General features: G+C 38.9%; 3 protein-coding genes, 1 non-coding gene and 3 pseudogenes across 4 annotated transcripts; 5 read left to right on the plus strand and 2 right to left on the minus strand.

The window, feature by feature from the left end:
- The first annotated feature begins 492 nt into the window (after window positions 1-492).
- Window positions 493-21,154, plus strand: LOC137954894 (probable LRR receptor-like serine/threonine-protein kinase At1g56140; annotated as a pseudogene).
- A 13,081-nt stretch (window positions 21,155-34,235) lies between these two features.
- Window positions 34,236-34,979, minus strand: LOC137954896 (secreted RxLR effector protein 161-like). Its single transcript, XM_068801789.1, has one exon. The coding sequence runs from the start codon at window positions 34,977-34,979 to the stop codon at window positions 34,236-34,238; it is 744 nt and encodes a 247-aa protein (XP_068657890.1).
- A 17,430-nt stretch (window positions 34,980-52,409) lies between these two features.
- LOC137955612 (probable LRR receptor-like serine/threonine-protein kinase At1g56140) lies at window positions 52,410-61,489 on the plus strand (annotated as a pseudogene).
- A 1,186-nt stretch (window positions 61,490-62,675) lies between these two features.
- Window positions 62,676-63,331, plus strand: LOC137955613 (uncharacterized). Its single transcript, XM_068802632.1, has one exon. The coding sequence runs from the start codon at window positions 62,946-62,948 to the stop codon at window positions 63,156-63,158; it is 213 nt and encodes a 70-aa protein (XP_068658733.1). The 5' UTR covers window positions 62,676-62,945; the 3' UTR covers window positions 63,159-63,331.
- A 147-nt stretch (window positions 63,332-63,478) lies between these two features.
- LOC137954897 (probable potassium transporter 13) lies at window positions 63,479-77,564 on the minus strand. Its single transcript, XM_068801790.1, has 12 exons — window positions 77,410-77,564; window positions 75,384-75,462; window positions 75,126-75,326; window positions 68,025-68,057; window positions 67,590-67,824; window positions 67,258-67,506; window positions 66,773-66,823; window positions 66,250-66,510; window positions 66,117-66,169; window positions 65,516-65,630; window positions 65,129-65,383; window positions 63,479-64,660 (listed from the first exon to the last, which is right to left on the minus strand). Exons 1-12 carry the CDS (start codon window positions 77,562-77,564, stop codon window positions 63,690-63,692), a joined length of 2,658 nt encoding a protein of 885 aa, XP_068657891.1. The 3' UTR covers window positions 63,479-63,689.
- A 2,491-nt stretch (window positions 77,565-80,055) lies between these two features.
- Window positions 80,056-91,351, plus strand: LOC137956361 (acetylornithine aminotransferase, mitochondrial-like; annotated as a pseudogene).
- A 48,611-nt stretch (window positions 91,352-139,962) lies between these two features.
- On the plus strand, window positions 139,963-140,069 carry LOC137957431 (small nucleolar RNA R71). The gene has a single exon (XR_011113398.1). It is a non-coding gene; the product is annotated as a small nucleolar RNA R71 (small nucleolar RNA).
- The last annotated feature ends 4,110 nt before the right edge of the window (window positions 140,070-144,179 follow it).

Raw genomic sequence — 144,179 nt, forward strand, 5'->3', positions numbered from 1 at the left:
GTGGTCGGAAGTCAAATCCCACCGAACTTGTTTTCGACGGGGCCGACAGAGCCTCCTCAGTGTCCGGTGGCGAAGAGCAGCCCTTTTGGGCTTCATCGCTTGGGAATTTTTTGAGACAGAGGGCTCTCAAAAACACATACTTGTCGGAAGAATCGCCAAAAATATTACCTTCTCCTATTATGGTAGACATTTCGCTGGCCGTGAGGAGGGGTTTTTGAGGTCAAACCCACAGCAACCATTACCGACGAGGTTTTGGCAGAATACCCTTTCAATTTCCCCAAATATTCGTCGCCGTTGTTCGGCTTTGGATTTCCTTGCGCGGAAATCTTGAAATTTTTTGAAGCATGGCCTTTCTGCCTGTCTAGATTTGAGGTCATACCCAAATCTTCTGCATGGACTTTAGCTGGTAAACATGACAAAATTTTAAATTTTTCTGGCCCATGGCCTATTTTCCCGTCCGAGACAACTTCTGCTACTTTTCCTTCTGTGCATATGTCTTGCTCGGATATTTCAGGTCGTATGACCTTTTCTGCTGCAACGCGTAACTTCCTTGCTAAACGTTCAATGGAAGATTCATACCCTACTCGTATTTCTCCCAGTTTTTTGCATACTTTTTCCATTGAATCGTGTACCTCGTGCAGAATAATAGTTTCTTTTTGGGATAGAGAATAACCCATTGTGTTCCCGCTTTGATACCAATTGTTACGGTCCTAGATCTGCCACGGGTTATTGTAAGGAACCCACGTGGAATCGTAGGAAGGCATAGAGAGGAAGACAAAGATCAAGCCAAAGGAAAGCTTGAAAACCCTAGAACTCGTAAGGAGAGCTCCAAGCCTGTTTAACCTAAAATCAATTCTTGACTTTCTCATTACTCTTACCCCTTAAATAGGGTTGACCCTTACAAGGTTTAAGATCAAATATTATAAAAATACCCTTGTGGCTTAAAACTTAAATAAAATAAAGTAAATTAAAGAAAAACAATTAAAATAATAATGTTATTGCATGCATAACAGAACGCACCAAGCACATTGAGGTTGATTATCATTCTATCCAAGATACCTTGGATAGTTGGGTGATATCTCTTCCTTACATTTCTTCGAATCTCCAAGTGGCCGATGTCTTCACCAAAGCAATAACTCAATAACGGCATCAATTTTTGGTTGGCAAATTGTTGTTGGTTGACTTACCAGCATCAATTTGAGGGGGGATGTTATCATATTCAAGTTGATTTGTATTTATGAATTATGATAAGGGGAGGGCATTTTGTATTTTCCTGTAGATTATAACTTACAAGTCTATATATGTGTAACGGGAAGAAATCGGGGGCATCGAAATCAAAAATCAATCTCTTGACATTACCTTTCGTTTGGAGAAATTATTTGACATCCCCTCCCTGTCTTATAGGCTCGTACTTCATATCATGAAGCTTATGATTAAATATTGATTGCAGGGGACAACTACTTCTTTGCTAAAAAGCTAAAGCTAAGGCCATCCATGTTATCAGGTAGAGTGGGTACCTATTTCTAAATGGCCATTCATCTTGATTATAATGAGCATCATAAGTCTCCAAAGCATTCACTAAAAGAACTAGTAATTCTTGCATTAGTGATGAATTTTGAAGAGTAGGAGTTTTATTAAAACAGAAGAGGACAAAAAGGCTAAGAAATACAAAGAAATAAAGAAAAAGTACCAAGATGGCCAAAGTTTACAACATGTTATTGAAGCATACTCCCCTCTTTGGCGAGGGAGTCGGCCACTGCGTTTGCTTAGCGGGCAACATGCTTTCAAGTGACTTGAATGGAAGAGGTGAGATCAGCCATCTTAAGTCAGTGCCTGTCAAAGCGCAAGGGGGTTTGGGCCAAACTAGCCCCCAATGAAATAACCACAGCAGAATCCACTTCAATGATAAAAGGCTCTGAGAAGAGTTCAAGATATAAACTTAGACGATGCGAAACAAACTGTGCTTCAGCTTCAGGTAGACTCACCTCACGAAATTGGCTTGAGAAGATTGATAGTGTACTTCCTTCATGATTTCTAACCTCACCACCAACCTTCTCCAACCACAGATTTTCCTGAGAACTGTCATCAAAGTTGACCTTAAGGGAACCAAGAGGAGGGATCCAAGCTTCCATTCGGTTCTTTGGCTACAGCTGCATCTACACTCTTCTTCCCATTCAAATCTTAAAGCAGTACGTTTAATCAGAGATTATGTGAGTGAGAAGAGTCCATGCATGCACTAGAATGGGTTTCTCGATAGCAGCCCCCAGGTAGGCACTATGTTGAAGAAAATACTGCAATTTCTCTCCAGCCACATACTCCATGAGACAGCAGCTTCCACTATCTTCCAAAGAGTATTCCCTAGGTGAGGGAAGGTGAAAGCCAAGAGCTGAGATAACCATTCACCTTGTATAGTAAACTGATTGGAAGACCAAATCAGTGTGGTAGGAGTACCAAACTTCCCCGAAGAAGGAATAATCCAGCAATAAATGGTCGATAGGTCCCTCAGTGTTATGACAGAGACCACAAGTCAGATTGGGAGGCTGGAAACTGTGCCTACATAGTTGATCACAAGTGGGGTTCCAATGAAGGGCCTTGGAGCACAACAGATCATTCCATCAATCAGAGGATTATATTAGGAGAGATAGTAAAGACACCTGAGGGTTCAACACTCAAACTATCATGTCCTCACCTCTTCCATTGTTGTAGAATTGTTGCAGAAGACCATGAAGACTTCTGATGTTGTCCTTCTTCCGGTTAAAAGGCTTTCATCAAGATTGAGATCCCACTGATTCTTCATATCAGCCTATGTAGCATCCTTAACAGTGATTTCTGGATTACAAGTAGCACAAAAAGCAGTGTTGGAAAAGAAAATGCAAGAGATCTCTTACCATGTCCTCGCAGAAGTTGACTGTCTCCAGCATGAAACCAAAGTTTGTTATTTTTATCAAACACCTGCATTAAGTCCATTTAAGAAATTTCCGACCTTACTTGTAAGACTCCACGAATACCCAACATGCACAGGATCCATCAATTTTGATTCAGGCAACTTGGCATCCTCGGGGGTGGTGGAGGTTTAAAATTGAACACTGCGTTTTCATTCAATTGAATTTGACTTGACTGAAGTGTGCCATGTTAGAAACCAGTGAAACACTAACAAACTTAAGTGATACAGAAGTCTTTTTTGAGAGAATCTTAGGCAAATGCCACGTAGATGTCGTCCTGTTGAGCTCATTGGGATATGGAGAGGAAAGGGAAGATTGAGGCTCAGTGTCATACAGACGCATCAAATCTATGAGAAATAAAAATTTTCCTTGCTGAAATCACAACAGCACAATTAGAGAACAGAAAAGCGAAAGATAGTTGCTGAAAATTTTCTTTTATCACTGAGATGTCTTAATTACACCTTAAAGAGTTAGTTAAGCTAAAACTTGTTCAAAGAGACCAAAATATCCCTAATAGTTTTTCTTACAAAAACTAAACTGAAAATCACAAAAAAAAAAAAAAAAGATATCCTAGATGTTAAATCAGAGAATTGAAAGAATAAAGAAAGAGAAAAGAAGAAAAAAAAAAAGCAGGAGAATGAAGAAAGATGCGGAGAATGCAGCAGACTCACTATGGGAAAATCTCAATCCCTAACTTCTTTTATTAGTCACTTAAGTAAATCAGTACAGAAAAGACAACTATACCCCTTTTAACTGACACATCTACAACAGTTAATAAACAGCCACAGAATAAAGTAAGACTTACACCCGAGAAAATTTAAGCCACCATGAATGAGTGAGTGCAGGAACGAGAGAGCTTCAAGACATTCAGGACCAAAACCCAAGAGAGAGATAGCCAAGGCAAGGGACAAATTTTTTATGTGTATTGAATGAATTGTAGAAGGATTACAAGGGTTTATATAGTTTTTTCTAAAATATTAAAGGAGAAATAAATCACAAGGACTTCCTCTTACAATGGATAGGTATTGTGATTTTCTGATCTTGTAATTGTTTGTTGATGATTTTCTGCAATATGTAAGAATTTCCATTGTGTATCTGTGTGCATTAGTGTCTTTGTTTAGTGTTTTGCCCTCAGGCTTGAATTGTCTTCTTCTCTTTTAGTTTCTTTATCTTGTCTTCCTTTCTAAGAGACGTTTTTTCCTTTGCATAATATGAGTACATGTTAGATTTCTGTGTTGCAAAAGTGCAACAATTTTCTGCATTTATTAAATTATAAAATGGTCACTTTTACATCTCCATTACCTAGAAAGAATTTCCTTGCTGAGTTGGCTATTTATGAGTTAAACTCTTATACCTAGTAGTTTAAGAAGTCTTCTCTTCTTCTACAGAAGGACATTGATATTATCTTTCAGCATTAGGGATGCTCTTCAAAGGTTACACCAGTAATTCATCCCTTCATACGGAAAGATATTGGTGGAATTTGGCCTTATTCCAATTTTTAAAGTTGATACCCTTGCTTGCAGATTCTTCATTCGCAATCAAATGTGGGGGCCCCACTATAACATCTACTAGAGGAGTAAGAAATGAAGCAGATAATGAACCACCCCATCGGTCCTGCCTCATATTTTGTAACCGACTCACTAAGGTGGGCAGTCAGTAGCAGTGGAAGGTACAAGGAAAATTAGAACGCAACGCTTATCCTTTATCTCAAATACCTTGGACGTAGACATCATGAGAACTGCAAGGGCGTCACCATCACTAAGGTACTACGGCCTTGGGCTAGAGAATGGAAATTATAGTGTAAATATGCAATTTGCAGAGATTCAAATTGAGAATACGAATAGTTGGAAGAGTACTGGAAGATGGCTTTTTGATGTTTATATCCAGGTTGGTTTGTTGGAGAATTAAAACATTGTACTTTTGCAGGATTTATATCTGATTGCTGATGTCTAGCTCTCTCTCTTTTTTTTATTCTCATTTATCAGAATAATCTGGTATTAAAAGATTTTAATATAAAGGAAGAGGCAGGTGGGGTCTCATACAAGAGGGTTATTCCAAAATGAATCAGAGATGAATTACGTGCACATCACTCTGTTCATTCGATTAGGCCGTTAGTGGTGCATGATCTCCTCTTCATTCGAATCACGTCAGGTAATCTTCTCAGGCAAAAACGGGGGAATCGTGTTTCATACTTATTTTTCAAATCATCCAATTGACTCGCGCATTGGACGCGTTTCTCCCTCCCCCGAACGAAAATTTTTCCCTCATTTCCCTCTGTTCTCCCTCTCCCTCGGCCTTCCTCTCTTGACGAATTTTTTCGCCCCCTCTTCTTCCTCTCGTCTTCCCTCTCTTCTTCCTCTCATCTTCGTACTCCCTTCTCATCATCTTCGCATCTCCTCTCCCCTCTCTCTTCTTCTTGTCTACGCATCTCCTCTCCCTGTCTCTCTCGGCCTCCCTCTCCCTTCTCCCTCTCACTCTTCTCTTTCCTCTCCTCCCCCCTCCCCGATTTCCTTCAATTTTTTATATTTAGGCTTCGATTTCTTCGATTCGGCTTCGATTTCCCCATTCGGCTTTGGTTTTCCCAAAATTTCAAAAGGTAAGTCTAAACCCCAATTTTTTTCAATTGATTTAGTGTTATATTTTATTTATTTTTAATTTTTGTGCGTAATTTATATTGATTGTGGCCTAATTGTGGGATTTAGGGTTAGGGTTTATAGTATTTATGGTTCAATTTCGTCTTTATAGGGTTTAATTTCTGGATTAGAGTTAGAATTTAGTGTATTTAGGGTATTGTTCAAGGTATTTAAGGGTTTAGGGATTAGGGTTTAGGGTTCTCGGTTTTTAGGGTGATAGGGTTTAGGGTTTTGCGTTTGGGGCTTTTAGGTCTGGAATTAGGGTTTAGGTTTTTTCAAAAAAAATTAGGGTTCTCGATTTTTGGGGTGATAGGGTTTAGGGTTTGGGGCTTTTAGGGGTTTTAAGGTCTAGGGTTTAGGGTTTAGGTTCTAGAATTAGGGTTTAGCGGTTAGGGTTTTTTGTTCTTTTTAATTTTTTAGGGTTCTCTGTTAGAGTTTAGGGTTTGGGGTGTTTAGTCCAATTCAAACAAGGTTGAGTCGCCTACTGATGTCCATTCACCAACGAATCCCGACCCCTATCACTAATGACGTACGGTTTGTAGTAACTGCGAAGTCATATGGGGCTCTACCAAGGGTGTTAGGTGAATTTGGACTTGATTAGTGTGTTTTGCATATGCAATAGAATTAGTTTGATTAATTTTGAAATGATTTAGAATGTTGTTGAATATTTTTGAAGTGTTATGGAATGATCATGTCATGTGGTGAGGAGTTTTGGGTGTTATAAATATCCACCACATGGTATTTTTTTTTTTTTTTGTCTTTTCGTGTGTCTTATGACAGGTAAAGGTTGTCTGATAAAAAAAATTCCATGAGGACCATCTCGAATTTAGATTAAAAATGGCTGGAAGAAGATAACAAACTTCTCGATCATATGACATTTGGACCTTCGAGGATGACAACAAAATGCTCGATCTCTTGGTTGAGCAGATCAATATGGGGAACAGGATGTCCAATGGGGTTTGGAAGCATGAGGTGTATTTGGACTGTGTCATGAAGACAGCCTATCAACAAACATGTGAAGGCCGCATGCATTAGAATCCACAAGTGTTGCACAATTTCGAGATGCTATCGCGACTAGCATGTGGAGTGATCATTGATGGTGGTATCTTATTACTTTTGAACACGTATTTTGTCGTTCATATGTACTAAACTAGTAAGTTGATGATTTTAATATTAAATGCACGAAGTCGTTGTTATACTCCAAGGCATAAACGTTTGCTTTTATGCTATAAATTGTGGACTATTACGAGTAACTCGGTTCATTTTTAAGCATGTTTTTTTAAGTTTTAATTTTATATATGTTATTAATAATTTATTTTAAAAATAATTTTTTTTATTTATTCAGTTCAATTAAATAATTTATTCATTATTTATATTCATTTCTGTTATTTTTTAATTTTTTTTTTTTATAATTTATTCTAGTCACACGTAATTATTATATTAATTTATAATAAATTTGAATCATTAATTGGTTTAATTATCCCATTGCTATAATTAATTAAACCGATGGTTTTAAATTTTGTGGACATATATTATTAGTTAATAATACGTAAAAATATATATTATGTTATTTATAAATTAATATATTTATTTATTTATTATTGTATTAAATTAGTGAGTTTTAATGTTAAAATATATCTTATGTTATTAAAATAATAATTTATTTATTTATTATATTATCTTATGTTATTTTTTACTTTTTTTATTTTTATAATTTATTCTAGTCACACATAATTATTGTATTAAGTTATAATAAATTGTAATCATTAAGCAATATAATATAGTCTTTCATTAATTAGTTTATTAATATATTTTAATACTACACGTTAAATCACTTATAAGTGTAGTAACCATGTTTATTTTGGTTAATTATCTATTTAGGTGTATGTTCTATTTAAGTATATTAAAAAAATTACTCATTCTCTAGTTTATATCATATTTTTCATTTTGGGGCAGTAACACTGGAATATATTTTCTAGTGCACTTGAACTCGTCTACACTAACACCCAAGGATGAGTTGAAGTTGAATCAATTCATTTAAGTTGAATTGAAATCTTCACTTTATTTTAAGTTCGTTGTTTGAAATCTTCACTTCCTTTCAAGTTCATTGTGGACTAAACTACAAATGTAACATCAAACCATCTTGACATACATCTTTTTTGGGCTGGTTAGGGATCCTATGCTACACCGGAAGCTGGGACTTATGGCCCAATGATTTCGTCCATTAGTGTCACCCCAAGTAAGGGGGGGTTAGTCAACTGGACACAGCAGATGAACTTTAACCGTATTACTCAGTTGATCTCCTGACGTCGTTAGTGGAACACCAGAATTCAAGTCATCTAGATGACTAAGATGATTTCGAAATTCATCTCCATGGTTTAAGTGACGGAATTTGGTTACCGCCCATTTTTTCCATTCATCCGGATGAAGCGATCGCCGAGGTTCGAACCCTCAACGATTTTTCCCCCTCTCTTTCTCTCTCCTGCACCCCCTCTCTCCCTCTCTTCATTTCGTTTTTTTTTTCGCCCTATCTCCTGTACCCCCTCTCTCGTCTCCCTATGGCCCCTGAGCTCTCTACTCCCTCTCTCCGGTCTCTGTCTCTCTATGACCTCCATCTCCTTGTCCCTCTCGCTGTGAACGTCCTTCTCTCTATCTCGGACTCGTTTTCCCTCTAAACCTCCCACTCGCTTCTCCCTCTCTCTTATCCCTCTTGGCCTCCCTCTCTTCTCTCTCTCTCTCTTCTCCATCTCTTCTCCCTTTTGGCCTCTCACTCCCTTCTCCCTCTCGCTATTCTCTTTTCCCCCAAGATACCTTTCGATTTCGTTCAATTTCCCCTATTTCGGTTTCGATTTTCTTTGATTTTGACATTTGGGCTTTGATTTCTTAATTTCTACTTCGATTCGACATCGATTTCCCCATTCGGCTTTGATTTCACCCTTCAGCTTCGGTTTTCCCCTAATTTCAGAAGGTATGAGTAAACCCTAATTTTTTTCTGATTAAATTGGTGTTGTATTTGATTTAATTTTAGATTCAGTGCCTAATTTGGGGTTATTTGTGCATAATTGTGGGATTTTGGGTTATGGTTTAGGGTCTAAATTATTGATTAGGGTTAGGGTTTAGTGGTTTTAGGGTTTGGTGCTTGGTATTTAAGGGTTAAGTGTTTAGGGTTAAGGATTTATGGTATTGTTAGGGTTTAGGTTCTGGAATTAGGGTTTAGTATTTTTTCAATTTTTTTTCAGTTTAGGTTTATTGGATGATAGGGTTTAGGGTTTAGGGTTTGGGGCTTTTTGGGTTTTTAAGTTTTAGGGTTTTTTGTTAACTTCTGGAATTAGGGCTTAGGGTTTAGGGTTTAGCGTTTAGGGTTTTAAGGGTTTAGGATTTAGGGGTTTATTAGGGTTTTTTTAAGGTTCTCGATTAGGTATAGAGATTAGGGTGTTTAGTTCAGTTCAAACAAGGCTGAGTCGCCTACACGGGCGTCCATTAGCCAACGAAACCCAACCCCTATCACTGACGAGGTACAGTTCGTAGTGACTGTGAAGTCATGTGGGGATCTACCAAGGGTGTTCAATGAATTTGGACTTGATGTGTGTGTGTGTGTTTTTGCATTGTTTAGTGCATCGACAATGGAAATAGTTGATTAATTTTGGAATGTTTTAGAAAGTTGTTTAAAATTTTTGAAGTGCTATGGAATGGTTTTTTCCATGTGGTGAGGAGATTCGGGTGTTATAAATATCCACCACATGGTATTTTCTTATTTGTGGTTTTTGTTTTTGTGACAGGTGATGGTTGTCTGATAAAGTTTTTTCCATGAGGACAATCTCAGATTTAGATTATAAATTGTTGTAAGAAGACAACCAAGTGCTCGATCATATGACATTTGGAGCTTCGAAGAAGACAGCAAAATGATCAAAATCTTTGTCAAGCAGGTAAATATAGGGAACAAGATGCCCAATGGGGTTTGGAAGCATGAGGTATATGTGGAATGTGGCAATAAGTTCAATGAAGACTCAGTCAATAAAAAAACTGTTGAGCAACTCAATAATCGAACAAGATCATAGAAGAAAACATACCAAATAGTAACGAGTTGTCTCAACACTAATGAGTTTGGTTGGGATGCAACCACACAACGAGTTATTCCATGTCATTTTGTATGGCAAGACTACATTAAGATCAGTAAATCATGATGTACTGTAAAATATTTTGTATTATTTCGCATTACTAGAACTCTTTTCCAAGTCGTCTAAATAATGTTTTATTCTTGTAGGAGCATAAAGATGTTGAAAAGTATAGACAACAAGACTGCCCCTTTTACGAAAAATTGGCTTTGGTAGTGGGAAACTCAATAGTCGTAGGGTCTGGTAGTACAACTCCTATAGATCTGGGCGATGAACTCCTCCATGAGTCGGATCCTGTCCCAATGGACGAGCCCAAGAATGTTGAAGTAGTTAGGGACACTCCATCCCAATTCATTAGCGGAAATGATTCGACAGCAGAGCAATCTCGAAGAAGTAAAGCGTCATCTTCAAGTCGTCGTAGAAAGAAGAGTGAATTGCCCATTGATGATAGCAGTAAATTCATTGATGCAGTTAACCGAATCGCTCAAGCATTGAATAGTGTTATGAAGCCTAACGAGGGTGATGTCTAAAATGATTGTGTTAATGCCCTCAGGGAAATCCCGGACCTGTCGGACGACATGAAGTATGGCGCTCCTGAATGGTTGGATACACCAAGTAAGAAGGCCATGTTGACGGCAATGACAATGGAAGAGCTGGTCGGGTGGCTTAAATATTGTGCAAGAAAATATTTGTAATGCGCTTTAAGTATATTGGGAAGATTCTTATGTATTAAAGACGATGTTTGAATTATAACGTTGCAAGACTTATCAAGTATGGTTAAGGTTTTTATTTTAATATTATGTGGATAATATAGTGGATGAGTATGGTTGTGGTCAATTAAGGATTTTCATTGCTATGAATATGATTGTTGAGTTTGGATGAATAGGTTATGATTGAAAATTGATGTTTATTTTTGTTTATGACTTTTAGGAAGATTAAATTTGCAGAATTCCATGGCTATTATGACAGACGAAGAAAGGGTTGCAACTTTTGTTGGATTGACATGTATTTTTTTTGTCATAGGAAGATACTATCAATGCCATTGCGATAGACGTGTACCACGTTCTTTTAGGATTAATGGTCTGTTGTATTTGCAAAAGGCATTAGACAAATCACCTGTTAAATTTTGAAAAGTTTACAGGATGAATCAAATTGTATTTCGTAAATTGGCAAAAATACTTAATAGCATAGGGTTTTTATCAGCCACAAAGACCATCTCAGTGGAAGAAACCTATAGTGTCACAACAGAGATGTTTGATAGATCGAACTGGACCATAAGTAAATATTTGAACAAGGTGTTGGATGCTATTCTCAAACTTCACTCTGATTACATCAAACGGCCTTCAGAACGTACACTCGAGGATTTTAAACAATTCAATGTTTTATCCATACTTCAAGGTAACATCACTTGCCCTCTAACTAAACAAATTTAGATTACTATAAAAATTTAGTCAATATTAATTAAAATTATATAATTAGGATTGTATTGGGGCTATTAATGGAATGCATATCAAGCGAACATCCCACTTGAAGAACAACAAAGGTTTCTCTCACAAAATGTGATGGCGGTATGTACATTTGACATGCAATTCACTTATGTACTTGCTGGATGGGAGGGATCAGCACCTGATTCCCGTGTACTGAAGGACGCATTGACTCGCCGAGATAGACAATTTGTACCTGAAGGTAAATAATATATTTTAATGCAGTAATATTTTATCTATTTTATCTTTACTTATTTTATGTAGAATATAATTTCTATTATAAGTAAATATTATCTAGTCGATGCTGGTTATGCAAATCTTCTATGATTTTTGGCTCCATATCGAGGAACTCGGTAACATCTGTAAGAATTTGGAGATAATATTCCTAGGAATGAAAAAGAATTATTCAATCGAAGACACTCGTCTTTGCGGAATACTATTAAGACAACTTTTGGTGCTTTAAAAGCTCGATTTCAAATGTTGAAAGGTGTTCCATTTTCTTTTAAGATGTAGACAAAAAATGTAATTGTTTGTTGCATATTGCACAATTATATATGTGGAGGAGATTACAATGATATATTTGATTTGGAAGATGATGATTCGGATGACAAGTTCGGTGAAGGAGGTGATGGGGTCCAATTAGGTGCAACGGATGATACAAACAGCGATGATAGCGATGGTCTTGTGGAAAAGGATACCCAATCAACAAGCTTTCGGAGGCAACGTGCATTAGAATCCACAAGAGCCGCACAATTTCGAGATGAAATAGCGACTTGCATGTGGGATGATAACTGATGATTGTATATTATTGTTTAGTAACATGTAATTTGATGATTTTAATACTAAAGTCACGAACTGGTTATTATAATAATCTTTCTTACGTTACTAATGAAGTTGTATATTTATTTATATATTATTTTTATTAAATTTTATTACTATATTAAACTAGATATGTATGTTTGGTAAATAAAATATAGTTACAATATGCATTTCATCAATTAATTATTTTTCAATTTTGTGGAAATGTATTATTAATTAATACCACGTAAAAAAAACATCTTCTGTTATTAATAAAAGTATTCTTTATTTACTCATTATATTTATTTGTTAATTATTGTATTATATTAGCAATTTAATAGTGGTAATTAAGATATTGTTAGATCAAGCATTTGATCAATTATTTTGGTTTAATTAACCCATTTTTTATTTAATAAAATCAATGGTTTCAAATTTAACAGAAACATATTATTAATTAATATTACGTACAAATATATAGTGTGTTAAAGTTATGATTAGATCAATTTTTCCTCTTAAATAATTCATTTTTTAGGTTAAAGTATATCATATGTTATTAATAAATTAATAACTAAACTTATTACATTCTTTTTTGTTATTTATAACGTTATTTATTTATTACTTATAATTAATCATGTGCGTATTTCATTGGCTCACGTAATTACTGTATTAATGCACAATAAAATGCAATCATTAAATAATTAATCATGTGTGTAGTTCATTGGCTCACCTAATTATTGTATTAGGGGGGGTTAGTCAACTTGAAGTCCGAGATGATCTTCAACCGCATAATGCCCTTCAACACTTGAAGTCGTTAGTGGAGCGCAGATGACATTTCATATGGATGCAGGGGATGAAGCGGTCCTTCATCTCCACAATTTAAAATCCTTCATCTCAAAGAAGGCCATATTTGATCTTCTTTGAGATGAAGGACACGCGACGCTTCTTTTTCCCCTTTCTCTCCTCGCACCCCCCTCTCTCACGCGTCCTCATTTTCCTTTTTTTCTTCTTCTCTCCCGCATTCCCTCTCTCGTCTCCCTATGCCTCTGACGTCGCTGCTGCCTCTCTTCCCTCGGATTCTCGTCTCCAGCCTCCCTCTCATCACCGGCCTCCGTCTCTCGGTCTTCTCTCGGACTCACCCTCTCTCTCGCACGCCCTCGTCTCCGTGCCTCCCTCTCTTCTCTCAAACTCGCTCTCCAATTTTCTCTCTCGCTTCTCTCTCTCTTGTCCCTCCCGACCCCCCTTTCTTCTCTCTCTTCTCCCTCTCTTCTTCCTTTTGACATCTCACTCCCTTCTCCCTCTCGCTATTCTCTTTTTCCCCAAAATATCGTCCAATTTCTTGCGATTTCCCCTATTTCGGTTTCAATTTTCTTCGATTTTGACATTTGGGCTTCGATTTCTTAATTTCTACTTCGATTAGGCATTGATTTCCCCATTTGGCATCGATTTCACCCTTCGCCTTCGGTTTTCCCCAAATTTCAGAAAGTATGACTAAGCCCTAATTTTGTTTTTCATTAAATTAGTGTTTTATTTTATTTAATTTTATTGTCAGTGCCTAATTTGGGGTTATTTGTGCATAATTGTGGGATTTAGGGTTACGGTTTAGGGTCTAAATTCTTGATTCATCTTAGGGATTATTTTTAGGGTTTGGTACTTTAAGGGTCATGTAATTAGGGTTTAGGGTTTATGGTTAAGGATTTAGGGTATTTTAGGGATTAGGGTTTTTAAGGTTTAGGGGGTTTAGGGTTTTTAAGGTTTTGGGGGTTTTGTGTTTTTAAGCTCTAGGGTTTTTAGGCTTTAGGGTCTTTAATTAGGGTGTAGGGTTTAGTTTAGGGCTTTTAAGGTATTAAGTTCTGGAATTAGTGTTTAGGGTTTAGAGTTTAGTAGGTGATAGGGTATAGGGTTTGATGGTTTAGAGATTTTAAGGTTTTGGGCTTTTGTGTTTTTAAGCTCTAGGGTTTTTTGGGTTTAGGGTTTAGGGATTCTTAGGTTTAGGGGGTCTAGGGTTTAGGGTATTATGTTATGGAATTAGTGTTTAGGGTTTAGAGTTTAGCAGGTGATAGGGTTTGACTTTAGGGTTTGATGGTTTATGGTTTAGGTTTCATTAGGGGTTTTTTAGTCCAATTTAAACAAAGCTGAGTCGCCTACACGGGTGTCCATTAGCCAACGAAACCCGACCCCATCACTGACGAGGTACAGTTCGTAGTGACTGCGAAGTTGTATGGGGCTCTACCAGGGGTGTTCAGTAAATTTAGACTTGATGTGTGTGTTTTCTCATTGTTTAGTGCATATGCAGTAATGAAAATAGTTTAATTAATTTTGAAATGTTTGAGAATGTTGTTGAGAATTTTTGAAGTGCTATGGAATGTTTTTGCCATGTGGTGAGGAGATTCGGGTGTTATACATATCCACCACGTGGTATTCTATTTTTTATGGTTTGTGTTTTGAAGCTCTAGGGTTTTTTGGGTTTAGGGTTTAGGGATTTTAAGGTATTAAGTTTTGGAATTAGTGTTTAGGGTTTAGAGTTTAGTAGGTGATAGGGTTTAGGGTTAGATGGTTTAGGGTTTTTAAGGTTTTGGGGGTTTTGTGTTTTTAAGCTCTAGGGGTTTTTGGGTTTAGGGTTTAGGCTTCTAAGGTTTAGGGGGTCTATCTAAGGTTTAGGGTATTATGTTATGGAATTAGTGTTTAGAGTTTAAAGTTTAGTAGGTGATAGGGTTTGATGGTTTATGGTTTAGGCTTTATTAGGGGATTTTTAGTCCAATTCAAACAAGGTTGAGTTGCCTACATGGGCTTCCATTAGCCAACGAAACCTGACCCCCATCACTGACGAGGTACAGTTCGTAGTGACTGCGAAGTTATATGGGGCTCTACCAGGGGTGTTCGATGAATTTGGACTTGATGTGTGTGTTTTCTCATTGTTTAGTGTATATGCAGTAGTGAAAGTAGTTTAATTAATTTTGAAATTGTTGAAACCAATGGGCTAAAAGGCTCGAACCTATTAGGAAAGAAACCCCACGGATCTTATACAAGGACTGGCCCGGTCGATACAAACACAAATTCCAACACTCCCCCGCACGGGAAAACCTGTGGACAAATTCAACGAAAAAACCCGAGACAAACTCCTGGAAAAACCCAGGACAAATTCACCAGAAATACCTGGGACAAAATTCGGTGGGAGCGGGACTCGAACTCGGGACCAACCTGCTCTGATACCATGTTGAAACCAATGGACTAAAAGGCTCGAACCTATTAGGAAAGCAACCCCACGGATCTTATACAAGGACTGGCTCGGTCGATACAAACACAAATTCCAACAAAAATGTTTGAGAATGTTGTTGAGAATTTTTGAAGTGTATGGAATATTTTTGCCATGTAGTGAGGAGATTCGGGTGTTATACATATCCACCACATGGTATTCTATTTTTTATGGTTTGTGTTTCTGTGACGGGTAAAGGTTGTCTGATAAAGTTTTTTCTATGAGGACTGTCTCGGATTTAGATTATACATGGTTACAAGAAGACAACCAACTGGTTGACCATATGACATTTGGACCTTTGAAGACGATAGCAAAATGCTCGATCTCTTGGTCGAGCAGGTTAATCTAGGGAACAAGTTGCCTAACTGGGTATGGAAGCATGAGGTGTATATGGAATGTGTTAATAAGTTCAATGAAGACGCAGTCAATAAAAAAATTGTTGAGCAAGTGAAGAATCGAACAAGATCATGGAAGAAAACATACCAAACGGTAACGAGTTGTATCAACACTAGTGGATTCGGTTGGGATACAACCACACAATGAGTTACTGCATGTAATTCTGTATGGCTTGACTACATAAAAGGTCAGTAAATCATGATGTACTATAAAATATTTTTTATGTTTTACTCGTTAGTATAACTCTATTCCAAGACGTATAAACGATGTTTTATTCTTGTAGGAGCATAAAGATGTTGAGAAGTACAAACGTGAAGGTTGCCCCCTATACGACAAATTAGCTGTGGAGGTGGGAAACACAATAGTCGTAGGGTCAGGAGGTGCAACCTTTGTAGATTAGGGCGATGAACTCATCCGTCAATTGAAACATGTCCCGATGGATGAACCCGAGGATGTTGATATAGTTAGGGATACTCCATCGCCATTATTAAGCATGGATGAGTCTCTAGGTAATCAATCTACAAGAAGTAAGTGGTCATCTTCAAGTCGTCATAGAAAGAGAACCGAAATGCCCGATGATGACACTAGTAGATTAATTGATGCAATGGATCGAATAGCTCAGATACTATGACAGACGAAGAACAGGTTGCAACTATGGTTGCATTCACAACTTTGTTTATCACCATAGGAAGATACTATATGTACCATTGCATCAAACGTGTACCACATTTTTGTGGATGAATGGTCCATTGTATTTGCAAAAGGCACTAGACAAATCACCAGTTAAATTTTGGAAAGTGATCAGGATGAATCAACTGGTATTTCACAAATTGGCAGATATACTTACTAGTAAAGGGTTTTTATCAGCCCCAAAGACCATCTCAGTTGAAGAACAACTTGTATATTTCCTCCTAACTATTGGTCAATAACAATCTTATAGTGTCACAGTAGAGATGTTTGATAGATCAAAATGGACCATAAGTAAGTATTTCAACAAGGTGTTGGATGCAATCCTCAAACTTCACTCTGATTATGTCAAACGACCTTCGAAACGCTCACACTAAAAGATTTTAATCAGTTCAATGTTTTATTCGTACTTCAAGGTAACATCACTTCCTATAACTAAATAATTTTAGATTAATATACAAAGTTAGCCAATATTAATTGAAAATATATAATTAGGATTGTATTGGAGCTATTGATGAAACTCATATCAAAGCGAACATTCCACTTAAACATCAACCAAGGTTCTGGAATAGAAAAGGATATCTCTCACAAAATGTGATGGCAGCATGTTCATTTGACATGCAATTCACTTATGTACTTGCTGGATGGGAAGGATCAGCAGCTGATTCCTGTGTACTGAAGGACGTATTGACTCATCGAGATAAAATCTTTGTACCTGAAGGTAAGTAATATATTTTTATGCAATCATTTTTTATCTATTTTATCTTCAATTATTTACTGTGGTATATAATTTCTAATATAGGAAAATATTATCTAGTCGATGCTGGTTATGTAAATCTTTCTAGAATTTTGGCTCCATATCGAGGAACCCGATATCACCTACAAAAATTTGGAGATAATATTCCTAGAAATGAAAAATAATTATTCAACCGAAGACACTCATCTTTACGAAATATTATTGAGCGAACTTTTGGTGCTTTAAAAGCTAGATTTCAAATGTTAAAAGGCACTCCTCCATTTTCTTTTAGGATCCAGGTGAAATTGTACATGCTTGTTGCATATTTCACAATTATATACTTGGAGAGGATTATGATGATATATTTGAAGATGAAGATGATGATTCGGGTGGCGAGCTCGATGGAGGAGGTGATGCCGTCCAATTAGGTGCAATGGATGATACAGACATTGACAATTGCGATGGTCTTGAGGATGTGGGTAGCCAAGTAACATGCTTTCGGAGGTAGAGTGCAGTAGAATCCATAAGAGCCGCACAATTTCTAGATGCCATATCGACTTCCATGTAGAACAATAAATGATGGTTGTATCTTATTATTTTTGAACATGCGTCGTTTATATGTACTAAACTTGTAACTTGATGATTTTAATATTAAAGGCACGAACTCGTTATTAGAATAATCTTTCTTTTAGGTTATTAATAAAGTTGTATATGTATTTGTTTATTATTTTTTTTCAATTTTATTACTATATTAAACTTCATATTTAAGTCTCTGGTAAATAAAATATAATTAAAGTATGCATTTGATTAATTAATTACTTTTAATTTTGTCAAAATATATTATTAATTAATACCATGTAAAAAATCTATCTTATGTTATTAATATAATACTTTTTTATTCATTAATCATATTTATTTTTTTATTTACTCTATTGTATTGGTGATTTAATAGTGATACTTAAAATATTGCTAACTCAAACACTTGGTTTAATTAACTTATTTTTATAATTAATAAAATCAATTATTTTAAATTTCGAAGATGAAGATGAAGATGAAGATGAACTTGTCCACACTAACACCCATTTCGAAAATGAGGATCATGTAGATGCATGAGATGAAGATGAAGATCAAATTTTCATTTTTTTGACTAACCCTCCCTTAATGCACAATAAAATATAATCATTAAATAATATAATATCTAATTCAATTAATGAGTATATTAATATATTTTAATTATACATTAAATTACTTATTTGTGTAGTAATAATGCATGTTTTACCTAATTTGGGGTTTAAGGATAATGTTTTAATTTAGTGTACTGTAAGGGTTTAGGGATTCTCTTGTTTTTTATATTTTTCTCATGTTGGGTCAGTAACAGTGGAAACTGTTTTCCAATGTACATGAAGTCGTCTACACTAACACCAACTGGGAAGATGAAGTTCATGTAGATGAATGAAATGAATTTGAATCAGGAGATAAAAATGAAATTTAAATTTCCATTTTGTTGACTAACTAAAATGGTTATTTAATTAAGTGTTGATAAAATGGTTTTCCTGTGAATTTCTATAGAAGTCTTCCCCAAATCTGTCTAAAACTCTTTTTCAAATTTTGTGCCAACAGTAAGCAATGAACCACCTAGAAAGAAGAACACAACTGGTTTGATTGTTGGGCTCTCCGTCGGTTTAGAGATTATCTGGTTTTCTACTCATACTCACGCTTTTTATTTGGAGAAGAGGAAGGAGGAATATTGATGAGGATGAAGGTACTAATGGTTTTATTAGTAAAATGAGTTATAAATATGTTTAGGCAAGGTTATAAATCCCGTCCTAGTAACCACCCCAAAAAAGGTGATTGAATCCAAATTGAATCCCAGACAACGTGTTTGAGAACTGGTTGACCTGTTGCTGACATCTGACTGTCATATTTTCAAAAAAACCATCCGGGAGTGATGAGCCTCCCTTCTTCCCAACTCTCTCTGTGAAGAGGCCAAGGAGAAGGAAGACTCGCCCCTTCCTTTTTTCTTTCTGAAGGTAGGGGAGGGCCCTCCTCACTACCATGTGGAGCAGACCCTCCCCTCCCCCTCTCTGGCAGAGAAAACATGAGGGAGTCCTTCATGTGACATGACATAAATTACGTGAAATATTTTCTAAAGATTCACAAACTAAATTACTTGAATTTGAAATAGATAATATGCTGAAATATTTCATTTTATTTTCATTTTGCAGACAACTCTTCCAGATGGTAGGCTTGTTGCTGTGAAGGTACTTTCCCTCACATCTCACCAGGGAAAGGGCCAGTTTGTGGCAGAAATTGCAATCATATCTGCAGTACAGCACCGAAACCTTGTGAAGTTGTATGGTTGATGCATTGAGGCAGATAAGAGGTTTCTTGTTTATGAATACTTTGGAAAACAAGAGCCTTGACCAGGCACTTTTTGGTATCTCACTGATCTGTCTTTCTTAAGTAGATTACAATTTAAGTCTGATTAAGCCTCTCAAAGTACATGATTATTCTTTGGTATCTATTTGATATTGCTTTCTTGAGTAGATTACAATTCAAGTCTCATTAAGCCTCTCTCTAAGTACACGATTATGTAGCTAGTTTTGATAAATTTTAAATAGTTTGATTAGTAACGCTTCAATAGCCAAAAAAAAAAGTAATTTGAGATGATGAGTTAAGCATCTGTTTGAGAACAAGAGGTTGCACAACAGCAAAATGTAGACAAAGAGATGACCAACTAGTAGTCACATTGTAAAGCAGATAGACGGTTCCATCTTTTAATAATAGTGAACTAATTCTTTTACTTATCCAGCTGGAGTATTTCTTTTGTCCTGTCTTGTACTCTCTCCTTACATGCTTTATTCTTGCTTGATCAGCAGTTTCCTCAGCTGCTTACATGCTTTATTCTTGCTTGATCAGCAGTTTCCTCAGCTGCATATTATGTCAAGATACACAGAAAGAGAAATTACTATCTTGTGAGATTTTCGTCTCAATACACCTCTCAAAGCACTCTCTCCTAAAAATAAATCAAGAACAATGCCTTTTATACCTGCATTAGAAAATCCATGGGGACGATTAAATAATATCTTTGTATTTACTTGGTAATTCCCATGCAGGAAAACCATTGCCACTTGACTGGCCAACCCGCTTTGACATATGCTTGGGAACAGCCAGAGGTCTTGCTTATCTTCACGAGAAGTCAAGGCTTCGAATAGTGCACAGGGATGTTAAGGCCAGTAACATTCTCCTTGATGCAGAACTGAAACCCAAAATTTCAGATTTTGGTCTGGCAAAATTGTATGATGATAAGAAAATTCATATCAGTACACGAGTTGCAGGGACAATGTAAGAGATATTAACCCTTGGCAGTATTTTCATGTCTCTTTGTGTAGCCAGTTATTATTTCCAAATCCTATTCTATCTGTTTAATCCTGATCTATCTTCTGGAAATTAGAGGATATCTTGCACCAGAGTATGTATTACGTGGACATCTGACGGAAAAGGCTGATGTTTTTGGATTTGGAGTTCTTGCTCTCGAAATTCTTAGTGGAAGGCCAAATGCAGACACAAGCTTGGAGGAGGAAAAGATATATCTCCTAGAATGGGTGAGGCTTAACTAACTACAATTATCTTCTGCAATTACTCTTCATCAAGTCACTTCTCTAGCCTATTCTTTTTTTATCTTTGCAAATGTCATAGGCTTGGTATCTTCACGAAAACAACCGTGGATTAGAACTAGTTGATCCAATGTTGTCCGAATTTGATGAGCAAGAGGCTGCTCGAGTTCTGGGTGTAGCTCTTTTGTGCACCCAAGCATCACCTTCTCTACTCCGGCCTATGTCACGTGCGGTGGTCATGTTGACGGGTGATGTTGAAGTGGAAAGTGTTACTACAAGACCTGTATACTTGACTGATTGGCATTATGACGATACAACTGGTAGTTTACAGTTCGGCTGTGATTGTTCAGTAGTGTCACTTGGAGAAACCCCTACTGATAGCAAAGTTGATTTCTCGTCTAATGTGAGCTCTACTATTCAAGCTGAAGCTTTGCCTTTGACCTCTGAACCTATGTTTCAGGAGATCCGTGGAGGCAGATTATCTATACGTTGAGAGATCCATCAGGGTCTACGAGGGTACATGTGTATAGATGTGAAAGATGTATTCTTGCTTTCATTTTTTTTGTTTGTGTGTATTCTGCTCTTCACCGTGAGAAACAGGTTTGACAACTAAACTGCCTCATTGGGTTGGCTTTTCATTTTTATAAAACAAAAATGTTGGAAGATTGCAAAAGAGGTGGACCAACTATCGTTAATGAGTTGCAAATTTGAACAAAGAAAAAAGAAAAGACTTCTATAGTTTGACCAAAAAATGTATGATTGGAATGTTTTTATACTCTGTGAAGGATAAAAGTTCTACATAAGGGTAGGCAAGGGTTAGGTAAAATGGGAATTTTACTTTACTTAACCCCAATTTAGTAGGGATGGGTTCCAATTGCTCACTTAGTGTAGGGGAATACTTTTGACTCAAGGTGTGGATGGGTTTTCATGTACGTAGCCTTGACTTAAAATACCCTTTACTATTTTAAAGAACATGCTTACACTTTTTAAAAAATATATTTTTCACTTGAAAGAGTACTTAGGAAAACAACATTTTGCTTGTTGCATTGAATTGTAGTTTTTGTGTAGTTTTATTCACACACACACACACACACACACACACACATACATATATATATACACACACATACACATACAGACACATATATGTTTATTTTTAAAAAAATGGGGATGGGTTGGAGATTTATGCTCGCAATTCATTTACACCCCACAGGTTCTCATGAGGATGGAATTTTAGGGCAGATTTGTAGAGCAAGAATTAGGGTTAGGCATGAGCTGAGTTAGGTCGGGTTTACAAAAACCCCGTCCCTATAATCCCAACCCATTCTTGCCCCATCTCTACCCCGTTTCATATCCCCGTATCATCCTTATGGGTCAAGTTTGAAGAAACCTATCCCCGACCTGAAACCTATTGGGTTTTTTTCCACATCTTATGTCCAACCACAAGGTGAAACCTGAAACTCGAACCTGAGGTTTTTGGTTCGTGCTAGGTCAAGTTTCTCATGATATCAGACCCCCCAATAAGAATGGGTTTTTAAAAACTCAACTTGAGTCTGACCCATATCCACCCCTAATTAAGATTGTAAAAAACAAAGTGGAAAAATATTGCACTTGGCACAATCACACATACTCCACCTTTCTATAGAGGGAAGACAACAAGGGTTTGATCCATTTCAAGGTCCTTAATGTTCATACCCGAATGAGAGACCAAGTTAGTTGAACCCGATTCAACCATCTCATTATCCAGTTAGAAAACCGTAATCTTAAATCCTAATCTAGGATTTACATCATGCCAGAATATTAAGACTCGGGATAAATACGTAGATCCATTCCAAACGATCACCTACTGTTGTGGAATTCTGCGGCAATCGATACAAACAAATGATTGGATTTTGTGATCTTTCTCAACTAAATCTTCTTAATTCCTCAATGGGACCTTCGTCTCTCTTCCAGATGGGGAGAATGGAAACTGTGTGTGATTTAGTCTCTTGGGGATCATAACCATAATGTGTCTCCTTATATAGGGCTCCCATAATTCCCTATGGTATCTATACAATTGGCCCATATTCCTTAATGGGCTTAACAAAATTAGATCACTTAATTTTGGCCCATTCTATTAAATAATAAATATGTTGCCCAAATTAAAATAGGAAATATGAGTTTCGTAACAATCTCCCACTTGGGTTACATATCATTCCCGAAACAATTATATCACAAATTCTTTAGGCGCGCATCTATATACTATTAATAATTGAACCATCTTATATATTAATAATGGAACCGGCACGACTTTCATCACAATATAGTCGTGACTATTGGAAGATAGGGCCCAAGCCCACACGACCAAGGAAGGCCCACATATCCAAGTGTATTAGAAGATGGGCCCAAGCCCATAAGACTAAAGATGACCCATGCATCCAATAGATATAGAAGACGGGCTCAAGGCCCACAGATTAAGGAGAAGGACCACATACAATGATGGCAGGATGGTAAATAAAGAGTCATCACATAGAGATGGCATTGATGTAATTAAGTTAAAGTTCCAAGGTTAAAACCCTAAACCCTATGGGTCTCTCTCCCTTTTCTCCATGAGCTAAATTCATGGAGTCCTGAAAATCAACATGGTATTAGAGTATTGATTTTCAAGATTCCAACTATGGTTTTTCAGGTTTCCATCTCGGTTTAGGGCTTAAAAAAAATCCTCTTTTTTATTCCTTAGGGAGGGTTAGTCCACAATGAACTTGAATTGAAGTGAAGAATTGAATTGAAGTGAAATGAATTGATTCAACTTCAACTCATGTTTGGGTGTTAGTGTAGACGAGTTCAAGTAGCTAGAAAACAGATTCCAATGTTAGTGCCCCCAAATGAAAAGTTTGATATAAAGAAGAGAATGAGTAACCTTTTATAATATACTTAAATAGAACATATACCTAAACATATAATTACCCAAAATAAACGTGGTTACTACACTTATAAATGATTTAACGTGTAGTATTATAATATTTTAATATCCTAATTAATGAAAAATTTATATTATGTTACTTAATGATTATAGTTTGTTATAAATTAAAAAAATAATCACGTGTGACAAGAATAAATTATACAAAATTAATTAAAAAATTAAAAAATAACATAAGAGAATATAATAAATAAACCTAATGGTTTAATTAATTATAAAAATTGGATAATTTAACCAATTAATGATAATAGTTTATTTAAAAAAGTTAATGATTACGTGTGACTAGAATAAATTATTTAAAATAAATAAAAAATTTAAAAATAACATAAGTGAATATAATAAAAAATTAAATTATTTTTTAATAACATAAGATATAGTTTAAAATTAAAACTCATTATTTTAATACAAAATAAAAAATACATAATAAATAAGTAAATATATTAATTTATCAATAACATAATATATATTTTAAATATTATTAATTAATAATATATTCACACAAAATAAAAAACTAATGGTTCAATTAATTGGATAATTAAACCAATTAATTATTTTTACGTATTAATAATTAATAAAATATTAACACAAAATGTAAAACCATTTGTTTAATTAATTATAGAAATTGGATAATTAAACCAATTAATGATTAAATTTTATTATAAATTAATATATTAATTACTTGTGACTAGAATAAATTGTAAACACGTGAAAAAAGTATAAAATAACAAAAATGAATATAATTAACATAAATTATTTTCAACCACGAATTCATGCGTTTAACATCATCAACTTACTAGTTTAGTACCTACGAACGACAACATACATGTTCAAATGCAATAAAGTACAACCACTAATAATCACTCCAAATGCTAGTTGCTATGGAACCTCGAAATTGTGCAGCTCTAGTGGATTCTAATGCATGACACCTCCGCATTGTTGTTGATAGGTTGCCTTCGTTCCCAAGATCATCGCTATCATCATTATCGTCATCCGAATTTTCACCTGCTAATCGGACCTCATCACCTCCTCCACCAACATCATCATCCGAATCATCATCTTCCAATTCAAACATATCATTGTAATCCTCTTTACATATATAATTGTGTAATATTCAACAAGCTATTACAATTTTCATCTAGATCTTATAAGAAAATGGAGGAGCGCCTTTCAACATTTGGAATCGAGCTTTTAAAGCACCAAAAGTTCGTTCAATAGTATTCCTCAAAGATGAGTGTCTTCGATTGAATATCTCATTATCTTTTCTAAGAAGGTTGTCTCCAAATTCTTGTAGATGATAACGAGTTCCTCGATATGGAGCCAAAAATCTTGGCATATTTGTATAATCAGCATCGACTAGATAATATTTACCTACAATACAAAATATTTTCCACATAAGATAATTGAAGATAAAATAAAAAAAAAATTACTACATAAAAATATATTATTTACTTTCAAGTATACAAATTCCATTTCAGCTAGTCAATGCGTCCTTCAATACACGGGAATCAGTTGTTGATCCCTCCGTTCCAAAACCTTTGTTGTTCTTCAAGTGGGATGTTTGTTTTTATATGAGTTCCATCAATAGCCCCAATACAATCCTAATTATATCATTTCAATTAATACAAAGTAACTCTAAATATTAATCTAAAATTGTTCATTAGATGCCAAGTGATGTTACCTTAAAATACGGATAAAACACTAGATTGTTTAAAATCTTCACGCGAGTCCGTTCTGAAAGGTCGTTTGATGTAATCAGGCCGAAGTTTGATAATAGCATTCAACACCTTATTGAAATACATACTTACAGTCCAGTTTGATCTATCAAACATCTCTACAGTGACACTATACGCTTGTCCTTGACCAACAATTAGGAAAAAATATGCAAGTTGTTCTTCCACTGAGATGGTCTTTGTGGGTGATAAAATTCTTTTACTATAAAGTATCTCTGCCATTTTTTTAAACACAATTTGATTTATCCTGTAAACTTTTCAAATTTTAATAGGTGATTTCGCTAATGCCTTATACAAATAAATCAGACCACCAATCCCACGAGGACGTAGTACACGTCTATACCTATGGCTAAGATAGTATCTTCCCATCATGTACGTAAGACATGCGAGTACTATCATTCTTACAATCCTATTTTTATCTTCCATGAAAACTTGCAAATACAATCACCACAACCACAATGACGACTACAAAAATAATTCTTGTTTCTTCCTAAATATCATAAACACAAAAACATACCCTTATCTTCAATCATAACGTATTTTCAATCACACCTATATAAAACCATCTCCAATCACACACCCACAATATTCATCCACATAATAAGAACACAATAATCATGAAAACCCAAATCTTAACCATAATAACATTCATAATCTATCAATGATATGTCTTATAAAGTCATAATTAAAAAAACATAATTAAACTTCAAAACAATCGTCCCAAACTAAATAGTGTACTTAAAACTATTAACTACATTTCACCAGCACAGTATTTAAGCCAACTTAGTCGCTCTTCCACTGGTAGCTTCATAAACATGTCCCTCTTCATTGGTGCATCTAACAATAGAGGAGCGTGAAACTTCATCTCTATCGACAGGTCCGGGATTTCTGTGAGAGCTTCATACCAATTCTCTCCGACATGTCCACCGATGACAGTTTCACGCAATACCGCGGTAATTTCTTTCATTGTATCATGGAACATTAAAATGTCATCAGTGGACATGTTCGATCTCTTTCTGCGACAACTTGAAGTTGATGGGTTAGCACTTTGAGAATGATTAGGTGCCAACTTATTTTTTGTAAAGAATGGCGAAGGAGTATCTCTACCTAAATCGACATCCTCGAGCATGTCCAAGCATGAATTTTCTTCCTCATGTTGGACATCATTGCACATGTCTTCGTCATTTTGACTTACTATCCCCATGGCTATTGAGTTTCCCACTACCAAAACCAATTTGTCATAAAGGGGGCAGCCTTGTTGTCTATACTTTTCAACTTCTTTATGCTCCTACAAGAATAAAACATCATTTAGACGGCTTGGAATAGAGTTCTAGTAATGCGGAAAACATACAAATTGTTTTACAGTACATCATAATTTACTGACCTTGATATAGTCTTGCCATACAGAATGACATGCAGTAACTCGATGTGTAGTTGTATCCCAACCAAACCCATTAGTGTTGAGACAGCTCGTTATTGCATGGTAAGTTTTCTTCCATGATCTTGTTCGATTCTTGAGCTGCTCAATAGTTTTTTTATGAGCTGAGTCTTCATTGAACCTATTAACACAATCCAAATACACATCATGCTTCCAAACCCCATTGGGCATCCTGTTCCCCATATTGAATTGCTCAACCAAGAGATCAAGCATTTTGTTGTCATCATCAAAGGTCCAAATGTCATACGATTAAGGAGTTTGTTGTCTTCTTCCAGCCATTTATAATCTAAATCTGAGATGGTCCTCATAGAAAAAAATTATCAGACAACCATTACCTGTCGTAGTCACTAGGGACACACAGAAACACACCCAACAAATAATAAAATACCATGTGGTGGATATTTATAACTCCAAACTCTCCTCACCACATGGCAAGAGCATTCCATAGCACTTCAAACATATTCAACAACATTCTAAAACATTTAAAAATTAATCGAACTAATTTCATTGCAAATGACTAGAACAATGCAAAAACAAACTCAAGTCCAAATTCACCGAACACCCCTGGTAGAGCCCTATATGACTTCGCAGCCACTACGAACCGTCCATCGTCATTGATGGGGGTCGGGTTTCGTTGGCTTCTGGATGCCTATGTAGGTGACTCAGCATTGTTTGAACTGGACCATGTGGTGGATATTTATAAATCCAAAATCTCCACACCACATGGCAAGAGCATTCCATAGCACTTCAAACATATCCTAACCGAGAACCCTACCAAATTAAAATAAGCCCCAAAACCTAAACCCTAATCCTTAAAACCCCTAACCCCAAACCCTAAACGCTAGCCCTTAAAACCCCTAAAAGTCCCAAACCCTAAACCCTAAACCCTAGACCTTAAAACCCCTAAAAGCCCCAAACACTAAACTCTAAGCACTTAAAACACTATCACCCCAAAAACAGAGAACCCATTTAAAAAAAAAAAAAACATAAACCCTAATTCCAGACCTAAAGACTAAACCCTACACCTTAAAACCCTAAAAGTCCCAAACCCCAACTCTAATCCCGAAATTAAACCCTATCAAGACGAAATTGAACCCTAAATCCCATAAACCCTAACCCTAAATCCCACAATTAGGGCACAATCAAGATAAATTACGCACAAAAATTAAAATTAAATCAAATACAACACTAAATTAATTGAAAAAAATTAGAGTTTCGGCTTATCTTCTGAAATTTGGGGGAAACCACCGCCAAATGGGGAAATTGAAGCCCAATCGAAGAAATCGATGCCTAACTGTCAAAAATCGAAGGATATCGAAACCGGAATAGGTTAAATCGAAGGAAATCAGGGGAGGAGGAAAGAGAAGAGCGAGAACGAGAAGGGAGAGGGAGGCCGAGAGAGAAACAGAGAAGAGATGCATAGAAGAGAAGAAGAAGATGGGGCGAAAAAAATTGAAGCAATGACGAGAGAAAACAGAGAAAACGAGAGATGACGAGAAAAAGCAGAGGGAGCAGAGAGAGAAAGCAGATGGGGGAAAAACAATAGTCGTGAGATGAAGGCCGAGGGAGAGACAGCAAATGGGGGTGAAGGGAGCCGAGGGAGAGGGAGAGGAGAACAGCAAATTGGGGGAGGGGGGGATCCGGGGGAGAGGGAGAGGAGGACAGCAAATTGGGGGGGGAGGGAGGGAGGGACCCGAGGGAGAGGGAGAGGAGAACAACAAATTGGGGGGGGGGACCCGAGGGAGAGGGAGAGGAGAACAGCAAATTGGGGGGGTGGGCGAATAAAATGGTGTAATCTCACTTCAATTCAAGTTTTTCTATACTAACGCCATTTTTTTATGAACTAGGTAACGCCGGGGGAATTCATTCCACTTAATTGTTGTTTTTGCATTCGTCTTTTGATTAAATCATGTTTTGGTTTGTCTTTTATAGTTAATACTTCTGTCCTTTTTATTTTACTGCCGCTACTCTGTCTTTGCTCAAATTCTGCCGTTTAGTTTATTTTCGTCGGCCGCGCCCTCAGTCGAAGCCTCCCCGTCACCACCGAAGCATAAGCAGAATGTTAAAGAGAGATTTCCTCTCTATCTCTGGCTTTCTTCTGAAATCTTCTCGATGGCAGTTTATCTTCGTCGAATCTTCCAAGCGCCAAACTGGTTATCTTCAGAAATATTGGGCTGTTAACAGAACATCACTAGAGCGTCTCTACCAAATTAGTTTATTTTTGGAAGTGCTACTGCTGCGTTAAACAAGAGCTCGATTGTTATTTTCGGAAAACTCCTCTGCTATTCCAGAGATGACGGACGCAGTGGCCTTCTCTTCCGTTCGTTGATTTTTTTTCCATTGCTGATGCCGGAGAAGCTAATTCTTCATCCCAAGCGCCAGCTTGGTTGCCGTTTCTGGACGACAAAACAGGAAACCAGTCGGCGTTGGGGAAGAAGACGTTTTGCTGCCACTGCTGTTGGCTATCTTCGGAAAGATATTTCGAAAGATCCTCTCCACTACTGTTGCCAATTAATCTGCTGGATTGCTGTTATTCGAAAAGTTTCTCTGTTTTCCGCCGAGAGTCGGGGAGGAAGACGATACTGTAGCAATATCAAGCTTCCTAAGTTAGGAAACTTGATATAATTGAGTGCCGGGTCAAGCGCCTGCCAAGCAACCCGCACCAGGCCGAGAGCAACACAGCAAGCCAGCCAACCGGCCGACCCGAGGGTACTGTTTCTGCGCCAGCCAGACCAAGTCAACTCAGACCAACTCGGTCCAGGTCAACTCGGGTATGGGACAACCTGACTCGGTCCACTAATTTTTGCCTCGATATATGTGCCCAAATTTTATACATATTTCGGCGCGACTCAGTAAATTTTTCTCTGGCTGGATTATTATTTTTTAAAGAATTGACATATTATTCTTTGGTCAGTATATTACTTGGTACAGATATGGGTATTGGATTATTTCATGGGTCATTTTATAAGGATTATTTTGGTTTGTGTTAAATAGGCTCAAGCCCAATTCAACTGCAGCTATTGTGTCTCTTTTGATGAAACATTATTATTAAAGAAGATGTAGCATCATACCATTATTTATTTGTCCCCGTAAAAAATATCAAAAATATTTGTGGTTGGGAGTCCATGACGGAGGAACTTAATACCCCGTCTAAAATATAAAAATTATTTGTAGTTGGGAGTCCATGACAGAGGAACTTAATACCTCGTCAAAAATATCAAAATTATTTGTGGTTGGGAGTCCATGACGAAAGAACTTATTCTTACATATATGTTATTTTTCCCCATTAATGTCAAATATTACTCTACCACTTGAGAGTCGTTGTCTTGTGGAGGGACACGGTGGTGGAGGTGGACACTTCAGAGCAATACCGATTGACACACTACCTATAGAAGACGGAGTGTGCCTACATCCAACATGAGTTATGACTGAAGTATGGAGCAATGTCTTAGCGGCTAGGAGTGATTTACTCTCACTGATATTATGCTAGTTGGGCGTCATGAACGAGAGCACCAACGTGAGGGGGAGTATTAGAAGATGAAGGCATATTGGAAGATGTGTCATTTTATACAAAAAAAAGATTGTATACATCATTTGCAACAAATTGGGAGTTCATATTGTTCTCTCACCCAGCTTAAGGGGAGTGTTGGAAGATAAGGCCCAAGCCCACACAACCAAGGAAAACCCACATATCCAAGTGTATTAGAAGATGGGCACAAGCCCATAATACCAAGGAAAACTCATGCATCCAAGAGATATAGAAGACGGGTTCAAGGCCCACAAATCAAGGAGAAGGCCCATAGGCCCACATACAATGATGGCAGGATGGTAAATAAAGAGTCATCTCATAGAGATGGTATTGTTGTAATTAAGTTAAAGTTCTAAGGTTAAAACCCTAAACCCTAAACCTTAAGTTCAGGGGTATTATTGTAATACAGTAGTTTCATAAATTTATAAATAGAGCTTCAGGGGGAGGGTTAGAAAAATCATGTCCATAACCTTTCTTCCTCCAGTTTTCTCGCAATGGGGTCTCTCTCCCTTTTTCTCCATGAGCTAAATTCATGGAGTCCTAAAAATCAATAGTGACTAAACCACGATGATCACCATACTAATACACTCAATAACATAGATTAAATATGGATGAGTAGTATGAAAATTACATGCAATGTGATCTCAAACATGTTCATTTCCAACTGGTCCTTTTTTAGTCTTTAATAAGATCTTTCCAAAGTCCTTAATGTAATGCGAGCATTGCACATATAAAAACACAAGCAAGTTCAGAAATAGAATCATAAGCAATCAATTTTATTACATAAAAAATCTCATAACTCAATGTCTAAAACAAACATATAGTACATAAATGACTCTTACTAAAACAAGGTATCCTTAGAAATAACCCATATGAGCAATGCGCACATGAAAGACCATAGGCGTTAAGCCCTTGGTAAATGGGTCTACTAGCATAGAGTCCGTCCCTATGTGTTCTATAAAAATTTGTTTGTCCTGAACTCTCTCCTTAACAAATAGAAACTTAATGTCAATAAAATTTGACTTCATCGAGCTCCTGTTGTTGTTAGAATAAAGTACCGCCGAGTTATTGTCACAGTAAATCTTTCATGGCATGTTAATGCCATCTACCACTCGCAACCCAAAGATAAAGTTTCGCAACCATATCCCGTGGTTGGACGCCTCAAAATAAGCAATGAACTTCACAACCATGATTGAAAAAGTTATGAGAGCCTACTTAGCAAACTTCTATGAGATAGCTCCTTCCCCCAACATAAAGATGTAGCCTGATGTAGAGCAGTTGCTATCTTGGCATCCAGCAAAATCAGAGTCAGAGAACCCAATGATCTCTAAACTGTCTGATCTCCGATAAGTGAACATGTAATCTTTTGTTCTCCTAAAATAATGCATCACACATTTGGCTGCCTTCCAATGTTGCATACCAGGATCACTCAAATATCTGCCCAGAATTCCTACTATAAATGTTATGTGTACAAACTTGAGCGTACATTGTACTCCCTACTACTTGTGCACATGGAATTTTTTGCATCTCTTTTCTTTCAAGATCATTAATAGGACACTATTTGAGACTAAAGTTGTCTCCTTTAGCGATGAGTGTGTCTCCTGGTTTACTATCATTTATGCTGAATTTGTTCAAAACCTTATTGATATAGCTCTTTTGTGACAACCTAAGGATACCTTGAGATCGATCTCTAAGTATCTCGAATTTCTTTGTTAGAAATTTCTTGGTTTCATACAGTAAGCCTATATCACTACTAACGAGCAGAATATCATCGACATATAATATCAAGAAGATGTATGTACTCTCACTGAACTTATGATATACACAGTCATCAACAACATTCGCCTCAAAACCGTACGAGGTGATGACTTGATGAAACTTGTACCATTGACGGGAAGCTTGTTTGAGACCATAGATGGATTTCTTCAATTTACAACCAGAAAACTTTGTACCTACCATTGACGGGAAGCTTGTTTGAGACCATAGATGGATTTCTTCAATTTACAGACCATAGACTTTGGATCATCAGATACAAAGTTTTCTGGTTGTACTATATAAATCATTTCGTCAATGTCTCCATTGAGAAACGCAGTTTTGACATTCATCTTATGTAGCTCTAGATCTAAATGAGTCACTAGTGTCATTATTATTCTAAAAGAGTATTTTGAAGATACCGAAGAGAAAGTCTCTTTATACTCTATGCCTTCCTTTTGAGTAATGCCTTTAGCGACTAGACGGGCCTTATATCTCTCGACATTGCCCTTTGAATTCCTCTTGATTTTAAATATCCATTTACAATCAATGGGTTTCGCACCGTTAGGCAACTCGATGAGATCCCAAACGTCATTGTCAGTCATAGACTTTATCTCATCATTCATGCAATCAATCCACTTTTAAGAGTTAGAACTGTGCAAGGCTTGACAAAAGTTAATCGGGTCATCTTCTATCAATATGACATCATCCTCATGTTCTTAGAGAAATATGATATAATCATTTGGAATCGTATTTCTCATCTCCCTAGTGGATCTCCTTAACGGCACTTCTTGAGGTTGTTGAGTTTGTTCTAAAGGTGGTGCTAGAGGAACAATCTCATTGTTGGCTTGATCTACAACAATGTCAGGAATAGGAGCCTGAACATTGTCCTCTAGTGGTTGAATTGTGTCTTGAGCAGCAATAGGTATGGAGACTTAATCATTGTCAATAACAGATTATTCTTCAAAGACAACATTCCTTATGTTTTCTTCCCTTCCAAACTCAATATCCACAAGGAAATTCACATTTCCCGTTTCAAATAAGGATCTTGATGTGGGATTGTAAAACTTATAGCCACGAGAGCGTTCAATGTAACCAATGAAATAACAGTTAATTGTCCTTGAGTCCAATTTTCTTTCATGTGGCCTGTAAGGCCGTGCCTCAGCTGGACAATCCCAAATGTACAAGTGCCTAATGCTACGCTTCTTGCCTGTCCAAAGCTCATAGGCGATTTTGGCAACTATTTTACTCGGTACCTTGTTAAGGATGTACACTGCGGTCTTTAAAGTTTCTCCCCAAAGTGAGTCTAGCAAGGAAGAATGATTGATCATACTCCTTACCATATCCTTAAGAGTTCGGTTTTGTCGATCTATAACACCATTCATGTTGGGTTTGCCCAGCATGGTGTATTGCGAAACAATTCCACACTCTTTCAGGAAAATCGCGAAGGGTCCTGGACGTTGTTCTCCTGATCCATCATACCTTTCGTAGTATTCACCACCATGGTTGGATTTGACAGCATTTATTATCTTTCCAAGTTGAAGTTCAACTTCAGCTTTGAAAGACTTGAAGACGTCCAGGGATTGTGATTTCTCATGTATTAAATATAGTTAACCGAATCTAGAGTAATCGTCTATGAACGTAATGAAGTATTGTTGTCCATTCCATGAAGTTGTAGGGAATGGACCACAGATATTTGTATGTGTAAGTTCTAAGACATCTTTAACTCTTTCGGCACCTAATTTTCTAACGTTTGTTTATTTCCCCTTGATGCACTCAGCACAAAGTTGGAAGTTTGTAGTATCTAGGGATTCAAGAATATCATCTGATCCAAACCTATGAATTCTCTGTTTAGACATGTGTTGTAGGAAGAACGAAAAATAGGAACGAATAAGACAAAATTTACGGTGGTTCGGCTGAGCCTACGTCCACCAGAGCGACAGGGATAAATCTGTCACTAATGATAATAAGGATTACATAATCCTTATATAATATTAAACCCTAGAGTTATTTGTGTCGAAAAGACACAAATAGCCCTGTACATTAATACCCCCCCCCCCCCCCCCCCCCTCCCAACCTTATGGACCTTGGCGAATAATCACCCTTAAAAAAAGAAAGTATTACTTAGGACTCCACCTTGAACAATAGGTTAGGGTCATCTCTCATCTAGCAACTGGAGACATTTATCAAGTCCAAGCAATGATTGAACTTATCTGTAGTAACAGGCTTTGTTAACATGTCTGTTGCATTCTCAGAAGTGTGAAATTTTTCAAGCAGTAGTTCACTTGATGAAACCAAATCCTTGATCTTGTGAAACCTTACATCTATGTGTTTGGTCCTCGCATGATACACCCTAGTGTCACAATGTAACTGAACTCCACCTTGCTGAACACCCAGTTCCTTGACTAACCCTGTAAGCCACAAAGCCTCCGTGGCCGCTTCAGCTACAACTATATACTCTGACTCAGTAGTAGATAGTGTAACTATAGACTGTACCATGGACTTCCAACAAATAGGTCCTCCCACAAGAGTAAATACATAACCTGTGGTAGACCTCCTATCATCCAAATCCCCTGCATAGTCTGCGTCCACATATCCCACAACTAAAGGAACACTCTGTTTTATGTTGAACATGATGCCATAGTTTGTAGTACCCCTCAAGTATCTAAAAATCCACTTGACTGCATCCCAATGTTGTCGACCCGAATTTGAAAGAAACTTGCTAACCATGCTGACAGCTTGTGCCAAATCTGGTCTCGTACAAACCATAACATACATCAGACACCCCACTGCACTGGCATATGGGACCTTCGACATGTCATGAACTTCATCATCTGCCTTTGGGTATTGAGCAGTAAACAATCTAAAATAATATGCCAAAGGTATACTTACTGGTTTTGCATTACCCATGTTGAACCTGTCCAACACCTTCTCAACATAGCCATAATCTCCGGGAAGCTTTGTCCATGTGAATCTCCATCCCAAGAATCTTCTTGGCCACACCCAGATCTTTCATGTCAAATTCTTTGTTCAGCAAAGTCTTCAACTTGTGGAACTCACTCATACTCTTTGCAGCAATCAACATATCATCCACATAAAGTAGCAGAAAAATAAAAGAATCATCATCAAGGCTTTTTACATAAACACAACAATCATACTCACATCTTTTGTAGCCAATTCGGATCATGTAAGAATCAAATCGTTGTACCACTGCCTCAGAGACTGCTTCAGCCCATAAAGTGATTTCTTCAAATTACAGACCAAATGTTCTTGTCCAGGATAACTAAACCCTTCTGGTTGTACCATGTAAATTTGTTCCTCCAAGTCACCATGAAGGAAAATTGTCTTTACATCCATCTGCTCCAACTACATGTCCGAATGTTCTACTAATGCCAACACTGCCTTGATGGAGGTGTATCTGACCACAGGGGAGAAGACCTCATCATAGTCATCCCGTTTCCTCTATGAGTAACCCTTTGCTACCAAACGAGCCTTGAATTTTTTCCCCTCTTTTTCTGATACTGCTTCTTTCTTCTTATAGACCCACTTGCACCCTATCTCTCTCTTCCCCTTGGGAAGCTCTACCAACTCCCATGTCTGTTTTTTTATGTAGAGACTCCATCTCCTCCACCATAGCACCCATCCATCTACTTTTTTCCTGGCTTTGTATTGTCTCTTGAAAAGTAGTAGGATCCCCGCTACTAGTAATAAGCGCATAAGAAACCAAATCTTCAAAACCATACCCGGTAGGTGGCTTGATAGTGCATTTGGGTCTGTCCGTGACTATACGGTGATGTTGCTGATCACCTGAGCTAGAACTTTTTGCATGCTGAGTATCATTTTCTCTACCATGGTTCCCTAGCTCCACCTGCACCACATGCTCATTGGTGCTGCAATTTTTTGGCACTTGTTTCTCTTCTTCCTGAGTACGTTGTAACATCGATTTTTCATCAAAAACCACATCTCTACTGATCACCGTCTTGTTTGCCTTTAGATCCCAAAGCTTGAAGCCTTTCACCCCTTTCTGATAGCCCAGAAAGATACATTGTCTAGAATTCGCATCAAGCTTTGACCTCTCCTCACTAGAAACATGTACATAGGCTGGACAGCCAAACACTCTCAAGCCAGAGTAGTCTACCTCACTGCCTGTCCACACCTCCTCTGATACTTTACCATCTAGTGTTGCTCTAGGTGATCTGTTAATTAAGAAACATGCCATAGTCACTGCTTCTACCTAGAAGTTCTTTGCAAACCCTGCATTCAACCTGAGACATCGAGCTTTTTCCACTATAGTTTTGTTCATCCTTTCCACCACACCGTTCTATTGTGGTGTCTTGCGTACTGTAAAGTGTCTCTTAATTCCATGTTGCTCACATAACTCTTTGAACTTTGAGTCTGTGGACTCAGTACCATTGTCTGATAGGAGGCATTTAATCTTCTTCCCTGTCTAGTTCTCTACTTCAGCTTTCCACAACTTAAACTTGGAAAATGTTTCTGACTTGTGCTACAAGAAGTACACCCAAACTTTTCATGAGTAGTCATCAATAAAAAGTCAAGAAATATATGTGTCCTCCTTGGGATGCTACTCTTACTGACCCCCAAACATCTGAGTAAACATAGTCAAGAATCCCCTTAATCTTGTGTGTGGCTGCCTTGAACTGCACCTTATTCTATTTCCCAAGGACACAAAACTTACAGAAATCAAGCTTGCATGTTTTGATACCCTTCAATAGATTTATCTTATAAAGCTCCATCATCCCACGCACTCCCATATGACCTAACCGCATATGCCACAAGACTGTACAATCTGACTCAGACTCTAAAACTGCAACTCCACCTACAACTGTGGTACCTTGTAGTGTATAGATATTGCCAGATATTTTTTGTCCCTTCATCACTGTTAAGACACCTTTATTAACTTTCATTATTCCACTTGCAGACTTATAACTATATCCATTACAATCTAAAGTGCCCAATGAAATCAGATTCTTTCTTAAATCAGGTATGTGTCTAACATCACACAACGTTCTAATCACACCATCAAACATTTTCATTTGTATAGTCCCTATTCCAACAACTTTTCATGAAGCATCATTACCCATCAGAACAGAAACAGAGTTTACTAACCTATAGGTGTGAAACCAATCTTTATTTGGTGGCATGTGATAAGAACATGCCGAATTCAGAATCCAAGAATCTCTGAGATGATCTGAACTGGATGAGACAGAAAGCATATCCCCGTCACCACTCTCTGGGTCTTCTTCTTCCACTACATTCGTAGACTTTGATGGACTCTCTCTGTTCTCTACGTTCCCTTTCTTTTTCTCTTGACAATCCCGTTTTAAGTGCCCCTTTTTCCCATACTTAAAACACTTGATGTCTTTCTTCTTCTTGGATTTAGACCGAGATTTGTTGTTACTCGATCCACTCTGAGACTTGTTTCTTCCACGTTCCTGGTTACCCTTCACCACAAGTCCTTCACCTTGTGAAATTTCATTACTAGCTTTCTTCCTCTAATGGAAGCCTAATAGTGCACTTGTGATTTCCTCCAATTCGAGAGTTTTTTTTTCCACTTCAGAATCGTAACCAAATTTTCGTACGTAGGAGAATTCGGTAGGGAATTCAGCAACATTAACGCCTGGTCTTCGTCTTCAAACTTCACATCAACCCACCTTAAATCACTAATGAGCTGATTGAAAACGTTGATATGCTGGCTTAGATCCGAGCCCTCTGTCATCTTAAGACCATACAGTTTTTGTTTAAGATAGAACTTGTTCGTCAACGACTTGGACATCTACCGACTTTCCAGTTTCAACTAAACTGCCGCCAGTGATTCCTCATCCGTGACGTGATACATCACATCATCAGCCAAACAAAGCCTAATAGTCTCCATAACCTTCGTTTCCATTTCTTTCCAATCCATGTCACCTATCTTGCCGGTTGTTTTCCGTACAGCGCCTTCAACATGCCCTGCTGCACTAACAGGTCCTTCAACCTCCTCTGCCATACTCCGAAATTCTCAGTGTCGTCGATTTCATCATATCAAATTTAGCATAAGAAACCCCAGTCATCATAGCCTAACTTGATTTCTCGACAAGGCGAATCTAACGCCTCCAAAATCACTTTAATCGGAGGTCAAACGAGCTGTCACGGCCCACAAAAGCAGATCAATCGACCCAGACCGGGTTGAACGAAAACCGGGCGCGGTTGAACGGACCGCGTTAAGTGACGACCCGGCCCGTCGTCTTCTTCCCCGCGTCGTTGTTTTAAAAAGCGCGGGATGAAGACCAACCTTATGCGACGACGACGACGACGACGGCGGCTAGGGGTGGTGCGGAATCTGCGACGGCAGCTTGGGGTGGCGCGGAACCGGCGACGTCAACGGCATCTAGGGCGGCGCGCGGTGGTGCGGAACCGGCGACGGCAACGGGAAACTTTCTCTTCTCAGAAAAATGGCAAGAAACAGAGCGTCGCCTTTCGTGGTCTCCGGCAACAGCGATATTCCCTCTCACAGTTCCGTCGTCCCACGACCTCATTTCACTGCGGCCCCGCCTCGTCCCACTGCGACCCCGCCGCTTCCGTGAACCTCATCCAAGAGCGAGGTCGAAGCCTTCCTCTTCGTGGTCGCCGATCGAAAAAAAAAAATTTCTCATTTCCTCTATGTGTGATTTCTCAGAAATCGCAAACCTTCGTCTTCGGCAACATGTCACCGACCGTCCCTCCAACCTTATATTATATCAGTCATATGTTCAACGAGATGTGTCCTAAACGGTTTGTGCCATAATATAGCACAATTCTCACTTAATTTTTGCATCATACCATGTGAACTTGTTTGCAGTATTTATCTATAGGAACCAACAATATCAAGCATATATAAATTATCAATTAAGGGACCGAAACCAAAAAAATTTGAATTTTTGTAGAGACTAACTTTATTATTTCCAAAAGAACAATCCAAAATCTGACTTATCCAAAATGAAAATAGAAATTAAATTCCGCCTAAAAGACGGTGTAACAAAATGTCTCAAATAAATCCAAATAAAATCCAGTGTTTAATTGTAATCTGAAAGTTCCTATAGCCTCTACCACAACTTTATTGTTGTCGCCCACAAAGATGAACTTTTCAGCATCACTTGGTGGTTGGCTCTACAGGCAACCCAAGACATACTTATGTGAGTAGTAGCACCAGAATCCACCCACAAAGTATTTTTAGGTACAAAAGCTAAATTAATTTCAGAACAAACTAAAGTTAGACGCATACCCTTCTTTACACACCAGGTGGCGTACTTGGGACAATCCTTTTTTGTATGTCTCGGCTTCTTGCAGAAGTAGCAAGTAAACTCCTCAGCTTGCTTCTTCTGTTTCTTATTCTGAGAAGATCCTTCTGCATCATCCTTACCTCTCTTCTTCTTCTTGCTCTGAGAGTCGAGGCCAAGTGAGCACTTTCAACCTTATCCCGATGTTGCATCTTTTCCTCTTGCACATAGTGAGATATAAGCTCATTGAGGGACCATTTGTCCTTCCAAGTGTTATAACTCACTTTGAATTACCCAAAGTGTGCAGGAAGAGATATCAAAACCAAGTGCACGAGCAAGTCCTCAGACAACTCCAACTTAAGTGACTTGTGTTTTGACGCGAGATGAGACATCTCCATGATGTACTCCCTTATGTTCCCTTTACCTTTATTCTTCATCGAAACGAGTTTAGCCAAAAGGCTACTCACCTTCGAATTTTCGTTCTTGGAAAAATATTGCTCAATTTCTTCCAAGAACTTCTTGGCGCTCTTGCTCTCAGTCATAGAGCCCCGAAATGCCTCCGAAATGGAGTGTTTCATGATCATCAAGCATATTTAGTTAGATCGATCCCACTTCTCAATTTTAACCTCATTGAGGTTTTTCAAAGTAGAAGTGGGTTGTTCTGCCCGAAGTGCAAGATCCAAATCCTTACAAACGAGGACAATTTCCACGGTATCTTTCCATGCCTTAAAGTAACAAAATAAACAAGTATAGTCACATTAACTAACATGTCAAATAAAGAAAAAACAAGACATATATAAACAATCCAAATTGGGGACCCATCTCAAGATACCTAGTACAATATTAATTCCTATTCTTTGGACAGAGAAATTAACTGTAAGTGGTACTTTGTGGAATGATTAAATACTGACAATCAGTTTTGTCAAACAATAGCCTTTCTTTGGACCGACTATTATTCACATGAAAAGTCTTTATAATTGTCACACATTTATCATCACAGGCAAATTGTTTATTTGGCCAAACTGCGTCTTCCTTTGGGCCGAGTACAGTTTGTATAAATAACTCTGCACAAATAGATATCTATGTATTTTTAGTCAAATTAATTTACACTATAGAGGTTACTTGTAGCTTCAATCAATTCTATTGAAAATACACAAATTGAACAAAACGACAATAGGAATAAAATTTCAATGAGAAAAAAAAATCACAATTGTTTTCTTTTCCGTTGCCTAGGGATGCGGTGTCGCCCCACTGGTGCCGCGGCACTGGCCTCTCAGTTCTTGGCGTTGCAGTGACGTACTCTCTGTCATCTGTTCACTACGGCACAGTGAACGGGCGGTAGTGTGTCCAACGGGCACTGCAGCTCACCCAACGGGTTCTGTAGCGGTTCCCAACAGACACTGTAGCGTGCCCAACTAACGCTGGCCCACCGATCGCCGCCAGTCCTTTGGTCGATCGGTTCCCTTCCGACGAAGGAAAAGTGAGTCATCACTACTAATTCTGGTGAACGTTTATAGCAATGGCGACATGAAATTTTTTTTCTTTCTTGCGCGCATTGGAGGTCGTCTTCAACCTCCAAACACGCGCAGAGGGGTTGTTGGCTTCCACTGGTGGCCCTTTGCCGGACATCGCTGCAGTGTTTCCCAATGGACGCTGCAGCGCGGCCCTCCACCGTCAGACATCGGCGACTGCAGTGCCCATTCACTGCAACAGGGCGCGTTGCAGCACCAATGACAGAGAGTTCGGTGTTGCAACGCCCGTTGGGACACACTGCAGCACCAAGAACTAAGAGGCCAGCACCGCGGCACCAGTGGGGTGGCACCGCAGCGCTGGGTAATTTAATAATACAAAAAAAAGTGCCCGTTCACTGCAACAGGGCGCACTGCACCACCCGTTGGGTGTGCTACAGTGCCCGTTAACTGTAGCGCCCATTGTATACCACTTGTTAGAAAACAGTAATTTTAAATCTTAATCCAGAATTTACATCATGCCAGAATATTAGGATTCAGGATAAATACCTAGATCCATTCCAAATTATCACCTACTGTTGAGGAATTCTGCGGCAATTGATACGAATGAATGATTGGTTTTGTGATCTTCTTCAACTAAATCTCCTTAGGGGGGGTTAGTCCACAATGAAGTGGAATGAATTCCCCCCGCATTACCTAGTTCATCCCATTTATGGTGTTAGTCCAGAATGAATTGACTTGAAGTGAGATAACACCGTTTCATTTCCTCAGGCAAAAACGACGGAATTCTGTTTCCGCCCTTTTTTTCAATTCATCGAATTACCACGAGCGACGGCGTCACTTCTTGCCCCCCCCCCCCCCCCCCCCGAAACTAAAAAATCACCCTCATTTCCTTTCTCCTCTCCTCTCGCTCAGCCTTCGTCTCTGGACGAAAATTTTCGCCTGACTTCGTCTCTGCTCACTCTGCTCCTCTCGCTCGGCTCTCATCTGCTCGCTCGGCGCTCGTCTTCGTTCTCTGCTCCCTCTCTCTTGTTATCTCTCGTTTTCGCCCCATCTCCCTCTCTCGTCTTTTTCTCTCTCGGCCTTTCTCTTCCCTCTCCCTCTCTCGTCTCCTTCTCTCTTTTCCCTCTCGGCCTCCATCTCTTTTCACTCTCGGCCTCCCTCTTCCTTCTCGTTCTCGCTCTTCTCTTCCCTCCTCCCCCGATTTCCTTTGATTTAACCTATTCCGGTTTCGAATTCCTTCGATTTCCTTCAATCTTCTTCGATTTTCGACGGTTAGGCGTCGATTTCTTCCATTGGGCTTACATTTCCCCATTCGGCGGTGATTTCCCCCAAATTTCTGAAGGTAATCCGAAACCCTAATTTTTTTTTTCAACTAATTTAGTTTTGTGTTTGAGTTAATTTAAATTTTTGTGCGTAATTTATCTTGATTGTGGCCAAATTAATTCCAATAATATCACATTCATTGAAGTTGAGATACAAAACATTCATTAATAAATAATACAGATTTGCTCACTTGTTTCCTGTGCATGAGAGTTGATAGCTCAACTGACTGTTTAAGAACTTGACCACCCATCAAGCATGTTGTCAGTTCATGGCATATTTCTGGGACCATGCCCTTGCAGTTTCCTCATAACGGGTTCTTTAGATGTAGTGAGTTCCCCTCCCTACTTTTTCCCCTTGACTAACTCATTTCCATACAGTTTTCAAGAGAGTAAATTCTCTTGCAACTTTTCCTTTGCACTAACAATGCTCCTATTAGAGGGTGACACCCAGTTGGCCATACGCTGGGTAAGACCATGAACCCAAAACGAGCCATCCAATATTAAGTGGTTCTACCCATTCGCTTGGTAAAATCATGAAACCAAAGCAAAGCATCTACATTTAGCTGTTCCACATTTCCCAATGCAAGTCTTGCCAATTTTCTTGCTAGTTATGAGATCTCCCACCAGCAGCTTGCTGCTAGATGCCATTCCTCTACAGTTTGATTCACTGTTGCAGTTTCTGATGTGCTTTCTTTTATTCTCTTTGTTGTTCTCTTTTGTTAGGAAAAGCCTAGTAACTAGAATAACAGAAGGTAATCCGAAGCCCTAATTTTTTTTTCAACTAATTTAGTTTTGTGTTTGAGTTAATTTAAATTTTTGTGCGTAATTTATGTTGATTGTGGCCAAATTAATTCCAACCCTGAAGATTAATTTTGAAATGTGTTAGAATGTTGTTGAATATGTTTGAAGTGCTATGGAATGTTTATGTCATGTGGTGAGGAGATTTTGGAGTTATAAATATCCACCACATGGTCCAATTCAAACAAGGCAGAGTCGCCTACACGGGCGTCCATTAGCCAACGAAACCCGACCCCCATCAATGACGATGTACGGTTCGTAGTGACTGCGAAGTCATATGGGGCTCTACCAGGGGTGTTCGGTGAATTTTGACTTCATGAGTTTGTTTTTGCATTGTTCTAGTCATTTGCAATGAAATTAGTTAGATTACTTTTGAAATGTGTTAGAATGTTGTTGAATATGTTTGAAGTGCTATGGAATGTTTATGTCATGTGGTGAGGAGATTTTGGAGTTATAAATATCCACCACATGGTCCAATTCAAACAAGGCTGAGTCGCCTACACGAGCGTCCATTAGCCAACGAAACCCGACCCCCATCAATGACGATGTACGGTTCGTAGTGACTGTGAAGTCATATGGGGCTCTACCAGGGGTGTTCGGTGAATTTGGACTTCATGAGTTTGTTTTTGCATTGTTCTAGTCATTTGCAATGAAATTAGTTAGATTACTTTTGAAATGTGTTAGAATGTTGTTGAATATGTTTGAAGTGCTATGGAATGTTTATGTCATGTGGTGAGGAGATTTTGGAGTTATAAATATCCACCACATGGTCCAATTCAAACAAGGCTGAGTCGCCTACACGGGCGTCCATTAGCCAACGAAACCCGACCCCCATCAATGACGATGTACGGTTCGTAGTGACTGCGAAGTCATATGGGGCTCTACCAAGGGTGTTCGGTGAATTTGGACTTCATGAGTTTGTTTTTGCATTGTTCTAGTCATTTGCAATGAAATTAGTTAGATTACTTTTGAAATGTTTTAGAATGTGGTTGAATATGTTTGAAGTGCTATGGAATGTTTATGTCATGTGGTGAGGAGATTTGGAGTTATAAATATCCACCACATGGTATTTTGTTATTTGTTGGTTGTGTTTCTGTGTGTCCCTAGTTACTACGACGAGTAATGGTTGTCTGATAAAAAAAATTTCTATGACGACCATCTCGGATTTAGATTATAAATGGCTGGAAGAAGACAACAAACTCCTCGATCATGTGACATTTGGACCTTCGATGATGACAACAAAATGCTCGATCTGTTGGTTGAGCAAGTCAATATGGGGAATAGGATGCCTAATGGGGTTTGGAAGCATGAAGTATATTTGGACTGTGTCAATAGGTTCAATGAAGACACTGCTAATAAAAAAATTGTTGAGCAGCTCAAGAATCGAACAAGATCATGGAAAAAAACTTACCAAACAGTAACAAGTTGTCTCAACACTAGTGGGTTCGGTTGGGATGCAACCACACATCGAGTTACTGCATGTCATTCTGTATGGCAAGACTATATCAAGGTCAGTAAATTATGATTGACTGTAAAATATTTTGTATGTTTTCCGCATTACTAGAACTCTATGCCAATTCGTCTAAATGATGTTTTATCCTTGTAGGAGCATAAAGAAGCTGAAAAGTACAGACAACAAGGCTGCCTTCTTTATGACAAATTGGCTTTGGTAGTGGGAAACTCAATAGCCATGGGGAGAACAAATCAAACTGACGAAGACATGTGTAATGATGTCCAACATCAGGAAGAAAATGAGCACGTGGATATGCTCGAGGATGTCGATTTAGGTAGAGAATCTCCTTCGCCATTCTTTACAGAAAATGAGTCGGCACCTGATCAGTCTCCAAGTACTAACCCGTCAAGTTCAAGTCGTCGTAGAAAGAGACCACAAATGGCCACTGATGATAGTATTATGTTCGCTGATACAATGACAAGAATTGCCACCCTACTGCAATCTCTACAAGCTAAAAATGATAAAGCCACTGGAGAAAATTGGTATGAAGCACTCACAGAAATCCCGGACCTATCAGTAGAGATGAAGTTTCGCGCTCCTATATTGTTAGATACACCAATGAAGAAGGACATGTTTACGAAGCTGCCAGTGGAAGAGCGAATTAATTGGCTTAAATATTGTGCTGGTGAAATGGAGTCAATACTTTGAAGTACATTATGTATTTTGGGACGATTGTTTTGAAGTTTAATTATGTTTTTTTAATTATGACTTTATAAGACGTATCATTGATAGATTATGAATTTTATTATGGTTAAGATTTGGGTTTTCATGATTGTCGTGTTCTTATTGTGTAGATGAATGTTGTGGGTGTGTGATTGGAGATGATTTTATATAGGTGTGATTAAAAATAGGTTATGATTGAAGAACATGGTATGTTTTTGTGTTGATGATATTATGAAGAAACAAGAATTATTGTTGAAGTCGTTATTATGGTTGTGGTGATTGTATTTGCAGGTTTCCATGGAAGACGAAAATAGGAATACAATGATGATTTTATTGACATGTCTTATGTACATGATGGGAATATACTATATGAACCATAGGTCTAGACGTACATTACGTCCTCGTGGGATAGGTGGTCCGATTTATTTACAAAAGGCATTAGCGAAATCACCTGTTAAATTTCGAAAAGTTTACAGGATGAATCAAATTGTGTTTAAAAAAATGGCAGAGATACTTTATAGCAAAGGATTTTTATCACCTACAAAGACCATCTCAGTGGAAGAACAACTTGCATATTTTCTCTTAACTGTTGGTCAAGGACAAGCGTATAGTGTCACAGCAGAGATGTTTGATAGATCAAACTGGACTATAAGTAGGTATTTCAATAAGGTGTTGAATGCTATTATCAAACTTCGGCCTGATTACATCAAACGGCCTTCAGAACGGACTCACTCGAAGATTTTAAACAATCCAATGTTTAATCCGTATTTTAAGGTAACATCACTTGACATATAATGAACAATTTTAGATTAATATTTAGAGTTACTGGTATTAATTGAAATGATATAATTAGGATTGTATTGGGGCTATTGATGGAACTCATATCAAAGCAAACATCCAACTTGAAGAACAACAAAGGTTCTGGAACAGAAAAGGCTATCTCTCACAAAATGTGATGGCAGCATGTACATTTGATATGCAATTCACTTATGTACTTGTTGGATGGGAGGGATCAGCAGCTGATTCCCGTGTATTGAAGGACGCATTGACTCGCCGAAATAGAATTTGTGTACCTGAAGGTAAATAATATATTGTTATGTAGTATTTTTTTTATTTTTTTTCAATTATCTTATGTGAAAAATATTTTATATTGTAGGTAAATATTATCTAGTTGATGTTGGTTATGCAAATATGTCAGGATTTTTGGCTCCATATCGAGAAACTCGTTATCATCTACAAGAATTTGGAGACAACCTTCCTAGAAATGATAAAGAGCTATTCAACCGAAGGCACTCATCTTTGAGAAATACTATTGAACGAACTTTTGGTGCTTTAAAAGCTCGATTCCAAATGTTGAAAGTTGCTCCTCCCTTTTCTTATAAGATCCAGATGAAAATTGTAATAGCTTGTTGCATATTACACAATTATATACGTAAAGAGGATTACAATGATATATTTAAATTGGAAGATGATGATTCCGATGATGAGGTAGGTGGAGGAGGTGATGAGGTCCGATTAGCTGGTGAAAATTTGGATGGAGATAGCGATGATAGCGATGATAGCGATGATCTTGGGGATGAAGGCAACCTATCAACAACAATGCGGAGGCGTCATGCATTAGAATCCACTAGAGCTGCACAATTTCGAGATGCCATAGCAACTAGCATGTGGAGTGATTATTAGTGGTTGTACTTTATTGCATTTGAACATGTATGTTGTCCTTCGTATCTACTAAACTAGTCAGTTGATGATGTTAAACGCACAAACTCTAATTATATTGGTTGTTGTCATTTTATACCTTTTTGTTTTAATTTTATTTATTAAGTATTTTTATACTATATAGTATGTTATTACAAAATAATTTATTTATTAATTATATTCATTTATGTTATTTTTAACTGTTTTATGTAATTTAAATAATTTATTCTACTCACACGTAATTAGTTTAATAATTAATAATAAAATGTAATCATTAATTGGTTTAATTATGCAATTGCTATAATTAATTAAACAATTTGGTTTATTTATTATATTCCCTTATGTTATTTTTAAATTTTTATTAATTTTAAATAATTTATTCTAATCCCACGTAATTAGTATAATAATTTATAATAAAATGTAATCATTAATTGGTTTAATTATGCAATTGCTATAATTAATTAAACAATTAGGTTTATTTATTATATTCCCTTATGTTATTTTTAAATTTTTATTAATTTTAAATAATTTATTCTAATCCCACATAATTAGTATAATAATTTATAATAAATTTTAATCATTAATTGGTTTAATTATGCAATTTCTATAATTAATTAAACACTTAAGTTTATTTATTATATTCCCTTATGTTATTTTTAAATTTTTATTAATTTTAAATAATTTATTCTAATCCCACGTAATTAGTATGTTAATTTATATTGAATTGTAATCATTAATTGGTTAATTATCCAATTTCTAAAATTAATTAAACCATTATTTTTATTTATTATATTCCCTTATGCTATTTTGTAATTTTTAATAATTTTATATAATATATTCTAGTCACGTAATTAGTATATTAATTTATAATGAATTATAATCGTTGATTGGTTAATTATCCAATTGCTATAATTAATTAAACCATTATGTTTATTTATTATATTTTCTTATGTTATTTTTAATTTTTTTATTAATTTTATATAATTTATTGTAGTCACACGTAATTATTGTTTTAATTTATAATAAAATATAATTATTTATCTAGAAAAGGACACTGAAATCTGTTTTCCAAGCACTAACACTGGAATCTGTTTTCCAGCCACTTCAACTGGCCTGGACTAACACCCAAACATGACTTGAAGTGGAAACAATTCATCTCACTTCAATTCAATTTTCCACCTCATTTCCACTTCATTGTGGACTAACCCCCCCCTTAGTTCCTCAATAGGACCTTCGTCTCTCTTCCGGATGGGGAAAAGGAAAACTGTGTGTGATTTAGTTTCTTGGGGACCATAACCATAATGCGTCTCCTTATATAGGGTTCCCATAATTTCCTATGGTATCTACTCAATTGGCCCATATTCCTTAAAGGGCTTAACAAAATTAGATTACTTAATTTTGGCTCATTCCATTAAATAGTAAATATAAATAAATAATAAATATATTACCCAAATTAGAATAGGAAACGTGAGTTTCCTAACACATCCTACTAGCAGCCGTTACAGAAGATAACTTAAGAGAGAAAAAAATAAGTATCACACGTAAAGAAATATCTACATGTTTGCTTAAATTCTCCATTCAAAAGTTGGATTTAGGCGATGACTTTGGACTGGAGATGAATTACGTAAGATTTGATTTCTACGAAGAAACTCCTCACGATTAATGCTTTCCTTAAGGGGGGTTAGTCCACAATGAAGTGGAATGAATTCCCCCCGCATTACCTAGTTCATCCCACTTATGGCGTTAGTCCAGAATGACTTGAATTGAAGTGAGATAGCACCATTTCATCTCCTCTGGCAAAAACGACGGAAATCTGATTTTGCCCTTTTTTTCAAGTCATCCACTTACCGCGACCCCCCCCCCCCTCCGAAACTAAAAATCCTGCTTATTTCCTCTTCTCCTCTCCTCTCGCTCAGCCTTCGTCTCCCGACGAAATTTTTCGCCCGACTTCTTCTCTCTTTTTCGCTGTCTCTGCTCGCTTTGCTCCTCTCGCTCGGCTCTAGTTTGCTCGCTCTGCTCCTCTCGCTTGGCGCTCATCTTCGTTCTCTGCTCCCTCTCTCTTGTTATCTCTCGTTTCCGCCCCATCTCCCTCTCTCGTCTCTTTCTCTCTCGGCCTTTCTCTTCCCTCTCCCTCTCTCGTCTCCCTCTCTCTTTTCCCTCTAGGCCTCCATCTCTTTTCACTCTCGGCCTCCCTCTTCCTTCTCGTTCTCGTTCTTCTCTTTCCTCCTGCCCTCCTTTGATTTAACCTATTCCGGTTTCGATATCCTTCGATTTCCTTCAATCTTCTTCGATTTTCGACAGTTAGGCGTCGATTTCTTCCATTGGGCTTACATTTCCTCAGTCGGCGGTGATTTCCCCAAAATTTCAGAAGGTAATCCGAAACCCTAAGTTTTTTTCAACTAATTTAGTTTTGTGTTTGAGTTAATTTTAATTTTTGTGCGTAATTTATCTTGATTGTGGCCTAATTTGGGGATTTAGGGTTCAAATTCGTGTTTATAGGGTTTAATTTCAGGATTAGAGTTGGGGTTTGAATAATTTTGTAGATATCCAAATTTGAAATATTCAGATATTTAGGAAAAGATAGAATTCATAATTTCAATATCTGAATCGAATCCTATCCTCATATTGCCCTATGAATATCTGCAATGGAGAGGGGGGGAGCCCTCAGCAAAGGGGAGGGCCCTCTGCTTTTTGACTCCTAGACCAATGTGGAAAAGCGCAAACCAACAATCATTTCTTAAAGGAAGTTTCATTTTTAAAATTGACCATCATTTCAGGGTACTTGAACGAGTGATCCAACCAAGACAACCAAGTGGTTAGAGATGAGGAATCTCATTAAATTTAGAGGAGGACAATGGCTACTTCTGTGTAGAACCTTATATCCATGCAAATTCGAGCAATGATCTTTCCTACTCCTTTGTTTGTGAGCTTGTGATGGTTGGATGATGTTTTATATTCATATGTTTGAGAAAAACTTTACTTGGATAACTGATTTGCTATCTTTCTTATCAGGTTAAGAGGACACTTATGAAGTACTGTGGACATTTCAAGTTCTCGGTATAGATAAAAGTGCTAATATAAGCTTAAAAATGTTTCTATTGTTGTTGAGAAAGTAGTAATGTTTCTTTCTTTCTTTATTTTCTTGTTTTGCATGTATTTGTGAATATCTTTCCATATTGCATTTAGCACTAGTGCTCAAGTGGACTTTTCCTATATATGTTGAAGAATAAATTCCTATCAACTTGCTACTGGGTGGCACTTGAAACACTTGTAGTCTTTCTTAAATTAGCAAGCCAGTTGAAGTGGCTCCAATGGGAGGAATGAAATCTATTTACAAAGGGAAGCAGGTCTCATCCATTAACAAGTCATTTGTGGTGATTTACCTCTTGAAGTTTGCTTTTCCCATGAGTTGTGTAGCCTATAGTTTCTGTTCAGTGTTTCTGCCTATGTCTCGAGGTTTCGTGTTCATTCGATGTTGTCACTCATGGCATCAGACTCATTTGCAGTGATTGCAGAAATGTAGACAACAAACTCGACGAAGGCAAAGGGTGTGCCAAGGATCATCCACCTGAGAGCGACGCATCTGAAATCAAAAGGTCATCACTACCAAATTCATTTTCGTTGTCTACCTTTTCCTCTGCCGAAGAGCAAGGGAGGGAAAGGCAATGGAGGCTTCCTTCCAGCATATGTATGATACTACCAACTGAAGGGCGAAGAGCCGGATCATCTTGTGTGCACCAAATGGCCATTGTAAGCATTTTTCTTTGTTTCTCATCCAATGCCATGCCTTGTATTCCTCCCATTGGAGTCACTCTTCTGCTAATCATTTTGGAATAATTTTAGGAAAATTATGCATCCATGTTTCAGGTTAAATATTTAATAATAGATGGTTTGCTCATCTTAAATTTGTTTGTACTATTCATGGCAGATTGGCATTGTGAAAAATGACATTCTCATGTTGGTTGACAATATTGAAAGTTATGGTATGCATCTAAAATATTTGTACACAAAGTACTGCTCAAAATGTGTAGCGAGCGTCCTCTAGACTTGAAGGAAGCCATTGCAAGTGTTTGTTTTGCTGCACATCCCAGATGGTTGAACTGCAACAGATTCAAATGCAGATTGCCATTCATATGAAATATAATCTGGGATCTGCATATAAATTAAAATAACAGCTTCTAATACATTGCCTGCCATACATCAAACCAAAATTGTACTGGAACATAAAACAGAGAAAAGAAGCTTGCTACAAGTCAGAAGAAGGTACACAGCCTTCAATTTCAACTCAGCTTGAAATAATCTCAATCAATCAATGGATCAATCATCTCTTTACACAAAAAAAAAAAAAAAAAAAAAAAATTAGCCTCTTGTACCTGGTACAGTGAACTAATCAGGTTGCGTCAGGAAAACAATGTTGTGACAAATGTACAAAAATCTCAAGCTTGTATGGAGCATAAATCTTCAAACACTGTTTTGATGTTAGGTCTCTCATTTACAAGAAGAATACATCTCAAAGAAACTGCAAGCAGTTCATCCATAGCTCTCGGAGCTTCCTCCAAACACGTAATGTCTCTGTTATTATAAAATAATTTATTAATTATATTTATTTATGTTATTTTTAACTGTTTTATGTTCTTTAAATAATTTATTCTAGTCACACGTAATTAGTATATTAATTTATAATAAATTTTAATCATTAATTGGTTAATTATCCAATTTCTATAATTAATTAAACCATTATGTTTATTTATTATATTCCCTTATGTTATTTTTTATTTTTATTAATTTTATATAATTTATTCTAGTCACATGTAATTAGTATATTAATTTATAATGAATTGTAATCATTAATTGGTTAATTATCCAATTGCTATAATTAATTAAACCATTAGGTTTATTTATTATATTCCCTTTTATTTTTTAATTTTTTTATTAATTTTATATAATTTATTCATGTCGCACGTAATTATTGTTTTAATTTATAATAAACTATAATCATTAATCGGTTTAATTATTCAATTTTTATAATTATTTAAACTATTATGTTTATTTATTATATTCCCTTATATTATTTTTTAATTTTTTATTAATTTTATATAATTTATTGTAGTCACACGTAATTATTATTTCAATTTAAAATAAACTATAATCATAAAAGGTTACTTATTCTCTTCTTTATTTAGAAAAGGATACTGGAATCTATTTTCCAAGTACTAACATTGAAATCTGTTTTTCAGCCACTTCAACTGGCCTGGACTAACACCCAAACATGAGTTGAAGTGGAAACAATTCATTTGACTTCGATTCAATTTTCTACTTCATTTCCACTTCATTGTGGACTAACCCCCATCCTTCGTGTGTAAGGTTTCTATTTATATGATGCCATATAACGCCTGTTCCTTTGTTCAACGAACTCAAATTAAGCTATTTGGATCCGTTACAGAGAGTGAGAAGTGTGAAAAATCACTCCCCACGTAATTTTTTTAGGAGCTCCAAAGTAAACAATTAGTTTCTGAGTCTCTGGCTTTTTCAAGGAGATCTCACAGGACCCAACTTTCTGTCGTTCTTCTCTTTTCTTCCTCTGTTCGACACAACGGCCAAATGCAGACACTTCTCTCTTTCTTCTTCTCCCCAACTCAAGTTGGAGATAAAAGAACAAGACAATTGTCTAAATTGGAGATAAGTTTCTGCTGTGTCTTGTATAGTCCTGACGAAGAAGAAAGAGTACGAGATCAACCACCTTGCACCTTCTTTCCTGCTAATGATCCTTGCAGATATCCGGTTTTGCACACGGAAATGAAAAATTAGGAAAGAACAGCCTCGGAACTGTTAATTTCAGACTCTTGGATTCTTTTACCATGAACTGTTTCAGTTTCATGATTTTTCAACCGATAGACCCCAAGAAAGAGCAATTGTAAATTTTCTAGCATTAGGGTTAGTGCTCTGGAAAATGAAAATGCAATGATGTCACCCACCTAAGTCAGTCATTTGAAAATTCTCTGATAGCAGATGGGACTGTCACATCAGGAGGAGCAGGCTCCGAAGCAAGTTCGCGGCCGACTTATCTTCAATGACGAGACATCAATTTTCAACCATGGAATTCGAGGAATGCTAGTCCAACGGCACAGCTCAATTAGTTTGATCTCTTTTGGGTCGTCGATTTGTGCATTTTTATCCACACTGGTATCGTTAAGGAGATTTGTATTCGGCAGCCGCCATCAAAAGTTTTCTGACTGCTTGGTGCAGCTGTTTTCAATCTGGTTCAAAGAGGAGTCTACAGTTTACCGAAAGATGGAGCTCCCCGTCTCATCTCGAGTTCCTCCCCGTGAGGTTGTTCTTGTCCTTTGTTGTGTTCTACTCCTCTGCCATGTTGGAAGAGCTCAATCGCCCAGAACAGACCCAGATGAAGGTAAGCTTCGGAAATCTCTCTTTTGCATAATCAAGTCGCCCAGAAGAACCCAGATGAAGGTAAGCTTCAGAAAACTCTCTTTTGCGTCATCAAAGTTTCAGGAAGATGGCAGAGTTGTTCCACACTGATTCACTGTTAACATTGTTAATGCTCAAATCTATATAAAACTTGCAAGCAATTCTCATGGAAATCGTTTGTTGAATTTCTCTGCGGGCCATCTCTGCCATCTTGGTGATCCCAACCAAAGATCAAGGTTGAAACCCAGCTGAAGATAAAGATACGGATCGAAGCTCTCTCTGTGTTCATGTCTCAGTAATTTAATGGAAAAAGAATAGTGGGTCTTGTGGCTCTTCTGATCAGTTCACAAAACCAGTCCTCTTATTTTAATCTCTGATACTTTTTTGTTAACCAAGTGTGATACAATGTGCAGCCAGCGCTCTGAACTCCATTTTCGATCAGTGGGGGATCTCTGCTCCATCGGCAAAATGGAACCTGAGTGGAGAGGTGTGCAGTGGATCAGCGACGGACAACACACCGGTGGTGGATGAGAGCATCAACCCCTCCATAAAATGTGACTGCAGTTCTAACGATGGAACCGTTTGCCACATCACTGCCATGTAAGTTTCTAACTTAACTGAATTCAAATATTTGCTATACCAGAGTTCTTGCAATCACATAGGAGGAAAAAGAAGGGGGCAGAGTATGTAAGTTCATATTTGCTCAACAGGGCTAATCTCTTTCAATCACATTATTCAAGAGGCCGAATTATATGAGAACATGGGTCTTATTCATGTGATTAGAAAAAGTAAATAAACGTCGAGAAATTAGAGATCATATAGAAGTACATCCTATAAAAATTAAGAAGAGAATTTTAGTATCAATAGAAAAATCTCGTGGTGAATCGAAGTAATTTTCATAGGTGAATGCATAACTCTTTTTTATATATGTACAAAAAGGAAAGGAAGTTGGACTCAAAAGTTCAACCAACTTAGATCATATCTTAAGTTTTTCTTCCTTATAAAAGTTATATTATTTGCAAGAATGTCGCTTATTTGAGTATTTTGAAAACAATCCCATTAATTTTAATTTATCTCTAAAAAGTTATAAAAGTAAGAAAAATATATAAAATGAACATCATTTATCAATGCAAATTATGATAATTGGGTGTAGAGTAGGTAATAAGAAGTTATTAAACTTAAGTATTAAATTTAAAATCTCAAATTCAGTTATTTGATTAATAATTAAATATTTTTGTGCCCAAAAAATATAACAATAAAATAAGTAATCAGATAAAATTGTTAGTGATTTATATGAAGTAGGCTTTCCAAATTATGTTTTATGAATTTATTCTTGCTTGTTCATTGCACAGAAAGGTGTATGAAATGGATGCCAAAGGGATAATTCCTGAGGAGCTTGGAAAATTGACTTTTCTTAACGATCTGTATGGACTTTTCTTCTTTATCTAACTATTCCATTTTCTAACCACAAATCAATTTTCTTTTGAGTTCTCTCAATATCTTATGTTATGTTTCAGGAATTTGGCGAGAAATTTCTTGACGGGTCCCTTGCCTCCATTTATTGGCAACTTAACTCGCATGCAATACCTGTGAGTTAGCTTAATTTTCAATTACTAATTAAATAATGTGTATCTATACTTTAATTTTTTTTTTTTTTTTTTTTTTTTTTAACGGGTTTCTTCCAATGTTATTAAAGCCAAACCGGCCATCAAACCAATAGGATGACTGGTTTTAATCTAACCAGGTTAGACCAATTCAACCTTTAGGTTATAAGAAAATGGAATGTTACTATTAGATTTTTCATATATTTTTATTTCTTTAAATTACAATCCAATAATTTAGTATAAAAATTTCATATAAGTGTTTGGTCTCCATCTCAAATTTTTCCTCCAATTTTTTTTTTTAAGACTTTTATAAAAATTATCGAATCAGACCCGATTCAATCGATCCCATTTATGGTCGGACCAGACAAAGGGTTACGATCTAATTACATAAAAAATTAAAATAGAAAAAACTTAAAATCAGGGTAATTACGACATACCTCTATTTTAACATAATTTTCGCACTTTGCTAAAATAATAATTGACAATATGATTTTATTAGACATGAATTAGGAATTTAACATTATGACTATACAAAGCTTGAGAGAGTATATGATGGATGTTGATCTTGTTTTTATTTCTAGGAGTTTTGGCACCAATGCATTATCCGGGACTGTCCCAAAGGAGCTTGGAAATTTAAGAAGCTTGATTTCACTGTAAGATTCATTTCAGTTCTGTATATATTTGCTTCATCTGATATTTTTGACTCATTTAAACATTAACTGGACAGTTTTTTATTTTTATTTTTCTTAATCATGATCAGGTCTATTGGCATAAACAATTTCACTGGGACTCTGCCTGAAGAACTGGGCACCTTGGTCAATCTAGAGCAACTGTGAGTTCTTTCATTCTCTCTGTTTGTTCTTACATCCATTTGAATAAATACTACTTGAGCATTTTTAGAATCTTCAGGATTTAATAGTGACTAGCATCATTCTATATTTATCTCTAGCAAATTCTACAGTAATTTTAAAACAAATTCAAACTGTCATGTACAAATTTCTAGTTTCTCTAACAATGTTGGTTTGATTCTTCTAGCTTTCATACCATATCAAGAGTTCACAGCTCTTTCCAAAGGCTTTTAATCATTGATTAATTTCGCTTTTGATAGTTTCATGGTCAGTGCTGGATTCAGTGGCGAGATCCCTCCTATATTTACCAACCTGAAAAACCTAGTGACCGTGTAAGAACTCTAGATTATGCCCCTGAAACCCAACTCTATAAGTTTGACTGAGTATCAATAATCTTTTCTAATTTTGGTCTCAGGTGGGCTTCAGACAATCAGTTCACAGGCAGGATACCGGATTTCATTGGAAACTGGAGAGATCTTAAAGTTTTGTAAGCTAAATTCCTCTATTCAATTTAGTACTTTGTTCAGAAAACACTAAATTGCCTAACCCAGACTCATCTTGGTCACTCTAAAGCTTATCTGGCTTCCTCAAGTCAATCATAAACTAGGATAGGCTGTGTTGATCCATCTCAAACCAGTGGAGAAATCCGTCTTCAAGTTCAGAGTTTTTCATATTCCCCTAAACTCCTACATTATATGTGTATTTATTTCAATCTGGAACCATCAAATCACTGTAGACAATTCATGTACATCATATGGTTTCTGAGTGTAAAACTGCCAAAAATGTTCTTCTAGGAGGCTTGAAGGAAACTCTTTTGAAGGTCCAATACCGCCAAGTTTTGCTAATTTAAGCTTGCTGACTGATCTGTGAGTGCTTTGGCTTCTTACTTTTCTTTCAACTTGTTATTCACAGGTGGCATCTCCTCTTTAAACTAATGGACTTTTTAATACAGGAGAATAAGTGACATATCTAAAGGGAACAGTTCTTCATTGGATTTTATCAGGGACATGAAGTCCCTGGGAATCCTGTAAGATCTTATCACCCTCACCCTTTTCATGATACAGATCCCAAATTTCTTTTCATTTTGCTCATTAATTTCTTTGGCAGAATTTTGAGAAACAACAGGATTTCTGGCAGTATCCCACCAGACATTGGAGAGTACCAATTGTTACAGCACCTGTATGTGACTCCTTCATAGTAATACATAAACCATGCTGCCTATTTTAACTCTTTTTTTTTTAAAATAGTGCTTGATGATATTAAAGGCTCAAAGGAGCAAAATTACAAAGGGAGGGAACTGTCCCATACAATGAGAGATTGCTGGGATGTTCTAGCAGCCTATTTTAACTCTTACCTCAAGAGTTGTGCAAACCATACAGTATACCTAACCTTCCTTTGTTTTTCTGTTGCAGGGATTTAAGTTTCAATGACTTAACTGGACAGCTTCCAAATTCTTTATTCAATCTCAGATCACTCTCTTATTTGTGAGTGATAAACTTGGCCCTAACACTTAGTGACTGTCCCACAAATATTTTCCTAAGTTGAAGTTCTAATTTAGTAATATGATGAGCAGGTTTCTAGGAAATAATAGATTATCTGGTACGCTCCCATCAGCAAAACAAAGACAACTCTCTGCCATGTACGTTAACCAACTTATTAGAGTTATGTTTGACAATATTACATATATTATTTAGTTCATTCCTGACACTTCCACGTTCTGGTTATTTGGATGCAGTGATTTGTCATATAATGAACTATCAGGAAGCTTACCATCTTGGATCACCGAAGAAAACTTAGAACTGTATGAAAAAAATGTCTTAAATATTTCATGATCCCTCATACGATTGTTTTCCATAATTAGTTTCTATTTGCTTCTAATTGTCTTACTTTATATGAAAACCTTTTACTAGAAAAGAAAATATCATTTTTCAGTTCGTCTTCTCTAAAACTAATTCTCCACTCCATGTTTGTATTATGTGCAGGAATTTGGTAGCTAACAACTTTGTCACTGATACAATTGAGAGCAGGTGCTTTTCACTGCTTTCACTTACTACGGATGTTAATATTGGCAATTAGTAGCATGAATAGGAGCTTTGCCCTTGTTATAGAAGGTCGAAATTCCATACCAGCATCAATGTTTCATTCGTTGAAAACCATCTTTGGTATTTGCTCTACATCAGTAACCAGTTAACAGCTACATGTTAAATGTTAATGCAAATATAGTTTTAATATGCATTTAATGTGCATATTAAAAATTTTCAATATGCATGATATTCAAGCACAATAAAATCAGGACCATCAAATACTTTTAAGGAATATAAAAATCACCTTCAGTTAACTGAGCTATAGCATTGATTGAGCTTCTTTTCTCTAGTATCTATGCAATCTCTCTGATAATTATCTAAACAATCTCTACCAGCATAAGCATCTCGATTTACCGTATTCTTTCTTCATGTATATCTTCAGTGTTTTGCCTCCTGGATTAAATTGCCTCCAGCGAAACTTCCCATGTAACAGAGGCAGGCCACGTTGTAAGTTTCATCCTTCACAACTCTTCTTGCACATTTTGTGAGTGCTTCCTATTTTTTATGTCTCCATAGAATCCTGCAAATTCAGACTACACAAAAAGATGAAAACATGAACTTAACGTTTTCCATCAGGAAGTCTTCCTATAACATTCCTGTTTACTAAAACTTACAAATCCTAATGGCTTTTCAGGGGAAAAAAAAAGTTTGAATTAGTTTTGCTCGCCCTAACTCTATAAAATTGCCTACCTTTCTCTTTTAGACTATAACCTATCTGAATTACTGGTTACATGAGAATCCTCTAGAAAAAAGTTGGCAATTCCAAACCCCCCCCCCCCCCCCCCCCCCCCCCCCTACAGCTTCATAAAGCTACAAAAACAGCAAATGTCCTCAATTAGACTTGACCTTAATATCTCATAGTTGGTTTTCAGATTCTTCTTTTGCAATCAAATGCGGTGGCCAAAGGATGACTGATTCTAAGGGTACAAGATATGAAGGAGATGAGGACACCCTGGGTCCAGCTTCATATTTTGTTACTGATACACTAAGATGGGGAGTTAGTACCACTGGAAGGTTTATGGAAAGTCTCAGTTCATCATATGTTAAAAACACCTTCACTCCAGCCTCAAATACTTTGGATTCAGAGTTGTTCGAAACAGCAAGAGTATCACCATCTATTAGATACTATGGCCTAGGCCTTGAGAATGGAAATTATACAGTGAAACTGCATTTTGCAGAGATTCAGTTAGAAAATTCACGGATGTGGAAGAGTGTGGGCAGACGAGTTTTTGATATTTATATCCAGGTAGGTTTGCTTACTTAAGAACCATTATTTGTTATGAAGCATATTAACAGCTACTTACCAGTGTAACAATTTTATTTTTACAGTTCTACAAATATATGTGTCAAATCTGCTGCAAAAGCTCTTTTAATTTGAGGTTTATATTTAATGGTTCAGGGAAATAATGTATTGAAGGATTTCGATATAAAAAAAGACGCAGGTGACTACTCGTATACAGCAGTTATCAAGGACTTCAACGCCAATGTAGTCAGTAACTATCTTGAGATACATCTCTTTTGGGCTGGAAAGGGGACTTGTTGTGTACCTGAACGCGGTGCTTATGGTCCATCCATTTCAGCCATTAGCGTCACTCCCAGTAAGAAAACAGAAAGGAATTTTATTAATTCATTCATTTATTCTTTTTCTCATATACTGATTGTTATGCCTTTGTTCAGATTTTCCGCCAACAGTAGAAGACCAACGAGAAGGAAAACCAAAATCGACTGGTATGATCATTGGGATTGCAGTTGGCATAGCAGTTGTTGTCTTTATATCTATAGTAATAATTTTTATTTGGAGAAGAAGAAGAACGGGTATTGACGATGATGAAGGTAACTCAGATATCCTGAATAAGGGTTGATCCCCAACTGAAGTTTTTTCTCAAAAAAAAAAAAAAAAAAACACTTAAAGTTTTTGTTTTTTTAACTTAGAAACCAAATATTTTTTTGCTCATTTCTTTAATTGAATCTACAGAGCCTATGGGTGTAAATTCAAAAGCATACTCTTTTACTTATGCTGAGCTAAAGACTGCAACTGAAAACTTCAATCCTGCCAACAAGCTAGGTGAGGGAGGCTTTGGATCAGTTTACAAGGTAAGCAGCCCTCATAAGTTGCTTGTAGATGCATATTATACCTAAATGCATCTTATATAGATGAACTATCAACAAGAGATAAGTTGAATCATTTTCTTATTTATTATGCAGGGCACTCTTCCAGATGGGAGATCAGTCGCTGTGAAGCAGCTTTCTCTAACATCTCAGCAAGGAAAAAGACAGTTTGAGACAGAGGTTGCTACAATATCTGCAGTCCAACACCGGAACCTTGTGAAGCTGTATGGATGCTGCATAGAAGGGGATAAGAGGCTTCTTGTTTATGAATATTTGGAAAATAAGAGCCTTGACCAGGCACTTTTCAGTACGAACCTCTTGTTTCTTCTCTTAATAAATTGATTTAAAACTCACAGTCTCGTTCTCTCTGAAATTTTCTAGATTTAACTAAAAGTTCGTAAGTGAAAGTCTTACCCTACCAACCCATTTAATTCCTCAGTATTAAGTCAGTGAGACAAGCATTTCTCCTTTAACATTCAGACACTTGGAAAGAGTGGTTAAGAGTAAGATTTGTGTTACCTTCATGCAGGCAGACATACTTTGCATCTTGATTGGTCCACACGCTTTGATGTATGCTTGGGAACTGCCAGAGGCCTTGCTTACCTTCACGAGGAGTCAAGGGTCCGGATTGTGCATAGGGATGTTAAAGCAAGTAATATCCTTCTTGATGCAAAGCTTACCCCAAAAATCTCTGATTTTGGTCTGGCGAAGTTATATGATGATACAAAGACTCATATCAGTACTCGAGTTGCAGGGACGATGTAAAACAAATAGAACTATCATCAGACTCTTCATTTCTAGTTGTTTTCCAACAGTGATCCTTGCACTGTCTATGAATTTAACCTTTAACTGTTTCTGGTTCTTTAGTGGATACCTTGCTCCAGAATATGCCATGCGTGGACATCTGACAGAAAAGGCCGATGTCTTTAGCTTCGGAGTAGTTGCTCTTGAAATTGTAAGTAGCATACCAAACTCAGGAACAAGCGTGGAAAAAGACAAGCCATACCTCCTTGAATGGGTAAGACAACTCAGTCCCTATAAAGTTAACTATATAGAGCAATCTTCTTAAAAAATACTCTCTTTTAACTGATCATTTCTTGTTTTACCAACATCCAAGGCATGGAATCTCCACGAGAACAACAGTGCATTAGAATTGGTTGATCAATCTCTACTTGAATTCAATGAAGTTGAAGCAACTCGAATTATAGGAGTGGCTCTTCTTTGCACACAAGCAGCACCAGGACTTCGACCTACAATGTCACGTGTGGTGGCTATGCTAGCAGGTGATATGAAAATGGACAATGTTACTTCAAGGCCAGGCTACTTGACTGAATGGGAATTTAATGATATTACAAATAGCATTGCTAGTTATGATTCAGGAATATCAACAGGAGGAACTGCCGGCGACAGTGATGCCCATGTGTCATCAATAATGAACTAGCAGGCCACACAGAACAATCACCCAAGCCCTATCAACCTTTGTTAGAAGAGATCATAGGACAAGACGGTGATTCTCAAATCAAACTGTTTATGTAGGGAAAGTGACAGATATGTTTTAAGTTGGAAACCTTAAAATTTGGCTGATCTAGTCAGATTTTCCTCAATGCTTGGAGAGAACATTTATCAACTGAAAACACATTTTCACGAGTTTCAGCACATGAATTCAATCAACGGTTAAAACATGCCATAATGACAAAAAACACTAAAATTAGCCAATTTTGATTTGTTACGAAGTTGCGGTCAAAGAACCTATTAATTGTTGACCTTGTTTTTGTTCTATTTCATACTGCTAAACAGCACTCACTGTTTTCAATACCTACGGTCAATTTAATCCAATTTATCCAAAATTTCATTCTCGAAAAAAAAAAAAGTCGTTCCTTTCCTGGAAACAGCACTAACCTGTCTCCATACCAGAAAACTTCCCTCCTTTACAGATATTGTCTGGTGATCCCGTTTCATTTAATTTAAGGTCTTATAAGGATTCCCAATTAAATGACAGTACACTCTAATCAACCCAATACCTACAACAATGGCGACTTTGAGCACGACAAGGAAAAGGTTTAGCTGAATTCCAGTCCACGGAGTCACATTACTGGCAAGAGGTACATACTATTTATAGTCCAATTAATCAAAAGAAACTACAGGGAAAAGAGAAAGAAGAGCTACGTACCAATGGGGTATGTCATAATATCTCCCTACTTTTCATTGTCATGGGAGGGGAGAAAGGCCGAGCAGAGGGACGATTGATGGCTCAGATGATCGGTCCGCCAGTTGAAGGGCGGCCAGGAGATCTCCCGCCTTTCAATCTTCAGTCTCCTCCTCCTCCGTATGCTTCGCTCCCGTCGCCTTCCCCAATGCAACCTAATCCTGGGTATACAAAGCAAGGGAATGCATTTGCCAATGTTTGAAACCGAGGATGAAGATCGATCAGTGTGTGTCTGATGTCATTAGTATGCAATTTTTCCAATTTGCTGACTGGTAATTTCCTTGTTTGATTTCACGGCTTTCACCTTTATCTTTTTTCTCTGGGAGAATCAAAGAACATGTAATTGCGTAGATCAGTGTGGTACCAAGAAATTGGACAAATGGACATGAATCGTCGCGAAGGGATCAAAATCCGAATCCTACATCTGCCCTAATTCGACCACATTTCGAATCTTTCTAATTTCGTTGAGTTAAAATATCTCAAAGTGGACCCTATCAACAGTACATCCCAACCGTTAATGGAGAAAGGAGATCACTTTGGTCTCTGACGTCCCCAGTCCAACGCAGTCGTCCCAAAAGTATCCGTTACACCATGTACTCGTCGATGACCTCGTCGATGAGCGGACGGTTGAAGCAGAACCTGCGAGACGGAGCGATTCTTCCCGAAAAGTAGAACCCTGCAACTATTTAAAGTCCCAATTCGCAGTCATTTCTCTATCAATCCCGATTCTTCTGAGTTTTCTCTTCTCCAAGCGAGCGGAAATCTGTCTTCGTCTTTTCTTCCCCTACTTCCTGACATCCCCATCCATCCTTCAGCCTGAAACGAAGACAGTCTTATATAACCAGGTGAACGCTGAGAAATTTCCGTTTCGTGTGAAATGGGTTTCGTTTTGGTCATCTCCCTCCCTTTGATTCTTCTCGTTCTACTAATCGGTTTCGGGTGTTATTTTCTGGGTAGAGCACGTGGAAGACATGACATCCGCACCGCTCCACAGGCTTTCGGGATGCCGCTTCCGCCGCCTGGAGCGCAACCCGTCTTTCACTCATCGCCACCCCAAGAAAAAATGAAGGAAGAGCAGTCGATGGCTTGAGGGAATGAATGGATTAAACACCGTGCTTGCGTAAAGAGAACTGTTGTGTGAAGATTAGATGTGTTGATCCTTCATTTTCCCTCAACTTCTGTTCATTCTCTTGAGTGGGTGGGGATGGACTTGCATTTATAGTGTGTGTAAATCCTTTCAATAATGAATTCATTCTTTGAACATCTGCGTCGCTTTGATTCACGATTGCGGTGGATGGAATGATTTCACTGAATTACTAGCTGGTTTGGCTTCCTGAGAGAGAAAACAATGAAGTAAAGAAAACAGAATAACGAAAGAGCTAAATACCCCATTTCTTTACAGATTATATAATATATACAAAAAATGTGAAAACTATCGGCGAAGAATACATAAGACAGACACATCACACATGGACATCTTCTAGTTAGTACCAAAATCAAAATCAGGATGTATATGAATTATTTACTCCTTTAATCGTGCTCAGTATAAAAAGATCCGGGGTTTGCTCCTCATCCAGGAATCCTAGGCATCTCTATAAGTTAAACTCGTCACGACTCTTGTTTATAAAGGGTAGACCATACCGACCTCAATCAATGAGGAATATGGTATACCTAGAGCAACTGCAGGACCCCGGCAATTCCGACGGAGGAAACTGTACACCATATCAATGGCAAACTTCTTCAACAATGATGAAGTTTCCCTTGCACTAACACAAGTATTCCCCATCATGTATGCTACCCCAGCTTCCTTCGCCTCTGCCAAATCCTTCACTTCTTCTTTCACTCCCAAATCTTTAAAGCTCACTTTCTTACGACGACCAGCTACACTGGCATTCTTACGCAAGAGTGGCCCCACAACCTCTTCAACAGGCCCTGACGGTGTCCCAATCACTGAAAATTTTTCACAAGCACCACCTCCCTCACTTTCCTGTTGCAAGAACTCCCCCACTTTCATAATTATCTGGTTCTCAAAATCATAAGAATCTCTTCGGGCATCTTTGTATCCATACCTTACAATGCAACGGAAGAGCCTCGACTCTGGAGGACCAACACGACCTATCAAAACACGTTCAGATACAGGGACTCTAGGGACTGTTAGGGATTGAAGGGAGACAAAGATGAGGATTTGATGGAAAGCAGGAAAGTTGGTGATAAAATGAGCGAACATTGGTGGGACCCCTGAGACAACATTTGTGTAGATAAGCCCTATTCCGGGAACCCTCACTATCCCCAGGCTAGGTCCCATGCTTAAAAGCCTGTCTATGCACACCTTATTCTGTGATTCATATAACTCCTTTCTTGAAGTACCATAGTGCCATATGAACATTACTGACAAGACAACTAAGGAGAAGATAAGGGGCAGCCAACCTCCTTTGGGAACTTTGGCAAGGGAGGCAGAGACATAAAGGAGCTCCAACGATCCAAAGATGGAGACAAAGAGAAGAGCAGCTAGCAGAGATCGCTTCCATATGGTAATGATTATAAGAAACATTAAGCACGATGTGACAAACATTACCGTAATCACTGCAAGACCTGTAGAAAAAATGGAGCCATAAGATCACGTAACTGAAAATTGTTGTTCAAGTTCAGGAGAAAATATTGGAAAGCTACTCATAACTGGAAACTGATAACATATAATTCAGTCAAGCAAGTCACCCTGACCACCCTGATAAAGAGAAGAGATATGCTACCTAGTTATCTGACTAAATTTTGATCAACAGACCTAAACAAGTTCAAAGCCGCAATTTTTTTTTTTTTTTTACAAAAGCAAAACAACAATTAAAAATTTTGCATTCTGGGTTCCTAAAATTAAAGGCTAACAATAATCTAGACATTAATCCAACATCCAGTCCAACACCCAGAATGGTAAAACCTAGTGCAGTCAAACTAACAAAAATTGTCAAAGGCTTGTTTAGGATCTTACACTAAACATGACCCACAACTTGCATGAACAACTAGAAGGAAAGCATTTTCATGAAATGAGAGTTGGAAAGTACATACCATAAGCATTTCCAATCAAGTGTGTGTCTCTAAATCCAACTACAACAGCAAGACACAGGACCATCAGTATCCAGTTCACCTCTGGAATGTATATCTGCCCATGAACTTGGCTTGAGGTATGAACAATTTTCACACGGGGAAAACACCTCAAAGCCCTGCATTGGCTGATAAGGGAGAAGGTGGCTGAAATTATGGCTTGGCTTCCAACAATTGTAGCCAATGTTGCAACTACAAAAACTGGCCAAAAGAAGTGCTCTTCAAGGAGAAAAAAAACAAATCCAACACAATCAGTCCTAATGAAGAAGTTTGTTAATATAAATGTAGATGGTCAAATTTTGATTATACAAATAATTCAAACTTATTTATATATGACATGCAACGTATTACCTGGGATGGCTCTATAGAAACTCCTCTGGAGATCTTTTTTGTTCTTAGAGAGATAGGCAGCTTCACCAATGTAGGCCAGAACCAGTGCAGGATAAACAAATGCAGTAAATGCTATCTGCCATAACAAGATAATGCATATCCATACATCAACATGATGAAAATAGCAATATTAGCAGTGACTCCAAGGTTTTTAGATGGAATGGAGGTAATTACAACATCTGATCTAGCAAGCCACAGAAAAGTATTATCAGGTTGTTCTTTGACAGGAAAAGCACTTCTAATTCCTCGGTTAAATGAACAAAGGGTGCAGTTCGTCCCCTATATATGTTGTTTTTCGTATTGATTGCCCTAGACTTAATTTATCAAATACATATCCAGCAACAAGAAAAAATTGCAAGTTCCGAGGTAATCAAATTACTAGATGTATTGCAGAGATCCCTGTTCAGCATAATAAAAATTCAAGGATCGTGCTCCAGTAAAACAGAAATAGCAAGCCTGACCTTAGAATGAAAGGTGTCTAAAACACTGAAAGCTCTTAGTGCCCACTATTCCTTATTTTGAAATCAAAGGAAGCTCCCATGGAAATGGAAAGAAGCCTTACCCGGATAGAAAGTCGAGAGAAGTGCCCTAGGTCAGCAAACATTGCCTCACCACCTGGTCAAATTGGCCTGTGTAAGCTGCAGCATTTTGTATGAAATAAAGAATGCACTCCAAAAGAAACAAAAGAAGCAAACCCGTCACACAAAGCACAATGCTTCCAAGAGATATCCATCCATCTTTTCCAGCTTTCTTGAAAAAAATATATGCATAATAGGGCGACAAAGCATAGACTATTCTTGGATTCCACCGGATTGTGTTATAAATACCAAGCATACTAATGCAGAGAAGCCATAATATCAAAACAGGAGCAAAAAGGAAGCCAATCCTGTGTGTTCCAAAATGTTGAAGAGCAAAGAGCCCCAACAAGATTATACAGGCAGTAAATACCACATAACCTGCAGATATTCAAGAGATAGATTAAACACCAAGGTAACAAAAACAACAAAATGAAAGGTTAAACACCCTGACGAACAAAAGGTTTAGTGATTTTAAACACAAGGAGATGTCATCAATAATTTCAAAAGAAGCACTTTTTCCCAGAATTTGTGGACTTCTGTCAATCTACAAGCAGACTGGCCAAAACCACCCACAAAGCAATATTTGGAGGATTTGCATGTTTAGCTACATAGAATAGCAGAAGACTTTGATTTTACTTACTCTCATGAAGATGGGGAATCTTGACCTGGACACCTGAAACTGCAGACAAAACTGGGACCAAAAAGAGAAGAAATCAGCATGTTTCCTACAGAAGTAGAGTCAATCATAGAAGCTTATATTTGGGCAAAGCGACACTACCCAATCTTTAGTAAATATTCCAGGAGATGAATCGGAGAGGAATCTCAGAAATTGACCTCAAAATAAACAGCAAATCATGATTGTCAATCATTCATAACTACTATACCACTTTGAACATAATCTTCGTTTCATGAAAAAAAGAAAAAAAAAAGAGGGAGGACAAACTTCACAAAAGATTGAAGGCTTAGCAGAAGCTCACAAAAGATTGTTGGCTTAGAAAAAACTTCACAACCAACTGGATTTGAGACTGTATTATTACTTAAACAAGAAACATGAGAATCTCTCAAGGCATTTGTATTGAACCCCACGTAACAACCAAATAATCCAGTTTTAGATAGAAGCCATACCTGACATTGCTGGGGTTAGGACCCCATCACCAATTATCATGCTAGTCCCAAGAAGCACAACTAGCAGAAGCACAATACGAGAGCTACGATGTTTCTCAAAGAATTCCTTCAACATCAAACTGGTCCTTGTCTCCTTAAATGAAGAACATGAGGTATAAGTTGACAGCTGCTCATGTATTGCATGGGTCGTAGTCAAAAGACCCATTTTTGAGTTTCGGCAAAGTAGTGAATATAAAGCAAATGTGCCACCTGGAGAAGTTGAAGCCTTCATTGGAACTTGGATAGAAAACCACATAGTGGAACACAAGTATTAAGAGATGTTAGTTACACACCTTCACCATTGTCATCTGCTCCCAATACAAATACAATGTATTTACACAGAGGTATGAGCGTCAGAGTCCAGAAAATCAAAGAAAGCACCCCCAGTATTATGTCATCATCATCCTCGAGGAGTTGCAATCTCCCAGAGAAAGTGGTTGTAAAGACGTAGATGGGGGATATGGTCAAGTCACCATAGACAATTCCCAAGCTCTGTAAAGCCAGCGATAGAGTTGTTCTGTATGCTTCCTACCAGTCAATAAGACCAAACAAATGAATCACATACTTAGCAAAGTAAGACAAGATGAGAAGACGTATCAAAACCACAGAGGCATTAGAAAAGCCCGCCAAGTTCCAACTCAAAAACGTTAAACTTAAAGAGTAAATTACATGGAGAAAAGCCATCTCAGACGTTGCCTTCTAAAGATTCTGTACCATGCTGTACAAACCTTGACATAGGAATATTCAGTCTCAAGGACATACTGAAAACGACTACAAAAATAATTTAAAAAGTCAACTCAAAATTCATGGAAAGAATAGAGCAGGACATGAGAGAAGAACACAAACGGCAAAAAAATAGCTGCAACTGGGCCATTTATAGAAAAATTCCTATTAGAAAACCATTTCTAAAGAAGGAAGCAGAGACCGAAATTATTGAACAAAAACTTTTTCCGTGAAAAAATATCATCAACTTAAACAGAAAGGCAAAACAAAATGTAAAGCTAAAAAATAATTGTAACACACGCTTTGAGGTGTAACTGCAATGCGCAGCCTGTACGAACGTACACTCCAAGCTCCATAGAGGAGATGGAATAATTCAGATTCGATCAAGAACTGAACGAGAGAGAAGAAACAAGGCTTTTACAAAGTAATTCCAAAATGAAATAAAAGAGCATACAAGATGAATCAGCCAATGATTACTAACACGTGCAAAAAAATCGACAACATCCAGTTACATTCAGGCGCAGTCTTTGGTATAGAAAGATGACTCAACTGAGTACTAAAGACAAAGAAATGTTTGAATTTCGTCAAGAATAACTCACATAAGCGACAAGAAATTGAGACGATCCAGATATTAACCAAAAAATCATTTTAAATTCAATACAACAATTCCAGTTAACGAGTAAAATCTGACAAGTTTAGCCAATTTATTAAACGAGGTTAGTGCCCCAAAATAAAAAATATGATATAAAAATGAGTAATTTTTTATTAACGTATTAATATTCTAAATACTATATTATATTAATTAATGATTACAGTTTATAATAAATTAATATAATAATAACATGTGACTAGAATAAATTATGCAAATAAATAAATAAAAGAAAACAGTAACATAAGCAAATATAATAAATAAATAAATTATTTTTTAATAACATAAAATATATTTTAACATTAAAAATTACTAATTTAATTATAATAATAATAAATAAATATATTATTTTATCAATAACATAATCTATATTTTTACGTATTATTAATTAATAATATATGGACCAAAATTTAAAATCATTGGTTTAATTAATTATAGCAATGGGATTATTAAACCAAAATAATTAATCAAAGGTTTACTTTAACAACATTTTAATTATTAAATTACTAATTTAATACAGTAATTACAAAAGGAAAATATTAAGTAAATAAAAATAATTATTTTATTAATAACAAAAGATAAATTATTTTACAAAATAAATATAATAAAGTTATAACGCTGGTTTAAATCACAACGTCGTCTTCCTCACGGCGTCGATAATGGTAGGAGACAACGACGGGCCAATAGGTAATGGCAACAGAGGCGGTACTCTGATGGTATGCCAAGAGGGGAGAAGAGAGGGATGCCAAGAGGCTCTGTAACGGAACGGCGGCACAGCTCTTCGACAGAGGCTCGGCGATGGCAGCTCTGTGATGGAGGCCGAGAGGGAGAAGATCGAAGGAAAAAAATTCGGGGGATGAAGGCCGAGAAGGGAGAAGAGAGCGGGAGAGGGAGACGAGAGAGAGAAGGGAGTGGGAGAGGAAGACGAGAGAGAGAGAAGGGAGTGGGAGAGGGAGACAAGAGAGGGAGAAGGGAGACGAAGCTGAGAGGGAGAAAAAATTTTAGGAGAGGAACGCCGAGAGGGAGAACAAAGCACAAATGAGGGAAAATATTTTGGTCAGGGAGGCAAAGACGCGTCCCCCACAAAACTTCAAGCGAAAAATTTGGAAAATCGGGCTGAAACCCTATCCCACCGTTTTAGTCTGAGTAGATGACCCGTTGTTTTCAAATGAGTGTAAGCATCATTCACGACTAATTGCTTAATCAAATGAACTAAGTCAAGTTTATTGTTAACTAATCCCCCTTAACAAAACACGAGATGTAATTATTTGGAACCATGAGAAAAACAAAATTCATCTAAAACCAAATTAGCAAACATTGAAAGCACTGAGATTGAAGAATGCAAAAAACTGCATGCTGTACGAAATGGTCGGAATAAGAGAAAGAAAATAAAAAGTGAAACACGATCAGTGGGCAAGAGTCAACAGTAAAACACACAAACGAATGCGAAATAAAGTATAAAAATAGCAAAAAAAATAAGAATACATTCAAAGAACAAAAAAGCTCGCAAGGCAAGCAATCTGTAAACATAACACTTCTCGACCAAAATCTCTTTCAGCGTCAAATACCGTCAAAATGGAGTGGTCAAACCAGTCAAACGAAGAGACATTTCCTCTTCAAACGATCCTCAAACAAAAATCTCTAACCACACCAGAGGATAACACAAAGCTCGAAACACAAACACACTCTAAAATCACATAATTCGAAAAAATAATAATAATAATAATAATCTAGAGGCGAGAGCAGCAATCCGAACAAACGAAACAAACACATAAAACAAAAGTTAGCACAGTAACCAAACTCACCAGATTCCGAAACCTCCCCGGATGCGAACCAGATTCCAGATCCATCACTCGTCACCTCCTCACCACTGGTTCGTATCTCCAATTCTCTCTTTCCTAAAAGCGAACTTTCTGACCCAGCAGTGAACAGAGTCACCAGTGCCACTTCGACGGCGATCCTAATCCAGCAGAGGGCGGTTTCCGTGCAAAAAACCTTTCGAAAATGTTCCACAGATTTTCTCCACTCCGCAGCAGCGCGGTGTCCTTCCGGATCGGGACATGAGCGAGAGAAAGCAAGGAGGAGAGAGCAGTTATCGACAACGTGTCGAGGAAGTACAAAATAGGAATATTTACTGAGGGCGCCAAAACTTCTTTAGGGTTTTTATAACATTTAAATTCTCTTTTTCTATTGAATTCAGGAGTAAAAAGAAAAAATAAATAAAGAGCTTAATTGCGTCCACACACCTGAAATATGATATCTTTATTCCCATACCCCCCATTCTTAGATTTTATCTATGTACCTCCTGTTCTCTAAGAAAAAACCAAAAACTAATTATTTAAATTGAATTTTGGTCTCTAATTGTAATACACAAAAAGATAAAAATAAAAAATAAAAAATCTAATGAGTCAGTGTTGTAATGAGTCAACATTTGAAAATGAATTCGGACCTGAATTTCAAGGTACCCACATTAGTTCATGGACCAAAGGCATCTCATGTAACTTTTTTCCTATCTTAAATAGAGGGATTATTTAAAATGTTGCCACTAAGTCTAACTTATTTACAATGATATCATTCTTTAATCATATTATATAATATTAAAATTATAAAATAAAAACTTAATTAAAGTAATTTTGTAGAGGGGTTTAACCTGGGTAAAAGTGGGTATCAAGTCGGGTTTGGCAGAGAACCCAGCCCGACCCAAAATATGGACAAGGTTTCGGGCCGGGGATGGGTCTCCCCAAACCTGACCGATGTTTATTAGGGAAACGGGATAAGGATAAGGAATTATTTTTTTCGGGGACAGGTATCGGGTTCGGGTATCACATTCAGATTCAGGTTTTGAGAAACCCGTCCTTGATATTATCTCAAGGGTGTGCTACAATTAAGTGATATGTGAGGCTGTAAAAGCAATTAAGAGAAAAAAGAGCCTGAGAGATGGGGACGACTCATGGGAAAGCAGAGAAACTGAGAAAGGCTATTGAGGACTTTCAGGTTACCGAAACGATCGTGCGCTTATCTAGTTAGTCGTGTACCACGCCGAAAATTTAGAAAGAGGAGTCGTCAGACGTGGAGAACATTTAATGGAAATGCGTGGGCCCGGAGGATCTGTTTAGTCGGCTTAGCCACACGGAACTGGAACGGAACGGCGGGGGGTGGAGTTTGGACTTGGAACATAATTGGAGTCTTTTGATGTTTTGAATATTAACGGCTGACGTAGGGGCCCTCACTAGTGTGAAAAACGGAACGGAAAGGGACGTTTCGTTCCCACTGCTCGACTCGCCTCTTCTCACATCTGGGTTGACCAGGGCAGATCACGGGTTAACTCAACGAGTCAGGACTCACTCAACCATGTTGGAGAATAATTAAGGAAAATTCGTCTTCATGAGGTCTAAATTTAGAAGGTGCAATGGATGGTATAAATAGGAGGGCATGTTACAAAAACACCAGATGAGATTGAAGAAACCCTGATTGATCGTTCATGATTTTGGATACGAGATTTTTTTTTTAATTTAAGAAATATTAGATGAGAAGAGTTAATTAGTGTTTAAAATATTTGTAAAAGGGTAAGCATGAAATAAAAATTAAGTTATTAACAAAAAAAAAATGTAAATTAGTGAGATATATCATGAGTCTTAACTTGATTCATTCAATTGATTTTTTTCTATTGATATATAGATTTCCCACTTTCATATTATAGTCTCGTTCAATTTAAAACTCAATGTTATAAACGTAAGAAATTTTTGTTTGTTAAATTGAACCACAATTTTCCATTGAATTATATTTATATATATACATATTTACAACAAGAATCACCTAAACAAAAGAGTGATTTAGAAGAGTCCTATTCTTGTAAAAGATTCAACAAATTAGCTATTATAAAAGTGAACATGAATTTACACAAAGTCAAAGAAGTTCATCTACTCTTTAATAAATGAGTTAAAATAGAGATTTTTATGTCTTCTTATAAGTGGTTTCTTAACATTTCAACTTTTTGCCTCATTTTGATTTAAAACAATTTAAAAAGAAAGTTAGAAAATGATAGATAAGAAGGCCATTTTCATAGATGAGTGCGTAAGCAATTCCCATGGAAATACACCCTCCATTACAAAAGATTGGACCACCCTATAAGGAAGATAGCACACACATGAGTGGAATCTATCTGAGAATGATTTTTAAGTTTGTTTGATCATGTTCCAAGAGGTTGTTAAACACCTAAGCAATACTACCCAAAAGATCGCCCTGTCAGGAGTGGAAGAAATAAGTACTTAACCCAAGACCATAGCATCACACCCTACCTTCGCGAGCCGACGACCACGGCGGCGCAACGACACTGGCGCGATCACGTTAATACCTAGACACGACCTACTAGTATTTTAATCTGGCCTTTGCGCCCGCGCAACGACACTGGCCTTGACCAGGGCTTATCACAAGGACCTACCAGTATTTTAATTTGGCCTTTCCGTGTCCCGGGACTCAAACTTGCGATGTGGGAGCCCGCTCTGATACCAAATGTTAAGCACCTAGCCAATACTACCCAAAAGACCGGCCTATCAAGAGCGGAAGAAATAAGTACTTAACCCAGGACCATAATAGAGGTATTGATAAAAAAAAAGTGATAAAAGGGTTTCTTTGAGAAAAAAGAATAAGTGTTTAGAATTGTGGGTTTTGACAATTTGATGAATTGCAACTTACAACTTAATTATACTAATATCTTATAAACTATAAAAAACTTAGGGAAAATGAGGAGATTAAGAAATCTTCAAATTTTACAATGTGAAATATTCTTATGCTAATAGGTATTTATATTATGTTTTACATGAAAGAATGAAAATAGAACATGAATGTATTCATCGTTTTGTTTTTTGCATTTCGCTCTAAATTACCTACAAATGCTCTTAAAACTTATGCAGTACCTTCAGGTTTAATTAGGATCAGAACCAAGTATTCAGAACACATATAAGCCTCCCAAAATTAAAAAGGAAAAAAGAAAAGGAGTATCCAACAATGACCCATCAAACCCTGCCTCACATCAACATTAATCTTCCATAAGCATTATGAAAAAATGAATATAAAAATCCATTTAAAAGAGTATCAAATATGCATGTCAGTACCATCATAAAATATTCCACAACCAGGCATTAGAAACTAATTGTTCTAGTGTAGTTGATTAACCTTCTATTATTCCTAGAGGCAATGACCTTTTAGGGAGACAATGAGACATTGAGAATTTAAGTTTAGAATTCACAAAGCCAAAAATTATGACAATATTCCTCACATATGCCTTCCAAGTTCTATGCTTAAACAAAAAATTATTCATGTCACTATCTGAAGCATGGAGACTCTTTAAATATATATAGGTGACTTGATACACAAAACAGTACAACCCCACAATCCTTAGATGAGAAAAAATATAGTATCTAGCTCCAAAAAAAATGTACCAAAGAGACATCTAAGAGACGGAGAGGGGAATGGAGAGAAGAGAGAGAGAGAGAGAGTAGCCATTCCAAGCTCCAAAGCCAAACACTTTTTCCACCTATAAATTCTCAGGCACTAAAATATATGTCATAGAACTTAAAAATAGAAGGAATAGTTTATAACAACATAAAAAAAAATCAAGATGTGTATAAAGTTAACTGCTTTAGAAGGCACCACATCAAATATATATTATATATGTTTCAGAGGGTTTGTAGGGTGATTTGTATCTATGTGACTCTAATGGCTTCCTATATAATCACTGCAGATACCCCTTTAATGTAGTGTTTCCTTATAGCATGAAAGCACCCATGCTTTGTACCATAGATTTGTTTTGTTTAGAGGTGTATATGTGTAACTCTTTACAAACTTATCTCTTTCAAGCATTTTTGCAGTTAAGTCATAGAAGTAAGACTTATCATATTGACCAGACCCATTTTTTCCTTTACTTTTTAATGTCCACATTCAAAAATTTAAATATCAGAGTAATAACTACATAAAGTTGGAGAATACAACTGACCTTCTGGTATATACATTGATCCATAATGTTTTCTACAAATCTGAATGAAGAAATTACATTATGGAATTTCAAATACCATTGGTGGGATGCTTGTTTTAATCCATATATTGACTTTTTTAGGTTACAAACCAATTGGTCACCATCACTAGAGGGGAATCCTTCAGGTTGTTTCATGTAAACCTCCTCCTCTAGATCTCCATTGAGAAATGCCATTTTGACATCCATTTGTTGCAACTCTAAGTCAAAATGGGCTACTAATGCCAAAATAATGTGCAAGGAATCTTTCTTAGATACAGGAGAAAAAGTTTCCTTGTAATCGATTCCTTCTTTCTGAGTGAATCCCTTAGCAACGAGTTTTGCCTTGTATCGCTCAATGTTGCCTAATGAGTCTTTCTTTGTTTTAAAGACCCATTTACATCCAATGGCTTTAAATCCACTAGGCAACTCAACAAGATCCCATACTTCATTACTCTTCATAGAATTCATCTCTTCCTTCATGGCATTGTACCATAATTCTGATTTTGTGTAACTCATGGCTTCTGAAAAATACATGGGATCATTTGCGGTTCCAATGTCAGATTCTTGCAGATACACAATATAATCATCAGGAATTGCTGATCTCCTGAGTCTAGTAGATCTTCTTAATGTAGAACCATCATTTTCCTGAGAAGTATGTGGTTCAACTAGTTGTTCAAAAGTGTTTGGTAACTCTTGAAGTACCTGATCTACTAGAATGTTGTCAGCATTTTGTGGAACTTCAATGATTGGTTGTTCAACACTAGTTTGTACTCGAGGGGTGCTGTAAACAATAACCAATCTATCACTTGAGGTGGAAGGTTGAGATTCTGAATGATCCTTCTCAAAAACTATGTTCCGAGTTGGATTCCTCCCACTGATCAAGTCATTTTCAAGAAATTTTGCATTTCTTGATTCCACAATCCTAGTGTTGTGAGATGGACAATAAAATCTGTAACCTATAGACCTTTCAGCATATCCAATGAAATACCCACTAATGGTCCTTGGGTCCAACTTCTTCTCACTTCAGACGGACATCCCCAAACGCGCATATGTCGCAAACTCGGTTTTCAACCTTTCCATAATTCAAATGGTGTTTTTGGAACAACCTTGGTTGGAACTTAGTTTAATATATACACTGTCGTCTTAAGTGCTTCAAGCCACAAGGATCTAGGAAGATTGGAGTTGCTAAGCATACTCCGCACCATGCCTAATAATGTTCGGTTTCTTCTTTCTGCTACACCATTTTGGTCCGGAGAACCAGGCATGATATATTGGGCAACAATCCCATGTTCTTGAAGAAACTTTGCAAATGGCCCAGGTGTTTGTCCATTCTCTGTGTATCTACCATAGTATTCTCCACCTCTATCTGATCTCACGATCTTAATTTGCTTACGGCATTGTGTCTCTACTTCAGCCTTAAAGATCTTAAAGGCGTCTAATGCTTCACTCTTGTTATAAAGCATGTAGAGATACATGTATCGTGAGGAATCATCTATAAAAAAATATGAAGTATTTCTGACCATGTGAGTCTATGTCGTGAGGAATCATGTATGATTTCTAATATGGTTAAACTCCTATTAGCACCTTTCTTTGACTTATTAGTCTATTTTCCCTTAATGTACTTTACACAAGTCTCAAAATCAGTAAAATCCAGAGTATTAAGTACCCCTTCATTCACTAATCTTTTAATTCTATCTATGGAGATATGACCTAATCTCCGGTGCCATAATGTAGAGGAATCTTCTTTAATAACACCTCTTTTATTACCAGTGTGAATATGCATTGAACCGTAAGTGGCATTGTTTTGTAAATTAATGTTATAAAGACCATCAGACAATGTACCATTCCCAACACAATCAGACTTAATTTCATGCATTTAAATATATGCCAAAAAAATGCATAAAAACTGTAACAGGAAATAAATCTAAAAATTCCAAATTACATAACAGCCGACGACCAGTGGCCTAATGGTCACTGGCGTAATTGATTTTGCCAGTGCGCTGGTTCGAATCCCGTTGGCGCAAAATCAAATAAAAGTACCGAGTCGGCTTGGTCTTGGAACGGTGAGCCTACTTAACTCGTTCGAGTCGACTCGACAGTTTTTTTTCCTTCATCGAGTCAACTCGACCCTAGACGCTATTGCCGAGTTGGAACGGCGAGTTGCAGAAGACTCATCCCGAGCCAACTCGCTCGGTATTTACAAAAATACCTTATGGTTTTAATTAATCAGTTTCTACGCGCTAGAGGTTGTCTTCAACCTCCAGCCGTGCTCAAAAAGAAGGTTCGTTGGCGTTCTTTCAAGTCGTCGACGCCGGTAAACCTGTTGGAATGGTCGCCGGCGTCGGTGCTGTGGCTTCGACGCTCTAAGGTGTCACGAGAGAGCCGCCGACAATCCCACACCGAGAGCAAACAGAGACTGTCGGCACCAGTTATTTTTTTTTATATATACAATGTCGACGCCGACAAACCGTGCGGAATGGTCGCCGGCGTCGGTGTTGCGTCTTTATCTGACGCTTTTCACCGATGCGAGGGCTCCGGCTATCGCAAGCAGTTAGCGCATAATTTGTTTATAAAAAAACAGAGACAAAAAACAAAGCTTTTAAACTTAAGCTCAAATGGAACTGAAACGCTGGATCAGAGGTCTGCTCTGATACCTACTGTAAGCCTAAACATGAATTTCTAACAACATGAAATTCATCATATAATTTAAACAGAAGCAAAATCATACCTCCTTCTATACGCTTCAGATTCCTTCTCTTTGTTCTCTGTTCGGTGCTTCCGATCTCTGATCACTCTCGGCGATGGCTCAACTGAAGGGGCTTGAGTGATGAGACAGGGACCAAAACAACTATCTAAAGTCAACCTCCTATCAAAGTTGTTCATGGCTTCGTGTTACTGAGGGAGTTGCAACTGCCAGAAGTTGAGACCACGATTATGAGAAAACCGTTTCTCATAATAAACGGTTAACAATGGATTCACTGGACTTGAAATGGGACCTGGGTGTCTGATGTAGTTCATGCATGAGGCAGCGGATAAACACTTTGTGATAGTTGCTCGCGTTGTGCATGGATTCACCGGACAGTGGTATATGGCAATGGAGATACGTGTCAGAATTCAACAGAATTGCAGATAGGCTCTGAACGAGAATGAGCCATTTTTGTTTGCACAACCATTTAAGTTGCAGAGATACAACAGAGTCGGACATCTTGGGCGAGTAATGGACATGGCATGAGAATAAAGAACGATTTCCCACTCTGCGAGGTCATGGACCAAGCTGCCCTGATGAGAGCGTTTGAACCTTGAGTTATAACTTACAAGTACTAACAGTTGCGACAGAAAGTGAAAGTGACAGTGAATTGAAACTAAATTACAGTAAAAGTGAAAGTGAAAATAAAAATAAATTATTTTTTTGTTTGAATTAATATATATAATGAAAAATATAGTGGAAAGTAATTATTTGTGTTGGTGTACGGTGAAAAGTATATAAAAATTAATTAATAAAATATTTTAATAGATTTAACTTTTATAAGATAGTTTTTAGTTAATAAGTTAAGATTGATTTTAACTTGTCTGAATTAATAAATAATTAAAATTTAAAATTAAATTTATTTATTTAATTGAATATATACAAATAAAATACTTAAAAAAATTACATTTATAATATCCAAATGCATAATCAATTTGTTACTTTTTAATATCTAAATTGTCACTCTTAACATATTAATTAAATATATTATTAAAAATTATAAATTTATGTAAATAAAAAAGAGGGTATCTTATTATACAAATTTATTTTATGGATTTAATTTTATAAGATAGTTTTATTTAACTAAACTAAAATATATTTAATTTGTTTTAAATTCATAAATAATTGCAAATAAAGTATGATTACTTGTTTAATTAAATATATAAAAATAAAATAATTAAAAAATCCTTACTTTATAATATCCAAAAGTTAATCAAATTATTAATTTTACATTATATAAATTACCACTCTTAAAATAGTCATTAAATATAATATTAAAATAAATAATTTATATAAATAAAAAAAGATATTTTATTATAAAATTTTATTTTAATAGTTTTAAATTTTATTTTATATATTTTTTATTAAACTGAATTAAATTTTAATTTGTTTCAAATTAATAGATAATTTTTAAAGTATTTTTTAATTAATTAATTAATTAAATATATACAAATATAATTAATTAAATAAACACTTAATTTGATAATATCCAAATTCTTAATCGAATTTTTACTTTTGTAATATCTAAATTATAAATCAAATATAATATTAAAATCATGAGTTTCTATAAATAAACAAAAAAATGAATTTTATTATATAAAATTTATCTGATTGATTTAATTTTTATAATATAAATTTATTTAACTATTTTGTTAATAAACTAAGATAAATTTCAACTTTTAAAAATTAATACATAATTGAAAATTAAATTAAAATTTTAATTTAGTTAAATGTTTAAAATAAAATACTTAGGGAGCGCAAGTGAAAATAACGATTGTATGGATTGGTACATCCCATCAGCCAATAACACAAATGGGACAATTATGCTGTGAAATAGTTATAGACTTGTCATGTATTCTAGAGTGGACGAGTAATCAAATGTATAGATATTTATTAAAATACCATATTAAAAAATATTTACCTAAATAATCAGATTTTATACTTTTATTTTTAAATACCTGATTTCAACTTTGGACGTTTATATTAGAGTGATCAACACTCAACATCAGTACAATCTATCCATTGTGTTGCCAATATTTAGGTTTTTAAATAGGATGCTAACATGGTGATAAGTTCGATAAATTGTGTTAATGTGGAACATTAACAACTCTAACGTGGACGTCCAAAATTGAAATCCATTATTTTGAGAAATAAGTTTAATTTTTTTTTATTTAAGTAAATATTTTTTTAATTTGATATTTTGGTAAATATCCCTAAAATTTTGGTTAAAGTCAAATCATACGAAGGAGAAAAATAAAACATAATGTAAATCTCGAGTATAGGGGGGCAAGTGGTATAAATTTTGTGTGAAGAGAGGGTAATTTGGTACGATTTGCCCCTATTTACTTCTTATTATTATAGTTATTTAATTTTTTTATTGAATTAAATAATAAAAATAATATTTATATAAATATAATAAAACAAATAACATTCTTATAAGAAATAATTTAAAATATTTCTTGGGTTATTTTAAAAATATAATAAAAATATTTTAACATATTTCGAAATGAATCTGTTTAGCTAAAATTGAATTTGACGAAGCAAAAATTTAACAGATAACTTGATTTCAAAACAGAGGTATATTTCATGATCGAAGCACTTTCTGCTACTACAGAGGTATATCCCACCCTTGTGCACCTGATCTTACACGGTATGCATATTAGGTTTAAATGGATTCAGAGTATCAAACTCTAACCCACGTCACTCGGTCCGTCATAGGCCCCCGGCGGCGGAGCTTCTCAAAATCTCTCCGTCGCATTTTCAGGAATTCCACCTTAGCTCCTCCCTTTCTTCAAAATATTTCGTGTCTAAAGGTAAGATATTCCTGCGTTTAAACTTTTATCCAATCATATTCTTCCAATTCGCGTTAGAAATATCTCCGAGAATCATTTTTGCAGACCTTTTTATTGGTCACGAATCTCATTCTTTTCAAAATTATTGTAGACTTTCTGGTTGATTAACCCCTTTTGATTTCTACAATAGCGAGAATAAGTACCCAGTATCGGCTATTGAGTCAACAGGCCTCTGTTTATTTGAAGTGTAGAGCCCCTATTTTGAGATTGAACACATTTCGACCCATTCAGTTGTTCTCATTTCTGGGAAGTCCTTCTTTAGTCTGTTGAGCTAGGAGGAGTAAGCATGTACGCTTTGAATGCAACTGTTGGTAATTCGATTTCTTCATCTTATGAACTACGTCGGGTGTTTAACGTAGACAAGAGGAAACATGATTCCCAACGAATTGCTTGTGGAATTTTTGCTTGTGGGGAGAGTCGAGAGATTATGGAGACGGAAGCGAGTGTCTTTGTTGGAACTTACGCTAGAGCACCTGTAGTATTGAAGAGTGGGAAGGGGTCTAAACTGTATGATGTGGAAGGGCGAGAGTATTTGGAAATGACGGCAGGGATTGCTGTGAACTCTCTTGGGCATGGGGATCCGGACTGGCTGCGGGCAGTCGTTGAACAGGCAAGCACGCTCGCACATGTCAGCAATATGTATTATTCAATCCCTCAGGTGAGAAATACTCCGTCTTTACAATGTGTTTCTTTTCTCATTTCTTCCCCATTATAACTTCTTTTGTAACTTCTGTATCAATTTATTAGACGTATGAGCTATGAACTACAAATAATATTTTATAGGGTCCTCGGATCATAGAGTTTTGATGATTGCATCATGTTTCACGTTCTACATAAGGAATTCCAAGCGACCATATTTTTGTCCTGACAGACTTCATTACTACTGGGAATCGGAAAATGGTCTTCGTTTGTACTTTATTAAGCAGTTTCCTCTTTACAATTTGCATTATGTTGTCACTGTCTTTCGCTTTGGCCATTGATCCTCAAAAGCCATGGTGTCTTACTTCCTAAATTTGGTCGAGTTCATAGAGGTAATAATGGTTTTCATTACAGCCTATGTTAACCATGTCTTTTGCTGGACATATAGACATTTATTCTATCACATTATATTGTTTTGTCACTTTTGTTGGATTATTGGACTGGCACTCTCCTAGATTTGATTATGGAAAATATTATCCAATTATTTTTCAAAACTGTGCTCCTGATACCTGAACAGATTAACTATGTTACATTTACATAATGTCCTCTATTATTTAAATAAAGATAAACAGGTCAGTAGTTAAACGTTTGAGAGGAGTATATTGTCTTTTTACTTGATGATGATGCGAAAACATACCCTGCTGCAGGTAAAGCTTGCTCAGCGCCTTGTGGAATGCTCCTTCGCTGACCGGGTCTTCTTCTCAAACTCGGGAACAGAGGCAAATGAAGCAGCCATTAAATTTTCTAGAAAATATCAAAGATGTTCAAGGCCTGATGTTAAAGAACCTGCTACTGGGTTTATTTCTTTTAGCAATAGTTTCCATGGAAGGACAATGGGTGCTGTTGCTTTGACAAGCAAGGAACACTTCAGATCTCCATTTGAACCAGTCATGCCGGGCGTCACCTTCTTGCCTTATGGAGACATAGAAGCTGCCAAGCATGCAATCCAGCCTGGTAAAATTGCAGCAGTCTTTGTGGAACCTATCCAGGGGGAAGGCGGAATATATAGTGCAACTAAAGAATTTTTGGAAGCCTTACGAAGTGCTTGTGATGATGCTGGCGCACTCCTGGTTTTTGATGAGGTCAGTTACCAGATTCATTGACAGTTTTTCACTCAATTTTTTTCTTTGATTTGTTATTTATGACTATTTCTATCTTTATCTCTTTAAGATTGATTACACGACCATGAATTGTGCTAAAACGTCAACAATAAATAACAACTATCTGCCTCATACTTGGGTAACATGGAATTGGGTAGATCATAGATGCCTTATTCTTAATGGTCATGTGAGCTTGTGCAATCTTTTAAAACATGTTAAAGAAAATCCAGCTCATAGATGCACCAAGGATGAAAGCTAAAATGTTGGAAAAAACCGCAATATGAGTGTCATCGTTTTTTTAAAGTGAGTTTGACATTCTCTGTGTTGGCTAATTCCTACTGTACAGCAGCTGATGTTTTGCTCTTTCATCATTTTTTTTTGAGGAAAGGATGTGTTAGGATCTTCCCGAGCCATGGATCTTGTCACCCTTTTTCCTTCTCTTCCCTCCAGATTGGATGTTGACGCTGGGAGAGGAGCTCTATTTCTTGAACGTGGAATGGTGATGACGGAATAGAGATTATTGAGCGGTGAAGGAAGCTCGATCTGGACCTCTGAGGGAGAATCCGACCTAGACCTCTAAGGGAGAATCTGACCTGTCTAAACTAGATTTCTCAATGCTTAATCTTCATTCCTCTTGTCGTCCCAATAAATAGGTTTGGGGACGAAAATACAAGTTAGACCCGTGGGTCCATTGGTTAACGCCAATTTACATCCAAACCAGACCAAACCAAATTGAAATACATGAAAAGGGAAATAACATAATTTAATTCCAACGCCTGTTGATAACTCGGGATGCTATGGAGTCCATAACATCACCCCCTTCCTGGAGAAAGAGTTTGTCCTCAAGCTCGAAAGTGGGGTATAGAGCCTTGAAAGCGGCTAAGGGCTCCCGTGTAGTGTCAATGGGGTCAGCATCCGCCCACTGCACTAGTACCTCCCAATCGCCCTGAATGTGACGAGCCTGCAACACTTGCACGAGAGTAGAAAGGACACGTCCCTCATGTAGTGGGGGCAGAGGGGTGTGCAGTAATGGGGAGTCTCCCTGGAAGGCCTTCAGTTGTGACACATGAAACACATTGTGGATCTTGGCGTTGGGTGGAAGTTGCAAGCAGTAGGCGATTGTGCCAATACAGTCCAACACCTGAAAGGGACCATAATATTTCGGAGAGAGCTTGTGGCGTTTGGAGGCTGTCAGTGAAAGTTGTCTGTAATGTTGGAGACACAGCTATACATAATCTCCTGGAGAAAAGAATACTTCCCGGTGCTTCTTATCATAATATAATTTCATAGTATTCTGAGCCTCTTGGAGATGAGTGCGCACCTCACTGAGCATGACGTCCCTTTCTGCTAAAGCCTGGTCCAAGGTGGCTACCTTGGATGCACTTGGTTTATATGATCAAAGTCGAGGCGGATCTCTGCCATATACGACCTTGAACGGAGTAGTTCCGATTGCGCTGTGGTAGGATGTGTTATAACAAAATTTTGCCCAGGCCAGCCACTTAACCCACCTTCTAGGTGAGTCCCCCACAAAACAACGGAGATACTTCTCAATCATCCGGTTGAAGACCTCGGTCTGTCCATCAGTCTGCGGATGGTAGGCGGAAGAAAACGCCAACTTCGTGCCTTGCAGCTTGAATAGTTCTTTCCAGAACGTACTGGTAAAGAAGGCGTCCCTGTCACTGGTAATGGACACAGGCATCCCATGTAACCGGACAATATTATCCATGAATAGCTGAGTTACGTGAGCTGCTGTGTAAGGATGCGCCAAAGGGAGGAAATGGCCATACTTAGAGAAACGGTCAACCACTACCTTTAGAACTGATTTGCTGGACGAGGGGGGAAGGCCAGCAATGAAGTTCATGGAAATATCTGACCAGACTTGGGACGGTAGCTGAAGTGGTTGGAGCAACCCTGCGGGACTTAATGATTCAGCTTTATTCCGTTGAATTGTCTAGCAAGCCGCCACATAATCTGCTACACTGCGCTTCATGCCCTTCCAATAAAATACCCAACTGATCCGGAAATATGTTTTCTGTTAGCCCTCATGTGTACTGTCATGAAAAGAGGCTAAGATGCTGGGAATAAGTGGCGACGTGTGGTGCAAAAAGATCCGATCTCTGAACAAGATAAGACGATCTTGGATCGTCCAGTGTCTATCCGATGTCTCCTGCCGAATATCATGATATAATGCAATGAGTTCCGGATGCTGTTGTGTTTCCTCCCTAATAGAATCCAACAAGAGATCTCGGGGTTGACTGATAGCATGTAAGTGTGGCTCTGGAATGTCTCGGCGAGACAAAACATCAACCCCCACATTCAAACTGCCTGGTTTATACTCAACTGTAAAGTCAAACCCCATCAGTTTACTCAACCAGTGCTGTGGAGGGGAGGTGGTGAGTTGCTGCTCAAGAAGATACCTCAGGCTGTAATGATTGGTTCAAATCAGAAATAGGCGCCCCCAAAGATAAGGCCGCCAATGCTGTATTGCTTTAGCTAAACCGATCAATTCCCTCTCATAAGCTGCTAGCTTGTGATAGTGTCGGCCAAGCTGTCGGCTGAAATAAGCGATCGGATGGCCTTGTTGCTGTAACATTGCACCTATACTGCCGCCCGAAGCATCACATTCCACCACAAATAACTCATCAAAGTCAGGTAGCCGCAAAACCGACGCTAAAGATAATGTTTCCTTCAACTGCTGAAAGGAATGAGCTGTTGTCTCAGACCAGGTGAAAGCATTTTTCTTGAGGAGGTTGTGGAACGGTGCGGCAATCTGGCCATAGTTGCGGTTAAATTTTCTGTAATACCCAGCGAGGCCAAAAAATCCCCTTAACGCTGTGATGGAGGTGGGAGGAGGCCAATCTGTGACGACCTGAATCTTAGTCTGGTCAACCTTCACCCCAACTGCTAAAATAACGTGGCCCAAGTATGCCACTTCGGAGGTGGCCATAGAACATTTGGACTTATTTAAAACCAAATGATGGGAGCGGAGAAGAGTAAATACCTGGTGAAGGTGCTCGTCCCAATGGTTGCTATACACCAATATATCATCAAAAAATACGAGAACATATTTCCGCAAGATAGAACTAAATACCTCATTCATGAGGGCCTGGAATGTGGATGGCGCATTGGAAAACCAAAGGGCATCACGAGGAACTCGAAATGACCGTGGTGCATGCGGAACACGGTCTTCTCCACATCTGAAGGATGAACACGAATCTGATGATAGCTAGACTTCAAATCCAGCTTGGTAAATGTAGTAGCCCCATGTAACTCATCTAGCAACTCGCCCACCATTGGGATGGGAAATTTGTCTTTTATTGTGTGAGCATTGAGTTGCCTGTAGTCCACACAAAACCTCCACGACTTATCATGCTTTTTGACCAATAATACCGGGGATGAGAAAGGAGACCTGCTTCGCTGAATTATTCCCTGGGCGAACATATTTTGGCACTGCCTCTCAATTTCATCCTTCTGTAAGTGGGGGTAACGGTAAGGCCGAACCACCACCGGGTCAGTTCCCATCTTCAAGCTGATGCGGTGATCACAGTGGCGAATAGGCGGAAGAGTAGTAGGAACATGAAATATATCTTCAAAGTATGTAAGTAATTGAGCTAACTTACAGTGCTCGGTGCTCTCGACCTGAACTGACTGAAGTGCGCTGGACACCGGAGCATGGGTGCCATGCAAGGTGATCTGACGCTGGGCCTCTGTAAAGTCATGGTCAGGGCCTGGAAATCCCACACAATAGGCCCCAACCGTTGTAGCCATTGAACTCCGAGTACCAATTCAAAACCGGCCACTGGAATCACCAAGAAATCGGCAAGAAAGGAGTGGCCCTCAATATGAAAGGGGGTAGCTGTAGAAATACCTACACTGGTGATTTTTTCCCCATTGGCCACGGAGACTGAGAGGCCGGTGGTCTGCTGGACTACTAACCCAAGTTGTTCTGCCGTTGGCTGACCGATGAAGTTATGTGTGCTGCCAGAGTCAACTAAAGCTAATAACTGGAGATGGTGCAATTGTGCCCGAACTTGCATGGTGTTAGAACTATGCAGACCTATCATGGCATGAAGTGAAATCTCTGGGCCCTCGTGTTCTGTCTCAACAATGTCTTCCTCTGGTAGTATGTCCTCACAATCCTCCCAAAGAACCACACTGAATAATCTTTTGCATATGTGACCCTGGACATACTGTTCATCACAATTAAAACAAAGGCCCTTGACATTTCTCTGTTCCTTCTCTTGTCTATTCAATTTTTTGATATAAGGGGCTGGTGGCATAGAGTTAGAACTTTCTGCACGCTGTGCTGCACTAGGTCCAGAACGTGGAGGCCCTGAATAGGGTGCTGGCGCAGGGGCATGGGTCCTGCTTGGCCAAAATAGTTTTCTGACCAGCGAGTCCTTCAGAACACGCTGTTTATTATCAATTGCCTTGGCCAAATTCATATCGTGGTCCAATTCTGTAGGACCCTGTAATTCAACTTCCAGACGCAGAGCCTCGGTCAATCCAGCAGTAAAGATTTGAACAAACTGGGAAGGCCGGTCAAAATCACTAGCTCTGGCCAAACGTTCCTGGAAGGTCTTTTGGTACACATTTGGTGGCCCAATCTATTTATAATTGATCAATTCGCCCAATGGATTGCTACTAGCTGGAGGACCAAACCTCATCATGCAAGATTGTCTAAAGGTCGGCCAATCCTGAACCAAATGTTCATTTCGGAATTGGTGAGACCATAGAAGCGCTTCATCGAGCATGTGGTATGCGGCGAAACGAACCTTGTCATCCGCTGGTGTTTTTTGATGATAAAAGAACTGGTCACATTTGTGTAACCAGATCAAGGGGTCCTTAGACCCATCAAATGTAGGAAAGTTCAGTTTGAAATACCTGGGAACTGAATTAGGGCTTTGTGCGTGAGGAGCCATGGGGGGATGGGGGTGGCGCAGCAGTGGGGGTGGTGGTGGCATTTGCTGGTGGTGGTGCTCTGCCGGTGGTGGCCCTCGATACCCATTGTCATCCTGTCGCCGGAGGAGGGTTTGGAGGGATGCGTCAATGGTTGCTAAGGACGAACGCATGCCCTTTGTTTTTCCTTTAAGAGCGTCTGACCTCTGTCCAAGTTTTTCAATGATAGGACACAAATCTTCTGGGGAAGAGGAATCCCCAAGGGTGGACCTGTCTGATACCAAGATGTTAGGATCTTCCCGAGCCATGGATCTTGTCACCCTTCTTCCTTCTCTTCCCTCCAAATTGGATGTTGACGTTGGGAGAGAAGCTCTATTTCTTGAACGTGGAATGGTGATGACGGAATAGAGATGATTGAGCTGTGAAAGAAGCTCGATCTGGACCTTTGAGGGAGAATCTAACCTGTCTAAACTAGGTTTCTCAATGCTTAATCTTCATTCCTCTTGTCGTCCCAATAAATAGGTTTGGAGACGAAAATACCAGTTAGACCCGTGGGTCCATTGGTTCACACCAATTTACATCCAAACCAAACCAAACCAAATTGAAATACATGAAAAGGGAAATAACATAATTTAATTCCTACGCCTGTTGATAACTCGGGATGCTATGGAGTCCATCACAGTATGTACTCATTAAGCCCGAAGGCAAGAATTACAAAATAGGGTGATCCCAATGAGGGATTGAAGGGAAACCCCCGCTCTAGCTAGAGAGTCAGCCAACCAATTGGTTGCTCTAGGATCATCATTCCATCTACAAACAAAAGAATTTACAAGATCCATAATTTTAAAATCGCATGACCAGTGACTCCAAGGAGGATCTTTCAGTCCTGAGAACCAATAAATCACACGTTGTGAATCACCCTCGATGAGGAGAGTTCCTTGAAATCTGTCTTTGAAAACTAGAAGACAATGACATAAAGCTTGAAGTTCAGCTGTTATGGAATCGGCGATACCACGGGACCAGCATAGGACACCAGAGGAACACCTGAAGAATTTCTGGAAACACCATCAAAACCAGTAGCACCTGGATTGCCAAAAGAAGATCCGTCAAAAATTAAGTTTTGTGGCTTCTTTTTCTGGAGGCTTCCATTCTTCAACTAGAGAAGGACTACATTGAGAAAGGCATGAGATCTGGAACAAACAACCTCTAACAAGATCAGCCCAGACCTCATCAAAGAGGGAAATAGTATTGAGCCAAGAAACAATTTGAGAAAAAATTCTTTCAGCAACTCTTTGCCAAGGTAAAGCATTATTTTGGAAGATCCTCCTATTCCTCTCTTTCCAAATACTCCAAGGAATTATGGTAAGACAAGCTTGAATCAAGAAATTGCCAAAAACCATACAATACATCATTGAATCAAGAAATTGCCAGATAACAAGATCAAAGGCTTTTTCAAGGTCTAAGTCAGGACAATTCTTGGCTGATTGTTTTTCTTAAACTTGTCAATTACTTCAGGCACACTCATAGCAGCATCCAATATAACCCTTTCCTTCATGAATGAACATTGTTTTTGATTGATAATGTGAGGAATTATAGTTCTGAGCATGCTTGTAGGGATGCGAAAAATCAGCTTATAAGCTCAAGATATAAGACTAATGGGCCTAAAGTTAACAACCGTCTCTATGTTCTCCCTTTTTGTAATCAAAGAAATGATGGATGCACCAATACTATGGAAGGTGATGCCATTGTTATAAAAATCATATATCATTGTTCGAATGTCATTTGCCATAATACACCAAGCATGTCTATCTCCGTTAAATCCATCCGGGTCAAAGTCTTATTAAGGGGCATTCAGGCAGCTGCATCTTCAATTTCTTTAATAGTGAAAGGTCTCTCCAACCAATTTCTTTGAATTTTTGTGAGTTTGTTCAATCGAAGTTGGTTAAGAAATGGACGATCTACCCAAAGCTAACTCTCCCCCAACGTGGAGGGAGTTGATTATGTTATATCGCCAATGGCCAAGGCAATGGAATGAAAGAAAAGGGTATCAACATCTCCTTTTAACCATTTGTATCTTGCACGTTGCTTCCATTCAATTCTTTGATGATTCAATAAATTCTAAAGAGTAATAGAAGCCTCAATTGTATCTGAGAATTTAGAAGGGGAAAGAGGTCTGCCTTCCTCACGGAGATCAAGAGAGTCAATCTGTGATTGTTATGCATTTCGTTGAGCAGAATTTGAGACCTGAGTTGATTTAGACCACTGTTTTAACTTAAATTTCAAAGTTTTCAGCTTCAAAGCAATAATTCCTTCCGCCGGTCTATTAATCTTCTCTTCATTCCACCATACTTCCATTAATTTTATGCAATTTTTATCCTCTACCCACAAAATTTCAAATTGAAACGGTTTTCTCCCCCAATTGCTTTGTTTGGTTTCAAGGATAATAGCCAATGGTTCGATATTGGTTTCCCCGCAACAAGAGCAGAAGCATCATTGTAAATTTTAAGCCAATCTCCCATGCCAAGAAATCGGTCTTTAGACAATATTGGACACCCTTTGCAAGTTATTCCAAGCAAAGGATTTACTAGAAGCTGGAATTTCATCCAAACCATAAGCACCAATAAAGTTACTAAATTTCCTCATTGATGCAGTAATGTGAGTGGCCTGAGGGGATTTTTATAACAGAACCTGATTGTACTAAAATCTCCTGCAAGAAGCTTAGGGGATGATCAGTTATCCAAGAATTAGGAAAACTCTTCCCAAAGCTCAGTTCAATATCTGTAGTTACAAGGCTCGTAAATACCTCCCAAACATCAAATAGGACCAGCATCTTGATCTTTGAATTTAACAATCACAATGTAACTTCCCACCTTGCAATCAAGAGCTTCTAGGTTGGCAGTATTCCAAGTGACAAAGAATTCCCCCAACAGTGTCACAAGCATCACGAGCTATCTGTATGATTGAAAAAAAAGAAGTGGTAAAGCTTGCTTTCTGTGTTATGACCTGTTCTAAAGGAAATGGTTCAGAGTCAGTTACTGTACACCTTACAAAAAAATGCATGTGGTACCTGTAGAAAACATAACTATATATCGAATTTCCTAGTAAGATGATTTTTCTTATGAGATTTCCTTCATCAAGTCAGTTGGCTGCTAACACAAGCCTAGAACAAAATATAAATTTGTTTCTCTCTCTCTTGCCATTTTTGTTGAAGTGCCCACTCTATCATGACTCAAAAACAAATTTCCCAATCCTAAGCCCAAGGAACTGCATTGAGTAGAAGTTGTAAATTGTTCAGTAACCAGTGAAACCATGACCGAGTTTACCTTGCAAATTTGATTGAGGATTTATGTCTGTGCTGAAAAGAATGTAATTAGGAATGAAAATGTTTCTATTGATTTATTTCTGGAGGACTAAACTAACTGATTTTATCTCTTCCTCTTCTCACTAGCATTGCGTAGTTTCTTTATGAAACAGCAGTTTGGGAATGCTTATTAAGTTTCCGTTTATGTTCATCTGGCAATTGTGTGATCTTGATTATAATCTCCTCTCAGGTTCAATGTGGACTTGGATGAACTGGATTGCTTTGGGCTCATGAGGCGTATGGGGTGTTCCCCGATATAATGACTCTTGCAAAGCCTCTTGCTGGAGGTTTACCTATAGGTGTAGTCCTTACAACTGAAAGGGTAGCTGCTGCTGTTAGTGCAGGAGATCATGGTAGCACATTTGCTGGCGGACCGCTAGTTTGTCATGCTGCCTTATCAGTTTTGGATACAATCCATAAGCCAGAATTCTTGGCCAGTGTATCAAAGAAAGGCCTGTACCTGAAAGAACTTTTAGTTCAGAAACTAGGTGGAAACCCCCATGTTAAGGAAGTTCGTGGTATTGGGCTTATTGTGGGTATTGACTTGGACGTGCCGGCATCACCCCTTGTCGATGCTTGCCGCGAATCTGGTCTTCTTATATTAATTGCAGGGAAAGGGAATGTGGTGAGGCTGTTTCCACCACTGATCATAACAGAGCAAGAACTCGAACAAGCAGCTGAGATTTTGTCAAAATGTTTGCCTGTCTTAGATGTTAATGGGTCAAATCTGTAGGAAGAGGGAAAGGGAATGTGGTGAGGCTCCACCACTGATCATAACAGTGCAAGAACTCGAACAAGCTGCTGAGATTTTGTTAAAATGTTTGCCTGTCTTAGATGTCAAGGGGTCAAATCTGTAGGAAGAGGCATCTGTTTTTTCATTTGACCTGCTGTTTCCTTTTGCAATTATGTACCTTGCAACTATAATATGGAAGGTCGTTGGACCATTGTAAATGCTGCGGTAGACAATTGTGTGAAAACCATGCTTGCATTGTGAAATCATTTACTACATGAAACGTGGGCCTGAAGTGTGAATGCTTCAGTTTGCTCATTGATGCTTTAGTTTGCTAGTGCAGAGCATGAAATGCCATCTCCCTAATGGTTATCATCATGAACAGTGTACCATCCACACGTCGAAGCATGTGAGAGATGTCTTGTCACTCTCTGATTGGCACCTTATAAAACCCAGGGCAATTGATAGTGCAACTTAAGAGCTAAAAAACTTCAAAACTTGGATTCGGAGCTAAGATTATTTGGTGTTAGTCCATTCAGACAAAAGGACGAGAGATTAATTGAGCAATTTAACTTTATAACATTCAGACAAAAGGACGAGAGATTAATTGAGCAATTTAACTTTATAACCAATTTTTCTGCCTAGGCCTCTGAGGTGGAAGATTGCTCTAGTAATCACTCTTATATTTTATTGAAGTGATTCATTATTTGCACTCAAAACTGAGTTGTTGGATCTCTCACTCTCCTAATGTGGTGAATTCTATGTTAAAAACACTTTGAAAAAGAAGAATTTATTTCTAGACTATGTTGGTGACCTTTATTTTCTAGAGTGAATCAATCCCATTTTGCTCCTCAGTTTAGATGGATGGATTTGATATTTTTTATGTAAACTCTTGGGGATATCTGGAGGTTCGACACTCTGAAAGGCCAGTGGGATTTTTTTATTGTTTTGGGCAAAGGATGAGATTTAGGTTTTTCTTACTCTTTAAATGTGTTTCTTCTGGCCATACATGATGAGAAAAAATATCATTTCTATACATAAAAATATCATTTCTATACATACAGAGAGATTTGACAATATGCACATTTCTTGCTCTTGTGTTTGATTAATTTGATGACTTAGCATCTCCCCCCTAAACCCTACACCCTACACCCTACACCCCCCAAACCCAACATCTCCCCCAGTTCTGGCGACATATCAAAGAAGAAGCCGATGCATAAAAGTCGATGTTCCCCAAGGTGAATCTCTTCGTCTCCCTAAGAAAGCACAATTCGCCTTATCTTCTTCTATTCCTAATGACAGATCAGATCGGCTTGGGGAGGAACTCCAAGTGGAACGTCATAGATATGACGATGAGACATGGAATTAGATGATGCAATTGGCACGCCATATGGGTGCCGTCTATAAAGGTCAGTTGCTTGGTGATAACTCAGTGTCGGGAGTAAAAAACCGAGGTATCGAATGAATTTGATATCCTGGAATGTCAGAGGGATTGGTACTTTCCGGAAGCTTAGCATGATATCCAGTTTTCTCTCCCAATTCAAGCCTTCTATGATCATCTTCCAAGAAACAAAATGCCAAAACAGATGTCATTGCCAAGGAGCTCTGGTTGTGCCCCTCTATTAAGTGGGTGGCGGTAAACGCTATTGGACACTCTGGAAGGATATTTGTAGCTTCGGACTCGATGAAATTCGACTCTCTAAGTGTCATTGAGGGCCGTTTCTCCTTGGGTATTCAATTTAAAGATCTCACTTCCGACAGAATCTGGTGTGTAGGTGGTGTGTTGGTCCAACCAAGTATAGGGACCGAAGCCTATTTTGGGAGGAGCTCAGTGCTCTTCAGCAGACTTAGACCCTCCCATGGATATTTGTGAGAGATTTCAATGTAATCAGATACTGTCATGAGGAAAAGCCTCCAGCAATCAGAATTTTTGCCTCAATACGAGGCTTCTTGGACTTCATAGGCGGAGGTGGTTTGGAAGAGATTTCTCTCTCTGGTAAGAACTACACTTGGACAAATGGCCAGCAACAACCTATCTTATCTAAATTGGACCGTATCTTGGCATGCCGAGATTAGATGCAGCTATTTGGGAATGTGTTAGGTTCTTCCCTTGCCATGGATCGAGTGACCCTTCTTTCCTCTCTTCCCTCCATGGTTGATCTTGACGTTGGAAGAGAAACCTTGTTTCTTGAACGAGTAATGGTGGAACTCAATTTAGAATGAAGGAGCTTTGGAGGAAACTCAACCTTGGACCTCAAAGGGAGAATCCGACCTTGACCTCTGAGGGAGAATCAGACCTGTAAAATATAATTTTCTCAATACTTGCCTCTCTTTTCCTTCACGTCCCCCTAAATAGGGTTGAGGACGAAAATACAAAGATGACCCATTAGGTCAAGTGGTTCACGCCACATTACACTGAACCAACCCAAATTAAACCAAACCAAATAAAGTAAACCAAACCGAATTGAAATTACATGAAAAGTAAATTGACATAATTTAATTCCTATGCCTATGGATAACTTGTGATGCTATGGAGTCCATAACATCATCCCCCCCCCTTGGAGAAAGAGCTTGTCCTCAAGCTCAAAGTATGGGTAGAGGGTGCGAAACGCCGCTAATGGCTCCCATGTCGTGTCACTGGGGTCAACATCAGCCCATTGCACTAAGATCTCCCAATCACCCTGAATATGACGAGTTTGTAATAGCTGTGCCGGGGTAGAAAGTACACGTCCCTCATGGAGTGGTGGCAGCGGGGTGTGCAGCATGGGCGAATCACCGTGGAAGGCCTTTAATTGTGAGACATGAAAGATGTTGTGAATTCTGGCCTCTGGCGGAAGCTGCAATCTGTGGGCCACTGTCCCAATGCGGTCCATCACCTGAAAGGGACCATAATATTTTGGAGAGAGCTTGTGACGTTTGGAGGCTGTCAACGACAGCTGCCTATAGTGTTGGAGATGCTACCAAACATAATCTCCAGGACAAAAGAAGACTTCCTGGTGCTTCTTGTCATAATATTGTTTCATAGAATTTTGTGCCTTCTGTAGATGAGTGCGCACCTCTGTAATGAATGTGTCTCTTTCAGCCAATGCTTGGTCCAAAGTTGCGACTTTAGAGGCCTCTGGTTCATAGGCTAAAAGACGGGGAGGTTCTCTACCATATACCACCTTGAATGGGGTTGTGCCGAGAGCACTATGGTAGGAGGTGTTGTAACAGAACTCAGCCCAGGTGAGCCACTTAACCCACCTCTTAGGTGAGTCCCCCACGAAACAGCGGAGATACATTTCAATGGTTCTGTTGACGACCTCTGTCTGACCATCAGTCTGTGGATGGTAGGCTAAAGAAAAGGCTAACGTTGTGCCTTGTAACTTGAAGAGTTCTTTCCAGAAGGTACTTGTAAAGATTGCATCCCTATCACTGGTAATTGAATTAGGCATCCCATGTAATCGTACAATGTTATCCTTAAAAAGTTGAGTGTTAAGTTCCTCACGAGCCATGGATCTTGTCACCCTCCTCTCTTCTCTTCCTTCCATTACCTTGCTTGACGTTGAGATGGAATGAGGGGTTGAAGGGAATTGATTTTCGGAAAGGAGAATTGGGGGAAAAACGGAAGAGAGCTTGAAGGAGCTCTTGACCTGTTTATCTAAATTACGTTAACTAAAGTGAACTCAATTGATAATCTTCATTACCCTAGCCGTCCCCTTAAATAGGGTGGAGGACGTCCAAAACCCTAAAGACCTCTTGGTCAATGGTTCAAACCAATAAATGCTAAACCAACCCAAACCAAAGACAAAACCAAACCAAGAAACAATTACATGGAAATTGAAAAACGCATTCATTAATTCCTACGCCTGTTGGTAACTCGTGATGCTATAGAGTCCATAACATCACCCCCCTCCTGGAGAAAGAGCTTGTCCTCAAGCTTGAATGAAGGATATAAAAGTCAAAATGCTGATAACGGCTCCCATGTGGTGTCACTGGGATCGGCATCTGCCCACTGGACTAGAATTTCCCAATCCCCTTGAATGTGGCGTGCTTGTATTACCTGAGCCGGAAGAGAAAGGACTCTGCCCTCATGTAGTGGCGGCAGTGGAGTGTGCAGTAGGGGCGAGTCACCCTGGAAGGGCTTCAATTGGGAGACGTGAAATACATTGTGGATCTTTGCTTCCGGTGGTAGCTGCAAGCGGTATGCCACGGGCCCAATTTGATCCAATATCGGAAATGGACCATAATATTTTGGAGACAGCTTATGGTGCTTGGCTGCAGTCAGGGACAGTTGGCGGTAGTGTTGAAGCTTTAACCACACATAGTCTCCAGGGCAATAAGATGCCTCCCGGTGCTTCTTATCATAAAAACGTTTCATAGAGTGTTGGGCCGCATGCAGATGTGTACGTACCTTAGTGAACATAGCGTCTCGTTCAACTAATACTTGGTCCAAAGTGACGACTTTGGATGCCCCCGGTTCATATGGTAACAAACGAGGTGGATCTCCGCCATAAACTACCCTGAAAGGAGTAGTACCCAGTGCTGTGTGGTAAGATGTGTTATAGCAAAATTCTGCCCATAAAAGCCATTTCACCCATCTTCTAGGTGCGTCTCCCACAAAACAACGAAGATACATTTCAATCGTGCGATTGACAACCTCTGTTTGGCTGTCCATTTGTGGATGATAGGTAGACGAAAATGCCAATTGGGTGCCCTATATTCCTTCCAAAAGAAACTGGTAAAAATGGCATCCCTGTCACTGATAATGGATGAGGGAATTCCATGTAATCGGAAAATGTTGTCCATAAATAATTGAACGACCTGAGTAGCAGTATATGGATGCACCAAAGCAAGGAAATGCCCATATTTTGAAAACCGATCAACGACGACGAATATCACCGATTTACCTGATGAAATGGGAAGACCAGCAATGAAGTCCATGGAAATATCAGACCAGATTTGAGATGGTAGTTGCAGAGGTTGCAGTAGGCCGGCTGGACTTAAAGATTCGGCCTTGTTTCTTTGACAAATCTGACAAGCAGCTACATAATCAGCAATTGTGCTCTTCATGCCCTTCCAGTAAAAGTCCCGACTGATTCGGAAATATGTTTTCTGTTGACCCTCATGTGTGCTATCATGGATAGAGGACAGGATGGTGTGAAGAAGTGGGGATGTATTATGCAAAAAGATCCTATTTTTGTAGAGAATGAGACGATCCTAAATCGTCCAATGAGGAGCAGTTGTCCCCTGTTGAATATCCTGATATAATGACATGAGATCCGGATATTGATTTACTTCCTCACGAATAGAATCTAATAGCAGTGCACGTGGGTGACTGATAACATAAATTTGAGTGGCGGAAATATTCCGACGTGATAAGGCATCAGCCCCCAAATTCGAACTACCTGGCTTATAATGAACCGTAAAATTGAAGCCCATGAGTTTAGTTAACCAATGCTGCTGTGGGGATGTGGTGAGGCGCTGTTCAAGAAGATACTTGAGGCTGCAATGATCTGTATGAATGAAAAACGGTCTTCCCCAAAGATAAGGTCGCCAATGTTGGACAACCTTGGCTAACCCAATCAATTCCCTCTCATATGTAGCTAACTTATGGTAGTGTTGTCCCAACTGATGGCTGAAATAAGCAATGGGGTGTCCCAATTGTTGTAACACTGCCCCTATACCTCCCCCGGAGGCATCACATTCCACCACAAATTCTGCCTCAAAATCTGGTAATTATAGGACTGGCGCTGAGGCTAAGGCCTCCTTTAACAGGTTGAAGGCCTGTTCTGCTGAAGAAGACCAGTGGAAGGCATTTTTTTTGAGCAGGTTGTTGAGTGGTGCTTCTATCTGGCCATAAGATTGGATAAATTTTCTATAATATCCCGCTAAGCCCAAAAATCCCTTTAATGCTGTAGTGGAGGTGGGAACCGGCCAATCTGTAACTGCCTGTATCTTGCTTTGGTCAACTTTCACGCCCACAGCTGATATGACGTGGCCCAAATATGCCACCTCAGATGTACCCATAGAACATTTCGATTTATTTAAAACCAAATGATGAGAGCGTAGAATGGTAAATACTTGGTGGAGGTGGTGGAGATGTTCTTACCAATTTTTGCTGTAGACCAGAATGTCATAAAAAAAGACTAACACATAGTGGCGCAGAAGTGAAGAAAAGACCTCATTCATGAGGGCCTGAAAGGTGGATGGTGCATTGGAGAGACCGAAGGGCATGACGAGGAACTCGAAATGACCGTGATGTGTGCGGAAGGCAGTCTTCTCCACATCCGCCTGGTGAACTCGTATTTGATGATAGCCCGATTTCAAATCTAATTTGGTAAAAATTGTAGCACCATGTAACTCATCCAGCAACTCGTCCACGACTGGAATGGGGAACTTGTCCTTAACTGGAATGGGGAACTTGTCCTTAACTGTGTGCAAGTTGAGTTGCCTATAGTTGACACAAAATCTCCAAGATTTATCTTTTTTACGTACAAGTAACACTGGTGAGGAGAAAGGAGATCGACTGGGCTGGATCACACCTTGAGCGAGCATATGCATGCACTGTCGTTCTATTTCATCTTTCTGGATATGCGGGTAACGATAAGGCCGCACCACTACTGGATCAGTTCCCAACTTTAAACGAATGCGGTGATCGCAATGACGCACTGGTGGTAGACCTGTAGGGTCATTAAATAAATCCGCAAATGCTGTAAGTAAAGGAGCTAACTGATCATCACCCGTGTGTTGAATATGAAAAGTGTGAAGTGCGTTAGGGACCTGTGCCACAATGCCTTGTAATGTAATCTGGCCCTGTGGTGCTGAAAATGTCATAGTCTGGCCTGAAAGTCCCATAATATCGGTTCTAATAACTGGAGCCATTTGACCCCGAGCACCAAATCAAATCCAGCCAATGGAATGACTAGTAAATCTGCCTGAAAGGAATGCCCCTCAATGGTGAAAGGGGTGTTAGCACATAACCCCACGCTAGCAATTTTGGCCCCATTGGCCACTGAAACTGAGAGTCCCCTTTGTTGTTGAATTTCCAATCCCAATTGTTGTGCGGCTGGTTCACTAATAAAATTATGTGTGCTGCCCGAATCAACTAAAGCAAGTAGCATGAGATGATGTAACCTGGCCTTTACCTGCATGGTATTAGAACTACGCAGGCCATGCATGGCATGGAGGGAGAGCTCTACTTCCTGTTGTACCTCTTCAACAATTTCATTTTCAAGAAACTCTTCTGAATCTTCTTCCAACAATTCAATACTGAATAAACGTTTACAGGTATGTCAGGGCAGGAATTGTTCGTCACAATTAAAACATAGGCCCTTTGCCTTTCGAGTGTCCATTTCCTGTTTAGTCAAAAATTTACGTGGCATAGAGTGTGGAGGCACACTAGTAGCCTGATCTGCTCGGTTAGGGGCAGAGGACCCAAAACGTGGACCAGATGCAGTGCCCTATATTCTGTTTTGCCAAAATGGTTTTCTTTGTAAAGACTCTTTTAGAACTCTCTGTTTGTGCTCCACAACCCTGGCATAATTCATTGCTGAGTCCAACTTTGTCGGACCAAGTAATTCCACTTCCAATCTGACTGCCTTTGTCAATCCAGCATTAAAAATCTGAACATGTAGGTGAGGAGGAACAAATTCACTAGCTCTGGCCAACCTTTCTTGGAACGTTTTTTGGTAAACTTCTAAGGTGCTGGTCTGTTTGTAGTTGATCAATTCCCCCACTGGGTTGCTGCTAGCTGGATGTCTGAACCTCAACTGGCATGCATGTTTAAAGTGCAGCCAATCCTGAATGGAATGGACATTTCGGTAGTGATGGAACCACATGAGCGCTTCATCGAGCATGTGGTAGGCAGCCAAAGTAACCTTGTCCATTTCCACCGTTCGTTGATGATAAAAGAATTGTTCACATTTCGTGAACCACAGTAAAGGATCTTTAGAGCCATCATATGTAGGAAAGTTAAGTTTAAAGTACCTGGGAACCGTTGATGGTGCTTGTGCGTGAGTGGTCATTGAACCCATTGGTTGGCGTAGGGGTGGATTTGGTGGTGGCGTGAATTGTTGGTGGGGAACTGGTTGTGGTTGAAAATTGGTTGCTGGTGGTGGCGATGGTGCTTGAAGTGCAGCAAGTTGTCGGAGGATGGATTGTAGAGATGATTCCAGAGTTTGTAAGGTAGTATTGATGTGAGAAATTTCAGTACCTTGAAGAGTGGATCGTTGTTGAAGTTCTGAAAGGACTTGACATATGTCCTCTGGAGAAGAGGAATCACCGAGGGTGGACCTGTCTGATACCACGTTGTTAAGTTCCTCATGAGCCATGGATCTTGTCACCCTCCTCTCTTCTCTTCCTTCCATTACCTTGCTTGACGTTGAGATGGAATGAGGGGTTGAAGGGAATTGATTTTCGGAAAGGAGAATTTGGGGAAAAACAGAAGAGAGCTTGAAGGAGCTCTTGACCCGTTTATCTAAATTACGTTAACGAAAGTGAACTCAATTGATAATCTTCATTACCCTAGCCGTCCCCTTAAATAGGGTGGAGGACGTCCAAAACCCTAAAGACCTCTTGGGTCAATGGTTCAAACCAATAAATGCTAAACCAACCCAAACCAAAGACAAAACCAAACCAAGAAACAATTACATGGAAATTGAAAAACTCATTCATTAATTCCTATGCTTGTTGGTAACTCGTGATGCTACAGAGTCCATAACATTGAGCTACCTGCGTTGTAGTGTAAGGATGTGCCAGAGGAATGAAATGCCCATATTTAGAGAAACGATCCACCACTACCAGGATAACAGATTTACCTGACAAAGAGGGAAGTCCATCTATGAAGTCCATAGAAATATCAGACCAGAGCTGTGATGGAAGCTGAAGTGGTTGGAGCAACCCCGCTGGACTTAATGTTTCAGCTTTATTCTATTGACAAGTCTGACAAGCCGCCACATAATCAGCTATACTGCGCTTCATGCCCTCCAATAAAATTCCCTACTGATTCGAAAATATATTTTCTGTCGGCCCTCATGTGTACTGTCATGGAAGGAGGCCAAAAGGCTGTTAATCAGAGGGGATGTGTGGTGTAGAAAAATTCTGTTTTTGTAGAGGACGAGATTGTCCTGAACCGTCCAATGTGGTGCCGCTGTGCCCTGCTGGATATCCTGTATAAGGAGATAATATCTGGGTACTGTTGTGCCTCTTCCTGTATAGAATCCAACAAGAGAGCTCTGGGCTGACTGATGGCGTTTAATTGCGGCTCTGGAACCTCCCGGCGAGATAAGGCATCAGCCCCTACATTCAAACTTCCCGGTTTATACTCGACAGAAAAGTCAAACCCCATAAGCTTAACCAATGTTGTTGTGGTGAAGTAGTGAGACACTGCTCAAGAAGATACTTGAGGCTGCAATGATCAGTGCGAATAAAAAAACAACGTCCCCAAAGATAAGGGCACCAATGCTGTATAGCTTTCGCCAATCCAATCAATTCCCTCTCATAAGCTGCCAACTTGTGGTGGTGTTGGCCCAGTTGACGGCTAAAATAAGCAATCGGGTGGCCCTGTTGGTGCAACACTGCGCCAATACCGCCCCCTGAAGCATCACATTCCACTACAAAGGACTCCTCAAAGTCGGGGAGCTGCAAAACTGGGGCTGATGATAAGGCGTCTTTCAATTGCTGAAAGGAATGAGCTACTGTCTCTGACCAGGTAAAAACATTTTTCTTGAGGAGATTGTTGAGCGGAGCTGCAAGCTGGCCATAGCTACGAATAAATTTTCTATAATATCCAGCTAGGCCGAAAAATCCTCTTAAGGCTGTAATAGATGTCGGAATAGGCCAATTTGTGACCGCTTGTATCTTACTCTGGTCTACCTTCACCCCTGATGCTGAAATAACGTGACCCAAATATGCCATTTCTGATGTGCCCATAGAACATTTTGACCGATTTAAAACCAAATGAAGTGAACGTATAAGAGAAAATACCTGGTCAAGGTGCTGAAGATGTTCTTCCCAACTGTTGCTATAGACCAAAATATCGTCAAAAAACACCAATACATATTTTCGCAAGAGAGGGGAAAATACCTCATTCATGAGGGCCAGGAAGGTGGAAGGCGCATTTGATAGACCAAATGGCATTACGAGGAATTCAAAATGGCCGTGATGCGTGCGGAACGCTGTTTTCTCCACATCTGATGGATGAACTCGGATTTGATGATAGCCAGATTTCAAATCGAGTTTAGTAAATATAGTAGCTCCATGTAGCTCATCTAACAGTTCGTCCACCACTGTAATAGGAAATTTATCTTTAATTGTATGGGCATTGAGTTGTCGGTAATCCACACAGAACCTCCATGACTTATCATGCTTGCGGACTAGTAATACCGGTGAAGAAAAAGGAGACCTGTTGGGTTGAATAATACCCTGTGCTAACATCTGCTGGCACTGCCTTTCAATCTCATCCTTCTGTAAGTGAGGGTAATGATACAGACGTACCATTACCGGCTCAGTCCCCGTTTTCAAACGGATACGGTGATCACAGTGCCTAAGTGGCGGTAAGGCAGTAGGGTCTTGAAAGATATCCTCAAATTCTATAAGTAAGTGAGATAACTGGCATGTATTTGTGGACTGGACCTGGGCAACCTGTAGTGCGCAGGTGAGTGGTGCTTGTGTGCCATGCAATATAATCTCATGTTGGTCCTCTATAAAAGACATGGTCAGAGCTTGGAAATCCCATAGTATTGGTCCCAACAATTGTAGTCATTTAATTCGTAGCACCAAATCGAATCCTGATAGTGGAATCACCAGAAAATCTGCAACAAATTTATATCCCTTAATATCAAAGTGTGTGGTTGGTGATATGCCTACACTAGTAATTTTAGCCCCATTGGCTACTGATACAGAAAGACCATTCTGTTGCTGTACTACTAACCCAAGTTGTTCTGCCGCCTGCTGACTGATGAAATTATGTGTACTACCCGAGTCAACTAAAGCCAGTAACTGTAAATGATGTAATTGGGCTTTAACCTGCATTGTGCTTGCACTGCGTAGACCAGTCATAGCATGAAGGGAAATCTCTGGACCTTCTTGGTCAGTTTCCACAATTTCTTCCTCTTGTGGTATTTCTTCTCCATCCTCCCACAGACATATACTGAATAATCGTTTGCAGTGGTGACCAAAAACATACTGTTCATCACAGTTAAAACAGAGGCCCTTGGCCTTTCTCTGTTCCATTTCCTGTCTAGTAAGTTTTTTGAAGTAAGGAGCAGGTGGAGCTGAATTAGAGATGTCTGGGTGTGGGGCTGCACTGTCTCTAAATCTTGGAGGTCCATAGGAATGGTTTGGCGAAGAGGCATTTTGCCTTCCTGGCCAAGCTGGTTTTCTGACCAGTGACTCCTTTAGAACACACTGCTTGTGCTCAATTGCTCTGGCTAAATTCATAGCGTGGTCTAAATCTGTAGGAGCATGTAATTCAACTTCTAAACACAGAGCTTCTGTCAAACCAGCAGTAAAAATATGAACATACTGTGTGTGGCTAACAAACTGGTTTGCTCGGGCTAACCTTTCCTGGAAGGTCTTTTGGTACACCTCTAGTGTTCCAGTTTGTTTGTAATTGATTAATTCGCCCAATGGATTGCTACTAGCAGGAGGACCAAATCTCATCATGCAAGACTGTCTAAAAGTTGCCCAATCCTGAACCACTTGGTTATTTCGGAATTGGTGGTACCATAGAAGCGCTTCATCGAGCATGTGGTAGGCGACCAAATACACTTTCTCATCCGCATGTGTTTTTTGATGGTAAAAGAACTGATCACTCTTGGCTAACCAAATCAAAGGGTCCTTAGACCCATCATACGTAGGAAAGTCAAGTTTTAAATACCTGGGCACAGTGTTTGGTCCTTGAACGGCAGGCCCCAGATGGGAATGGGGTTGACGCATTGGTGGTCGTGGGGGAGGTGGTGGGTGGAATGGATGGTGTTCGGCCGGGGGAGAGTAGGCAGCTGGAGGTTGGGCTCGTGTATCATGGTCCTCTTGTCGCCGGAGGAGAGCTTGGATGGCAGCATCCATTGATTTTATTGCCTCACGCAAATCAGAGGTTGTTTGACGCACCTCTTCCAGGGCATGAGCCTGGTTATCTGTCCTTTGCCTATTATCTTTCACTAACTGTCTCAAATCGTCAGGGGAAGAGGAATCCCCAAGGGTGGACCTGTCTGATACCAAGATGTTAGGTTCTTCCCTTGCCATGGATCGAGTCACCCTTCTTTCCTCTCTTCCCTCCATGGATGATCTTGACATTGGAAGAGAAACCTTGTTTCTTGAACGAGTAATGGTGGAACTCAATTTAGAATGAAGGAGCTTTGGAGGAAGCTCAACCTTGGACCTCAAAGGGAGAATCCGACCTTAACCTCTGAGGGAGAATCAGACCTGTAAAATATAATTTTCTCAATACTTGCCTCTCTTTTCCTTCACGTTCCCCTAAATAGGGTTGAGGACGAAAATACAATGATGACCCATTAGGTCAAGTGGTTCACGCCACATTACACTGAACCAACCCAAAATAAACCAAACCAAATAAAGTAAACCAAACCGAATTGAAATTACATGAAAAGTAAATTGACATAATTTAATTCCTATGCCTATGGATAACTCGTGATGCTATGGAGTCTATAACAATAATCATAAAGGGTGCTGGACTCTTATTCATGCTTATTTGGAATGGAACACGATGACTTTTAGCCAACTCACATACCTAACACTTAAAATCTGAAATAGATAATCTAGCAATTATTTTGAAAACAATTTCTTTAAATAACCAAAAGATGAGTGACCCAACCTTTTATGCCATAACCAAATCTGATTTTCTGCAGATTTATTCATGGAGAATGTTTGAGCTAACTGATGAGAACTCTCTGGCTTCAGATCAAGGTAATAGAGTTTTCCCCTTCTAGTACAATAACCAATTGTCTTCCGAGTTCGAATGTCCTTAAACACACAATGGTTAGGCAAAAAAATCACAATATAATGCAAAGTGTGAGTTATTTGAGCCATTGATAATAAATTTTGATTGAGGGTTGGAACAATTAATACAAAATCAAGACTCAGATTTTTAGTGAGGGTGATGGAACCTTCTCCAATAACGTGAGAGGGAGTACCGTTTGCTATAGATACGATATGTTGTTTTGATGGTTTCATACTTTCAACATGATGATTGTCAAAGGTCATATGTTCAATAGCACCAGAATCAATTATCCATTCACTATTTCTACTAGGAGTGGAAGTATTAAGAACCTTGCCAGATGTAACAGAGGTGGAGGGTTCTGCTATTACAAAGGATACATGATAATTTGGTTTAGTGTTCCGTTTGCGAGGCGCTTTAGTATGATCCCACCATTCTGGATACCCAATAAGTTCATAACATTTTTACTTTGTATGCCGAGTCTCACCACAGTGAGTACAAATACGCTTTGGTTTTGATTCCTTCGACATGATGCAAGAAGATCAGTAGATCGGTGATGATCACCCAAAAAATATGGTCCGATCCACTTTCTGTTCGCTGGGTTGACCCGGTTTGGATCTCTAATTTTGGTCCGGTCAACGAACTGGTCCGGTCCGTTTTTTGAATAAATTTTTTCAGTGCAGTCTGAGATATGATCCGGTCCAGTCTGCCAATGGATTGACCCGGGTTGGGTATATGTTTTTGGTCCGGTCTGAAAAGTGGTCAGGGTCTCTGTTTCCAGTTCGGTTCCACGACCTGCCAGAAAAATAAAATGCGGGACCTAAGTTAATGGAAGCGATTTTTTTCTCGTACCTTCTTCTTCGTCGACGGTACGAATTCTTCTTCACCGGTGACGTTCGGGCTGGCGGTATGCTAGAAGGCCGGGTGATGGCTCGGCTTCAGTCGTCGGCGTCGTCCGGACGGTCTGCCGAAGTGGGGGGCGACGGTGGAGATAAATCGAGCTCGAGATGTTAGTGTAACTCTTCGTTTTCTGCATCGGTGATGTTGGTGTTGATCGCTGAAAGGTGGTTCGGTGGTGGATTTCGGGAGTTTGGGTGGCGGCGGTTTTGTGTTACAGCGATGGCCGAAGAGAAACGCAAACAACTCTTCTTCATTCACAGAGCAGACCTGCTCTGTTTTTTTTTCTAGTGTCAGAGTTGCAGCTCTGTTCTTCGGATATGGGAGAAACTATGGGACAGAGCTTTCGTTCTGTTCTTCGGCGATGAGAAGGAGAAGGATTCTCCTGCTCTGATACCAACTATAGTATACGATTTCAATTTCTTTGATATTTTCTCATTCACATCGTCGGCTTAAATAGCCGTTTTACAAAATATACATGGAGAGTTGAGTGAGTAACGGCAATCACGTAATTACAGAGATTACAGTTATGTACTGAAAAGGTAAGATTATATTTCTTCGTAAGGGAAGAAATCTCAACACAGACCCCATTGTCAATATAGTTCTTTCCTCGATTCTTGCTGCTATATTTCTTGGTGTTTCACATTTACTTCTTTTCTTACCCCTATGGTTCGACTCCTCTCTTCTAATCTCAGAGTTTCATCTCTCTTTACAGTGTGAACCAAAATAATGTTGCTCTTTCATTTTATCTTGATACTATAAAATGCACTGATCTGGAGAAGTCCTTCCAGGAATGATTTCATGGAATTTGCCAGATGATGTTGGCGTGTCGAACCATGTAGTTGCCTCTTAAGCTGGGAATCCTGGATTCATTTTAAAATTTTTTGTTAGTCTTTCTAACATGCGAATGGTTTGTCATTTTTCCACCGCATCTTGGCTGATTTCTGTCTGTCTATCCATGTCATCGTCACTTTCTCTCAGGTTTTTCATATTTGGCTTTTGCCACAACTGCAGCTTTCATGTATCATTTGATCCTTTATTAGGTGATTATTTTCTATCACATCTGGATCCTGCTGTATGTTCATTTGTATGGTCTTGTTATCAAAAGTTATAAAAGCATTCATGCATTGTTCTAATATTTACATATGATTTAAGAGTATAAAACATAGTTAAGTTTGCCTAACCAGTTTCTTGGTCAACTTAGCAGTACCTAGTAACCTGTAATATCTATTTTGAGCTTCTGATTTTTCAATAGTCTTAAAAGCATTACAGTACTTACCGGATAGATGTCTTTTTATATTAATACTTTTTTTTGGAAGATTGGGGGTTCTCCCGAAGAGGCTTTTGTTATAAAAATTCCATGGTTGCTTGTACTAGATCAATGTTATAAAAACCAACCCTTTCAACTCCCCCTTCCCCCAGTTGCGTTTTCCCCTCGCATGTGATTGCGACCCAGCTGATTCATGTCTCCAGTTTAACCGGCAAACCCCAGCCGAGTCGGCCAGCTTTTCCCCTCTCCTGGTCTTACAGACCCATAACCTAGGCATGGGACCAGTTCCGGGTTTTATAACAGAGCTTTAAATGAAAAGATAATAATCAACTAAATTAGCTCAGATATTAGTTATTGCGTTTAAACATTATGATTGTCTGATGAGGATCCCTGCCATTCCTTGTTAATTTTGTGCTTTGCTTTTTTAGGGCATCTAAACTGGACCTAGGATGTGTAACCTGATCTCCATTTATTTGAATTGGGTTGATTAGTTAGCTGCCTACCCAACAAAATATTCAGTTTGTTTCGATATGTTCAACTATTACTATGAACTGATCGCTTGCTTATCGTTATAATCAGGTTCCAGCCTTGGAGAGATTCATGTGGCGCCGGCAGCATCCTGGCATTCATATAACATCCTCTATTCTCACATCGACATTGCACATTGCAAGGGTGAACATGAGGAACACGATACCTGCTAATGATGCCTCCAGCACTGGACCTGCAACTGATTTCAATTTGGCCAGTGACCAACCTGATCCCATTGTCGATGGCCCAGGAAGCTCTAGGCTTTGAGAACAATTGGTCACAGATAACCCAGATACAGCCCCACAGTCTGATTCACCGCAACCAGGCATCTCTCCCAACTCAAATTCACTAAACCCTTTCAGTTCTTTACTGTTGGGAATCCTAGGAGGCACCCCAGAAAGCCATGTATCCTTTTTCTCCATGTTCAGGGATATGCGAGACACACAGCAGCAAGTTTTATAATGAATCTTCACAACAAGTAAACCGTTCAATGAATCAGAATTCCTGGTGGAAAAGAATTTCCTGAAAGAGTTTTACAGCAAGTTCATACCAAGCCATCGCATCAAGTGAACCATTAAATGAATCAGAATATTTTGGTGAAGGAGAACTTCCTGATGTACGAAATTTGAACATATTGTATCATTCCTATTCAAGTGTACTTTGGGGGATCGATTTTCTATCAAAACAAGAACAAGAAGCATGCATATATGTAACCAAAAGATTAGAGTTTTTAGTTTAGTGAAAAACATGGTTAATTGAAGCTGTCTAACCTGATACCCAAGGGTCTGAAATATGGATAACATAATTATGGTATAAACTAAAGAAATATGTTTTGAATCCATATAAACAAACAGTCGATCTGAAATAGGAACGATGGTGCAAAATTGATCAATAGACATTTTACTTTAATACCATGTGAAAGTTGAGTTTAAACATGTATGCCGTGTTGAAGACAATAGGGTGCCAGTGAAACTTCACTAATTTCATTCATTTTTCTCCAATCTTGTGACTAATCTGCTAATTGTCATCCACTCACCATTTTTGCATACACTAGCCGATAGTTGTAGGTCTCTAGGAGTAGATAAAAGGCATAAATCATACTGCCTCAAACAAATAACTAGAAACATAAATAGTTAATGTTATCCATGCACCACAAAAACTTTCAAGTCTGTAAACCGAGGCAAAGAGATTAAAAATCAAGACACAGAGAATTGTTTCAAAGAACGCTTTTCGACGATGTATTCTTCTTCGTTTAGGAGGCTATATATAATACATTACATGCTGATTTTAAGATATATTTAGATCCTAAAATCAAGGAATAAAATCATAGGATCAAGGAAACAATCCGTTTCCTACAATCATGCTAATCAAATTTACATACAGTTCATTACAGGTTTGCAAACACTCCCCTTCAAGTTGGTGCATAGATATCGGTCATGCCCAACTTGTCAATTATACCATGAAATACCTTCCCTGATACTGTCTTTGTGATCATATTAGCCAGTCGACTCTCAAATTGAATAAAGGGGAATTGTATAATAATTGCATCTAGGTTCTCCTTGATGAAATGACGATCAACTTCAACATGTTTAGAGCGATCATGTTGAACCGGATTTTGTGCAATTGCTATGGCTGCCTTGTTTTCATTGTGGAGATTCATAGGTATGGCGTATTCAATCCCTAAGTTCCACAGTATATTCCTTATCCATAACAACTCGCATACGCCATGAGCCATATTTTGAAATTCAGCTCCAACACTTTATCTTGATACTACCTTCTGTTTTTTGCTTTTCCAAGTGACAAGATTCCCTTCCACAAAAGTAAAGTAACCCTACGTGGATTTTCTAGTTGTCTGATCACCTATCCAATCAGAATCTGTATATCCTCCAATATTAGATATGCCATTTTTTTGAGAATAACAAACCTTTTCATGGAGCACTCTTGAAGTATCTCAAGATCCAATAGACTGCTTCTATATGTTCTTCACTTGGTGCATGCATGAACTGACTCACAACGTTCACAGCATATCCTACATCAAGCCTTGTGTGTGATAGGTAGACTAATCTTCCAACTAATTGCTGATAACGCCCTTTGCCTGCTGGGGTTTGATCTGGGAGAATTCTGAGCTTATGATTCATTTCCATGAGCATCACTATCGGTTTACAATAAAGCATTCCAATTTCGGCTAGAAGATCCAACACATATTTTCGCTGTGAAAGGAAGACTTCATGTTTTGATCTTGCAACCTCAATTCCCAAAAAATATTTTAGTTGTCTGAGATCCTTCATTTCAAATTTCATGGCTAAATACTCCTGTAAAACTTGCATTTCACATGTGTCATCTCCTGTCACGACCATATCATCAACATATACACTTAAAGCTGTTACTTTTCCTTCTTTGTGTTTTATACACAAAGTATGATCTGAGTTACTTTGCTTATAACCAAACTTCTTCATTGTAGCTGAGAATCTCCTAAACCATGCTATAGTTGACTGTTTCAGCCCGTACAATGACTTCTTCAATTTACAGACTTCACCTTGACACAAAGAACCACTTTTAATTCTGGGTGGTAGCTCCATGTAGACTTCTTCTTCTAAATCTCCATCGAGGAAAACATTTTTAACATCAAATTGTTTCAGAGGCCAGTCTCGATTCGCTGATATAGATATAATAATACTAATTGTATTGATCTTAGCTGCTGGTGCAAAAGTATCTTGATAGTCTATCCCATACCTTTGCGTTTATCCCTTTGCAACTAGCCGAGCTTTATATCTATCAATACTTCCATCTGGTTTGAGTTTCACTGTGAACACCCATCAATATCCAATTATCTTTACTCCTTTAGGTTGGTGAACAAGTTCCCAAGTGGCATTCTTTTATAAAGCCTCCATCTCTTTGTTCATCGCCTTTTTTCATTTTGGATCAGCTAATGCATCCTGCATATTACTAGGAATAAAAACCATGGATAATTGATCAACAGTAAATGCATACGATTTAGTCAACCTATGGGAGGACACATAGTTTTTGATTGAGTATTTGGTCTTGGCTTCAGGATCAGGATCATACTGTTTTTTTGGAACTTCCCTATTCAATCTTTGTGGATATCCAAGGGTTATATTTTATTAGGAACACGTGTTTCATTAGACTCATTAAACACAAGATTCGTATTTACCCGAGGAGGATCACTCTGGGTTGATTCTTCAGTTGCTGCTGCAGACGGGGGCAACTCTGAGGGTTCTTTAGGAGAAATTAATTCTAACTCAATAAACTCAACACCTCCGCTATTTTCTTATTGAACATTCTCTTCACTTGAACTCTCCCGTGAAGAGATTTCCAAGAGACCCCCCCTGAATAATATGACACTGATTCATGGAAGGAGACATCTAGAGTCACATGGAGCTTTTGGCTGTGTGGATCATAGCATCGATATCCTTTTTGAAATTCAGAGTAGCCAACAAATACACATTGTTTGGCACATGGATCAAGTTTATTTCGCAAGATTTTTGGGATATGAACATATGCGGTACACCAAAAAATCCAAAGTTCAATATTCGAAAGATGGGAAATTGAAATCAGGGATTGTAGCTTGGGTTGAGGAGTCTAAAAATCTATTACTCGAGAAAGTGTTCGATTGATGAGGTAGGCAACAAATTTGACAGCTTCTCCCCAATAAAACCAAGGCATGTTCATACCAAAGAGAGAGGCACACACTACTTCCAAAAGTTTTCTATTCTTCCTTTTTGCCAATCCATTTTGTATAGGTACAAGAGGTCTGATGACGAATTCCTGATTGGTCAGAAAAGTCTCGAGAGAAGCATTGACAAACTTAGTACCATTGTTAGATTGCAAAACACGAATCTGCTTTTGGTACTGAGTATGTATCATGTTGTGGAATTTCTGAAATGCTAGACACACATCACTATAAGAAGAGATACCCAAGTCATTCTAGTACATTCATCAATAAATGTCACAAAGTAACGAGCTCTAGAAATAGAGGGAACCTTGGCTGGACCCCAAACATCAGAATGAATAATTTCAAAAGGTCAAAACTTTTATTCAAACTCAGTAAATAAGAGATACGATGGCTCTTAGCCACTTCATAGGTGTCACAATGAAAATCCAAATCATTCAAACATGAAAAAAAGTTGTGGTTGCAATTTCTTAAGATAACCAAAGGAAAAATGGCCTAATCTTCAGTGCCATAGCCATATAGTTGTTTGAGCATTATCTTCACTGCTGGCTTGATTTGACTGACTGATTTTCAATCCCCCATTCTCTGTCAACTCAAAATAGTAGAGTTTGCCCCATCTTACACCATAACCGAGAATCTTCCGGCTTAGAATGTTCTGAAAGACACAAAATGAGGGCCAGAAGGTTACAGTACAAGTAAGAGTTGAAGTAATTTGGCTAACAGATAAAAGATTGTATTCAAGAGATGGAACCACAAGGACAATTTCTAATGTAAGATTATTAGATAATATAATAGATCCTTCCCTATTAATAGGAGAGGTACTACCATTGGCTGTTGAAATAACAGATTGCAGAGAAGGGAAGATAGATTGTAACTGATTGGGATCCCTTGTCATGTGATCGGATGCACCTGTATCAATAATCCAAGTTCTATTCTTAGAATTTACAAAGAATACTGATGCTTTACCAAGAATACCTGGATGGGCAACATTTGCCGTAGGTAGCTGCTGATTGTCTTTCGTGGTTGTCACCATATGTTTCCCAACAATCTTTTTTTGGTTTTTTTTTTTTTGAAAAATCCCACTACTCTGGATAACCAATAATCTCATAACAACATTGTTGTGAATGTCATTTTTCTCCACAGTGAGTACATACTCGGTTGTTACCTTTTCCAGATGATTGAGTGTGCCGACTGCTTGATGATCCTTGTTGGTTTTGGTTGACCAACATAGCCAAGTTCTCTGAGATTGGGCAATAGATCCCCATTGTCTGTCTCTGTTGATATTCTCATCTGACATATGATTATGTGCTCTCCAAATCAAGTTTGGGGTCTTTTCGCAAGATTTCTCCACGAACCTGATCAAACTCAGAGTCAAGCCCACTGAGAAAAATATGAACTCGAAGCCTAGCCATTACAGAGTGCAACTGGATTTGTCCTTCGACAGTTCCTTCTTGAGAGATAGTTCTATGATCAATCTCTTGGAAAATAACAACCAGTTCATTGTAGTACATTGATAATGGTCTACCATTTTGTTTGGTAGAAAAATATCTCTGGTTCAGCTCAAATATACACGTTTCTTCTGATCCATCATAGAACGTTTTTGATACTGCTTCCCATATCTCTTTGGCAATAGAGAGGCGAATAAATCACTGCATTAGCAACGGAGTCAATAAGCCAACTTTTTACTCTTTGATTTTCAGTAATCTATACTCCAAAATTGGGATCTCCAAATCCTGGTTTTCTCGTTGTGCCGGTGAGATATCCAACTTTGTTGCGAGCGCCAATTCGTATCTCCATGAGCTGGGACCATAATGAATAATTGGTCTCATCGAGGATGATTCCAGTTGGAAATGTAGAATTGTCATGGTGGACGATAATCTATGGTGATGGGATAAGTTCGGTTGATGTGCCTGTAGTGGTGGCCATCACAACTTCATATGGTCTTGAAATTTGGTTATGTCTGGTCTGATCCAGTTTGGTTTAGTCTAGTTCGGTCTAGTCTGGTCGATTTGGTTCGTTTCGGTCTGGTCTGATTTGGGTCCGGTTCTAGTCCGGTGCAATTGTAGTATGGTTCGACTCCAGTTTGGATCCGCTGGGTTGACCCGCAGATAAATAAGAAACAATGTTTCTAAGTTAAAATTTTTTTTTACCTTTCTTCTTCGGTGATGGCAGCGTCAGCTTCCTTCAGTGTTTTGGTCGCTAGCGACAACGGGGCCAGTGGTGCCATCATCGACGGTTATCAGAGGTCATCGATGATCAGCGTCGACACTATTTTGGCTACGGGACCGTCGTTGCAGAAAGAGAACAAAGTTTTGCAAGTTGGCTTCCTTCGGTGACAGCGGTGATCGGCGGCAATAACGGCCTGGTGATGCGGTCGTCGGTGATCGTTGTTGGTCGTCGGCGACGTTCTTTTGGCTACGGGACTGCTAGGATACTGAGTTGCTGAAAAAATAGAGTTCTGCAACTCCCTGACCATTTTGTTTTAGGTGACTATGGAAGCACTTAGCTCTGACCTTCGGTGACGGAAAGGAGAAGAGAATTCTCCCACTCTGATACCATGTAAAACCGAGGCAAAGAGATTAAAAACCGAGACACAGAGAATTGTTTCATAGAATGCTTTTTGACAATGTATTCTTCTCCATTTAGGAGGCTATTTATGATAGATTACATGCTGATTTTAAGATCAATTTAGATCCTAAAATTAAGGAATAAAATCACAGGACATTTCCTTACAATCACACTAATCAATTTTACATACAATTCATTACAGGTTTGCAAACAAAGTCAGGTAAAAACTCTGGTCAATGTATTGAGTAAGGATGCCATTCTGTGTTCTTTGCACATTTACAATGTGTCACCTCCTACGAGAACGATCGTGGTCTTCTTTTCTTTTGCCATATCTTTCATGCCTATGTAGTAACGATCTTCGTTGTCTATTCTCTTGCCGTAATCACTGTCATCTCTCATGTGGAAATACCTTCTGTCATCAAGTTTTCTGCTCCCTTTACCATTTTCACTGCCATGCATACTATGGTGATCTTTGTCATCCATGCTTCTCTTCCGGTAGCCTCTCTCATCCCTCGTGTAAGAGCCACTACTTTCTTGCCTTTTATCATCTTCTCGGTATTCTGTTCTCCTCCCTTCCTCCATGTACTTCCTATTTCTGTCCTCTTGCCCAGTCTTTCTCCTTCCAACATCTCGATCAAAACTCGCTTCTGATGTTCATGTTTGGTAGTCTGCTCTCTTTGTTCAATTTTTTTAATGCTCTCCACTCCTCTTCCTCCCTGTATCTCCGACTTCTATCACTTTGCTTGCCACCGTCAATTGCTGAACCTCTCTGTTCATGGCCTGTTGTGGACTCAATATCACACCGAGTCACACAACAAAGGAGGCAACAACAACTCACTTAGTCCACTAGTTATAATTATATTACTTTGAGTATGATTTATTTCTTATATTGTTTTAAGTAGGAGTTATTTCTAATTATTGTACTAGGTAGGGTCGTAGGGGCATTATGGGAATTATTGTAACCCTAACCCTAAAACTCCTTGTCGTGGTCTATTTAAAGAAGAGAATGAAAGAAAGAAGGTATGGTTTGAGATTTTTGAATAACCTAGTGTAAACAGGCTGAGATCACCTTCTTGATCTCGAGTTAGGGTTTCTTAAAAATACCCAATGTATCCTTCACCCTCCATTGTCCTCCATCTTCATCCATCTTCCATCACCATCATCCCCAGCAAGATGAGGAACTTCATGCCCCTTTTCTGAGCCTAAAGAGAAGGTCTTCCCTCCTTTTCGGCAGCAGCAGCAAGAGAGACCTCAACCCCTCCCTTATCGAGCAGAAAAGTGAGGATCTTCATCCTCAGATCACGAGCAGTCCTGATGCAACGTGGGAGTTGATCATAGCAACTAAGAAGAGGTAATAATCTATTCAAAACTTGTGTTTCAAGTTATATCAGAAAGAAGGATGCAATCTTATCTCAAGCAGCAAAAAAGAGGGCCAAACTCTCTTTGCCGTGATCAAGAAAAGAGAGCAGCTTACTCAAGCAAGCTCAGCATTGCAGTGGGGTATCCTACCCTTCATAGCAACTCGTTTGGATCATCAAAAGAGGAGCTTTCCTCCTGGCTGAGCACTGGTCAAGAGAAAGGCTCACGTATAGACCTTTGACGTGAAGATAGCTTTAATTCTAAGTGCTGGAGCCTCAAGTTCCACGCCGTGTTACTCGATCCATGACCCGGGACCGTAACGTATCAGAGCAGGGTAACATGGGGGATACTTTCAGCAATGAAGAAATTCAAACCAGAATGCAAAAGATGGAAGATAGCCTTGAATCAGCATAACCATTGTTGGGGAGAGTTTGTGGAATAGAAATAGAGTTGAAGCAAAACAGAGAAGAGACGAAACAAAACAGAGAAGAGATTCAGCAATTCAGAGAGGCGGTACATCATATGTTCGCTGAGATTCAACAAAGGCTAGAGACGAGGGCAGAGATGCAACCTAGACCAGAGACGAGGGAGGTGATCTAACCATATAACAGGAAAGGGGAGCAGTGGCCTTGGCGCATGGCTGTCCAAGGACCACAACATGGAGGCACCATACCAAGGTACACAAAGTTAGAATTTTCTACTTTCAATGGTTCCGTGGATCCCTTAATTTGGTTGCATAGGTGTGATTTTTTTTTTTTTTAAATCAAGGGACTGCTGAATGGGATAAGGTGCAACTAGCATCTTTCCATATGATAGACGAAGCCCTGTTATGGGTTAGTCAGGTGGAGAAAAGAGACCAGGTATGGATTGGGGTGAATTTAAAAATCTATGCACAATCAGATTTGGCCCTCCCACCAACTTCAACCCCCTGGGGGAGTTAGTCCTATTGAGACAAACTGGTTCTATGGAACAATATCAAAAACAGTTCCAAGAAAAATTGGCTTGTGCTGGTGAGAGGGTCCGGGTCGATCAACAGATCTCCTTCTTCACAGCGGATCTCAATGAGTATTTACGGTTAGAGGTGGAACTCCTTGCGCCTACGGATTTAGCTCAGGCAATGAATATGGCCCAAGCAAAGGAACAAAGACAACAGTTGTAGCAACGTAAGCCGAGTTGGTTGGGGGAGTAGAACACTTCCTCCACTTGGAAAGGGCTCCGCTATACTTCATCTCAGGGAACATCTCCAGCAACACCTTCCTCTAGAAACACTTCGACTACGACTCCGGTTGCCGATTCCCGCCCTAGTAATCCCCCATTGCACTTTATAAAAAAATTAACGAGTGCGGAGATGGCAGAAAGGTGATCCAAAAATCTATGCTACAACTGCGATGAGCAGTATCGGGTGGGGCACCAATGTAAGCGATTGTTTTGGCTTGAGGTGGTGGATTCAGATGATACAGAGGAGACAGATGATGTTATCAAGGAGGAACCATCAGAGATTTCCTTGCATGCTATTACTAGGCAGGAATCACCTAAAACGATGCAAGTCCAACCTTATGTCATCGATCGGGAATTGGTGGGACTCGTCGACTCGGGGAGTACACTGTTATGGACTCCATAACATCACAAGTTATCAACAGGCGTAGGAATTAAATTATGTTATTTTCCATTTCATGTAATTCAATTTGGTTTGGTTTGGTTTAGATGTAATGTGGCATGAACCAGTTGACCCATGGGTCTAACTTGTATCTCCATCCTCAACCTTATTTATGGGGACGTCAAGGTGAATGAAAGCAAGCATTGAGAAAATTAGAATTAAACAGGTCGGATTCTTCCTCAGAGGTCCAGGTTGGATTCTCCCACTGAGGTTCAGGTCGAGCTTCCTTCAAAGCTCAATCATTCCATTCCGAATTCCACCATTCCATGTTCTAGAAACAAGAATCCTCTTCCAGCGTCAATATTCAATATGGAGGGAAGAGAGGAAAGAAGGGTGACTCGATCCATGGCTCAGGAAGATCCCAACATCTTGGTATCAGACAGGTCCACCCTTGGGGATTCCACTTCCCCTGATGATTTGCAGCAATTACTTGAGGACAATCATCGGAGGATAGAAGTTCAAGCTCAATCCCTAGACGAAGTGCATCAGACCACATCTGACCTACGTGAGGCTTTCAAATCAATGGAAGCAGCAATCCAAGCCATCCTCCGATGACAAGAAGACAGTGGCCTTCAAGCGCCGCTGCCGACAGCCTAATCTCCGCCGTCTGACCACCATCAGTACCAGCCAGCGCCGCCTCCTCCACCACCTCTGCGCCACAAGAATCCCCCTATGGGCCCTTCCGCTCAGGGACCAAATTTGGTTCCCAGGTATTTCAAACTGGACTTTCCTACATATGATGGGTCTAAGGACCCCTTGATTTGGTTAACCAAGTGTGACCAGTTCTTTTATCATAAAAAAACACCGGTGGATGACAAGGTTCATTTGGTCACATACCACATGCTCGATGAAGAGCTCCTATGGTACCACTGATTCCGAAATGACCATTTGGTTCATGATTGGGCGACCTTTAGACAATCTTGCATGATGAGGTTTGGTCCTCCAGCTAGTAGCAATCCATTGGGAGAATTGATCAATTATAAATAGACTGGGTCACTAGAGGTGTACCAAAAGACCTTCCAAGAACGTTTGGCCTGCGCTAGTGTGTTTGTCAGGCCCTCCCATTATAGTGGATTACTGCAGTGGCTAAAGATAGGACATAGTCTCACTTCACGTGAACCTATATAAATCTTGTCGCACTTTTCTGTGCTTGTTTTTCCTTCTTCTGTATTTATTATTATTGCTCTCATTAGTTTGGAATTAAGGAGACTAATTCCTAACATTGTGGAAAATCTGGTCACATAAAGAAAAATTGTAGAGCACCGAAGAAGGATGAAAATACAAACGATGCTACAAATGCGGTGACTGAAGAAGCACCAGATGCTTTACTCTTGTCGGTTGATAGCCCTATTGATTCTTGGGTATTAGATTCAGGGGCTTCTTTTCACACCATTGCACACCACGAGATCATGGAGAATTTGGAGATCATGGTGTTATGGGCTCACAATTACCCACTTGGTCCTAGGGTTAAGTACCTGTGCCTTCCGCTACTAACGGGTCGGTCTTTTGGGAAGTATTGGCTAGGTGCTTAACATTTGGTATCAAAGCTAGCACTTGGTCACAAGTTCGATTCCCAACAGGCACGAGAGATCGTAAATCCCGGATGCAAGCACTCCTCCTCATTGCTAGCGGGTAAAGCCGCCGGGGTCGTCAGCTCGTGAGGTGGGGTGTGATGTTATGGGCTCACAGTGACCCATTTGGTTATGGGGTTAAGTACCTATACCTTCCGCTCCAAACAGGTCGGTCTTTTGGGTAATATTAGCTAGGTGCTTAACACATGGGAAGGTGAATCTTGCTGATGGAGAACCTTTGGATATTGTCAGTATTGATAACGTTTGTTTGAGGATGTCGAATGAGATAGTGTGGAAAATTCACAAGGTGAGACATGTGCCAAAACTTAAGTGTAATCTGATCTCGGTAGGGCAGCATGATGATGAAGGTCAATGTAATTTTTAATGATGCTGCCTAGAAAGTCACTAAGGGAGCCATGGTTGTTGCAGGAGGAGTTAAAACTGGAACTCTTTATATCACTTCCAGTTGCAGATGTTGATGCTGTTGTTGATTCTTACTTGAGGCATTATAGGCTCAGTCACATGAGTGAGAAGGGAATGAAAGTGCTTTAGTCCAAAGGGAAGCTACCAAGGTTGAAAACTATAAATAATAGTTTGTGTGAAGGCTGTATTTTTGGAAAGCATAAAAGGGGTTAGCTTTTCTAAGGTTGGAAAGAAGCAAAAGACAATAAAATTGGAGTTAGTTCACATAGTTGTGTGGGGGCCTTAAGCTATTATTTCCCTTGGTGGTTCTAGCTACTATGTGACATTTATTGATGTTGCAAGCAGAAAGGTTTGGGTTTACTTCCTAAAAACGAAATCTGAAGTCTTTGATACCTTCAAGAGATGAAGAACAATGTTTGAGAGTGAGACAGATTTGAAGGTGAAGTGCTTACTGTCAGATAATGGGGGAGAATATTTATATGATGATTTCAAGTGATAGTATGCCGATAATGGAATCAAGATGAAGAAGACTATTCTTGAAAAACCTCAATAGAATGGTGTACCAGAGAGGATGAAAAAGACTTTGAATGAGCATTAGATTTGTATGGGGGATTGCCAAAGATGTTCTGGACTGAGGCTATTAGCACCCTTGCCTATTTGATCAATAGAGGTCCCTCAACATCAGAGGATTGCAAAATACTAGAAGAGGTCTGGAGTGTCAAAGAGGTAAACCTTTCTTTCTTGAAAGTATTTGGTTGTGTTTCATATACTTCATATTGATTCTGTTGCTAGAAGTAAATTTGATGCTTAATCTAAAATATGTTTCTTCATTGGCTATAGTGGTATCAAGTTTAGTTATTTCTTCTGGGATGACCAAAGTCGAAAGGTTATTAGGAGCAAGGATGTTATCTTCAATGAAGGTGTCTTGTATAAAGACTAGTTGAGAACAGATTCTGAGAGCACAAGCAATGAAGCCAAGAAGCCTGAAGTGATTCAGTTTAGAGATCTTTCAATTATTGAGATGGAGAATATTGCTCATGAAGACCAGGAAAATATACCTCCATAAGTAAATCAGAACATTCTTGTGATTGAACTTAGGAGATCTGCCAGAACTAGAAGACCACAGAGGTACTCCCCTGCACTGATTTATATTTTACTGTCTAATAAAGGTGAACTAGAGAGTTATGAGGAAGTCATGCAAGTTGATGGATCAACCAAGTGGGAGTTGGCCATGAAGGACGAGATGGATTCACTGTTATCCAATCAGACATGGTAGTTGACCGAGTTACCTAAAGGGAAGAAGACCTTGCAGAATAAATGGGTGTGTCGAATAAAAGATAAACATGATGGCTGCAAGCGATACAAGGCAAGATTGGTGGTAAAAGGCTTTCAACAAAATGAATGCATTGATTACACTAAGATTTTCTCTCTAGTAGTGAAATTGACTACTATTCAAATAATGCTTGGGCTAGTGGCAAACGAAGACTTGCACTTAAAGCAGCTGGATGTAAAAGACAATCTTTCTTCATGGTGATTTGGAGGAAGAAATCTACATGATGCGGCCACAGGGTTTCAAAGCACATGTAAAGGAGAAAATGGTGTGCATACTTTAAAGGATCTTGTATGGTCTTAAACAAGCATCAAGTATAAGAAGTTTGACACCTTTATGAGTGGTAATGATTTCTTGAGGTGCCAAACAGATCATTGTTGTTATGTGAAGAAGCTTGATGACTCCTATATCATTCTACTGCTATGTCTTGATGACATGTTGATAGTAGGTGCTTGCAACCAGAAAATAGATAAGTTGAAAAGGGAGTTGTCCAAGAAGTTTGCAATGAAAGATTTGGGTGCTGCAAAACAAATCCTTGGGATGAGGATTACTAGGGACATTAATGTCTCAAAAATGTCATCAATGTCACGAGAAGAATATGTGAAGAAGGTGTTGAGCAGATTCAACATGACTGGTGCAAAACCAGTAAGTACTCCTTCGGCATGTCACTTTAGGTTATCTAAGGAGCAATCACCTTCTATTGAGCTGGAGTGGGCCAACATGGCCAATGTGCCTTATGCTCATGTTATTGGCAGTGTCACGTATGAGATGGTGTGCACTAGACCAGACATAACTCATGCAGTGGGAATTATGAACAAATATATGAGCAATCCAGGTAAACAACATTGCGAAGTAATGAAGTGGATTCTCAGGTATTTGAGAGGCAGTACAGACTCAGCCTTATATTTTAGAAAGTCAGACTTGGGATTAGAAGGTTATTTAGATGCTAACATGGCTAGAGACATTGATGGCAAAAAGAGTACCACTGGATATGTATGCACATTGGATGGTATAGTAGTAAGTTGGGTCTCTAAGTTGCAGAAGATAGTTGCTCTTTCCACCACTGAGGCAGAATATGTTACCATGATCGATCCCATCAAAGAGATGTTATGACTGCAGTCTTTCTAGGAAGAATTAGGTCCCGAGCATGGGAAGAATGTGTTGTATTGAGACAGTCAAAATGTTATTCATTGTGTGTTGAATTTATGGAAAAGTGAAATACTTCATTAACTTCAATAACTTGTTGTAATCAAGAGTACATGAACCTCTATTTATAATAGAGGAAGGTAGTAGAGTCCAATTACAATAAAACTACCCTTGTCCCAATTACACCCAAACTCTAACACTTAAGGTAAGTCCTAACATAATTAGGTAACTCAATATTGATAAAAGACAAATATAACTTAAACTAAAACTCTTCTTGGTCGTGACCCTAAGATAAAGATACTTTTGTGAGTCCTTCTTGATCTTCCAACTGATGTGATAAGGATGCCAGCTCTTGGTAATCATTGTGGGTCCTACTTCTTATGGACTTGGGCCCATCTTGTGGGCCTTCCTTGGTCATGTGGCCCATCTTATAATAATCTTACATAAGTGGGCCTTCCTTGGTCATTTGGGCTTGATATTTTCTTCCAACACCCCCTCTCAAGCTGGGGGTGAGAGAACAACATGAACTCCCAACTTACTGCAAATGATGTATAAAATATTTTTGTATAAAATGGCACATCTTCCAATATGCCTTCATCTTCGAACATTCCCCCTCACGTTGTTGCATCCTTCCACGAGGCCCTGCGGCATTATAAGTGAGAGTAAAAATCACTCCTAGCCGGTAAGCCATTGCTTCATATTCCAGTTTTAATGCTAGATGTTTGGCACACTCCACTGCTATCGGTAGTGTGTCTATCGGCATTACTTTGAAGTGTCCACCACCGTGTCCCTCCACAGGACGACTCTCAAGTGGTAGGAAGTTCCTCCGTCATGGACTTCCAACCAAAAATAATTTTCATCTTTTTGACGGGGATGAAGTTCCTCTATCGCGGAGTCCCAACCACAAATAATTTTCATCTTTTTGACGGGGATGAAGTTCCTCCATCATGAACTTCCAACCACAAATAATTTGCATCATTTTTTATGGGGATGAAGATCCTCCGTCGTGGACTCCCAACCACAAATAATTTTTATCTTTTTAACGAGGATGAAGTTCCTCCGTTGTGGACTCCCAACCACAAACAATTTTGATCTTTTTGATAGGGTAAATTGAATGATGACCTGAGGCCACCTCTTCTTCAATAATAATGTCCCCAAAGAGACATAATAGCTGCTACTGAATATAACACGACCATCTTCCAACACATATAACACAAACCAAATAGTAAACTTTGTCAAAGAACCCATGAAATAATCTGATATAAAAATTTCTTCTTTGATGCACAAGCTTCATCTTTTGTGCTCCCCCTTTCTTGAATATTTTGGTCACATAAACTTATCCACAACATAAGGAATAAAATACCTCTTTCTTGTTCTTCTTCTACTTCTCCCCCTCAAGCTGGGAGGTAATGGCAATGATCCCAGCTTGAGCCAAATATCATAGATGTAGTAATAAACCCAAATAATAGAGATTTATAAATAAACTCTCAAACCAGGGAGAAGTGAGATATTTTCCTGATCAACTCAAAAAGTGACGCGAAACAATTGGCATAAATTCGGATTTTTCAATACAACAGAATACCAACATGACCTTTGATTCTTCCAATTCAAATATATCTTTCAATATAGATCAGATTGACATGAAATATTTTCCTTATGAAAGTAGACTTAAATAAATTTCTTCCAAGTATAACATCTCTTCATAAATATAATTATCAAAAGATAAATAATTTGATAGGTTTCGGTCTTTGTCATCAGGCCGAACTAAGTTCTGTTTCACCTATTTTTCTAGAATAACCATTGACTCTTCCAAGATCAAAATCTCCTTATAAAAAAATCATACTGTTATGGTCCTGTCTTAAGTACCTATGCCTTCCGCTCCTAACAGGCCGGTCTTTTGGGATGTATTGGCTAGGTGCTTAACATTTGGTATCAGAGCGGGCTCCCACATTGCGAGTTTGAGTCCCAAGGTGCTCAAAGGCTGAATTAAAATTACTGGTAGGTCACAGAGGCTGGATTAATTACTGGTAGGTCGCGTCTAGGTATTATCGCGGTTGGACCAGTGTCGCTGCAGTTGGGCCAGTGTCATTGCGCCACTGTGGTCGTTGGCTCGCAAAGGTGGGGTGTGATGTTATGGACCTGGGTTAAGTACCTATCCCTTCTGCTCCTAACAGGCCAGTCTTTTGGGATGTATTGGCTAGGTGCTTAACATTGGGGTGTGATGTTATGGTTTTGGGTTAAGTACCTATTCCTTCCGCTCCTAACAAGCCGGTCTTTTGGGATGTATTGGCTAGGTGCTTAACACATACCGAGAATTGGTTGAATAGGTAATAAAATAGACTTACATACCTTTCTATTGATATATAATTATCCATATAAAGTCTCTTTCTTGATAGCTTAAAATACCTCGAAAGTTGAGGCTTTCTACTGCAGCTCGAACCTCTTTTTCAATCTGACCTTTGCTGCTTCAAATATCAATTTATTTTTGTACATAACTCAGATAAAAAAATGGTTGAATATGTAAAAGAATAGACTTACAGATATTTATTTTGATATATATTTCTTCATATAAAGTCTAGTTCTTGTTAGCAAAAAATACCTTGGAATCTGAAGATTGCTGCTGCTGTTAGAACCTTTTTTCAATCTGACCTTCTATCATTCAAATATCGATAACTATTTATATATAAATCCGATTGGAACAAATTGTTCTTATTTGGAAATTAGACTCAAATATCTTTCTGTCAATATATAATTTGAAATATTTAAAACTTATTTGGAGGTAAAAAATGCAAAGGAAACTACGGGTGTAGGGACTAAAAAAAAATAACTATGAACCTAGACCTAAGGTTTAAGGTTTAGAGAAAAGGATCACATTACCTCCATGAGTTGACCAAGTCAACTCATAGGACCTGCTCTGATACCATATTGAATTTATGAAAAGTGAAATACTTCATTGACTTCAATAACTTGTTGTAATCAAAGTACATGAACCTCTATTTATAATAGAGGAAGGTAGTAGAGTCCAATTACAATAAAACTACCCTTGTCCCAATTACACCCAAACTCTAACACTTAAGGTAAGTTCTAACATAATTAGGTAACTCAATATTGATAAAAGACAAATATAATTAAACTAAAATTCTTCTTGGTCATGACCCTAAGATAAAGATACTTTTGTGAGTCCTTCTTGATCTTCCAACTGATGTGATAAGGATGCCAGCTCATGGTAATCATTGTGGGTCCTACTTCTTATGGGCTTGGGCCCATCTTGTGGATCTTCCTTGGCCATGTGGCCCATCTTATAATAATCTTACATATTTGGGCCTTCCTTGGTCATTTGGGCTTCATCTTATCTTCCAACATTTTGCAAAGAATCTTGTTTAACATGCCAAAACAAAGTACATACAGGTGTGTTATCAATTCATCAGATTAGTTCTAGAGGATGGAGTTTAAGCACTTGAGAAAATTCAAGGGAGTTAGAATTCAGCTGATATATTGACGAAGACTATTACGATCGAGAAACTAAAGTTTTGTACAACTTCACTTGGACTACTCTCTGAGGATTGAGAAGTTGTTGTCGTTGTAGAGGAGATATTGATGATGGATTACACTAAGTTGGTCATGGATTGACCTTCGCGGTAAGGTCACTGTGGGGATTGGAAGGGGCCGGAGGCAGATCCCCCATTTGATCTATGATAGATTGACTATTGTTTAATTAAGGGCAGTTTGGAAATTTTACTCTTGTAATGCGGTTGCCCTAGTTTTCTCTTTAAATTAGGGGATGCGGCTATTAGGTTTTTATGATCTTAATGCGAGGAGCATATCGAGTTGTAGCCAGAGAGGTTAGAGAGAAACACATGTAAGTGTGTGATTTCTCTTGTATACTATTTGTTCTTCATAGTGGATTACTACAGCGGCGAAAGACAGGACATAGTCTCACCTTGAGACAAACCTATATAAATCTTTTTGTGCTTTTTAGTGCTTGCTTTTCCCTTCTTCCACGTTTATTATTATTGCTCCCGTTAGTTTGGAATTAGGGTGTCTAATTCCCAACAGACTACACTAAGATTTTCTCTCCAGTAGTGAGATTGACTACTATTAGAATAGTGTTTGGACTAGTGGCAAATGAAGACCTGCACTTAGAGCAGTTGGATGTAAAGATATCCTTTCTTCATGGTGATTTTTAGGAAGAAATTTACATGATGCAACCACCGAGTTTCAAACCACATGGAAAGGAAAAAATGGTGTGCAAACTTTAGAAGAACTTGTAATGGTGTGCAAACTTCAGAAGAACTTGTATGGTCTTAAACAAGCTCTAAGACAATGGTATAAGAAATTTAATACTTTTTTGAGTAGTAATGGTTTCTTGAGGTGCCAGGCGGATCATTGTTGTTATGTGAAGAAGCTTGATGACTCCTACTTCATTCTACTGCTATATGTTATTGACATGTTGATGACAGGTGCTTTCAAACAGGAAATAGATAGTTTAAAAGGGAGTTGTCCAAGAAGTTTGCAATGAAGGATTTGGGTGCTGCAAAACAAATCTTTGGGATGGGGATTACTATGGATATTGATGTCTTGAAACTATCACAAAAAGAATATGAGGAGAAAGTGTTGAGCAGATTCAACATGAATGATGCTAAACCAGTGAGTACTACTTTGGCTACTCACTTTAGTCTATCTAAGGAGCAGTCACCTTCTACAAAGCAGGAGCGAGCCAACATAGCCAATTGCTTTATGCTTATGCTATTTGTAGTGTCACGTATGAGATGGTGTGCACTAGACCAGACATAGCTCATGCAGTGGGAGTTGTTAGTAGAAATATGAGTAATCCGGGTAAACAACATTGGGAAGTAGAGAAGTTGATTCTCAGGTATTTGAGAGGCACTGCAGAGTCAACCTTATGTTTTAGAAAGTCAGACTTGGGATTACTTGGTTATGTATATACTGACATGGCTGGAGACATTGATGGCAGGAAGAGAACCATTGGATTTGTATACACATAGGGTGGTACAGCAGTTAGTTGGGTCTCTAAGTTGTAGAAGATAATGTCTCTTTTCACTATTGAGACAGAATATGTTGTGGTCACCAAAACCAGCAAATAGATGGTATGGTTGCAATCTTTCTAGGAAGAATTAGGTCTCAAACATGGGAAGAATGTGTTGCATGTTTTATTGTGATTATTTATTTAGCAAAGAACCATGTTTATCATTCCAGAATAAAGCACATACAGGTGTGTTATCACTTCATTAGATCGGCTCTTGAAGATGGAGTATTAGCCCCGTATTATCCACGATATATTGATTGTTATTTCATTAAAGGTGGTTTGGGAATTTCACTCTTGTAATGTGATTGCCCTAGCTTTCTCTTTAAATTGGGGAGTGCTGCTATTAGGGTTTTATGATCTTAATCTGAGGAGCATCTCAAATTGTAGCCCGAGAGGTAAGACAGAAACACTTGTAAATGTGTGATTTCTCTTGTAAACTATTTCATCTTCATAGTGGATTACTGCAACGGTGGAAGACGGGACGTAGTCTCACCCTGAGGCGAACCTATATAAATCTTGTTTTGCTTTTCCGTGATTTTTTCCCTTTTTTCGCGATTTTAAGAGTTTTTTCATGAGAGGTACCTTATTATTTGTTGAAGGCTTCTGATACATGTCGGACAAAATCTTCATAATCCCTATTGTGGTTTTCTCCGATGCCATGTTGTGATTCTTCGATATTGTTAACAGAAATACTCCCAACACATGTCTATCGAGGAGAATCCACTCATTATCTTTCATACTTTTTGGTTTCATATCCAGAAGAGGTTCGTGTATCTTTTTACTGTATAGATAATCTTCTATCTACATCACACAAAATCCGTACCATCAAACTTATTGATTCCAATTGTCGATCCTTCTTTTCCAGCCATTGCTCTCAATCACAAACCAAAGCTCTGATACCATGTGTTAAGAATTAGACACCCCATTCCAAACTAACAAAATCAATAGTAATAATTACGAAACAAAGGAAAAGCAAGCACGAGAACAAACAAGATTTATAAAGGTTTCCCTCAAGGTGAGACTACGTCCTGTCTTCCACTGCTATAGTTATCCACTATAAAGATGAAATAATTTACAAAGAGAAATTACACACTCTTACATGTGTTTTTCTCTAACCTCTCGAGCTGCAACTCCAGATGCTCCTCAGGATGATGATATACAACAAGGTGATAAAACCCTAACAACGACATCCCCATATATAAAGAGAAAATAAGAGCACTCGAATTAGAGGTGTTAAATCCCTACACTATCCTTAATGACACTGCTGTCAATATCCCCACATACAAAGTGTCAATCTGCGCCAGAGGGTATGGTGTTAATTAGGCTCCACAAATTAACAATCTCCCACTTGGAAATTCATCCATCATCAATATCTTCTCTGTAGCTACAACAACTTCTCAATCCTCAGAGTGAATTCTAACTAAAGTTGCACACAACTTTAGTTTCTCAATCATAGCAGTCTTTGTCAACATATCAACTGGATTCTAATTTCCTTGAATCTTCTCAAGTGCTGAGACACCATCCTCTAGAGCCGATCTGATGAAGTGATAATGCACCTATATGTGCTTTGTTCTGGCATGATAAACAATATTCTTTGCTAAATGAATAGCACTCTGACTGTCACAATAAAACACATTCTTCCCATGTTTGAGACCTATCTCTTCCCAAAAAGACAGTAACCATACCATCTCTTTGTTGGCTTCGATCACGACAACATATTATGCTTCAGTAGTGGAAAGAGCAACTATCTTCTACAACTTAGAGACCCAACTAACTATTGTTCCACCCAATGTGTATACATATCCAGTGGTACTCTTCCTACCATCAATGTCTTCTGCCATGTTAGCATCTGCATAACCCTGTAATCCCAAGTTTGACTTTTTGAAACATAAGGCTGAGTCTGTAGTTGACGTAGAATTTAGTTACATCGGCTTTAATACCTCGCAAGCGTACGAATCGTTCATGTAATTTAGCAGGAAGCGAGGGTCATATCCATAGGGAGGACTGAATTTTGTGTATTCTTCAGTCAACTAGCCTAACCAAATATGATGAATTAATATTAACTAAACACTAATTATATCCTAAATTATCAAGCAATCATTTGGTTAACTACCTACACAATAGGAAATGTCAACTCTGGATTTTACGGTGATTCGTGCCTCACTCGAGCGCCACGTAACCACGGATCTGATTTCTCAATTCTTGCGTCTAGCCCCTCTCGGGCGCATAGAGTGAAAGACAGAAATCGGATTAAAATACCAAAATCCAACCTCAATTATAATTCAACCCTAATTAGCTAATTTAATCAAATATCCGGAAAACAAATATTCCATAAACATTAATTATCAAATCAGATTCAATAAACATTCAAAACCTAAGTTCAAACTATATAAAAAATTAAATTCAAAAATGACGAATTACTCCCCTTCTCCTTCCTCTCACTCGGGCAGCAACTCGTTCTCACGGGTGCTGCAATTTCCCGAAATCAATGGCTTCGGGTTGGCAAGAGTGAGTGGCCGGAGGTAGAGACGACGCCGGCGACGAAGGTTGGAAGCCGACGGACGGAGGTAACGTCCGACGAAATACGAAACAGAGCTGACGTTCTCTAACCAGCTCTCTCGAGTCTCGGTTGGAGTCGGAATAGCTCCGGGATTGGTCGAAAATATGTAATAGACGTCGGAGGATAGTCGGAAAGCGGAAGTGGCACCGGAGAAGCCCTCTCAGATCACTTCTCAGCCTGGCGAGCAACGACCTGTCGAACTCACCTTGACGGAGACTCTCTCGAGCTCTCCTCGGGTTTGTTCTCGATTGCTGGAGGGCGGTGGACGGCGGTGGATGACGGTGGCGCAGCGAAAGACAGTGGCCCGGCGAACGACGGTGGGGAACTCCTCTCGAATCCTCCCCTGTTTTCGGTCCCAGCTCCTCTGTTTTGGTGTCTGTTTTCTCTTGACGCTGTCCTCCCCCTCGTTCGACGATCTCCTTCCCTTTAATACCCTCTTCTTTATTTTAAAACGATTTGACCAAAAAATCACCTCCATTTCACTAAGGGTATTTTGGTAAATATCTCCTTCTTCACCAAAATTCTCCTGAAATTCCATAATTGAATCTATAAAAATCATTTCAGGAAGAAATAAACCTTAAAAATAATGAAATATAATTCAGGAGAGAAAAATATGCAATATCGACAGTGATTAATGCCAAATTCAATAAATGCTCATTTCATTTGAAAACTGATAAATAACCACCTATAACACAATTATAAAGGTTATTCTATTATAATTAACCTAGTTCTCATGTCAGAATATGACATCTATCACACCCCCAAACCTAAATCTTTGCTAGTCCCTAGCAAAACAACAATCGAACCAAAATTAAGCCTAGGAAAACAAAATGCTACTTTCGTAGGGAGCACGATTGCATTTAGCACATGCAACAAGCCGTTAAACCCCTACTCTGTAGTAGTGGACGAGTTATGTCTCGTGAGGGTTTGCATGGAATTTACCCACAAAATTCATATAAATCAATAATATAAAAAGAAAAAACTGAAGAAAATGTACTCCTCATTAGCATATGACTAACACTTAGTATCGTAAAATATCTGAAAATCTTATGAGATCTTGCGCAATTTGAAAACTTGTGTAAAATATAGCATATTATCAATCCAAATACACTCATTGTTACTCCACCTGAACCAATGTGACCCATAAGCAATTACTTCAACAGAACAATGAGGCAACAAATAACAATAAAATCCTTGTCACATCTTAATTAAGAGAAAATAGTAGAATAAGCCTGTTGTCTGACAATCTCACAAAAGAAATATACCAATTTCAATCTTGACTTGCAACTTCTTTCAAATTAAAATTCATCGTCAAAGTTAAGGAAACTCATTGCTTCCAGATTTAAAACCATTTTACGCTATTACCAGCGCATTTTTGCTATTACCAGCGTAATTTTTGTTTCACTGAATACTTTTGGTATTACCACCATTTTGTATTCGTCTTCACTGCACCTGCACTTATTTTTAAGTAACTGACTGTTTCGGTGCATGTCCTTGGGTTAGCCCAGGCTGTTTCTGAAGTTATCTGTCTTTTGCAAGCAAGAGCATTTCCATTTACATTCATACACTACAACAAGGAATTTCACTGAGGTATAAAAAGGAATGAGTTCAAACAGGAATACAAGACTATTCAGACTAACATAGATCAACACTAGATTTACATGTTCTCTTTTGCAACTAAGTTCCAAGTCTAATGCAATAGTAAGTTATCCCACTGAATTCTCATGGATCCCAACAAATGATATCAAATTTCTAATAGGCATATTCTACACAGTTTTATGAAAAGTTTTGAAACACATTTGAGCAACTTATTTTAACTCTACTAACATTAACCACATACTAAGAGGAGTAATTTGAAAACCACGAACAAAAATCAAAAGAAAATCATTGTTAAGATATAAAAGAGCCGTTTCCCCCTCCCAAACCTTAACCTGACATTGTCCTCAATAGGGAAAAGTTAAAACACTAGAACGACTACAAAAAAGGAATAACAGCTTAGCTAGTTATACTCCAGCAGGGTGAGGGTTAAGCTCCCTCAAGGCTCCTAAATCCATAGGTGGGACCATATGTGTTTGGTCATCAACAATAATACCGAAAAGTCAATAAAGACCCCCAGGAATGATACATAGTCTCCCTCGAAGAAGGTTTACTCGTATCAGCCGTACCCGTAGGTAATCATCTGTAGATGAAACCGCTATCCCACATCACACTTTGAAGAAATCTCCGTGTGACTGGCCACTGAAGGCAGCAGGAATCACGCGCTGAACACAAGTCCTTAAGTTACTAACCATAAGGTTTTCATTCAATACTTCAAGATCGAACTGGTCAATCCCAGAACGGTTGTTTGAGTACAGGCCTGCCAAACTTGGGACCAAAAGTCTGGTCATAGACTACCGGAACCATTTATGCTCTCAACCGTCAAGTAAGAATGAATAAACCAAAAAAATAAAATAAAAATAAAACTTTAATGTACAAAGGGATAGAAACGTGGGGATTGCCCACAATGTGCTAAGTTTATAGTCGTAAGCAAGACTCTGACGAATTCAAGATGCAAAGACCTGTTCCTCCAAGAAAATCACCATCACCTCCTCCGGTGTGGGGACATTCTCAAGATACGGTTTGAGCCTCTGACCGTTAACTTTGAAGATCGATCCGTCTCCATGATTGCGGATCTCAATAGCGCCATGAGGAAACACCTGTGTAACTTCAAATGGACCGGACCACTTGGATCTTAGCTTCCCTGGAAACAAATGCAATCGTGAGTTATAAAGTAAAACATTCTACCCAATAGTAAAAGACTTGCCAAAAATAGATTTATCATGTAAAAGCTTTGTTCGCTCCTTATACAGTTTGGCATCCTCATAAGCATCCTGACGTATCTCCTCTAACTCATTCAATTGCAATTTTCTCTCCTCACCTGCTTGAGTTAAATCAAAATTCAAAGCCTTAATGGCCCAATAAGCTCTATGCTCAAGCTCAACAGGTAGAAGACATGCTTTGCCGAACACCAGGCGAAATGGAGACATCCCAATAGGAGTCTTATAAGCGGTTCGATAGGCCCATAAAGCATCGTCCAATCGAGTGGACCAATCTTTCCTATCAAAGCGAACCGACTTCTCCAAAATCCGTTTGATATCCCTATTAGAGATTTCCACTTGACCACAAGTTTGCGGGTGGTACGGAGTGGACACCCGATGAGTGATGGAATATTTCTTCAATAAGGTCTCAAATGCTCTGTTACAAAAATGAGATCCCCCATCACTGATGATTGCTCTCGGGGTACCAAACCGATTAAATATATTTTCTTTTAAAAACTTTACCACCACTTTGTGATTGATTGTCTTACATGCAATAGCTTCAATCCATTTAGAGACATATTCAACAGCAACAAGGATGTATTGATAGCCGAACGAGATAGGAAAAAGACCCATGAAGTCAATACCCCACACATCAAACAATTTAACAATAAGAATGGGGTTAAGAGGCATCATGTTCTTCCTAGACAAACATCCAGTTCGTTGGCATTTATCACACACCTGACAAAACTCATGGGCATCTCTAAATAATGACGGCCAATATAAACCACATTGCAAGACTTTAGCTGCGGTCTTTCTAGCACCAAAATGTCCACCACATGCATGGGAATGACAAAATTCAAGAATGTTGGCAAAGTCTTTCTCATGTACACAACGCTTAATGACTTGGTCAGAACACACCTTGAACAAATAAGGGTCATCCCAAAAAAAATGTTTGACTTGGGAAAAGAATTTCAACCGATCTTGTTTACTCCAATAATCCGGAATCTTATGAGTTACAAGATAGTTGACTATGTCAGCAAACCAAGGAAACTGGGATACTTGGAGAAGTTGTTCATTAGGGAAGGAATCATTTAAAGGAAGGAATCCTTCCTGAGGTACTACACAGATCCTAGAATGATCAGTGAACACTATAACCTTTGACCCTAATAGATATGATCTGAATTTGTTCAAGGCAAACACAACAGCTAGGAACTCCTTCTCAATGGTAATGTAATGAAATTGAGCATCATGAAGAGTGCGGCTAGCATACTGAATGACACAGGGCATTTTATCCGTCTTTTGCCCCAAAACAGCCCCCAATGCATAGTCAGAGGCATCACACATCAACTCAAAAGGCAAAGACCAAATAGGGGGTTGGACAATGGGTGCAGTGGACAAACATTTCTTCAGTGTCTCAAAAGCATGAATACAGGCAGCATCAAAGGCAAAAGCAACATCTTGAGCAAGTAAATTCGTCAAAGGACGAGAAATTTTGCTAAAGTCTTTAATGAAACGCCTATAGAACCCAGCATGGCCAAGGAAAGAACGCACCTGTTATGGACTCAATAAGACTGAGTCATCTACTTTACTTTTATTATTTATGTTGCTTTTAATTTTGAATTTTATTGATTTGTAATAAGACTTAAAGGTAGGGGTAGAATTGGGTTTAATAACCCTAACCTATGTTGATGTTAATTACCCTATTTAAGGGGTAAGGATGGAGAAATAAAGCAAGTTCGGAATTAGCATAAACTAGGATAATTTAGGTTCTTTCTAGGCTCTCTATTCTAGGGTTCTTGGCTTGAACTCTCTTGGGGGCTTTCTGCATCCATTGGGGAGTCTTTGAGGAGATCTTGAAAGGAAAAGGAAGAGGAATTACCTTTCTCTTCTGAGCTGCAAGAGAAGATCATCTCTTTCACGAAAATTCCAGAAAAGGAGAGGTCTTGACGTGAGTCTACCCAGGAAGGAGGACGGGTCCTTGTTGCTGGGTAGACTCACGTCAAGACCTCTCCTTTTCTGGAATTTTCGTAAAAGAGATGATCTTCTCTTGCAGCTCAGAAGAGAAAGGTAATTCCTCTTCCTTTTCCTTCCAAGATCTTCTCAAAGACTCCCCAATGGATGCAAAAAGCCCCCAAGAGAGTTCAAGCCAAGAACCCTACAATAGAGAGCCTAGAAAGAACCTAAATTACCCTAGTTTATGCTAATTCCGAACTTGCTTTATTTCTCCATCCTTACCCCTTAAATAGGGTAATTAACATCAACATAGGGTAGGGTTATTAAACCCAATTCTACCCCTACCTTTAAGTCTTATTACAAATCAATAAAATTCGAAATTAAAAGCAACATAAATAATAAAAGTAAAGTAGATGACTCAGTCTTATTGAGTCCATAACATCTCAGATTCGGAACTCCTCTTCAGCCCAAAATTCAGAACTCCTCTGTCCAGAATTCGGAACTCCTCCTCAGCACAAAATTCGGAACTCATCTGCCCAGAATTCGGAACTCCTCCTCAGCTCAGATTCGGAACTCCTCTTAAGCCCAAAATTCGGAACTCCTCTGCCCAGAATTCGGAACTCCCAACCAGCAACAAGGACCCGTCCTCCTTCCTGGGTAGACTCACGTCAAAACCTCTCCTTTTCTGGAATTTTTGTGAAAGAGATGATCTTCTCTTGCAGCTCAGAAGAGAAAGGTAATTCCTCTTCCTTTTCCTTCCAAGATCTCCTCAAAGACTCCCCAATGGATGCAGAAAGCCCCCAAGAGAGTTCAAGCCAAGGACCCTAGAATAGAGAGCCTAGAAAGAACCTAAATTACCCTAGTTTATGCAAATTCCGAACTTGCTTTATTTCTCCATCCTTACCCCTTAAATAGGGTAATTAACATCAACATAGGTTAGGGTTATTAAACCCAATTCTACCCCTACCTTTAAGTCTTATTACAAATCAATAAAATTCGAAATTAAAAGCAACATAAATAATAAAAGTAAAGTAGATGACTCAGTCTTATTGAGTCCATAACATCTCAGATTCGGAACTCCTCTTCAGCCCAAAATTCAGAACTCCTCTGTCCAGAATTCGGAACTCCTCCTCAGCACAAAATTCGGAACTCATCTGCCCAGAATTCGGAACTCCTCCTCAGCTCAGATTCGGAACTCCTCTTAAGCCCAAAATTCGGAACTCCTCTGCCCAGAATTCGGAACTCCCAACAAGCAACAAGCACCCGTCCTCCTTCCTGGGTAGACTCACGTCAAAACCTCTCCTTTTCTGGAATTTTTGTGAAAGAGATGATCTTCTCTTGCAGCTCAGAAGAGAAAGGTAATTCCTCTTCCTTTTCCTTCCAAGATCTCCTCAAAGACTCCCCAATGGATGCAGAAAGCCCCCAAGAGAGTTCAAGCCAAGGACCCTAGAATAGAGAGCCTAGAAAGAACCTAAATTACCCTAGTTTATGCAAATTCCGAACTTGCTTTATTTCTCCATCCTTACCCCTTAAATAGGGTAATTAACATCAACATAGGTTAGGGTTATTAAACCCAATTCTACCCCTACCTTTAAGTCTTATTACAAATCAATAAAATTCGAAATTAAAAGCAACATAAATAATAAAAGTAAAGTAGATGACTCAGTCTTATTGAGTCCATAACATCTGTCCCCCCTTGGAGATCGAGCTTGACCTCAAGCTCGGAAGCTGGGTAGACCTGGTGAAAGTTGTCGATCCGCTCCCATTTTGCGTAGTTGATGCCGATTGCTGCCCAGTAATGGCATGCAGGGAGATGTCCGGTGGTTCTTCCTCAATCATATCCTCTGTCACCTCGATATCCTCATCTTCAACCTTATCAATCAAAAACAATCTTTTGCACTGATGCCCAACCCAATATGGTTCATCACAGTTATAACATAGATTCTTAGCCCGCCGTTCTGCCATCTCAGCACTTGTCAATTTTTTTATATAAGGAGTTGTAGGATGACTAGATCTCAGATCCCCTATCAAAGTAATACCCGGGTTGTTTCTCGGAGGAATGCGCTCCCCTGACTCTGGAGGTCGTCTGTGTTGTGCCTGTTGTCACAATTCTAAAGCACGAGCTATATTCATAGCGCTGGATAAGTCAACAGGTGCATAGAGCTCCACCTCAAGCATTAAGGCCTCCGTCAGTCCTGCTGTAAATAGCGCAACTTGCTGATCCACTTGTACCATACTGCTGGCTCGTGCTAATTTTTCCTGGAATAATTTTTGATATTGCTCCACAGCCCCAGTTTGGCGTAGTAAAACCAAATCTCCCAAAGGGTTACTGTAAGCCGGAGGACCAAAACGGAGAGAACACAGTCGCTTAAATTCATCCCAATCTACCACCACGCTATCAACCTCAACTAGCTGGTACCAAAGTTGTGCTTCCCCTAGTAAGTGGAAAACAACTACGTTGACTCGGTCATAGGTTGGGACTCGCTGATGGCTAAAAATTTTTTCGCATCGATACAACCATATCAAAGGGTCTTCTGACCCATTATAAGTAGGGAATTCCATTTTAGTATACCTCGGAACAGTGCCTCCCCCCTGGTAGAAGTGTCCCCCTGGAATAAGGGTCCTTGCTGTCCTGAGAAACTCGTGCGCCTCGGAAATTCATCTCCCCCTCTGTTATACGAATGGTCCCCTCCGCTCTGATCTGGAATGAGGGGTACAATCCCTCCCCCATGGTTGAGGTGTCCCCCCGGAATGAAGGGTCCTTGCTGACCCGAGAAACTCGTGTGTCTAGTAAACTCATCTCCCCCTCTGATCTTGGAATGGTCTCCCGGAATTGGGTTCTTGCCAGTGCTTAGACCAGTCTCCATGCTATCCATCCTTCCTTTCAAAGTTTTCAAACTGAGAGTGAACTTCTCCTCTAATGTAGAAAATTTCTTGCCAGTAGTTAGACCATTCTCCATGCTATCCATCCTTCCCTTTAAGGTCTCCATATCGATATCAATTTTTGAGAACCTCTCTAGGACAATATCCATCCTTCCTTTGATATGGTTGTATCGATGCGAAAAAATTTTTAGCCATCAGCGAGTCCCAACCTATGACCGAGTCAACGTAGTTGTTTTCCACTTATTAGGGGAAGCACAACTTTGGTACCAGCTAGTTGAGGTTGATAGCGAGGTGGTCGATTGGGATGAATTTAAGAGACTGCGTTCTCTCCGTTTTGGTCCTCCGGCTTACAGTAACCCTTTGGGAGATTTGGTTTTACTACGCCAAACTGGGGCCGTGGAGCAATATCAAAAATTGTTCCAGATGATCATGATGATCCTCTCAAAGGAGCCTATAACAACTTGGTATCAGAGCAGGGTAACCCGGCAGAGAGAAGCACAAATGAATACTTTGAATTGCTTGAAAGAAAATTTGATACTGTCCTAGAGAGTTCTCAAAAATTGATATCGATATGGAGACCTTGAAGGGAAGGATGGATAGCATGGAGAATGGTCTAACTACTGGCAAGAAATTTGCTGCATTGGAGGAAAAATTCACTCTTAGTTTGGAAACCTTGAAAGGAAGGATGGATAACATGGAGACTGGTCTGAGCACTGGCAAAAACCCAATTCCGGGAGACCATTCGCATATCAGAGGGGGAGATGAGTTTACTAGACACACGAGTTTCTCGGGTCAGCAAGGACCCTTCATTCCAGGGGGACACCTCAACCAGGGGGGAGGGACTGTACCCCTCATTCCAGATCAGAGAGGAGGGGACCATTCGTATAGCAGAGGGGGAGATGAATTTCCGAGGCGCACGAGTTTCTTAGGACAGCAAGGACCCCTCATTCCGGGGGGACACTTCTACCAGGGGGGAGGCACTGTTCCGAGGTATACTAAAATGGAATTCCCTACTTATAATGGGTCAGAAGACCCTTTGATATGGTTGTATCGATGCGAAAAAAATTTTAGCCATCAGCGAGTCCCAACCTATGACCGAGTCAATGTAGTTGTTTTCCACTTACTAGGGGAAGCACAACTTTGGTACCAGCTAGTTGAGGTTGATAGCGAGGTGGTAGATTGGGATGAATTTAAGCGACCGTGTTCTCTCCGTTTTGGTCCTCCGGCTTATAGTAACCCTTTGGGAGATTTGGTTTTACTACGCCAAACTGGGGCCGTGGAGCAATATCAAAAATTATTCCAGGAAAAATTAGCACGAGCCAGCAGTATGGTACAAGTGGATCAGCAAGTTGCGCTATTTACAGCAGGACTGACGGAGGCCTTAAAGCTTGAGGTGGAGCTCTATGCACCTGTTGACTTATCCAGCGCTATGAATATAGCTCGTGCTTTAGAATTGCGATTCACAGAAGTAGGTGGTGGCAGATTGGCAATTAGGTCAACCTTGGCTTTGTCCACTTCTACACCCCTCTCAGACACTACATGTCCTAAAAAAATTCCTTCTTTCACCATGAAGTGGCATTTCTCCCAATTCAAGAATAAATTGGACTTAATGCAACGGGACAATAGGAGTGAAAGATTGTGCAGACATGTATCAAAACTAGAGCCAAACACAGAAAAGTCATCCATAAAGACCTCTAAAAATTCACCAATCATGTCAGAAAAGATACTCATCATCCACCATTGGAAAGTGGCGGGCGCATTGCATAAACCAAAAGGCATGCGTCTGTAAGCATAGGTGCCAAACGGACACGTGAATGTGGTCTTTTCCTGGTCTTCTGGAGCAATGGGAATTTGATTGTAGCCGGAGTATCCATCTAAGAAGCAATAAAAATTGTGGCCAACCAATCGCTCTAGTACCTGATCAATGAAAGGTAGTGGGAAGTGATCCTTCCTAGTGGCGGAATTAAGTTTTCTATAGTCAATGCAGACACGCCACTTGGTGGTAGTTCTTGTGGGAATCAATTCACCACTCTCATTTTTCATTATCGTTATCCCCCCTCTCTTAGGGACAACTTGAATTGGACTCACCCAGGTACTATCGGAAATAGGGTAAATGATTCCTATCACAAGCAACCTGATGACTTCTTCTCTCACAACCTCCAGCATATGGGGATTTAACCTACGTTGCATCTCACGTGAGGCTTTAGTCCCCTCCTCCAAATGAATACGATGCATGCATATGGAGGGGCTAATCCCTTTTAAGGCATCAAGAGTCCACCCCAATGCCTCTCTGTGTGCTTGTAAAACTTCAGTCAATTGTTCCTCTTGCTCAGTACTCAAATCAGAGGAAATAATGACTGGTAATGAGTTCATGGGCCCCAAGAATGCATACTTCAACGTGGGAGGAAGTGGCTTAAGATCTAGTTTGGAAGTTTCAAGAGGTTTGTCCAAGTCAAGAGGAAGATCCTGTGGATGATCGGTTGTGATAACCTCATAAGCTTCCTCCAACAGAGGTACAGAATTGAGTAAAGAATTAACCTCTCGAAAATATGTTTCCTCATCAAAATAGTCCATGTCTAAAGATGTTATGCAAGACTCAAAAGATTCAAGAGTGGATTCGTCATCAAGCATAACAGTTTCTATCTTAAATGCAGGACTCAGATCATCAGACTCAAGTGGGTGGTGCCCGACATTAAATACATTCAATGAGACCTTAAAATTTCCAAAAGACAACTCCAACTCACCACTTTTACAATGTATGATAGCATTAGATGTGGCTAAGAAGGGACGTCCTAGGATGATAGGAATTTGGTTGGTCACATTGACTACTGGTTTTGTATCAAGAACAATGAAATCAACCGGGAACAAAAATTTGTCCTCTTTTATCAAAACATCTTCAAATATTCCTCGTGGTATCTTGACAGAATGGTCAGCTAGTTAAAGTGTGATGGGAGTAGGCTTCAATTCCCCCAAACCTAATTTCTGGTACACAAAGAAAGGAAGCAAATTCACACTTGCTCCCAAGTCAAGAAGAGCTCTCTGGATGGTATGTTCACCAATGACATATGAAATTGTGGGACATCCAGGATCTTTAACTTTAGGAGGAGTGTTGTGCTTAAGAATTGAGCTTACATTCTCAGTAAGAAAGACCTTTTTGTTAACATGTTGTTTTCTCTTCTGTGTACAAAGGTCTTTCAAAAATCGGGCATAGGCAGGGATTTGCCTAATAGCATCAAGAAGTGGAATGTTAATGTGAACCTTACTAAACAGTTCCAACGCTTCATGCATGCTATCTCCTTTCTTAGGTGGGCCCGATAACCTCTGTGGATAAGGAGCTAGTGGGACTTGGTTAGGGATCTACTTGGTTGTTGGTGGAGAACTTGGAGGTTCTCCACCCAATGATGTGTCCCCATTGTCATCCTTTGACTCCTTAGACTTAGTGGTCCCTACCCCATTGTTCAACTCACGACCACTCCTAAGGGTGGTTATGGCTTTGGCTTGCTCATGGTGGGGTTTGTAATTCAACCCACTCTCATGTGTGCTTTTGGGGTTAGGAATGGTTTGACTCGGGAGTCTATTTTGTGCATATTCACTCATGTGGCTGGCCAACTGACTCACTTGCATTTCAATTTTAGCAATGGAGGACTGTGTATTCTGCATGAATAATTGAAGTGTATCCTCAAGTGAAGGTTTTTGTGGAATCAATGGCTGTTGAGTGAAGTGTGGGCGCGGAGCTTGGGGTTGAGTAAAGCCTGGAGGACCCCCAACCTATGGGCCCTTGGACCATGAGAAATTTGGGTGCCTAGCCCAACCCGGATTATATGTTTCTGAAAAAGGATCGTTCCAGTTTGGTCTATGAAAATTCTGGACTGCATTCAAGTCCTCAATGAGCTCTGGGTAGGATGAACTAGATGGACACATTTGTGTGGGATGAGATGAACCAGAGCATATGGCACAGACAGTAGATGGGTTAGGAGCAGGTGAACTCTTGGACACCATAAGGGCATCAATTTTTCTAGTCAACCCCTCAATCTTGGCCATGAGCATGGGTGTTTCACTAACCTCGTAGAAACCCCCTCTTTTGGCTTCGTGGGATCTCCTATCAACATTAAATGACGGACCCCATTACTGAGATTGATCACTCAACGTTTCAAAGAAGTCCCATGCCTCACTAGCACTCTTACCCATCAAAATCCCACCACTCGTTGCATCTACCATGGATCTAACCTGGGGTGTAAGTTCTTGATAAAAGTATTGCACTAAATGCCATTTCTCAAACCCATGATGCGGACACCTACGGATCAAATCCTTCCATTTCTCCCAAGCCTCATAAAAGTGTTCACCCTCCTGCTGCATAAGGTTGGAGATTTCTCTCCTGAGGGCTATAGTTCTCTGAATGGGAAAGTACTTGGATAAGAATTTTGTCACTAATGTGTCCCATGAAGTAATGCTGCCCACCTCCAAGGAATTAAGCCAAGACTTGGCGTTAACCTTAAGTGAAAATGGAAAAAGTCTTAACCGGATAGAGTCATCTGAGAAATTCTAGAATTTAAAAGTTGCACAAACATCTAAGAATTCCTTGATGTGGTAATATGGGTCCTCCTTCTCCAACCCATAGAATGTAGGGAGGAGTTGAATCACACCCGGTTTCAACTCATAACTGGCGGCAGTAGTGGGTGGCAATATAATGCAAGAAGGTGATGTGAAGTGGGATGGGATAGAATAATCCCTCAGGGCTCTACGGTCACCTGCTGCAGGTAACTGTAATGGTTCACCCTGATTGGCCATGGTAGCTCCTAACTTGACTTCGGGTGTTTTCCTACAAATATGTTCTACCTCTTCAACAAAGGGAGCTAATGGTCCACCTAGGGAGCGGCGCCCATGCATAAAAACACAAAAAGAAACAAAACGAACTATCAAATTAAGCTAACAAACTCACTACTAAAAATATGAACTAACTAGAAGAAATAAAAATAATTCCATAAAAAATCACCAAGCTAAAATTATGAAAGCCAAAAAAAAAAAATAATAATAATAATAATAAAAATAAAATAAAATAAAAATAAATCTAACCTAAGACTATGGAGAACAAAGAAATACACTTAATACGTGCCTCCCCGGCAACGGCGCCAAAAACTTGATGTAGAATTTAGTTACATCGGCTTTAATACCTCGCAAGCGTACGCATCGTTCATGTAATGTAGCGGGAAGCAAGGGTCATATCCACAGGGAGGACTGAATTTTGTGTATTCTTCAGTCAACTAGCCTAACCAAATATGATGAATTAATATTAACTAAACACTAATTATATCCTAAATTATCAAGCAATCATCTAGTTAACTACCTACACAACAAGAAACGTCAACTTTGGATTATACGGTGATTCGTGCCTCTCGAGTGCCACGTAACCACGGATCTGATTTCTCAATCCTTGCGTCTAGCCCCTCTCGGGCGCATAGAGTGAAAGACAGAAATCAGATTAAAATACCAAAATCCAACCTCAATTATAATTCTACCCTAATTAGCTAATTTAATCAAATATCCGAAAAACAAATATTCCATAAACATTAATTATCAAATCAGATTCAATAAACATTCAAAACCTAAGTTCAAACTATATAAAAAATTAAATTAAAAAATGACGAATTACTCCCCTTCACCTTCCTCTCTCTCGGGCAGCAACTCGTTCTCACGGGTGCTGCAATTTCCCGAAATCAATGGCTTTGGGTTGGCAAGAGTGAGTGGCCGAAGGTAGAGACGACGCCGGCGACGAAGGTTGGAAGCCGACGGACGGAGGTAACGTCTGGCGAAGAATGAAACAGAGCTGACGTTCTCTAACCGGCTCTCTTGAGTCTCGGTTGGAGTCGGAATAGCTCCAGGACTGGTCGAAATAGCTCCGGGACTGGTCGAAAATATGTAATGGACGCCGGAGGATAGTTGAAAAGCGAAAGTGGCACCGGAGAAGCCCTCTCGGATCTCTTCTCGGCCTGGCGAGCGACAACTGTCGAACTCACCTCGACGGAGACTCTCTCGAGTTTTCCTCGGGTTTGTTCTCGATTGCTGGACGGCGGTGGATGACGGTGGCGAGGCGAAAGACAGTGGCTCAGCGAACGACTGTGGGGAACTCCTCTCGGATCCTTCCTTGTTTCCGGTCCCAACTCCTCTGTTTTGATCTCTGTTTTCTCTTGACGCTGTCCTCCCCCTCGTTCGACACTCTCCTTCCGTTTAATACCCTCTTCTTTATTTTAAAATAATTTGACCTAAAAATCACCTCCATTTCACTAAGGGCATTTTTGTAAATATCTCCTTCTCCACCAAAATTCTCCTGAAATTCCATAATTGAATCTATAAAAAGTATTTCAGGAAGAAATAAACCTTAAAAACAATGAAATATAATTCAGGAGAGAAAAATATGCAATGTCGACAGTGATTAATGCCAAATTCAATAAATGCTAATTTCATTTGAAAATCGATAAATAACCACCTATAACACAATTATAAAGGTTATTCTATTATAATTAACCTAGTTCTCATGTCAGAATATGACATCTATCTGCAGTGCCACTCAAATACCTAAAAATCCCCTTCACTACTTCCCAATGTTGTTTAATCGGATTACTTATATATCTGCTCACAACTTCCACTACATGAGCTATGTTTGGTCTACTGCACACCATGGCATACATGAGACTACCAATAGCAGAATCTTAAGGCACATTGGACATCTAGGCTCGCTCCTGCTCTATAGAAGGTGATTGCTCCTTATATAGCTTAAAGTGAGTAGCCAAAGAAGTACTCACTGGTTTTGCATCGTTTTGTTATGCACACAATAACATTGCTATGTTATTTAGAGTCTAATTATTTATTTTCTTTACTTTACTTTATTTTATTTCAGTTAAAGAATTAATAGGTGATAAGGGCATTTTTATAATATTTTATCTTGAACCTTGTAAGGGTAAACCCTATTTAAGGGGTAAGAGTAATGAGGAAAAATAAGTATTGATTTTTAGGTTAAATAGGATTTAAGAGTTCTCCTCAATGACCTCAGGGGTGTGCGTTCTCCTTAAAGAACCTAGGGTATTCAAGTTTCCCTTCGGCTTGATTCTTCTCTTTTCTTCTTCTTCCCTACGAATCACCGTGTGAGATCCAAGACCATAACAACTAATATATGAGCTACGTAACATGGGGGATGCCAGCAATGGTGAGTTAAGAAAGTTGCTGATCAGAGGGATGAATGTGCATGCAGAGGCACAGGTAGAAAATGAGAAAAGGTTTGCTCAAATAATGTAGCAGTTGGAACAATTCCCAATTCATAACAAGAAACTCCACATACTCAAAAGGGGAATGGCAGCAATGCGTGAAGGGGCCGCAGTCGAGAAGTATTTTGCCCAGGCCACATAGAGAAAAATTGTGGAGCAAAAGTCTCGAGCAGATGCTGTCTCAGACGGGAAGAAAGGCCATGAGTCAGAAAAATTCAAAGGAAGTCCAGAGCAAAAATCCTAGAAATGGAAATCAAACATCAGGGACCTAGAAATGCCAAAATCAGAGGGTTATTCTACCAACAAGTCATCAGTAAGGGCTGATTTGGGTTCGACCTCCACCAACACCTTCTCACGGGAAGAAAAATGTCTCTGCAAAAAGGAGATGACAAAAATCCGAACTACCTCTGTCTCGAAAAAAGTTCCTCTCTGAGAAGGAGACAAAAAATCTCAAAACGGAGAAGCCCCAACGAAAAAGGGTGATGCTCCATCAGATAAAAGTCTGGTGGGCTTTGGCTTCTGGACAACACTTCTCACTCTCAATCTCACTCTCAGTCTTGGCAGCACAGCAGGAACCTGACTTCAATGAATTTTGGGGTAAGCTTTTGAGACAAATTTCTCCAAATTTAGTCTTCTCATTTCTCCAGCCCTTCAATGTTTTACAAAATACCTCTCCATTGGCATTGGGATTGTTCCATGAAGCAGAGCCACAGAGTGGTTACTCCAATTTTGACGGAGTTCCAGTTTTTCTGTCTACAATGTGAAAGGAATATTTTTTGGGTTTTCTAGAAATGTGGTATGGAATCAATAGCACACCGAGTCACTCAGTGGAGGAGACAATGACTCACCAAGCCATCTAATTTTACTTTTAGTACTTATGTTGTTTTTAATTTCTAATTTGATTGATTATGTAATAAGACTTGAAGGTAGGGGTATAGTTGGGATTTATAAACCTAACCCTAACCTATCTTGGCATGAATGACCCTATTTAAAGGGTAAGGAATAAGAAATAAGGTAAGTTCGGATTTAGAGTAAAATAGAGTAATTAGGTTATTGCTAGGTTCCCTATCCTAGGGTTCTTGGCGTGAACTACCCTTGGTGGTTTGCTGCATCCATTGGGGAGTCTTTGAGGAGATCTTGGAAGGAAAAGGAAGAGGAATCAGCCTTCTCTTCCAAGCTGCAATAGTTATCCATGTCTTCCACGAACCAACAGTGAGGGAAGGAGGTTTTGCGT

This window comes from Aristolochia californica, unplaced genomic scaffold (genome assembly GCF_029961685.1).
Source record: "Aristolochia californica isolate CCGP_79_NKW_82.1479 unplaced genomic scaffold, dmAriCali1.0.hap1 SCAF_2, whole genome shotgun sequence".
NCBI classification, from domain to species: Eukaryota; Viridiplantae; Streptophyta; class Magnoliopsida; order Piperales; family Aristolochiaceae; genus Aristolochia; species Aristolochia californica.

What these genes read in the sequence shown, in the direction of transcription:
- LOC137955613 (XM_068802632.1), top strand. Translation starts at nt 62,946, where the DNA reads ATGGGTTTCGTTTTGGTCATCTCCCTCCCTTTGATTCTTCTCGTTCTA.
- LOC137954896 (XM_068801789.1), bottom strand. Translation starts at nt 34,979, where the DNA reads ATGGGTAATGCAAAACCAGTAAGTATACCTTTGGCATATTATTTTAGA.
- LOC137954897 (XM_068801790.1), bottom strand. Translation starts at nt 77,564, where the DNA reads ATGAACAACTTTGATAGGAGGTTGACTTTAGATAGTTGTTTTGGTCCC. An exon ending in TCTCTCGACTTTCTATCCGG is followed by an intron (nt 65,631 to 66,116) that starts GTAAGGCTTCTT and finishes TTGTTATGGCAG; the next exon opens with ATAGCATTTACTGCATTTGT. An exon ending in TTTCTATAGAGCCATCCCAG is followed by an intron (nt 65,384 to 65,515) that starts GTAATACGTTGC and finishes TTCTCCTTGAAG; the next exon opens with AGCACTTCTTTTGGCCAGTT.